The sequence below is a fragment of the Chionomys nivalis genome, chromosome 12 (genome assembly GCF_950005125.1).
Source record: "Chionomys nivalis chromosome 12, mChiNiv1.1, whole genome shotgun sequence".
In the NCBI taxonomy this organism is placed as follows: Eukaryota; Metazoa; Chordata; class Mammalia; order Rodentia; family Cricetidae; genus Chionomys; species Chionomys nivalis.
Window position 1 is genome coordinate 30,590,323 of NC_080097.1, and position 144,179 is coordinate 30,734,501.

A 144,179-nucleotide genomic window follows, 5' to 3' on the forward strand; every position below is an offset into this window, starting at 1 on the left:
ACAGATAACCTTCAATATCACACCACAGAGGTTCTTTGGAGAGAATTATTGTCTCTCCTTTCTGCTTTTCTTCTATTATATAATATACTTGTCAAAATGTCTAAGGAATGCACGTTGCCACATTATGCCAATAGATAGCTTCAGGTTGTGCATTTCTGGTTTAACGATAAATCTGAAGATAAAATAAGGACAACTGTCATAATAATCAAAACTATCCTGATTTTGATTTGTAGTTGTTATTTTACTAAAGGATGTACATACACCCCGAAAAGTCTTTTTCAATGAAGAATTTTTGCTTTTAAAGACTGCTGGTAACTTATAAACTGGAAGTTCATCTAGAGGATGCTTTAAAACTAAGGTGAGATACTTTGAATCTTTATGATTATAGGATTTTGTTGTCATTAGATGTGGAATTGAGTAAATGCACAAAAGGGTTACTTATGTCAAAATATGAATAATGAAAGGTCATCATTGATGTATAATTGAAAGTTCATGGGAATTGAGCATGAGACTTTGAAATATTATTATCAATTACAGCTGACTTCATCTGCATGATATCTTTGTACCCAGAAGTAGGAAAATTTATAATAACATCTTTTAAAATATAATTATCTCATGGAAACAAACACAGCATCAAAACAAGTATAAATGTAGCTAAATGAGTCCAGTCATCCTTCAGTGCTTATAGAAATAAAATTCTTCAAGTTACAATAAGGCAATATTCTATTTTGATTAATTATAACTAACATAATGTGAAATAAGATTACATATACATATTTTAAATATACAAATTAGAGATTTTGATTGTTGAAGGACAACAATATGGATATGAAATTAAAAAGATACTTTTTTAGTCAAAAAATAAAATATTAGATAGGACTAAGAGACAATAGGTAGAAGACAATATGGGAATAATGCTCTCAGGGCAATTTGCATAGGGGTAATGTTACTCCCAATGTCATTCAAGTAACCAAGGATCACTTTAATTATAAACAGGCCGTGAGTCCTTCAAATAAAACATTCTTACAAAAAATAAGGCATAATCGTTTAAGTAGCAATAACTTTATACATAAGTATGCACTGCCTCAGTATCTTAGACTCCATAGTTTGTTAGCTCTTACAATAATAGAATTCTATTCTTATCCCTGTGGATAATTCTTGACTCTATAACCTCAAAATATTAAACTAGTTTAATCACTTACCATCTTCTCCTTATTAGTCATGACCTCTCCATTGAAAACTGTATGGCTGTGAGAAATGATTCACAAATAGGACAGAATACATTGACAAATATTGCTAGCCTTACCAACACACTTTTAATTAGTTCTTAGATGTTTAGACGATGGCAAATTGTTGAATGTAAAAATTAAGTCTTTGAAGTAGTTTTTTAGCCACTATATTTAATTAATTTATAGTGTTTTTTTGTAGTTTGTTACTTCTTTGAGCAAATATACTTTGAAACACATATAGTAATACTAGTATCAACTGAATAGCTTTACACCTTTGTCTATTGATTACTACATTTAAAAAAATCCAATGTGACAGTTATTCTAGGTATCTTCTTTTGTCTAGCATAATACTAAAAAAATTCATCAATTTTGTGGCATATATAAACCACTCTTTTTTTTTTGCCTACTGAAAGCTATGCCAACATATTATTGCCAAGTTATATCCACTCTACTTCCTCATTCTCGATCGCTTATCTACAGCAGGTTTAGATTAAATTTGTCATATATTTTGACTCATACATGAACTGCTGTTAAATATTCACACCGTTTTTGTTTGAATACACATTTAATAACTGTCTCAGGAATATACCTGCAAGCAGAATTGTTGGATCATATGGCAATTGTGTATTTTTAGAAAACTGAAGATTTCCAAAACTGTTTTGCAAATGGTTTGCATTTTGCATTCTCTATACAATTGTACAGAAATGCTGAATTCGAGACATTCTCATAGACACACTTTATTGATCTTTTTTTAACCACCATATTAGTTGTCTAGTAATAAATACCCCCTTGTAGTTATCATTCTCATATCTCTACTGACCAATGGTGCTAAACACATTTCAGTTTTTGTGTTGGCTATTTTTGGAGCAAAGTGTCTCAGCATTGTTACCCACACTACAATTATATTATTTTTCTTTTAGCTTTTATTATACTCTGAATACTCTTTTTGTATTAGAGTTTTTTGTTAGATAAAGAATTTTAAAAGATTTTTCTTTGTTTTAGTTTTAGTTTCCTCTTACTTGATAATGTTATTTTGATGAAGAAAGGTTTTAAATATTTTGTGGTTCTGTGGATGGCACTTAGAATCTTTATAATGCTATACAAGTGCTTCCTGATTAGCTATATGCTAATAAAGATTTAAAATTTTAATTAAGTCTGACATTAATTTTTGTTCTCTATTCTTGATGTTGCTACCAGTAGCTGTTGTCTAACCTTATTACCAAGTTTAACTATTGTGCTTATTTTAGAAAGTTAGTGGCTCTTGGCTGAATTCTATGATAAATTAATTTCAATAATTCCAAAAAACATCATTTTTTGTTGGGTTAATTTACATTCATGCTATGTATTATGGGTGTATTTTCATAATTTGATCTGGATCTATCTACTGATGGTGAAAATATATTAATGATTATACTTTCTTAAGTTGAATTTTTAGAGTACCTTGTCTAAATATCAGTTGAATATTAAGTTTTCTATCTGGGTGTTTAATTTTACTTAATTAATATGTGCAAATTTCTGTATCAATACTATTCTGCCTTATATTAACCAATTTATGGTATTTTTTGAAATTGAAAAATTACTATTTCTAAAATTGTTCTTATTTCAAATTAGTTTTAGTTATTCTGAGTCTCTTCATTTCTTTATTGAGGATCAGGTTTTCCACAACATAGAAGTGGAAGTTTTTATAAGAACGCCTCTAACTTGTACATACACTTAAAGAATATTCTGTTCTTAGTGTGACTTCTTCAATTTTATTTCCATTTATCTAACAGTTTTATTGTTTCAAATGCTAAATTATCCATATGCAATATATTAACATTATTATAAGTGTAATTGCTTCTTTTTTGTTTTTTGTTTTTGTTTTTTGAGACAGGGTTTCTCTGTGGCTTTAGAGAATTGCTTCTTTATTTCATTTTAGAGTATTCATTAAACGTTATGATAATGCTGGGCAGTGGTGGTGCATGCCTTTAGTCCCAGCACTCAGGAGGCAGAGACAGGTAGATCTCTGTGAGTTCAAAGCCAGCCCGATCTACAAAAGCGTGCTCCAAGACAGGCACCAAAGCTACACAGAGAAATTTTGTCTCGAAAAACAAAAAACAAGACAAAATAAAAACAAATTTAAAAAAGTTATGATCAATGCACATCATTTCTAACATCTTAGGTCATTTTATATTGCTGAACTTATTAGTTTTAATGATTTAGAGTTATCTTCGGTTTTCTGTGTCTAAGGTCATACTATCCATAAGAAGACACGTTCATTAAATCCTTTTCCTCTTGTGTGGATATCTTTAATACATTTTCTTGCTTAATTGTGTCCACAACACTAAATACACCATGGGTTAAGCATGGCTGCAAGAGATATACTTTTTTTTCACTTTGGAAAGAAAATTTCACATTTATTTCTGGAGAAATGAATATTTTAGTCCTCTTAGGATTTGGTTCCAATATAGTCACCAATTTTGAGATCCTAACAGAGATTTGGTGTTGCTTTTGACTACTCAGGATCTACTTAGGTCTTTGTGTTTTTGTGAGTTTCTATGGGGGCAAAAGGGAATCTCTTGTTAGAACAATTTGTCCTGGAAGTAGAGCTCCTTGCTTCGACCTCCCCTCTGACACAAGTGAATGGCATTTCTTGTTTTCCAGATGGAGCAAGCATGAATGCTACCTGGAAAGAATCTGCTAAGAGTGGCCTAGTGGGGACACAGGACTTTGCTACCTGCTTATAGTAGACTCCACTGATGTTTTGTTCCAGAGTCAACTTTTCTAGGAGATTTCTTGTTCGCATCATTAGCTCACTAGTGTTTGGAGTATCTGATCTGGTATATGGAGTAAAAATAAAAGCAGGAAACACACCACAGTTATTCCCTCAGTTCCATGTTCCTCAGCATGTGTCATTTACTCTTGTTAGTTTCCACAAAAATGTTCATTTTTGTTAAATTTATAGTGCCTGGGGTTATTTTTCTTATTAGTGGGTGGCAGAAAAATTTGTACTTACTCTTACCCTTTTGGAAGGATGTGTGTTCAAGATCTATCCATCCAATGTTTACACCCCCAACTTAATATTATATCTGTCATCTCATGCAGGAGCCACTGAGTAATAACTACATGTAAATTAGTGTTTCACAAACGCCAATAACAGGTTATATTGACCTTGTTAGCAACCAGAAGGTTAGTTTCACTCACTTCTGTTTTAGGATGATGTTGTAGGCATTTGGGTCTGCCGAAAACAGCATTCTCAATTACAGGAAATATCCCCTGAATTTTAAAACCTTTTATAGTTTCTGTCATAATATTTTATTCCAATAAGATATTTGATTTGAAAAAATGGCAAACCCCTCATTTAGTGTTGTTGCTCCAATCATTTGGATCTGAAAAATCCCCTGAAACACTTTACGCTTTAGACTTATTATTCTTTGTTGTGCTGATTTACAGCTCCTAAATAATTTAGAGAGTGTAATTTGTAATTAAGAACATTCTCATTCACATATGCAAATTCTAATGACGACTTGTTATGATCTTGCTATTTTTAATAACATTTGCACTGCTGGGCTGAAATTTCTTAAAGATCAGACTAACTCTAATAGCTCAATGTTCCTTTCAAAATTGATGAAATCACTTATTTTGTTTTTTCTCCTATGAATTTTGGTTATTCTGTTTAATGTTGTGGGGCTTACAAAACATCATACACAGCCCATGGTGTTTTTGATTCTATGTTTAATTGTCAGAATTTCTGCAGTCCTCAATACTAGAAATAGAGTTTATTTAAAAGAATTCTTCAGTAGAATACTATTACAAGCAAGGCTTTGATTATGGCATTATTCCATCGCTCAGTTCCTTAACTGGTCTTAGACTAATTTGAAAATTTCAGATGCTGTTCTTGATGTCCCCACTGAATAAATCAATTAAACCAAGTTCAGTTTAGGTAATCATGCTTTTAAAAATCAATTTCCAGAAAATCATATGTATACAGTGGTTATGATGGAATTAAACATTTAGTAAACCAAGTACACATTATTGGAGGGGCTACCTCTGCACAGCATCACTTATGATATAGTAAAAACAAACAACAAACCAAAAAAAACAAAAACAAAAACAAAAAACAGGAGAGCATTATATCTGCTTTCGTCTTTACAGACTGAAAAATTGCCTAAAAGCATTTTTTTGTTGTTGTTGTTGAAAATATCTACTTTCCTTTGTGGAGATGTTGATAAGTGGAAGGAAGCCCATTTGTGGAACACTAAGAAAGCATGATGAATCTCATTACCTTTCTTTCATTTTTGGTGTGAACCTAAAATTTCTCTAAAGGATTGAAATTAACATTGGAAAAATAGAAGCACAAGATCTGAGGATTTGGCTGACTGGCTGGAGTGTTTGCTTTTCAAGTAAGAGAACTGGAGTTTGGATCTCTGACCTATCCAGTCACTGAATGACAATGTCTCAAAACAATAAGATGAAGATTGAAAGGAAGACATCTGATGCTGATCCTGGCCTATGCATATGCATACAGGGACACACACACAAACATATACAAATTGTTTATTTTTTGAATATGTAATAGCTATCAGAAGGGTTACTTTTATATAATAAATTCATAATTAAAAATAGGCCTTCCTATAGATCTTTCTTACCAAGTTATTTAAAAATAATTAATGCTCAGAAAATTAAAATAGCCTTTTCACTCTTGTGGTGATCACAAACGTTTCACCCACTGCTAGTGTAGAGCCCTCAAATTCTAGAACTTATAGTCCTTTCGTTTTTCAAACTCACTTGTGATATCTTTAAGTTCAGAGTCCATCAGTGTTAGTAATCGTATTTCTCTTTTCAGACTCCAGGTTATTATCATAGAAATGATTTTAGCACTCTAATCCGTCTCATTACCAGCCCCAGAATCTACGGAATGTCATCAAACATAAGATTCACCCAGTATAATATATAGTTTTAAATGTTCTCTCCAAAATCCTTGACATTTAAATCATGTATATCATCATTTCTGAGGTACAATTAGATTTCATAAAGTGATTTTGTGTTTGATGTTTAGCCCCAACATGACATTATTTATGCAGCACTGGGAAACGTGAGAGAAAGATGAAGAACACACTTTAATACAGTGTCCTTCATCTGAGGATGTTTTCTACAATAAGGAAGGATTTAGTAATTTCTAAAAATGTCATCTTGACATGACAATTTCCAAGTGTCTAGTAAAAACAGTTCCTAGAAATAACAACTGTTCTCAGATGAGAAGATCTATAGAAATGTTAAAAACTGAACTGTTTCTTTCCCATTATCACATTTCCCTTACCAATAGGCAGCTCTGAACATACCAAAAATCACTAACATCCAAGTTATCACCCTATGCTGGCTGGCTACCTTTTCCAGGTGTCTGACTGTGGCTACCTTTTCCAGGACTTGGGGGGTGTCGTTGCAGTTCAGAGCTCACTAAATGTAGACAGTGTTATTGCAAGTTCAGTGTTGTTGTCTTTGTTGCTGGCAAACATGAACATAGACAAACATTTCATAATCAATAATGCAAATATTTAATAATCAAACATGTTGTTGATGCTTTTGATGGCCAACGGTAAAGAATAAGGAAAGAGTAAGAAGACATGCCATCAATCAATGTCTGTCTAGCGTCAGAGTTTTCTTTATTTGAAATTTGGCTTGCACTTTTATTCTCAGGATATTTTTCTGTCATGGGTTCCCAACTTCTGTGATATAAAGTTTAATGAGTATCCTAGAACACTGGGAAATCCAATGGCTCACATAAAGAGGTCTCAATTGAAACATAGTGCTGTTAAAAGTGCTAGCGTATTTACACCTGAAGACCCATTTCAGACAGCTGTGGATGGAAAGCTATCTTCCAACTGTGATAAGAATAAATGAGCACTCAACAAGGACTGTGTGCTATGCTTCCTGAAATACTAACCAACAATATAAAGACAAAGACTACAAGTGTGTGAGGATTCCTTCCTGTCATAGCATTCTGTTTCCTCCTGTGCACTGCTACCCCAGGTCTGGTCCCGTCTTTCGGTTCTTGATTGCATCTAGGCAATCTCCTTTCCTCCCTCATTCCAGTGAATGTGTAAGTAATCTGAAATGAATTCATGTCTAATCTCTTCCTAGGATGTATTGTTTAAGTGAGCTATTATTTCCCATTCACAAAAGCTTGCTCTGTTTGTCCTAAAAGCTGAACACTGTCTGTTCTTTACTTGCAATCACACATTCTTAGTTCCTATGCACAATGGAAATGCAATTATTAATTAGAAAAAGGTATACAACTAAAAAAATACAACAAAGAAACAACTAATATTATTTTAAAAGCATGCATTATGTTCAATGTATCCTACACCACTGTGTCTATAAGAAAAGATGCAAATAAACTCTGACACCTAGGTTGGACATGACTAAAATACAATATATAAAATTCTCAGAGAATTAATAAAATGCTTTTACACAAAGTAAAACTCTGTAGTATAATGACTGAAACATATCAAATTTTAAGGACTTTTTAATCATTTATAAATAACAGGATAAGCATCAATTGCACTAAAATGTTACCTTGTTTTGGCATAGACTACATTTAAAGCTGACCCTAAAGAAGGTAGATCTCCTCAATCTAAATAAACCTTATGCAATTCTGACTCAAGAGGTCTGAAGAATTTTTTCTTAGAATAGTTATTTATTCTTTCTATTTGAGATACAAATCCTTTATAACACTTTTTGACCATTTTACAACTTAAAATGTCTTCCTCCCGATCTGGAGTCAACTCTTTGAAATATAGTCATCAATAAAGATTCCCTTATCACTAAGATTATGAGTGTCATGTCTGAACTCAGTAGAATGAATGCCTTCATCCAAGATATTAACTCAAAAAGAACAGGAACATTACACTTTTTTTGAGACTAGTCAATGTGTTAATTTGCAACACAAGATAATGGTCCATAACATCCCATCAGCAGACTTGACCTAAAAATTACACTCTGCATTTTAATCATGGATCTAAAATTGAACCTTAGCTTGTGAGTTCCAACGTAATAGTTTGGATAATAGGTTGCCACCATCTGTATGATATATTTTTTTCAGATAATTGTGAATAACTTTTGAGTCAATTAAAATGCTATCAAATGAGTTTAACATGGGATGGAATACTTGAATGGGAAATGTATATTAACAATGATAAATAACAACCATGAAGAAGATACCTTTAAATATGGACTTGGCAATATATTTTGAAGACCATATACTTAATGCATGATCTAGGAAACAGTATATAAGCTTACATCTCTGCTAGATACCACAGGCTTTGACTGGAATAGTGTTATGCTAACTAGGTAAGGTTTGGAGCCAATAATTCGTAATTGATTATCTTCTATACTCCTGGAAGGACTCAAGAAAAACAAATTCTGACTGTGACTGAGTATCTATTTATTCATATGTTTGTGTGTCTACCTTTGGAGTATATATGCATATGATAGTCTTCAGTTGCATAAGCCTATTTATACATGCTGAGGCCGTAAGAAGAGGACTGATCAATGAGTGTTAGAATTACAGTCCTTAGGGAGAAGCTTGGCTTAAGGGTGCTTAGATCTAGAGCTGGTACAATAAGGACTCCTAACCTCTGAGCCGTCCTTCAATCCCCATCCTGGTAGTGATGATTCTTACTTCTCTGCTGTTGTCCTTCATTATATTCCCTTTTCCTTGTGAGCATGAAGTAGTTCTTTTCTGTTATAATCATTAGACATAAATATAACGTCACACACCTTTGTGAGACTCAAAACTTCTATCTGTCCCCTTGATCTCAGCACCCCCTTACCTTTCATCTATCTTTGATTTCTAGGTTATCAGCTGACTTCTTGAAGTGTGAGTGAGTCTCTGGTGGATTGGTCATTCAATATGAAAGTTGATTCATTTTTTTCCCCAAGTTTGTAACCATACATTTCTCAAAGCTTAGAAGTGTGCAAGGAAATAACATTTGATGATGGAAGTGCAACTTTGAAGTTCTGAGTACCTTTAGATTCTTGTTTTGTTTGGTTTTACATTATCGCATTATCTTCTGACTGCCAAAATGCTAGGCATTAACTCACTAATCACAGAGCTGTTATCTCCTTCACAGTTTAACTCTTATTTAGTTGTGTGGTCTCTGATTAATCAATTCAGGGTAAATTTAGCTTGTTTCTTCTTTTTCTAATGTCAGGGAGTGTTGAACTTGTCCTCCTCTACCACCCAGCTCTTTGTCATTGTGTCCTCGCTCTGTCCTCAGGCTGGGGTAGACTCCATATCTCTTTCTTTATTTACTGCTGTGCTGAGTGTGCCATTAGCACTCAATAAATTAAAATAATAATGACACAGCTCATCGTTGTAATTATCTTTATTCCCTTAGGCTGATTCAACAGGGAATGGAAAATTTAGACACTGCTTTGCTTCCTATAAATGGTCTCTGAAAATCTAAGGATGGGAAGGCAGCCCTTTGATCGACTTACTTTTTATCAGAGCAATAACAGAATACTTGTCGTTGAAGATCACTCCCTGAGACATACATGGAAATAAGATAATATAGTTTGGTTTTTCTTTCTATTCCTGAAACATAGATTTGGCTATCATAGTACCCTTCTACTTTAATTATAAATGATTTATGCCTCTAAGGAAAGGAATAGGTTTGATTCTACCTTATATATTAGTAACTGCTAATTGCAGATTTTTTGTGTATAATTATGGCAAATTATGGACAAAAATAATGTGTTAGTACTTATTAATTCACTTACCTGAAAATGGTTTCCATTCATGAGGCATAAATAACAATGAACTCAACAATTAGTGACCATCTTAAGTATTCTTAATCACCTATGATTATGTATCATCTGGAGAGTAATACAAAAATATTCTTCAACAAAATTTTGAACAAAAATATTACATGTAAAATGAAATTTGGCTTAATGTTTCATTTAGATTTTGTTTAATGTGCACTATTCACAATTTTAAATAAAACTTTGTCCTAATAATTCTGCATAGAATTTTATTTGTCTTATCCCTTGGGCTCTACTCCCATGGAAAACTAAGCATGCTTTAAAACTCAATTAACTTGCCAGCTCTGCTTTCCGAATAATTTTGCACCAACGAACATGTTGGCTTCACATAAAAACCTTGCCCCTGGTGTATTGTCTTCTTTTGTATTTCAGGCTACACCACTACTGTAGATACTTGCAGTATCTAGGAGGAGAAACTTTGAAATAGCTGAGTGTAAACACTGGATTGTATTTCCCAGCCTTTTAATTTTCTGCTTCTCACTTTTCTTCCACATTCACTTCTTGCTAATATGTCCTAAGATTCAACAAGTGCAGAATGAATGCCCTCAGGTGGGAGGAAGTCACAAACCCAAATCATTGCTTAAAATTGTGATCTGCCAAACATTTCTGCACTCAACAATATTTATTTTAAAGTATCCACTGGGGAGTTTATCTGAACAGTTCCAAGGAGAGGTCAACTCAGGCAACCCAGGCATTACTCAGTGGGTCTCATAAAAATCAAGAAATCAAGCAAAAAAGGAAAAGAAAACAGTAATGAAAACCCATTCTGATGTATAAAAGAGACTTTTGGAAAAAAAAAAGGATAGAAGGAGTAGAAAGGATGGGAGGGAGATTTCAATACCAATAATTAGAATATACATGTATGAAACTGACTGCTGGAAACTATAACTTAATTCGAGATTTTGATGTGTAGCTGTTTTTTTTTTTTTTTTTTAAAGCAGCTTGCCCTATCCAGCTCTTGCAGCTTTAACTTAGGCATGTTATAGCCACTAACTACTGCTATAAAATGCTAGTACAACTTCCTGACCAAATCATTTAATTCTTCCATTTCATCATTTTAGTTTAGTAAAACTTATTCTTTAATCTCTTAAAGCACCCAATTTGTTGCCTTTTCTCTTCTCTGAAGGCCAAAGACATTCTTTTCCTCAATGCATTCCCCTATTTGCTCATGAAGAAAGATGATTTTTTTCTGAATTGCTCAATAACATTGCACACTTGATTTCATTGCTCTTTTACTTTATCCCAAATACCTAATCATAGAATAATATATAATCAATCTTCTCTCATACAAGGTGCTTAAAATAGCTCAGTTTTATGAGTGATGTTATAAACTGATGTTTTAACCTCTGATTGTACTTCAGGATTGCTTATCAATTGTTTTTCTTGCCACTACTTATTTTTTGTGTTTTTAAATTTTCCTATTTTTCATATATCTGTTAGCTAGCTAGTATTTTTATCCTTGTAAAGTTACCTTGAAGTCCATATTATATATATATATATATATATATATATATATATATATATATATTCTGTCATACCATGGAAATGCTAATCCACATCTGTATCTATATAACATTCAAAAGTTATTCTTCCCCTCCAGACCAGGGAACAGGCCTGCCAGACTTTCACTCTTAATCTCATCATCTCTCATAACTTAAACCTTGTTTCATAATTTACCTTCCCACTAAGGTCTTATATATTACAAAATTCATTTATAATACTGGAAATATCTTTTCAATTTCTATATTGAAATACAAGAAAATAAAATTTCTAAATATTACTTTTCTCTCCAGCTATTACTGAGTTATTTCTTTGCCTTTCAGCTAAATGCCTGGTATTGATAGTGATGGATCAGCCCATTTCTGTCTATCTTTCAGCACATAATTACTTAAAATCTTCCTTTTATCTGCCTCTATGCGTTGTGCATGGATACCAGCAAAAATAAAATAGACTCAGCTGGATTTTTTTTGCATCACATTTAGTCAATAGCCTGGTAACACATGTTTCTATTCACAGCAAATCTAGTGATCTAGCTTGCCTATTGATTTTTTTCATTTTTTCTTATTATTTATTTATACAGTTTTCTTTTCTTTCTTTCTTTCTTTCTTTCTTTATTTATTTATGTATTTATTTATTATGTATACAATATTCTGTCTGTGTGTATGTCTGCAGGCCAGAAGAGGGCACCAGATGTCATTACAGATGGTTGTGAGCCACCATGTGGTTGCCGGGAATTGAACTCAGGACCTTTGGAAGAGCAAGCAATGCTCTTAACCACTGAACTATCTCTCCAGCCCCTATACAGTTTTCTTTAGTAATTTATATTAACCTCATCTCTGACTTACCATTCTTCAAATTATGTAACTCTTCTTTCCTATATTTCTGGCTTATGTGTGTCAGAGCCTTTCACGGGCGTTCTTTCTCAGCTCATCAACTAAACAGGTCATCGATTTTCATTCATTATTGTCTTCACCTTATTTCTTCCTATAATCTCATAGCTTCTACATTTAGATAACAGAACTCATAAACTAAATATATAATAATAGTCTACGCTTAGGTTTTCTAGAGTGATTGAATTCATTTTCCTGTCTTGTTGTTTTTAGTGGTGACACTTCTAACTGATTTGCCAAGAAACGTTCATTTTTATTTCTTTCTTTCTTTTTTTCATTTTTGGACTTAAGTGCTATTTTTGTTTTACACTAAACCAAACACTGTAGACTAGATGTCGCTTGTATTTTATCCTATGTGGTATAGATTTGTTATCACAATGCTCTGGCCAGAGCTCATATTTGATCACAACAGAATACAATTTAGAAGTTTAAGCAGTTAGATTATTTAATAACTATCTTTTAATAACTAGAATTTTAGCCTGAAAGAAGAGATTTGGAATACCTGACCCCCGCCACAACTATTTTGTCAATACATTTTTATCTTCTGCTAAACATGCTCATGCTTTATTTTTATGAATTCTGTTATTTCTTGTACTTTCAGATGCTATGTATGATTTTCTTCCTTTGAATGTTTGCAAATTCTCTCTCTTTCTCTTTCTCTCTCTCTCTCTCTCTCTCTCTCTCTCTCTCTCTCTCTCTCTCTCTCTGTGTGTGTGTGTGTGTGAAATGACTTTTGTTCTATTTGGTGTTTCTGTCATTGATAGAATATTATTTTCATATTTGAGTACTTGGAGAATAAATCCATACACAATGGACATGATTTTTTCATGGTTATACAATACAATCCTCATTTACTCTCCCATGAGACCATGTACAAGTGCCACATCACATCTGCATAGTCAATATTTGTTCTGTGACTTATGAAGCACACAAATGATAGACTACATTTTACCAATGGTAAGATCCCCAGTGTCTAGTATGATACTTATTATAAACAAATAACAAATATTTATTTTTAGCTTAATTGTAGAAATGAGCACTACTTAATGTTCTCATACTATACTTAATGTTACAGTCTTATTTAATGTCCTCATACTATAAAAAAATTCTGAGTAAAATACTATAGTTTAAACCATGAGTCTCATTACTTCTCATAAAAAGATTTTCTAAAAGTAATTTTAAAAGTTGAAGTATAACAAAGTACATAATATTGGGAAGTGTTTTGAAAATAAATTTAGAATTCTTCCGAGGTCAGATGGCCATGATGTTTAATACTCTCTGGCCTTTGAACTCACCTTAAGGGAAATGATAGCCTTTATTCTTTGTACTGTTTCTATGTATTCATCATGAAATAATCCTGAAGTCACTTCTACAAGAAAGTTGGGCAGTAGGTTCATATGCTAGTTTAAATGCCAGAAGATGAAATATTTATCGAATTATTTTTTATAAATAAAAACTCAGGAGTCAGGTATTGGGATAAGAACCTGGATGTTCAGAAAATCCTCAGGGAAAAGACCAGTGACACCTCTCTCTCACCCTCTCCCGTCTCATTTCTTGATCCTTGATCCAAAAAGGTGAAGACCCTCTCTAAGCCCTGCTGTACTATTTACTGTGTCTTTCTTCCTGTCCTCAGTCCTCCAAAATCTCTATGGCTAATTTTGCTTGGCTAGGAGCTAACTAATTCAATATTACATAGCAAGGAATAATTATTCTATCTTGACCAGTTATATGATTTTTAAGTTGCTTCCTATTTTGTTGTTCATTGATATTTTGGAATCAAAAGTAACCAGTCTGTAACATCTTGGTTAATGAGGATATAATAAACATGATTACTAAGTCAGAGAATATAATTATTTGTGCTTTGAGTTTTAAATTTAAGAAAAAAGACTTTGAAGAGGCATTAACAATTTTCTATAAAAGGAATATTTATTCCAACTGTATACATTTATTAGATCATAAACGGACAACTGAAAATGCTAATAGCCTACAGATTTTACCACAAGAATAATATCTGAATTTAAAATTTCTTTCTGCAGTGAATTTCTCTAACCAAGTTACAAAACACTCAATCTAGAGGCTTCTAATAGAAATGCAAAGTGACCTTTAAATATAGTAGGAGGGAGAGATATTGCTGTCATACAAAAGAAACCTTGCTCCAACAAAAGGCTGAATATATAAATCATTGTTATGAAAAATACCTTTCAGCTTAGTTATATTCAATCTGCAAATGATAAACTCATTCTTCCTCGTTAAAAATGGCTTGAATTTGATTTTTATGTTGATTTTTTTATGCTTCTCTTCATTTTACGTCTATTCTGACTCTTCCTTTCAATTATTTCCTTTGTGATTGCTTAGCTTCATACTCCATCCATTTGGTTAGAATAAAATGTAATGTTCTCAAGGTTTACGTTTGCAGGCCCATGCAACTAGTCAGCTCTTCGGCGAACTTTCATCTCAAATATGCAGGGGTGGGGTGACTGTGGAGGCGACAAGGCAGGCATCAGCAAATGGAGACAGAGGAGAAAAAAAAAACAACCCATTTATATTTCTGAAGTGGCTAATGTTCCCTTTTTTGCAGAAGTTATTCTAAAAGAGAATATCTCTCTTCAGATGAGTACTAGCAGCTGTACCATCTGCAGAACAAGATACCTGTTTCAAATCACGCAGTTTGGATTACTTTTAATGGTGTGATATGTGTTGCCTGTTTACTTACATTCGGTAAAGTATCCTCGGGTCTGCTGGCTTCATTAGTTCCCATTTACTCTGCTTTGGCTCACCTTGCGCTCTGCTGCTGTAACTAATGGACCTTTGGGAGGCATCTGTTCAGAAAATCTTTTCTATCCGATACTCTTAAATTGTGCCAAGTTGTTGGGTCATCATATTAGCCAATAGAGAAAACGAATCATATTTTATTCCACAATTTTAGTTTGTTAAATAATAGTTAGATAATAAAATATAAAAAAATGTCTCTGTATGTGCAGAGCAAAAAGACCTTATTTTTATTCCACTCATTAAGAACCTCCTTGTATTTGCAGGGGTTGCATGAGCAGTAGAATATCAAATTCTACCTGTTTATACGAACAGTAATTATATATTCTGTGTGACAGAAAGCATTCGGCAGGACTCCGAGGAAGGCTCTTAGTCATTTCATCATTCCATGCAGCATTGATCTTGCTGACTGCACAGAGCATTAATAGAACGAGTTAATGGAGTTTATTCTGTCCCAAATGCTGCCGGTTATAGAAGATGATTGTCGTGTATGGAAAACCAGACTCTCTGACTTCTGCCCAGAGATCTATAGGAATAGTACATCTGGTATCTCATAGAGAAAAGTAAGTGTAAAGAGTGACTGCCTAAAGAAAGTTGACAAGGACTTTACCACACACATGTAGAGATTGTTCAAGTGTTGGGTGCTGTGTGGCTTTAAACTCTGTGATGAAACAGAACAGCTGATTTTTCATTAAGAAAGTGTACAATATCAACCTATTAATTATTCTCTTTACTGAAAGTCAAATTATCCTGAACAGAAAGATGGAAATTTCTTATTTTATGAGCTGAATGTAAACCCAATGGTGGTGTGTAATAAGTAACTTGCAAGCTTGGATTGATGTTGATAAAAATGTAAAAACCAAATGTTGTTTTCCAAGCTACAAAATTGCATGTTATTCATCCAAAATATGAAGCTGATTATAAGATTCAATGGTAATCAGACTGAATTAATAGTAGTCCTATAACAAACCTTCATTTTCTCAATAGTCATGAAAATTCAAGTAAATAAAAATTGAGAAGATGTACCCATCCAGAAAAATAAATTTATCATTTTGCTCCAATTAAATTGCTCCAAAATATTTCTCTAAGTGATGATAAACCATCTAATTAAGGAAGTCTTTTATGGACTTGAAGGTTTTTTTTTTTTGAAATATGGAAGCCTATATATAAGGTCAAATTATTGGATGAAGCCAATCAAGAATGAAGGGCAGATTGGATTGTCTGCTGTGACTATGGAAAAAGATTTGAATTTGAGTTTGTGTCTTTTTCCAAAAAAAAAAAAAACCTAGTTGAAATTATTCCCTCAAATTCAAATCTCAAATCCAGAATATTTTAAGCGTGTTTCTTCTACAGCTTTTAAATACCTGTCCATTCAAACTTCCACAACATAAAAAAGTGATTAATAATATGTGCTTTGTCTTCTTTGTAAATTGCATGAGTATTTTCCTTATAGAGATTATACATTCTGATACATGCATACATTTAAGTATTTAAATGAACCTTATATAAAATTCTCCTGATGACAAATCAGTCATAGAGCAGTACCTACATAAGACTTAGAAGCCATAATTATCTGAGGGAAGAAACTAATTTCATTACCACAATTTGGTGCTTTTAATAACATCCGTTAACTTACTAATTTGTGGGCTGTTCTCCTATCTTCAGCTTAGTGTAGATTAAATTTTAGATTCATCAATTTAGAGAACAACATTTTAATAATTCATGCTTTCAATGAGGTATACATACATTAAGGAGTATGATAATGGATTTGCACTTAGATAATATGTAAGCTGTTTAATAGAGCTAAAAATATACATCTCACTGCTACTTCTAGATATGATGCATCATTCCACCAGAGCGCATTCAACTTCCAAAACAGCAACTTTCTTTCAATGCCAAATCTTTTATTTAATTATTCTTCCAAAACCACTGGGAAACAGTTCTAATAGTAAAAATTGAAGAAATAACCTAGGAATTCAAGTACCATTGTCAAGAGAGTAAACAGAGATGATGTTGACAGTATTCATAGCTTTTCTTCTGAAACTGTTAATGATTTCTAAGCTTGGCTGTATGCGAGAAGACGAAATAAAAAATAAATTAAAAAGAACAATGCAGTCATCATCAGATTAATGAAGTTAGTAGTTAAATGTTGGATAAGACTTTGTCATGGAAATATTAAGCATAAATACCTATAAAAATTCAGAAACACTAGGAAATCATCACTGTCTTAAATATTGCAAAAAGTCACTATTATTCTATAATCCCTGATAGAAGGGATGTGAACGGCCTATGTTCCTCAATTGACAATTTCTCCTTCTGTTGCAAATTTTTGGAGTTCCATTTAAAGAATTCCATTCTGTGGTCTCAATGGCATACAATATTGGGAATGGAAAAGGTTTTGGAATTTCTGGGACTGAGAAATAAAGGTAACGGGACTGCATGAAGAAATAAGTACATCAGTTTCTTTGAACTTCGTCTGCACAAAAATGTAATATATGAAGATTGCAAGTCAACCAAACAACTGTCACCTTCTGTATGGCACAACCAAGGTCCCAGTACCTAACAGTACCAGATACAGACACAGGAAGATTGAAGTAGCTCAAGCAGTCAATAAAAAAGCCAAGAATGGCACTTGACAGGGCTTACTTACACCTAAATGGAGCCTACCAGAGAGCCAGTTAAATAAAAGTTAAAAAAGAAGCTAAGTCCATAAACTCTCATTCACATGGCTACTTAAACATGAGCTTGAACAAGGATGGCACCAATGGTCATTATAACATCGACTGAGAAAATCTTAGGAGGTCTTATCTCTCCGTAAAGAACTATAGAAAACAAAGCAAAGATGAGATCCACATAATTTATTTACCCCTTGCAGTTTCATTTCATATATGTTATAGATTGCAGTTTGGGGTTTTTAAGGGGTTTCTATACAGGTGATCATATGTGTCTCCGCATCTGTATGTGTGTTTTTCTGTGCTTTTTATTTGATTCTGTTACTTCTGTTTGTTTTGTCCTATTCTCATTTATTTGGTTTGCCTCATCTAATTTTATTTTATTATTTTTCCTCAGATGCTTATTTATTTTCTCTTTTATTTAAAATGTTTTATTCATTTTCCATACCAACCACAGTTCCCTTCTCCCACTCCACCCTCCTCTCCCCCAACCCACCACTCATCTGTTCCTCATAAAGGGTAAGACTTTCAAGAGGGAGTCAACAAAGTTTGGCGCATTAAGATGAGGCAGGACAAAGACCCTCTCCTCTGCATCAAGGCTGAACAAGGCATCCCACTATAAGGAATGGGCTCCAAAAAGCCAGCTCATATACCATGGCTACATAGATCCTGGTCCCATTGACAAGGGCCCCTCAAACAGACCAACATGCAGAGGCCCTCGTTGGGTTCCAAACAAGCTCTCCAGCTGTCAGCCTAGAGACATTGTCCATGACCTACTTATGGACCTCATGTCAGCTTTCTCTGTGTGGTGTGTCTCCTTGTCATGACCTTGAACTCCCTTGCTCAGATAATCTCTCTTCCCTTTCTTCCACTGGACTCCTGGAGCTTGGCCTGGTGCTTGGCTACTTCTATCAGTTACTGGATGAAGGCTTTATAATGACAGTAAGGGAAGTCATCAATCTGATTACAGGGGAAGGCCAGTTCATGTACTCACTCCACTGTTACTAGGGGTCTTACCTGGGGTTATCTTTTTGGATTTCTAGGTTTACCTAGCACCAGGTTTCTCCCTAACCCCATAATGGCTCCCTCTGTCAAGGTATCTCTTTCATTGATCTCCCCCTCCATCTCTTCCCCAACTCAACCATCACATTCCCTCATGTTCCCATTGTCCCATATCTCCCCTCTATCTAAGAATAGACAAGAAGATGCGGATAAGGATTAAATGAGAGAAATTAAAGGAATAAAGGGAAGGGAAAACATAATTAGAATATATTATATGAAAAAGTCTATTTTTCAATAAAAGGGAAATAAAAGAACCCCCTAAAAAACAATATAAAAATTTATTAAAGAGGTGGGGCAATGGTGGAGCATGCCTTTAATCCCAGCACTTGGGAGGCAGACGCAGGTGGATCTCTGTGAGTTCAAGGCCAGCCTGGTCTACAAGAGCTAGTTCCAGGACAGGCTCCAAAGCTACAGAGAAACCTTGTCTCGAAAATCAAAAAAAAAAAAAAAAAAAAAAAATTAAAGAAAAAAACAACAACAAGGAAACATGCCTCAGAAGAATCAACACATGAAACATAAGCAGCCTTCATCCAGAAAAAGGCAACGGAGCAGATGATAAACAATTAAACCCACAAACCACAATGTTCAGACCCAAAGAATAAGTGGTAGATATATAAAATTTAAAAATTAATGAACTGAAACAAGAAAATTTTCAAATTTAAAAGGAATATTAATCAATCATGTACTTTTTAATCAATGCTGATTTATTCAAGCAGATCTCAATCATGTTAGTAAAATGAAATCTCATACTGTAAAATTTTTAATTCAGGATAATTACAATGAAAACCTATAACAAAAGGTGTATAGAACTGTCTCAAAGGTTTAACAATAAAACGTTCCTTAGTAATACATTTGCCAAAGAAAAGATTAACGATTAGTATTAAAAAATATTTTTAACTAAGTGCTATGTACATGAAACCATGTTGAATGCAACAAAAGTCATATTCACCTGCATATTTTATTTTAAATAGAGACATGCTATAGTCAGGCATAATGCCAGGTTATATTATTACAGATATCATAGCATATCAAAAAGAAATTGTTAAAAAAAATCATGGAAAGAAAAGTCTAACATAAGGACTTACAAAAATATCAAAACTACTCTTAAATAAATGAGAACTGTGAAACCATTAGGAAAACCATTGAAACAGATTTCAAAATAGAAAGCACTTTGATTTAGAATACTTACAAAAGTAATAAATCAGAGCAGAGGTGGCTCACAATACAGGACAAAGTTTTCCAATACGAAGAACAGTGCCACCTCAGTACTGATCTTAAAACAGCAACATAAGTAAAACCTAAGTAATATGAGAATCAAAATGTTACAATTCCTGTGGTTCAAAGCTCTTAATTTTATATAGAAATTTATGGGTGTATTATTATGATCCTTTAAATAAACTTTTGTAAATAAACTAAAGTTTAAAACTGACAAATTATTTGAACAATGGCAGGAATAAAGAGGAAACTATATGAAAATTCACAAATTCAAGCATTATTTACCAATATTAAACTTTTATTTTTCAGAAACCTATAAAAATCCCATGTGATGAAAGCAAGCTGAAATATTGACAGAAATTTCTCTATCTTGAGTAGTATCATGACATGCCTATAGTCAACTTAAAAATAAATTTGGATGTACTAAGAATTACCCATAGGGCAATTGCTTAGGGTGCTCTTTAACTTTCACTCATAAATATTTTAAATTTTTCCTCAAAAATATTTACTTTGCTATTTATTTATATGAGCATTTGTGTGTTTGTGTGTGACTTTATGGATGCTCATGGAATTAGAAGAGTCTTTGGAGCCCCTGGATCTGGAATTACACAACATTTGAACCACTTAATGTGGGCACTAGGAACCCACATCTGTTTCTCTGAAAGGGCAGTGTTTTTAACTACTATCTCTCCAAGCCTGATTCTCAAACTATCTAGGAAAATCATGCACAAGTAATAGGACAAAATTTATAAATAAAGAAATAGAACTTATAGTATTCACAGGCACAATGTTGAAACTGATACAATCATAACACACAAACAAACAATAGAAATAAGCAAGGTGGTGAGAAGATGGATAGTTAAATGCCAATACATGCAATGAATGACACTTAACAATTGCCCAAATCATTCATTGAACAAGTGAAAACAAATAGATTATATGTACTCAGGAATGAAAATCACATGTAGACGATCTCAGGTATTTACAATTTTACTGCGATAATGTGATACAGAAGTGTAGTGGATACAGTGTAGTTCATGAAAGTCCAGTGAAAGGTAACTGGTTATTGCTGGAAAATAAACTTCGTCTACCACAGATGTATTGCAAACCTGAATTGGGAAGTTAAATCAATGAAATGTCATCAGCACGTCAGAAGCTGTCTTTATGATACTGGTTGGTTAAAGATGTTTTGAAGGCAAATAAAAAGAAACTAGTAATAAAAGAAAATTGCAAACACTGTTTGGAGAGTCCCAAACTCTGTGAATAGCATCAAGAATTGGCATGCATTAAGTTAAAAAGTACCTGTACAGAAATGTAAATCAAATGATAGATCTAGTTTGCCAAATACCAGAACTTCTTTGCTATGAAATTATATGGCAAAAGATTATATAACAATATACATTATTATATAAAAGAACTGAAAATAATAAACACCAAAAAAGCAAGAATCAATAATGGACAAATGAACTGAGCATATAATTTTTTTGAGTGAAGAAGTAATAAAATAGACACTAAATACAAGGAAAACTGTTCAACATCTTTAGTGTGTCAAAATAGCAACTGTTCATTTCTTACCAAATCAGAATGAATCTCAAGACACAAACAAAAACAACGGATGTGGGTGAAGTTGCAGTGAAAAGGAACCCTCCCATACTGCTATATATAAATATGAGTTAGTCCAGCCACTTCAAAAATGAGTGTGGAGTTGATTTGCTGAGAAATAATTAAAAATAGAAATTTCATATGATCATGCTGTAGCACATCTGAATACATGTATGGCTGAAGAAATCATAGTCAGCCTACCGTACAAGATCCCACAAACTCACATTCATTGATTTATTATTCATGATAGCCAGATTAAATAGCCTTGATGTCTATCAAAGGATGAATGGACAAAAGTGTGGTTTATATGCACAACAGATTTTTACTCAATTATTGCTTTGTAGCAGCTAGTTTCGAGGTAGAAATGCTCCATCTTATAGGGAAGCTCTTTAAAGAGGAAGGTAAACAACTCAAAATAGGTTCAGGAAGTACATGAAACTGACAAAATTCACATGGCCCCTCCACGTTAGAGGAAGCAACAATAAGTTGAGAGCCCTTGACAGACAAGCAGACTTAAATTGCAAAGAAAACTCTAAGAGCAAACAGATTCAAAAGAGACTGAGAGAAGCAGAAACCAGCTGCTTGGAAGAGTTTAGAGCTCCTGAGCCACCTGGAAAGGACCCTTGTCAAATCGTGTTGCCTGAAGTTGTGTGCTGTGACAAATTTCCAGATTTGTGAGCTGAGGTGTGTTTTGGTGATCCAGCTGTCATTGAGTTCTTTCTGTTCCTGTAAGTAACCCCATATTCATATTCCTATTGGATTTTCCATACTTTGGTCTGCAATGGGTTCCCTATCTGAGATGAGTAGATGTGTATGTGTGTTGCATCTTCAAATGAAAAGTTTTATCACACAACAACCTTACAAAGAATAAAGTAGTGTCTTTGCAGCGAAATGGGTAAAAATGTATATTAGTAAACAAAAGGGTCATATAATAAATTTATATTTGCTTTCAATTTTGGAATCTAGTAGTGAATGATAAAAATGAAGGGAGAGCTGTTAGTTATGGAGAGGAATTTGTAGAGAGAACACAAATGTTAATAAAGAAAGCTAGCATGATAATAACCCATGAATGCAGTTCACAATGAATCCCTTGCCTTTCTTTGTTCAATTAAAATACACTAAGAATTGAGTGCTTAAGAATTTTTTTTAAAGAGGTGATAAAATGATAGATTGCAACTAGAAACAGTAAAATAAAAGTTCATAATTCACTAGAAAGGTTATGCTAAGGACCCCAAAAAATGTTTGAATGTCAGAAGAAAATACAACTAACAAAGATTAAAATGACAGCAAAAGCACAGCTTTGACAATTTTAGGGACAGAAGAGCAAGTGAAAACAAAACAACACTAAAAAACAAAAACAAACACAAAAAACCACTTCTACGATTGTGGCAAGGATGAATGAGGGTCAAAGCTCTTTGAGGCACTATATCAGTATAGGTTAAATTTGTTAATCACTGTATGTTGTCATACATATCTTTCACACAAATCAAATGTTATAAAATTACAATTCATATAGATACTTACTGAGTGTAGGAGAAAAAGAAAATAAAGAGAAGGGAGCAGAAACTATGATGCCCTTGATACTAGGCTGTCAGTGGTATTGTGAACTCATTGAAATTCAATAAGATCCCCTGTTTTTAGAGAAATCTATTACCTAGTAAATAGTTTAAAATGGAATTATTTGTCTTATGTATTGTCACATTACATGTTCAGCATCTGTTTTGGCTTCACTCTAGGTTCAGCACTCATTTAAAAAGCACTTGTTCAGGGTTTGGAGTATTTTTCAGATATGTTTATAGCTTTTATTTTTTCCTGTAGATCATATTTGATTGCATAATAGAGATGTGAAATTTGACTTTTCCTTGCTTTTCAATGGAACTTCCTCAGTGTAGCACAGTAATCAGGACTATCTAACTGCCTTTGAGAACAGCAATAACATTAGTTGACTACATGTAATAAATAGTGTGTTAAGATCGACGCATGGTAGAAAAAGAGAGAGTGATATCATTGTTGGGCATCGTAGAAGGAAAACAAAAACCTCTCCTATTTTCTAATATTACTTAGTAGTAATTTATTTGATAGCTATCATTTACATATTAGATAAAAACGGCATTTTGTAATATAAACTTTATTAATATCTGAATCTCCTAAATGCCTAAAGGCATGATGTCTAGAGATAGCTGCAAATGTACAAGATTTGTATGTCACATTAATTCAGTACTCAAGAATCAACAGGTTCCTTGGGATACAAATGATGGTTTTATACCATTATTATTTCAAGAAGACTGAAAAAGCATGGGATAAAACCGGACTCTCTGAACATGGCGGACAATGAGGGCTGCTGAGAAGCCAAGGACAATGGCAATGTTTTTTTTTTTTTAATTTTATTTTATTCTTTTTTAATTAAAATTTCTGCCTCCTCCCCGTTTCCCATTTTCCTCCCCCTCCTCCCACACATTGCCCCCTCCCCCGACTCCTCACCTCTCCCCCCACTCCATTCCCCCTCCCTCTCGAGACTGAAGAGCAGTCCAAGGTCTGGGTTTTGATCCTACTGCACGTACTGGCTTTGTGGGAGCCTAGCCTGTTTGGATGCTCACCTTCCTAGACCTGGATGGAGGAGGGAGGACCTTGGACTTCCCAAAGGGCAGGGAACCCTGACTGCTCTTTGGACTGGAAAGGGAGGGGGAGGGGACTGGGGGGTGGGGAGTGGGGGAAGGGGGAGGAAAAAGGGAGGCTGGGAGGAGGCGGAAATTTTTAATAATAATAATAAAAGAAAACTATAACTGGATAATTGCAATGACCTTTTACTGTGGTTTGAACATAGTGTAATCCTAAGCATAAAACATGTCAAATTCCAGGATTCTGTACTTTGGAATAGCACTCAAACGGAAATTTAGTTTTTTATCTATTTCTTTAAAATGATTCGTCTTACGAAGTGATCCAAAATGACAAAACAACACAATAATAGCAAATTTTCCAAAATGAGAGTTAGAGAACTCCAATATTTAGTGGCTTAGGGTATAGGGAAGAGTATCATACTTGTACTGATTTATTATAATCCAAAAGGAAATATAACAGAAAATGGAAAGAAGATGCTGAAGGGATAGTGTATAGTTGCAAGAAAATTTCTTTATGCAATGTAAAGTCATTTGCAATGGTTAAATAGTTTTGGAGCCTGTCCTGGAACTAGTTCTTGTAGACCAGGCTGGCCTTGAAGTCAAAGAGATCCACCGGCTTCTGCCTCCTGAGTGCTGGGATTAAAGGCGAGTGCCACCACCGCACAGCTAGGATTTGCATTTTTAACTAGTACTAGATATATGTGCCCTATATGTTCCAAAAAGAATTCCATAATATACAAAATATGACGAATTCTTCCAAACCCTGAGTGTGAGGAAATCATAGAGGTGTTGTGCCCAAGTCGCGACCCCCAAAGAGACCACCTGAATCCAGTCAAGTCCAGAATGCAAAAACAAGGTTTATTCAGTGCTCTAAATCCAACAAGCTGGGAGCTCAGTCATCACTCACAACACAGTGCAGTAGGGAGAGCTCCCGTTCCTCATTTGAGGTTGACATATATAGGCAAAAACTGCGAGCCAGGTTCATTTTGGGTCAGGCAGGTCTTGCTAAACAAAAGGTATGGACTACTTCTTGCATACACCCTTCCTTTTTAAAACAGATACTTCTGCTTTTATACATGGCCCTGCCCTCCCCTGAACAGTTGTTTCTGCTTCTGTTTGTTTCCTAATAGACCACAAAGCTGAATAACGACAGGTGACTAGCTGCCAGGAGCATCTTGGAACATCTTGTGATTTTTACTCGAACCCAGTGTCCTAATCAGCTCTTGATATTGCAAAGTTTTAAAAAACTTTTCGTTTTCTTACAAAGGTAAAAATTTTAAAAAATCACTGAATGATTTTTTTTTTATGTTCATTCATCTAATAATGTGTGTGTGTGGTGTCCTCATATCCTTTTGGCCTATTGGCCAACTTTATTCTAGAGGAAAAGGAATATATAGGATGGGGAGCCTGGGATCAACCCTAATTTGCGTTATGTAGCACACTCCTATAGCAAGGCTTTGTATTTGGCTATAGGTTCCTATAGCAAAGCTCCTACCAAGAGTCTCAGAGGAGATCTGTGCCAAGGTTCAAGCTAAAGATGAATCGGGCATCTCGTTTAGAGACAACTTTCTCTTAAGGTCAGTCCTCCAGGCCCAGGGACATTCTTCAGATAAGGGCAGATAGAGGCAGGAAGTTCTGCTAGAGGCAGGGAACACAGTGTTGTCTAGCTATTGAGATCATCTGCCAGGCCATGAGGAGACTGCAACCCCTACCCATTAGCAAAATCCTTCCAACCAAATAATAATATTTTTTGGTAAGAATATTATAACATATATGTTATATGTACTACTTGCTATGTTCGTTTAATATGAAATATTTAAATAAACTTCTTTGGCTTAATGAGTTCATTTAGTACAGATTTTTTTATTCTTGAGATTAGGTAATCTCCTCCATTTCCTGTCACCCAAAACTTTTCTTTCTTCAAAACCACCCAAACTTTTGATTTTTGTTTTTATGCTTACATACATTAACACAATTTCTTTTGTTTTTCCTTAGTTTTGATCCTGAATGAACATTCCCACAACTGCTGTTTCTCTCACTATCTTTGTTTCACATTATATGAATGACTCTTTTTTTTACCATATTTATTAATACTGCATTTTAAATACTTTATGTTTTACTTTCTTCCCTCTCAATGTTGTAAAACTTCAGCAGCCTTGTCTTACCTATATTATTGTAACTATTACTTCTTACAGACAAATGTCCCATCCTATATTAGAAAATCTAACTTAAAAAAAATCAGTAAAATATAGGCTTTATCTTGGTAACCAGTCTTTCTACCGTCCATTAATTGCCATGCCATTTTCATTCCCCAGCCAGTCGTCTCGTGCTGACACACTCAGTGATGATGTCAATAATTTTTTATATGTTTTCACCATAGAATTCTGTTTGCATCCTTGTAATATCTTCACTTCCATTTTTTCCAGGTTTCTTCTCGGTAGATGCAGGTTGATTTCCTTGCATTCCTTTTTTTTATAATTACTTCATTGAATTTGAATTTCATGGGTCTAAGCTTGTTCTCAAAGGTCATAGCTCTTGTAAATTTTTAGAATAACGCGAACTATTTGAGCACTCATTGTGACTTCTTTTGTACTTTCAAATAATTACTTATTGCTTTTTAGGGCTTATTACTTAAGAGATTTTCTAATTGTTATTGTTAGGAGATGTGGGCAGGTAGGAAAGGAAGGCTGCCCCAGCTGGTCTGTTGCAGGGCTATGGATTAGGCTGGAGGGTGGGATTTGGAGTGGAGGGAGTGGTGAAGGTCTTCGATTAACTTACCCGTTTCCCTGGTCTGTTCATCCGGTGTATTCCCACGGAATGGCTGCTGGTGTTGGAGGCTGGCATCATGGGATAAGTTGGGTAAAGAAAAGTTGGAGAAGAAGATCTTCCTGATCTGTAGTGGATGGAGTCAGAAAGCAAAGGGACACCTCAGTAGGTTTTCTGCTATGGAGCTGGATTGAGTTGGGCAACTGGAGGAGAAGAAGGAGAGGGGGATATCTGCAGTTAGCTTATCTATTTCCCTGGCAGGAGTGACCTATGGTTTTGTAGAGATTGCCTGCTGGCATTATGGAAAGGGATGAAGCATTGAGAGCTGAGAGGGTGGTTAGGACAGGAATATCTGTGGGATACAAGAGTTGGGGCTGGGATCAGAAGAGGCTGGAGACGTGTTCCATTGCAGAGCTGGGGGTGAGACTACACTGAGACTACAGAATTGGAACTGGAGGAAGAGAAGGCTGTGATTACAAATTAATTTACTTGGTATAGATGTATATACAATGCTCCTGGACTTAATATTGAGTTAAGTTTCAATAAACATAAGTGAAAAATAAAATCTGAAAAGACAATATATCCAGCCTCCTACCATCATGGACAAAGCATTATAAATCTTGACCTATGTTATGATGTATAAAATTATGTACACACTGAAAGTGTATAGTTGTAATTTTATTTAAATTATAATTCATCAATGTTTTCATGAAGAATATCTTATTTTTGTTTCCTCTTGAAGTATATCATAACATGTTATTGAGATAACAATGAGATGACCCCATCAGTGTTGAGCCTCAGACAAAAATTTTATAAATAACTTGAGAGAAAACAAAATATAAAGAAGAATATTACCTATGTTGATGGGTAAAATTACTGAAATAAGTGTTTCCATAAAGAATATTGAAATTCTTTTAGACACAGGATCTACTGAAACAAATTAGAAAATTGAGCCAGTTTCATTGCTGGGTTTTTATAGATAGACACTAAGAAATGTCTAAACCCTGACTACACTTCTCATTTTTTTTCATATATTTGGCAACTTGTAAACACAGCTTAAATCCACTCTGATAAAATGCAGTCTGCTTGTATTTTGACAATATTTCAAGTGTGCATCTTCACATTTTATCCCGTTATAAAAGGTTTCCATTGCCATACATATTTTAGATTATTCGATAGCTTAAAGAAATGTAGGACTAGTAAAAATATCTGAAAACTCCTTATGTTCTTATCTTTCAGAATGAAAATCATGTGCTGAGTAGATGAATTCAAAGGAGATAGGGATGCCTAGACTGTAGTTTAACAGAAGGTATTGATCTTTACAAATTAGGCTAACAACACAGATCCATTAAAGTCCACAGTGTAATGAAAAAAAATCCTTTCCTTTGGCTTTTCTTTTATCCCCCCTCTTCCTAAACCTGATTCTTTTCTTCCATACTCTCCCGTCCTTCAACAGAGACACTAAATGTTGATGAGGTAATGGCCTTTACAAACCTCTTTCTATCCCCTTTGAGAAATGACTGTGATCCCAAATGTTAATATCTGTTACCTATCTGAATACCAATAAGATTGTGGTATCATTGATTATGCCACAAAAAAAAAAAAAAAAACTGTAAGAGGGCTGCATAGTGCAGCTCTGCCTTGCTCATCTAATAAAACCCATTCTGACCTAAAACAGGACACACATTATCACCTTTTAATTGTTTTTCCTGGTATAATACTCCAACCTACCATAAATTCTTAAGACTAGTAACTAGATAATTACAAAGCATTGAAATTTGGATTCTGCTGCTTCTGTGTCATCTTGGCTTCTCCTACTAAAACAGGAGCAAGCCCTAATCCAGTCCATCTGCTTAGTCATTTGAGGCATATTGATTAGATGCTTGCAAGAACGCAAAAGCCTCACTTATGTAGCTGTTGAAAAGACTGAATTACTTGAGTAAGTAATAAGAATAATGAATGAACGTAGTCGAATGTGATACAAATTACAGTTTGAGGAAGAAGGTTCTCTGGGATCCGACACTGTTTTCTGATCCCTTCAGATGTCGGGGACATTCATTCTAAAGCTGTGCCACTAAATTTTTGGTTTCATCGCATTATCTCAGCACTTAGTAGATTTTGTCATAAAACATTTTATATTTAAGGATAAAACCAGAGGTTCCAGGGACATGAATCCTGTCTTTCGTTTCTTACTCATATTTACATTCTTAGTATCGAGATCTTTCAAGAGTAGATTATTAGCCATGTGTGTATAGGTATCAACAAAAAAAGCTATTTTAGAGTATGCATTCTCTCTTTTTCTCTTTCTATATGTGTTACACACATACCAATCTATCTATGCACACATCTGGCATTAAACTGCTGTATGGTGCTTAGCATATATGATATATAATATAAATATATATTCTATATGTATAGTATTTGAGAGATGGCTTAGTAGGGGATGTTTTTGCTGCATAGGTATGAGGACATGAGTTCCATCCCCAGCACCCATGTAAAAATGTAAGACATGATTGTGTATGTTGAAATTCCAGTTCTGCGAATGTGGAGACAGGTGGCTCCCTGGAGTTCACTGGGCTCCTAGCCTAAATCTCCTATTCTTTGAATTATAAGTGCAAGTGAGAGACCGTTTCCCAAATAACCAAATGGATGGCACCTTAGTAATAACACATGAATTACCTATCCTCTGCCCTAAACAAGATGAACACTTATACCCCCACACCCATAATTTGACACACAGTGTAGAGTAGCTCTTGGGATCCTGCTTCTTATTAGATCACATAACTAAAAAGCAAATCTAACTCCAAGGAACAGAAGTAGGTGTTGTACTTCTGAACTGTGTGAATGCTGTCATGACAGTACTTCCAATACATCATCAAATTATATGTGGTCACTTAGAGAGGTGGAATCATACTGTATACCAGGACACTAGAGTCACTTTCTCTTTGAAATTTGACTGTTGACTGAGTCCTTTGTTTATGGAATGTAATAACTTAGAGGAGAGGAAAAAACTTCTGTGTTTCTGGCATATTAATGGGTAATGGGTGATTTAATTTTGTTCCTGAATATGTTAACTGAACCTAAATCAGAAAGGACACATTAAGCCGTGTGGTGCTTAACATATCACACAGACCAACTTTTTAGTGGCTTCTGCTAGTGTCAGGCTGAATGAAATTATAAGTCAAGAATGAGATAATCTTTGTGATCATGGGCATTATATTAGCAAAGGCAGTTGTAGCACTGTTTAATTTTCTTTATAGTGTTGAGTGTGGGGTTAAGATAATCTGGAGCAAGTGAGCTAGTGAGTGTCTCTGAATCCCATAATAATTTAGATCTGACCAGAAAGAGAACCTTGGTATGACAATTACTTTTAATTGTCAAATTGACACTCTATGGAGTAACCTGGGAGGAGGCTCAAAGGAGAATTTCCTAGATCATATTGGCCAAGTGGGCTTTTCTGCTATGTGATAATGCTTTTGTATATTTATAAATATTTGTTACTCATATTGTTTTAATAAAACACTGATTGGCCAGTAGCCAGACAAGGAATATAGGTGGGGCGACCAGACTAAAGGAATTCTGGGAAGAGGAAAGTCAGAGATGCAGTTGTAAGTCAGACACAGAAGAAGCAAGATGAGAATGCATCGCTGAAGAAAGGAACCAAGCCACGTAGCTAAACATAGACAAGAATTATGGGTTATTTTAAGTTGTGAGAGCTAGTTAATAATAATCCTGAGCTAATGAACCAAACAGTTCTAATTAATATAAGCCTCTGTGTGTTTCTTTGGGACTGTATAGCTGTGGGACCAGAGGAGACAGAAACATTCATTTACATTATTAACTGTGCTATCTTTGACACCCAAATGCTTGACAAGAATTTCCACCTAAAGCCTAAGAAAGCTTTAGAAAAAGGATTCTAGACAGACAAAAACAGAGTCAAGCACAGCTTTTTGGTAATCGTGTTGAAACTGATAGGCTCTTCTTGCTAGCAGCAAGCAGAGGTGCTGCTCCTTTAAGAGAGGCTTCCTGACTCAGCTTTAGCAGCAATAACCTCACAGCTCTTTTTAAATGCTCTGCCACGAAACACTTAAATGGTATTTATGAGCAGCCAGCAGCAAGCTTCTTGGTGGTGGCATGGACCTAGAAACTCCAAAGAGTTCTGGCAATAAATTTAACTTCTGCCAATACCTCCACCATGAAGCTAGTTGATCAAAAAGCTAAGGAATAGGGTGGAACCAGCTGCCAAATCTGCAGTTTTAATTCTAGCATATCACTTCGCAAATTAAAGTCTCATGTGGTCAGAGAAAGATAGAGATATACATTAAAGACAGATTCAGATAGAAAAAAACTCTAAAGAATTTACAATATGTTTAAAATACACATACGTTTGGGAAAGAAAAGAAAAAGGATAAAGTCCTTTAAAAAAAGAGAAGCATTCTGTTTCCTTACTCTCCGAACTCCTTTCATATTCCTTTCATCCTTATCAACCTATGTTCAATTTTGAAAGAGACAATGTAAATACGTACTAAATATTCTCTACCTTGATGTTTCTTTTATCATTTTCTGTGAGATCATTGCTATTTCCCCACCTCTATTATTTACTTGAGATTACACCCTTGGCAAAATTACAAAGTATTTTCTTATAATAGAAATTTCTACTTAACATATCATTGGCATTTTTTCAATTTCTTTGATGGCTGCTAATATAGAAATTAAAATTATTATTTGTCCAATGTCCAAACATTTCCAGTTTGGAGATCTTTTTCATTCTTGGTTAGATTTATTCCATTTGAATCTTAGATATCCTAAAGGTATTTGTGTAAAATACATTATGTATGTGTATTTGCTTATGTGTGTGTTGGTGGAAACACATATTCTTTCTAGTTTGGGTAACTAATTAGATGATGGTAGTTGAATGTCATTAATGGTTAAATTAATTAATACTGCTGGTTTATATAAGAGAATACAGATGGTGAAATGGTTACTTAAATGCCAATCTGCAGCTAGTTTCTAATTATTTCTCCCACCCAATATGCTGGAGATGAAATAAGTCTGTATCATTTTTTCCAGATAACTTCTCCATATTTTGCTAAGTACACAGCACCATTAGTTGGTATTCCGATCTGACTTTTGGTTCAGACTTGAGAACATGGAAGTTAATTGCCTATGAGTGTACCCTGTTAAAACTGAAGGTAGGAGGCCAAAACCCAATCATGCAACTCCTAAGCCTTCACTCTAATGATGTTTACTTAGTTATTTTTTATTTTTCTGTAACAAAACAATTTTACGAAACCAATGCAGGGGGAAAGATCTCTGTTGCCTCACTTTCTGTGTACATCCATCATGCTGAAGAACTCCTGACTATGGGAAACAGAAGCATCTGATCCCACTGCACACACATTGGGAAGATAGCAGAGGATGAAGAATATTAGTGGTCTGTGAGCTTTAAGGTTTCAATCTCCTCTGAAACCAAAGCCCAGGAAATGGTGTTGATGACTTTCAAGATGATGTCTCTCACCTCAACCTAATCAAAATCATCCCTCACAGGTATGCCTAGTGGCATGTTTTCTAGGTGATTCTAGATCATATCAAATTTCAAACTATATTGACCATCATGAAGATTATAAAATTATTCAGAAAAATAGACATTTGGTTTGACTTTGAAATGGGAATTTTCCTAAAACAAGCTATTGTATAATATTTAGTCTCCTACTTGCTTTCATGGGGAGTGATGAGATGTCTTTTCTTCTTTTTGAAATAAAAAACACAGCTACAAGGAAATATTTGGGGAGATGTAATATGTTTCCCCTAATATTTGTAAAGGACAGGAATACAATACAGGGGGATCTGAGTGTAACTGAACAACAGAAAATTTAAGCAACAGACTGGAATGGTGTTAGGATGCGAAAAGGGAAGATGTGTGCGTGGCAAGAAGCTGTCATTTTGACTACTCAGTCTCCAGGACCTGTGTTCTTGAAAAAACTACATAAAGCTTTCAAACAGTGTTGCAGTACAGAAGTATCAAAAGTATCAGGGAACTCGAGATAAAGACAGCAGCTGCAGCTGGAGTGGATCTCTTCTGATTGTCTTGAAACACATGTGAGATCTAGATAGTACAAAGCCATCAGGCAACAGTTTATATTCAGCACTCTCCAATTCTGTTTCCTTTCAACTGTTTCTTCCTCCAAAACCCAAGGGGCTAAGAAATTGTGTTAGCAAATCCAGGAGGAAGCAATCCCAGAATAAGTCAACGAATTTCCATCTCTGATCATATACTTTCTGTGCAACTTGGGCTCTAGCTGAGGGCAAACTGGAAAGATTAAACTAAATTTGAATGGACATCCCAAATTCTACAAAGGAGAGATTGTTTACTGACTTAGTATGACCAGAGAAGTCTTTATTATCAATGTATAAACAAAATGTTAAGATCCTATCTGTCTTGTCACCAAGGGACACACCATGGCAACTACCTCTGGATAAATATAAAAGAGATAAAATATGTTTGCTTCATAATTACACCTAATGAGTCCTATTTATACAATGTAATATTTAAATTCTCAATTGTGTTAATGAAGTTAAATCCTTGAGGATTATTATCTTTTAGTTGAGTTTAATGACTGCCAATCTTCAGGGTGGTGCCAGGAGTTGGGTAAACAGATCTTATAGGTGATAGACTTCCTTTCAACTATTCTTTCAAAACACTTTGTAGTTTTGTACAAGTTAAATTGTTAAATCCACTGGCATAAACTAATTTGACAATTTACCGGAATGATTATGTACTATTTCTCTTAGTTTCAGGGAAAGCCAAAGATTAGACTACAATAACTAAATAATTTAAAAGAGTTAGACTATAGTTACTACATGGGAATTTAAACAAAACATATTGTGTCTTAGGTGATTTTCATTTTAGGTGAAATAGCTGGGCATTAGTCTTCAGGCTCCTGTCACTGTGGTTCATATTTCTACCTTCTATTTCTAGGCTATTATTTGATTCCATGCACTTTTGTTTCTGCACTATCATAAATATAATATATATCATACACGTTTTATCGTTATCATGTGCACATTTTTTTTTTTTAGAAGTTCATAGTCTGGCATTTCATGGCATATTTCTGCTGTGATCCTTTCCTTCTACAGAGAGTTTAGGAGCTGAGACGTGTTATTTTTAGAAACAGAAAAAGCATCTCTCCAAGGTAATGGGACACCATGAGGTGTGCTCTTGCATATTACTTCCTTAACTAATTAAAGGGAATGCAAAACTGAGAGTAAGTTGGCATTGTTAAAGTAAATGACCCAATGCTTTAGTAATGAAGACACTCAGGAGCTGAAGTTTATTGTTTTAATTTTAATCTTGAGCAATTTCAGCCCCACAGAGTAAGTTGCTCTACATGTCCTGCGGAGCCTCACTTCCATTGTCCCAGCAATGACTGCCCACTGACTCCATAAAAACAAAACTGTCTGTAATGAGTTGCATTTCAGATTGAAGTGTTTTATTTATAGGCAAGATGAACTGATATTGGACATTTATTAAATCTAGTTTTTAACATGCTGTCATAAGTGGGGTTCTTCAAAGGGCAGAGATACTGGGAGACTAAAAGTTGCTTAAATGATACCCCATAAAAATATAGATGAGGCTCGGATGCCTTGGGATTAAATATTCATTACTGAATATTTACATAATGCATGGGAAAGTACTTTTGAAATAAAAACTCTCTTTATATAAATGGAAGCTATGGCCAGATTTTTCCCCATTATCCCCAGTAGAGCACTTCAAAGCACCATTTGAGAGTCTTAGCGCAGAGAAATTCTCCCCATCATGTCTACCAAAGGAGGAGCTGGCTAGTGCACACTGTCTAAAGACCAGCCCTAATACAATATCTTGTCAACTTAATCCAAACCTTTCATGGCATATCTACATTTCATGATGAATGACTACATGATTCTGAAAAAATAAAACGGACTATTATTTTAAAAGGTTGATTGGAGGATATTGAATGCTCAACAAGGTTTTGCCAATTCACCATGCAGAATCCCATGCATACACAGACACAACAGAGTGGCCTGGCTTCTTGCCCCACCTGCGCTGTTTACTAGTTAGTTTCACCATCTTGGACAAATACATTAAGTTCTGTGCTATATATCCTTTATCTTTTTGTGTATTATTATATTGTTTTTCTTAAAGGATGACTTGAAATTTTAATGACATCATTCAGGCAAGGTTCCCAGGATCTGACACTGAAAAGGCTGAAAATCGTTAATTTTATCCTACTTATACATATCATTATTGCCATATTATGAGCAGCCAATTCTCAACTACCCATATTAATATATGAGAATCCCTGTGAGTGGAAAAAAAAACCATGAGCATGATTTTTCACATTTGAATTCTTAATCTATTTTTATATTTTATAATTTTTAAATAAATATGTCTATATGAAATCAAAACATGAAAAAGGTATTTTATGTAGCGATTAGAAAATCTGTTCATTATACATGTGAAAAATTTACATAGAGATAACAAAAACAATTATAAATATACTCTACGTTGTTAGGGTGATTCCAAACCAAACCTTTCTCTCCTTGTTCTATGATTATTTTTCATTACTCAAAAAATTATTTAAAATTGGATCTGTTAATCCAAAGTAGCTGAAAAAGTATGCACCATCATTACTTTTGCATGACAGTTTTTTTTCCCCCTGTGGGTATCTCTTTTAATTGCCCACACTAGTTTAAAGCAGCATACAGAGATACATCTTATGAATAATTTCATTCAAAAGTTTGAGTTAGTTTACTCTGAATTTTCGGTTATTGAGGACATCTGTGGATTACACAAAACTATATATTGCCAGCTAAGTCCTAAAATAGGGACTGGATCCCTTTGCCATGTTAGCAGATTGCACTGTTTACTCTGGAGGTTACGGCTAGAGTGGGGATGAGGACTGTTGATAGGCTGAGCACACAGCACCATCTTAGCTTAATATCTTGGCTTATAACATCCCCAGAGGCAAAGAAGTAATTAAATTCTTTGTTGGAGAAGTCCTTCTATTGTGATTCCTAAGCAGGTAAAACTGGCATGTGGTAAGAAAAAGCAGAGCTGCCGATGACGATAAAATAAGAAGGGTTCCTCATAATTTCCCCCAAGAACTGGAAACTGAGATTTGCTTTGAAAATTCACCTAAGAGATAATCTTCCAGCGAAATAGACTCACTTTGCATTGCTCTCTGTACTTTGAGGGACTCCTTTTCTAGCTTGTACTGGAGTTATTTATACCTGTGTTTTATCTCTTTGATTGTCCCATAAACAGCTTGGGGATCAAAACTCTCCGCTTCAGTTTTATATATACCAAGGTAACCACTTATTATACTCTCTTGTCTGTTTGATAAGAGTAGGTTAATGGATAAATACATTTAGGATGATATTGGAATTGTATTTATAATGGAAATGGAAAATATTTTAATGATGTAGCTTCAACTCTTCCCAGGTAAAAAGGAAACATTCTCATTCACTTAAAGTAAAGGAAATAAATTAGAGGCATTCGTCCAAGGATTTCAAATAAAAGGGACAGGAACCATCAGAAAGCTTGCTGCAATGACTTAAGAAACACTCACTTTAATATATAATCCTATGATTGATTTTAACACTTTCCATTGAGATATTATGAATAAAATATGAGCTGGACATTTAAAGCAAAGGTCAGGCCCATCTGTATGTGGCCACTTTTACTTTATGACTTCTAACCCTTCATGCACAGAACAGACACCGGTGGCTGACTCTGCAGTTTCTACTTCCTTGTCTCTTTCCAAAGGAGTGTTAAACACAGTCCAGAAGCTGAGGAATCCTCTGTGCTCCCCCGAACTACAAGAAAGTTACTGGGAAACTTTATTTGCAGTTGCTGGGAAGGTCTTATTCTTTTCCATCCTCATTTTTCTTTTAGGTCATATTCTTTTTTTCTCCTCACCGTCCCCTAGGCCTTTCTTTCCCTAGAACCTTCTGTTCTTTCAGCTCACATGTGAATCTTCACTCTACTGATGAGAATGAAGAAAGCAGTGAGCCCTGCTGTCAATTTTGCAGATGTCTGCCATCTTTTTCTTTTTTTCTACCAGAGACAGAGTCAGCCCAGGATGAAGTAGATGTTTAAAGTGGCAGAACTGACAGAGGAGAAACTTGGGTCTATGATGTTGTTCCTCACAAACCGTAGTGGTCAAGAATAAAACCCATGGCACCTCTGGACTTGAAATCCCTGCAAATGATAAAAGTACATGTTGTTTAAGCCAGTTTATGCCGGTATTGCTGCAGACTAATTTGAATGCACTCCTTCACCCTCAGTCTTCCACACTTTAGAAATCCCTTCCTTGCAAACTTATTTTTCTACATGTGCCATTATTATCCTTGTGTAGAGAAACATGTCTAGCTTTATGATACCGAATGATTACCATTAAACTTGGACAATAGGGAGGGGGAAATGGTACAAATTCAAATGAAATGCTAGCAGCTAAAAGGCCGATTTTATAATGTACATTTGTAGCAGCCATTTCGGAGAGTCGACATAATGGTTTTAAAGGACTTTCAATAATGTTTCCTGCAGCTGTGCAGACTTTTAACTTGTAACTCTTCATTTAAAAATTACATCTAAATATAAATCAAACGCTATACACTTCCAATTTAGCAGTTTGAATGGAAAGAAAAAGTTGAAAGATGGAGCAGTCATGAGTAAGTGCAATAGAAAGCAGGAGTCGACAGTTGCAATTTAAAACCAATCAAGTGGGCAGGAGAAGGGAAACACAGAACCTGGAAATAACTGGTGAGCTTCGAAATAGTCTTAAAGCAGTAGCGGCACTAATAGTGATTATGGCTAATTAGTGATCCAAGTGTGCCATGCTTCAGGCAAGGGGAATTGAAGGTGAAAGGTAGTTCGAGCACAGTCTAGTCAATTTCCACCAGGAACACTCTCCTGAGCTAGTCTTCCTTAATATGGAAAAAGAAAAACTCACTTTGTATCAAAATACAGAGTAGAAATGGGAGGCAGCTAGGCAGTGACATGACGCGAATCCACACTCCAAGGTGTTTTGAGTCAATCAAGCAAGATACTAGAAAACTCAGACTTTACTGGGGATGAAATTACATAACATGTTTTGTTTTACACAATCTCGGGGTTTTTTATTCCTGGGTGCGAGCTCTCTGGATAGAGAGTAAATGTGCTATCTTGTTTATATTCATTGTTGGGCATTACTGCTTGAACAAAAAGGGAAACTTTTAAATACAAAATAGCATTTTTCAGCACTTTGAGAGAAACTCGTTTCCTGAATAATTTTTCAGCATCATTTAGTTATAACCTGAGCAAGACATTTCTGGTCTTTTCTTCTCTGAAGATGAAGAACCGCAATCTAGTACTGCTTTTCTTTCTAGGGAGTTTCCAGATGAAAACAAAATAAAAAACAAAGAAAAAATCTACATATACCAACATAATTCTAATGGGATTATCAATTTTAAGATAAGAAAATAGGGAGATACGATTTATATAAACTTGTCAAATTATTAATTTCAGTCATATAAAAATTTAAAAACAGTAGAGAAGAAAATACAGAGTTATATAGGATGACTAAAAATAGTGCAAATCTGCATGAACACATTTTTATTTTGTTTTATTACTCATACTTTTACTTTTTAATTGCTTTTCAAAATGTAAAAGAAACTTTTGTGGATGTAGAAGCTGTCAAGAGCCAGCTTACATTACATACTTAGATCTTAGACTCAGGTTTAAAGTATCCCTTCTTTCACGGTCTGAATGATGGAGATTGAAGTAGGTTCACAGGTGTGGCATGTAAGGTCGGGACTGTTTGTAGTCTCCAAAGCCCTTGTCTAATTCTCGAGGAATGAGACCAAGATAGGATGAGGCGGCAGAACATCTTCCTTGTGCCTGTACCCTCTTTGTTTTTCTCTGCTGGTCAGTATTTTCAAAAGAAGAGGAAAGCAGTGCCATTTTCTTTCTGCTTTTCAATTTGTATGGTAATTCATTATCATCCATGAACCCTTTGTGAAGTAAAATACTATGAAAAATAGAACATAAGCATACACTTTGTGTGTGTAAAACCTTATTAAAATGTTGCGATACGTAATTTATTTTAAAGCAACGAACAGAAAGCAGTCCTTGACAGAGCGTATTTTCTTTTTTTTTTATTCTTTTTTAATTGAAATTTCCACCTTCTCCCCGTTTCCCATTTCCCTCCCCTCCTCCCAAATATTGCCCCCTCCCCCCAGTCCCCTCCCCCTATCCCCACTCCTCTTCTCCTCCCCCCACTCCATTCCCCCTCCCTCTCGATACTGAAGAGCAGTCCAAATTCCCTGCCCTGCGGGAAGACGAAGGTCTTCTATCTATGTCCAGGAAGGTGAGCTTCTAAGCAGGCTAAGCACCCACAAAGCCAGTTCATGTATTAGGATCGAAACCTAGTGCCATTGTCCTTGGCTTCTCATCAGCCTTAATTGTCCGCCATGCTCAGAGAGTCCAGTTTCAACCCATGCTTATTCAGACCCAGACCAGCTGGCCTTGGTGGGCTCACAATAAATCAGTTCCACTGTCACAGTGGGTGGGTGCATCCCTCGTGGTCCTGGTTTCCTTGCTCATGTTCTCCCTCCTTCTGCTCCTCATTTGGACCTTAAGAGCTCAGACCGTTGCTCCAAACTGAGACTGTGTCTCTACCTCGATCCATCTCCAGATGAAGGTTCTAAGGTGATATGCAAGATATTCATCAGTATAGGATAGGGTCATTTCAGGTTCCCTCCCCTTAGTTGCCCAAGGTACCAGCTGGGGACATCTCCCTGGACACCTGCTAACCCCTCTAGAGTCAAGTTTCTTGCCAACCCTAAGATGGCTCTCCCCCAAGATCCAGTAATACCACTATTGGGAATATACCCAAGAGATGCCCCATCAAATGACAAAAGTATCTGTTCAACTATGTTCATAGCAGCATTGTTTGTAATAGCCAAAACCTGGAAACAACCTAGATGCCCTTCAATGGAGGAATGGATGAAGAAAGTGTGAAATATATACATATTAGAGTACTACTCAGCGGTAAAAAACAATGACTTCTCGAATTTTGCGTGCAAATGGATGGAAATAGAAAACACTATCCTGAGTGAGGTATCCCAGACCCAAAAAGAGGAACATGGGATGTACTCACTCATAATCGGTTTCTAGCCATAAATAAAGGACATTGAGCATATAATTTGTGATCCTAGAGAAGCTAAATAAGAAAGTGAACCCAAAGAAAATCATATAGTCATCCGCCTGGAGAGGGGAAGTAGACAAGATTGCAGGGCAAAAACTGGGAACTTGCGGGTGAGGTGGCAAGGGGCAAAGGGGAAATGGGATGAGAAACATGAGAAGGGGAGGATGGGAGGAGCTCGGGGGATTAGGATGGTTGGGATATAGGAAGGGAGGATACGGGAGCAGCGAAGTATATATCCTATCTAAGACAGAGCGTATTTTCAAAACAGGGCTTGAAAGACCCCCACGAGAGACCCGCACCCCTGCTATATGGTCTGAATTTAGCCTGGCAGCTGTAACGCCATTTTGCAAGGCTTTCACACAAACAAGTATAGGTTCAGGGTGGGGTTAGTACTCTTAGGTTGCCAAACAGAGGTTGCCAAACAGAATATCTGTGGTCGGACATCTGGCCCGTGAGGGGAACGGAAAATTCTGGGGAAAACCGCAAGTTCCCTAGGTGGAGTCGAGTCAGCTAGTATCAGATCTCCATGTACCCAAAGGAGTTGTCCTCCAAGTGAACCCCTCGCCATATTTGTACTGACCAATGGAATCCCTGTAACCATGCATCTGCTTCTGTGCCCTGCTTCTGCTATAAAAGGAACCCTCACCCAGTCTGCGGGCGCGCAAGTCCTCCGAAAGACTTTGCCGCCAGCAGGTACCTGGGTCTACCTAATAAACCTCTTGCAGTTTGCATCCGACCCGTGGTCTCGGCCTGGTCTTTGGGTCCGGGGGTCTCCACCTGAGGGAAGGTCCCCACCGGGGGTCTTTCAGGCTCAACAGACTTTCCTGACTCTTTTTCTCCTCTGAAACCTTGCCATTTCTTTTGAAGAATATGATCTATTTGTTCTCTCCTTGAACTTGTACAGTAATTGTGATAAAATTCACCAAAACTTCAGGGTAACAGGGATTAATGAGTCCTTCTGTGGATAGACCGTAAGTGTTAATGTTTCTTCTGGATACAATATGTACATGACCACTCTTGTTTTCAGCCACTATGCTAATTAGTTTTGAGAGACCATAAGGAGATGTTTCCTAAAGAAATCAATGTTGAAGAAGCTACCTTCCACTTGGCAGAAGCCAACAAGCATATATGTAAGTTGAAAAGGGTAAAGCTATTAGCATTTTCAGTAACTTTCTGGGGAAACACTTTGTATGTGCTTGTCATCTACAAATGCTAGAACATTTAAAACAAAAGCAATAATAATTTTTAAATTAAATTTTACTTATAGTGTGACATTCATAATTGTGACACATTCACACATGGCCCATTTTAACATATCTTACTGACATCCACTCTTTAGGACATTCAAACTTTTACATGTCATATAAAATTAGTATAAAATGAAGTATCAAATATGTATGGAAAATATTAATGGAGGATGTTAAGTTTCACACTCTGGACAAATGGCTGAGGTCTATTTAACATACCAACGTGAACCTGGCAACCAGATTCTTTCAACATCCCCCAGTCTGTCCTTGTGACAGGCTATGGCTGGGAAATCACACCTTCTACCCTGAACTCTCTGGCCTATGGGCTGCACTGCCCTCCCCTCAGAGGCCCTTCCCTATTTAGTTCAGAAATCAAAATTTAGTAGCTGAAGATGGCACACTCATGGTCCAAAGTTTTGCAGATTGTAACAACTTCTGCTGGCACAAGCAAATGATCCTGGGGTTTTTTAATCTCTAAAATTCAACATCTTTCCGCTCTTAAATCTTTTATCCATATGATTTCTCTGTGCTCTGCTCTCAAGAAATCTTTGTAAGACTACTACTGTGTAAGTAGCCTTTATCTCAGAATTGATTTGTCTGTTCATTGGCTGTGGTTAACGAATCTGTAACAAATTCTGTCTTAAACCTCATAACAAAAGACTTACAGTTAAAATCTATACATGGGTATATATGTTTTCACTCTTGTCAAGAATAATGTTATATATATATACATATATATATAACTTAGATTTTATTCTTGTTTTAAAAATAGGTCTATGAGGAAAACATGATTTAAATAGCTACCATGTGGCTTTGTTCCAACTTGGGCTATGACCTCATCAAGACGCAAGCAGCCTTCTTTACTAAGATTAAAGTGTGCATTCCAGGTGACTTCACCATTTTAAGATGACCATCTGGTATGGCATAAAGCAAAATTTTAAGACTTCTCAGCCCTACTGAGTCCTTAGTTTATTGTTGTCTTTCTGTTTTTGACAAAGGAAGAAACAACAAGTCTCCAAAATATTTTTGGGTTGGTATAGATTTTTGTATGATGCTAAAAATTTAAGATTATAAAAATCTACTCAGTTGAGCAAAAGTTAACTTTAGACGTATGTCTAACTACTTATGTCTTTGCTACCTATCCTACAACAAGCTTCTCAAAAATTTAGATAAGTAGCAACATACATTTGATAGTTATACAAATAAGGTATATTTGATAAACAAGGTTCATAAATACCTGAGGTCTACTCAGGTTTACAGTAATATTTGTCTAGCTCCTTTGTCTTTGGTAGCTTTGTTAAGCGTTAGCTATTTGGATAATATAAGTCATAAAAATGTGATATTCCATTTTGATGCTAACGGTAGTTCAATTAAATGTTTGACTTTAAGGCTCAAACATAACAGCATAAATCTGTAAAATTCTAACTTAATATAGGCTACTGACTTCAAACTATTCATTTAGTAACCAGCTTTATTTAGCCTCCTGCTAGTGTTTTTAAACTTAAGCCTAAAATCAGGTCTACATAATAAGTAGATGGTCCACAAATTCATCAGAGATCTGCTGAATATGGTAATTAAAATGTTTAAGCTTCCTATAATAGACAGAACCACCCCTCCCAGAGAGAACCCTTAAGTTCTCCAAAGAAGACAAATGGGGTACAACAGCTCCACAAGGATTGTGGTAATGCTAATTGTTGTGGAATAATCTTGTTGTACACCGTGAATAATTGGATTCGTTTAATAAAAAACTGAATCTCCAATAGCTAGGTAAGAGTTTCCGGCCAGAGTGGACACTAGGAAGAAGGGCAGAGATGCAGAGAGTCACCAGCCAGAGATGGAAGAGGCAGGAAAACAGCATGGGTCATACAGAGTAAAGATAAGAAATCCACGATGCAGAAAGTTATAGAAATGGGTTAATTTAAGTTTTTAAAAGCTAGGTAGAAACAAGCATGAGCTATCAGCTGAGATTTCACCATTAACAAGAAGTCTCCATGTGGTGATTTGGGAGCTGGTTGTAGGGACAGAAAAATGTTGCTTATAGCTAATCAGTGGAAAAATCTCTGAGACCTGGGTCTCCCAGCCAACACTTGTGAAAGTCAGGCCTCAGTCCTCACCTAGAGCTTCTAGGCCTCCACCCAAGAGAAACAGTTTTCTACCTTCCAGACTCTATAATGAGATGAACTCACAAAACAGTGCTCAAAATAACTTTTTACTATTCTTTCATGTGGATGAACTTGCTTTACAATGCCTTCTGTCAGTTGTTAGCCACTTGTATTCCATGGTAAATAATCAGATTAAAAAATAATTTAAATTTTATGTAAATTCTAAGGGTCGAAGAAAGTGTTTTTAGTATGTAAATGCAAGTTACAAAGGTCTGAGGATGCAGAACCTTATGTTATAAATATCTAAGATGGTGTTTTTAGGTGTGTAAATGCAATTTTTAAAGGTATAAGAAAGTGACTTAGGGAAACAATTTGAAAAATAATTTCCTTACCTTGCTAAGCTATTGTTATTCCAAGACTTCAGAAGTTCAGCATTTTAACATTCAATGGAGTTCTGATAAGCTATTAGTACAGATTTTATATTTTTATTATTATTATTTTTATAACAAATTTTATTTTATGTGCATTAGTTTGAGGGTGTCAGATTATCTAGAACAGAGTTGCAGACAGGTGTGAGCTGCTATGTGGGTGCGGGAATTGAACCTGGGTCCTCTGGAAGAACAGCCAGTGTTCTTAATCACTGAACTATCTCTCTAGTCCTAACATAGCTTTTCTAAAGTTCTGCTAATCTACTCATAGTCATGAGTTCAAATTTTCAAATATCCTTCTGTGGTCTTCTAAGTATAGAATGAAAGGTGCTCCTCATTGCACTGAAAACATCTGCCCACTCCATACACATCTAGCCTTCTGGGAAGAGAGATTGTGCTTTTAACTCTAAAAACCTCTTACTATGACTCAGAGGTGTGAGTATACTTTCTTTTTCTGCAGTGTGGATTTCAGTACAGATTACAAACAGTGGTGATGTAACACATCTAAAATTTCTACCACTTTTTTAAACTTACAAAGTTACTGTAATCTTCAGAGAATCAACTTGAATCCAAATTTTACAGGTCAGACAGACTCCGGCCTAATTTTTCCACCTACTGCCTATTCTTGAGGGTAGAATTGCTCTCCCTTTTCCTGGTCTAGGGAGTCCCCTCCATCAACTACCAGAACCTTGGTCCTAAAAGTTTCAAAGGTATACCTAAAGAAAAATTTTTTTCTAAACTACGTAACTCTACGTTCTTTATCTAATATCTATATGTGTGTGTGTGTTCCAGTTGATTCCCAAGAAATTAAAGACTACAAACTGATACACGTGCAACCTCCATGTCCCTAGCCCACAGGGTCCTGCAAAGCTTGGACAGTGAGTGAAACAGCCTGTCTGTTCTTCCCATAGTTGATCAACATTCCAGGTTTCTGGGTCCCTATCAATGATGCACTAATGTCAGCATTAAGGAGTCTTAAGAGATTATGTTGTATCTTATCATCTATTTATTATCAGTGAGAAGGCTAGAGTGTTAATGCTCAAATCCAGGACACATGGCTGCACTGTTTATTTAACATATCAAAGCAGACCTGGCTGTCAGGTTCTCCCAGAATCCCACAGTTTCGAACTGTTACAGGGTATGGCTGGCATACTTTGCCTCTCCCCTAAACTATCTGGCACAGACACTGGACTGCCCTTCCTATATTTTTCCCTATATTATACAATCCAGATAATTTAGTTACCTACCCTCTTTGTGCTTTTAAGACCCCTGGCTGCTATGCATGGAAACCTTCTTTCTCTTCTCTCCCTTCCTTTTTCCCCTTTCTTCACATGGCTAAGTCTGGTCATATCCATTATGAACTCTTCCAGATGTCCCTGCCTATGGCTATGCTCTTTCACATATCTATAATAAACTTTTTCCTCTGCCACACCGAGGAGGAGCTATGTTCTTTTTCTTTCATTTTTATTTCTTTTATTCGATTGTAAAGTATTTTTTTCTACTCTGAGATCTAATTTTCAATGAATTTTACCAACATAAGTACAAAAATAGATGTTCTGAAATTTTTGGTTTTTTCTTTATCTAGAGACAAAAATAGTGTGTTCTATTATCTTGTTCTTAAAGGAGAAAGAATGACTGAATGATACTAGAGAGTAAGTGAAGAGAAATAAATGAAAAAAATACACACATAGATGCTACGAATTGTGTGAACTTTTTCTATGGAAATGCACCTTAATCTAGTGCCCACAGATAGGTAATCAATTGCAAAACAAGTAAATTACTGCACTGAAATCTCCTAGTGAAACTTGAATTTAATTAGACAGACTTACAGCAATCGAGGTGTAGGGTTATGTGTAGAAGCATAGGCCACTAATGGGTGGTTATACCCTTGAGGAAAGCATCTCTTTCTAGGAAACGATGACCCGTATGTATTTGAGGATGGAGGTGGCCTTGTGAGCTCCTATCCCAACTCTGGGAGGACAAGTTTTGTGCAGTTCTCCTTCCCAGCTCATGACAAATAAAGAGGCTAACGGCCTAGCAATTCCCAAGGAAGACTGCTTAGGAACACAGAAATAGAAAAAAAGGAAACAGAAAGAGTAGACAATGGTCAAAAGAACATTGAGAATAACACTCTAAGAGAGAAACAGAAAACAAAGAAAAATTGAGATGGTTGTCTCTGAAGACAGCAATGATTTTCTTGTAGAAAGATGTGCAGACAATTTTCATATAGTAACACTGTGTTTTGATTGTTGTTTACAGTTTGGAGGCATTGTACAACGTTCCAAAGCTTTGCAGCAGCTTAATTGAATATTCAATAGGTTAGGTAAGTACCACATAATTTCAGCAAACGACCAGCTTAAAAACAACTCTTAAGGTTAGGCAGCAATGCCTCATACAGTTTTATGTCCACAGTCTGAGCAACCAAATGTCAGACTTGTCTTCAACAGCACAGGCCACTATCTTTGAATTATCAGTAAAAGCCATTATAGTTCAACATAAAGCTAAATAAACGTTGGGGTGTTAGAATATTTATCATAGATTTGTAACATAGCTATTGTACATTCAACTTAATTATAGCTAGAAATAGACACAGATGGACCTTTTGGCTGTCTGAATTGACAAAGTGTTTGCTGCACTAGCTTGAGGACCAAAGTATAGATCCCGAGTATCTGTGTTTGTGAAAGCTGCTTGTTCATTCCCGGCCATCCAGACTTGAAACAACAAACAAACTGTATTAATTAAATCTCTGCTTGGGTTATTAGCTCTGGCTTCTTATTGTCTGGCTCTTACATCTTAAGTGAACCCATTTCTATTATTCTGTGTATCACCACATGGCTGTGGCTTACTGGCTTACTGTCTCCTGTGGCAGCTACATGGCATCTTACTGACTCTGCCTACTTTCTCCCAGCATTTAGTTTAGTTTTCCTGCCTAGCTCTATTCTCCCTTATCACAAGCCAAAAGAGCTTCTTTATTCATTACCCAATAAAAGCAACACATATACAGAAGGACTTCCCACATCACCTATGTAAATGACCCGGTGTATCAGTGGCTGCCTTTATTCATAGTCTTGGGGAATCAGAGACTAACATTCTATCCATCAGAACTGGTGACTCAGATTCTATTAGATACCTTGTCTCAAAAAATAATGTGAACTGGTCCAGTGTGGTAGTACATGCATATAATCCTAGCAACTTAGAATATTAAGAAAGATTGGTGCCCATGAGTTTGCGACTAGCCTGGAAGCTTTGGCTTTCATGTGGAATTATGAGTCTGTGAGATTATGGTCACACCATTCATACAACTATCCATATTAGATGAAAAATGCACAGAATATCAACCTAAATGAAGGATCTTCTTTCCTTTGAGGACAGCATAAGATCGGAGACATATTTGGGCTGAGAAGCTGATATACATATCAGAAAATAAGCCTTAGTCATTATCAACTTCCTGGTCATTTACAGTTACATGTGCTATTGTTGGGACTGGAGATGAACTTGTATATCCCATGCAATCCCTTTGTTAACAATTTTGATACACTGAGATATTGAAGTAAAGATTTTCTGAATTTGATTTCTGTTTTTATAATGCAAATAGTATTGTGTTAATAAAGTTTTAATTTTCTACTTAAGTTTCCATAAGTATTGTGATTGTTGAAAATCAAGATAATTAAATGAAGTTCTATTGTTTTTCATAAATGTCACTTTGGGTGAAATATCAAGCACCATTAGATATTTCAAAATTTTTTGTTTGATATTTGCCTTTCTTATTCTTATAACTGTATTTCTTCTGCCTGAAATGTCTGTTGATCATTTTAAAATCTTGCAAGTTCTTAAAAATTTTCAAAGCCACAGTGTTTGACAGTGTATATGAATCAAAACCACATTTGAAAAAAAAACAATTAAAACAAAAAATTACCTATGTATTTGGTGAGTGTGACAGCATGTGCCATAAATACACCTTTTATAGATGCTAAGTGTCCTAATACAGCATAGCAAATCTCCATTTAGTTCTTAAGGCTTTCTATAATGTGACCAAGAGTGTCCTGCACAACCATTTCATCAAGGAAAAATGTCCCAAGGGAGTCCTGTACAAACTTTGAGTTCTTTGCTTGACAGAGGTCCAGATGTTGCTGGTCCTCCTGCTCTCTACACTTTCTATTCCCTCTTCATTGAACGTCCACTGTATTACCAGTTGTTAGCATATGCACTGATCTGTCATTTTTTTTTTATTTTTGTTTTTGGAACTTTTTTCCTCATTATGTTATCAGTAAGATGTTTTTATAAATTAACTTTCCTTCACCAGAAACTATTCTCAAGAGTAACTGATGTGATTTGGTATTTAAATGTGTTCATTTGTAGGCCCAGTATTTGGAGGAAAAATGAGATGTGAGTTTACACAGGTCTGGAGAGGGTAGGCTCCTTGTCCATAATGACTACAGACACAACAAAGTGTCTATTATCAGCTGCCTCTTCTTCGTGGCATTGTGTCTTTCACTTTTAATAGTCTACACCTCCATCTTCTTAGCTAGTCTATTTGCTCTGAGATTCTTTGTGAAGGCTACCAATGAAGTACCTCAAACTCAGCAGGATTATCAAGGAGCAAACAGATTATCTTCGTTTTATTTAAGCAAAAGTGTAAGTAAATCCTGAAGAGAGGAGTGTTTATGAGAGGGGAGGCAGGCATCGGACAATATGTACAACTAAGTATTGATTGTCACAGATACATATCAGTCTGCTGCGGATCATAAACTGTGGAAAGAAATTTCAAGCAAGGCTCGTGTTTCTGAACAGTCTGCACAAGACAACCAAAAGATTATCCATCACCAGATAGGAGAAACAGCAGGATAGAAGAAATATGCTGAATTGGGTATAAAATATAAGCCCCAATTTTGCTTAGAATTAATTTCTATCCACTTCATAATTTTTGGATCACTGTTTTCCTTTCCAACATTTATGTAATGGAGATTAGTCGTTTATTCCCCTCTCACTCACATCCGGTCCTGCTGAAAACTTTCTTCCCTGGATGTCTCTCTTTCATTTTCATAACTCCATTTTGTATATGACCCAGAATTGACTTTTTAAAATTTAAATTAAAAGAAAATATCACAGTTCTTAAACAAAATGTGACTGCAAAACCCTGCACTTTTGTCAGATGTCATTTAGAGTAGTGTGGTGAGGGATGGATACGGAATTGTTGAAGACATTGATAGAATAAAAAACAAAGCTGCTTCATGCTTGTTGCTGCCTAATTCAGGCTTTGTAATAAATTAATTGATTAGACATGGCACAAATTCCTTTTCTACACTGTTTTCTGGATCAAACACTTCTCTCATCTTAAGCCAGAGCGCGGGCAAGCCCTCCCACAGCAGGATTACATAGTCTCTTCGGCACTAGCATGCAGTCCCCAACCCTTTCCCAGCTGCTGACTGATCTCATCTTTTTAGGATTCAATTGAAATCTTGCCCCCAAATAACTTCCCAATTGCAGTTTCTAACAAAATCATGCAGACCCTAAAACCATGTCATTGAAAAGGGTTAGAAGTAGTTAAATACCTGCTGATTAATAATCTCTTAATTTAGAAATCTTTTGTCATTTGTTTTATCATTTGGAACAATCTATGCACATGTTCTAGGTCAATTCGGGAGTATTCTCCTTATCCTGTGTAGTTTCTACGAACTGAGCTCAGGTGGTCACATTTGTTGGGTTGCACCTCTTCCTGATGAACCATCTCTCTGGTTCCTCTTTAGAAAAATTCAAATGCTTTCCTGACCTCTGCTTTCTAAGTTAGAATTTATTTGTTTTCTTCATTAATGTTTCATTTATTTTAAAATTTTCATTAATTTTTAAACTGTCATGCCGCTAAACCCTTTTTTATCTTATACTTGTCTGTCTTCCTAGTGTGCTATAACTTACTAAAGGAAACAGTTATATTTTATTCATCCTTTAACCTCCTGGCATCTCATAAAACTTTGCATATTTGATCAAATGAAGTTGAACTAAAATAATTAATTTTAGATATAATTTGGATTATCTTGCTTTTTCTTCCCATAAATGGTATGCTGGTTTTATACTACTAGACTTGTTCAAGAAACTAACTACAGAAAGCATTGGTGCAAATGAATACCAAGCACAGATGCATAATTAAATGGTAAGAACTTATTAAGGACATTGAAGATTTCTAGATTGTAACTTAATGACTATTCGGCTAGGTCTGTGACTTTCGACATTCACAAACCAAAGCGAGCTATATACAGAAAAAGATATTTGAAAATCTCTTCTAAAGAGCAAAGCATATGTTGCGTTGACTTTTTCTGTTAATAGTTAGATTCCTTGGATTTTTAGATCGTAGAAATTAAGCTGTTTACAGACTCATTAATCTCTGAGGATTTTCTAATTTTTAATTTTGTTAACAGTGCTGCTTACTTGGTTCTTTCTTTTCAGGTATATATTATTTCTCTTACATACTTTAAAATGTAGGACAGCACAAAATACTTTTTATCTTAAACATTTCATCTATAAATTTGAAGCTGTAACAATTTCAATCATTCTAATGTCTATTACAGAGAGCTACAACTATGATCAAAGAGAAACAGGTGACAAATACATAGATACTAGATATAGATATACATACATGGTTGAGATAAATGATTTACGTACAAATGATACTTACATATACACACAGAATTTGAAGAGTATACTCTTTTTTTTTTTGTTTGTTTGTTTTTTTGGTTTTTCGAGACAGGGTTTCTCTGTGGCTTTGGAGCCTGTCCTGGAACTAGCTCTGTAGACCAAGCTGGTCTCGAACTCACAGAGATCTGCCTGCCTCTGCCTCCCGAGTGCTGGGATTAAAGGCGTGCGCCACCACGCCCGGCGAAGAGTATACTCTTATATACAGAAATTTACAATGCATTATATGAAATTATAATCAAATAACTATTTTCTCCAGTGGTATTACTCTGAGGAAATTGTAATTCTAAGACTTAGCTGCACTTATTCTCTGACCAAAAATATGATTAATCTAAAAGCTTTCAGACATTACTACACCTGGCAAGTGATAGGAGTAGTGTAGCAAATAAAACATTCCTTAATCAGTTGGATAGAAAGTCTTTGGAAAACAATAAGAAATGTGGCCAAATTGCTTGCTACTAGACAAATATTTTCTGGATCATAAAATCTCTTAGAAGCTTCAAGCAAACTTAATTAGATTAAATAAAAAAATAAAGGACTCCTAATTAGGAAGTCAAACACGCACACAAAAGAAATCTTAGTTTTATTGGATTTATCAAACTACATACTGACCTTTTTCTCCCCCTTTGAGGCATTAAAAAAAATGAAGGCTTCTGTTCAGAGTTTAACACTTGCAAGAAAGTTGAACACGTCATGTACTGGGTTTAGAAATATCAACTCCTCATATCTTTTAGGATTTGGTTGATTTCTATAAGGAATTGCTTCAATCTCTTATGATGAAGAGGCCCATATTTGTTCTTGCAAATAGTTAAAATTTATTTAGACTGTCGCTCCAGGGAATATACATAGTCTAGGCAAAGTAGAGTAAGTAGAATCAGTTGAAAATATTTGAAAGGTAAAATTAGTACCACTTGAGTTCTTATTTTATGCAATACTAAGAGATGTTAGGGTGGCTTCATCATATCTAGGTTACAAGGCATTGGAAATACTAATAACAGGTTTTTTATATTGGGAAGAAGAAGTAGAATAACAACAAGGAAGCAGAAATATTAAAGGAGTCAATACATTTATTTTCGGCTATATCCTTTATAGTTAACCATAAAGGTATCTAAAATGTCATTAACTGAAACTTATTTTCCCATGCTAAAATTCATTTCTTTCTTTTTCCTAATATCAACTTTTGGGAAAGAAATGAAAACATAGTATGATCTTTAATATCTTGAAGTAAAACAGTAAATTTATTACATTGCTAGTCTCTGAAATAGGAATACACAGATCTTTCAGAAAATAAAAAAAAAACAAGACAATAGAGAACACATAGGCAATGAAAAAGCCAACCTTATTAGTATTCACTAAAAATAATCTAATAAAACTGCTAATATTGAGTGATTTTTCTTATTCTTGAAGTTTGGACATAAACTTTTTCACAAATTTAGCAGGTTTTCAAGGTGTGTGATTAAAAAAGTTTTTACCTTAGATTTATTTTCTGGTCTACATAGCTTAAATCTGCTTGTTCATTATGTTCAAATAATCAAGGGGAGTTAGTCATTAGCAAATTAACCACGTCCTCTAACGTGTGTGTCTCACTCTCTTCCTTGTGACTTTGAATAAAGACCAATATTCTCACATCTGTCGCTCACTTCGTGAGCTGCAGCACGTCAAGGCTCACTAGCACCATGCGGACATGTGTGAAGGAAGACGCTTATGATCCCAGTGTTCTGAACAGAAAGCCTTTGTCCATAATAATTGGTGCACATCAAATGATTCTCTTTATTCATGGCAGAATATAACTTGATTTCCCTAGGTGTTTGAAGGAAAGTTATTTTCATATGATAGTATTTTTAATTTCTGAAATTAAAATTTAAATGATTGGCTTGTTGCTGTTGGGCGTAATTTTTATCTTTAAAATGTACATATATCTGAAAAGGAGTAATCAGAAGATACAGAAGAATAAATAAGTTTGAAACAATGCATACTTTAAATATAAACTATTCTAAGGCACAGAAAGTTTGTCATTAGATTTTATAAAAATAAAATCCAGTCACATAAAATTGTGAGCAATTACAAAACACAAGGTAGCATTTAATAATGTACAAATGTTTTATTATACTTCTGCAGTTTTTCTTTCCTACACAATTTAGGTACTTTCAATTTCTCTTAAGTTACACCTTGAGATGGTATTCTGTTATTTTAGTCTGTACAATAGTAATTCTGATCTCTTGTTTCTGTCTCATTTGTTAATCTTATATGAACCTCCTTTTGATGTTTTTTATTTCCTGTTTCTTGTATGCTTTCTTTTACAAATGAAATTCAACTTTCCAGTTGTCATATTTTAACACTTCTTCAATTTATTATTTTCATGTGAGTATTTTCCATGTGATTTTTAAATCATACTTAATACATATGTATTTAATGAGTGCAAATTAAAAGGTACAAATTTTGATTATGTCATCAAAACTACTTTGAAGTATTTTAACAAAAGCCATGTATGAATTTGTTAATTGGAGAGCCAGTTCATTTTCCTGGTATCCTTGCCTTATGCATGAATGTGTAGCTGAAATCTTTTCTTTTGCGTTACCAGGGACAAACACATCATAAGAATAAAACCTTTCATTCAGTGGCTATGTTTACTGATTTGTTCTCACTTGTTTTGGTCTTCTGGCTCCAGCCATCAGCCTTCAAGAACACTTTTCTGGCTTGCCAGTGACTGCAAGATTTATGTTACACAAAGCTGGCGGATCAAAGTGTCAACAGAATGTAGTCAAGTCTTTGAGCATTTTGTGTGTTGGGTTCATAAAATCACAGACTTCTTTTTCCTTTGTGTTGCTATAAAATAGTTAATATTACACTTGGAATATTTTTTTAAAAAAATTAAAATCACTTAAAAATCATTTTAAAAAACCTTTTAAAATATTCTCAATGATTCCCTTCAAATTTCTAAGACTCAAATATGATACGCACTTTGAGCCTCAGAGAATAAAATGGTGCATGGTTGCATAAATTATAAAGGAAAATGATTGTGACGATGGAATTTCTACAGAAGTTGATGTGATTGTATGTAGGATGACATTCATGCAATTAACTCCGGCACCTAAAATCTGAGTATTTGTCATTAATCAGAAATAAGATACAATAGGAACGCAAAGAATATCAAAGCAAAGAAAGACACAACTTTTTTCACACAAGGAATCTTTTAAAATTATAGATGTTAAACAAAAAAACAGGGAGGAAATGTTTAACGTAGGGTTTAGATTTATATAATGACTCTAGTATTCTTAAGAAGTTGATTCTATTCTTACATTTTTGTACTCATATCTGATATCTACCTTCAGTGATGCTTATTTCATTCTAAATCTCAACTATTTCACCTCAGTTTTTATTTCCTTTATACCTTACCTCCACTCTTCATCCCTCCTCCCCCTCCTTCCATATGATGGTATATTCCAGAACTGTTTCATGCCGTCTCCATGGCCCATGCTGGCAGAACTAGACGATGTCCTGAAGTCCATGTTCTTTCATTCCAACACCTATCATTCTACTCTTCCAAGCATACTGAAAACAATTTGGATGTCTACTTAAATTTTAAAAAGTAGATACTTTTCAAGACTGCCGGAAGGGTCTTTAATACAGTAGAATGTGCTCTAAGGAGAAACCATAGTCATACTGTCACAGAAACTCTAATCTGGAATTCACAGCTTCTGGACACCAGAGTTCATCAAAAATTCATTCTCCTTCCCCTATCCAAGATCTGTTACATACATAATTTGGAGTTTGGGCCACTTAATTCTAAGAGATTCTCTAAATAATTTTAATGAGCAGTCAGCTTGGTAAAAATCAAGGTGTAAGCATTGTTAAAAGGGGAAATTAACTAGTTTCAAATTAGTTAAATTTTCTCCTGGAGAGCTTAGTATCCCCATATATATTTATGGGCTGCCTGAAATATAGATAAATCATAGGTCGCCCAGTTTGTCTAAGAAAATGACAAGAATGGTTGGCAAGGAATGCAATTAAATGATTATCACATAATATTTGAAATGTATTGATACCTATTAAAGAGATTAAACCTAAAAGAAATTAAGACCAATCATATTATCATATTGAAAAACCATTACTTACCTTGATATTATTTTTTATCCCTTCGTGTGAATAACTCTGAAAAATGCTTAGTTCCCCTTTCTTTTTAAAGAGTATTTCTAAATAAATTTCTACCTTATTTTATGAAATTTTCTAAAGAAAACAATCATTACAATTTCATAGTAAAATGAAAAGGGAAATTTTACATATAAGTTTGAATATCATGTTCTTTGGGGATCTAGCACAGACATGGAACACTAATTCACATGCAAATCCTAGTGTGTGCATGCCACGATAGAGCTGCAGAGGGAAATGCCTCTGTGTTTCTCTTTTCCAAGTTTCTTCAAATAAAGTCTGTCCTCTTTAGCATGAAGAGCCTCATATAAATTCCTCCAGCTGATGAAATATTAATTTTAGTGTTGTATTCAGAGACAGGATCTCCCATTGTTGATAATTTAAAAAATGTCCACACATAAATTCACAAGATCTAGTGGGCAGCAGCATGGCTTTCAGCCTTTTGTTAATTCTAAACACAGCCTCCTTTTTAAAAAAATCACCTTTAGCCACTTAATCCTCTGACACATTTGGGGGAATGTCTTACAGTGATGTTCCATGTCCTCTTATACCTAGAAGACACACTGAAAAGAAATTCTAATGTATTCAAGCTTACTTTAGGCTAACATTAACTGGCACTGAAACCACAGATTCATATTAATCACATCTTTATACCATCTCTTGCCTACCTATTTTTTTTCCCTTCGGGTGAACTGAGAAAAACTCAAAGCATTTCCAATAAAAATCAGGAAGAAGACAAGATTGCTCCGTCTCTCACTTTCTGTTTAATACAGTAATTGAAGGATTATCTGCAGCAATAAGAAAAATGAAGGATATAAAGTGGCTACAAGCAGGAAAGGAAGAATTCAAAGTATCCTTATTTCTAGATTGGATTTTTTACATAAGAATCTAAAGAGTCCATTGCACTAAATATCTCCCAAAGCCAGTGAAAACAATCAGGAGTATAGAAGAACACATTAGTAATATAAAACGTGGATTTTTTTAATTCAAAAAATGTAAAACTATACATTAATGAACTTACAGTTACTAAAGTAAGTAATTTTAAGGAAGCACTTGTTGAACTTGCTTTGAATGGAAAGGAATCAAACTTGCTTTTTTTCTTGTTCTTTTGTGTATTTGTTTTCTGGTTCTTTCTATATAGGCTGTCGTCAGAATCATGATCTTCTGGTCTTCACCATTTCTATTGCTTGGATGGCTAACACACCCTGTTTGGTTGGAAGCCTCACCTCAGCTCCCTGGCACCCCCTTTATCCAAGGAGTCTGGAATGTTTGCTTGGAAGTGTCACCCCAGCCCCTGGCATCCATATATACAAGGAGTCTGGAATGTTTGGTGGAAAGTTCCAAGACCGCTCCCCTGGGAGTTGCCTCAGTAGAGACTCCACCTCCTAGAAAGTCCACCAAATGGTGACCCCTTCCACAGGGAGGGTCATGACCACTCCCATAGGCTATTTAAACTGCTCTCCCCTCCCCCGCTAGAGAATGAACACGTGGTCTCCCCAGTTCTCTGGTTCCCCACTCCCTCTCCATGTTTTCCCAGAGGGCCACCTGGGAGTGCTGGAATCCATTAAACCTGGGCTTCTTCTAATTTGGCATTGAAGAAAGAAATTGAAGAGGATACCAGAAAATGGAAGGATCTCCCTTGCTCTTGGATTGGGAGAATCAACATAGTAAAAATGGCAATTCTACCAAGGGCAATTTATAGATTCAATGCAATCCCCATTAAAATCCCATCAAAATTCTTCACAGATCTTGAAAGGACAATAATCAACTTTATATGGAGAAACAAAAAACCCAGGATAGCCAAAACAATCTTATACAATAAAGGAACTTCTAATTTGATTTGAATTGGTCTGATTTGGATTATTGCGTCGGTGAAGAGGTTTGTCGGGCCGAAAAAACTAAACACACCCCTAATCCTTCATCCTTCGCTCAACCTTTAACCATTTCTTCTAGGATACTTACCAAATATTCTGTAGTTTCTTAGTTAACTTTTTTGTATATTCATGTCCCTGTATTAGTAAACTTAGTATTCATAAATACCAAAAATGTCTCTCACTGACTGAATATGTCTAGTCCTGACGTCAGACCTGCACGATACCCTGCAGATTGGTAGTGAAGACGGAAGTCTTTTCATCATCTGAACTCCACCTACCTGCTCTTTTTAGAGATGCTGTCTAGATGCTCTCTGGTTAGAAGAAAGGAGAGAACATGAAATGTTGAAGGGGAATTCTATTTGGACTTGTTCCTCTACCTTCCTTAATGGTCAAGTCGCTTGTTAGCTAGACAAGAAAAAGTAGCGGGCAAGCTTTGCTTAAGAAAATCCGATTTCCAGTGGATGCCTAGTGGAATTCACAGGAACCTCCCATCATTTGAGACTGACACCTCTCCAAAATATTTTAAATGGGTATGTCAGAGTGCAGCAAAAAAAGTTGTACATGAAACTTTATATGTGAAAAAATTATTACAATCAAAGCATAATAGCGGTGTGAAACAAAATATTTATTGTAAGAACAAAATGTTCAGAACAATTTAGTATTGTAAGCAGTTACATGTGGGAATATATGTTCAAAAGAGGCAATACAGGTAGTCAACAAACAGAAAAGAAAATGGGACAGAAAGTAAAGGGAGGGAAGAAAGAATAGGAAACGAGTTGGAGTGAAACAAAGAGACTCAATGATGTTTAACTTCACACAAATCAATCCCAATGTAATCACCAAGAAGATCCATGACACATCACACCAATAGCATTCATTAAAATCATTAGTTTGAACTTTCATTCTTAACCAAACATATACCACTTATGACTTTAACTATATTTCTATCAACTTGGAAATAATTATCAAAATAATAAATATATGTCTTTTGATGCCAAACCCCATTCTTGTAAAGCTCTTCCATAATTTTAAGTTGGTTCTAACCAATGTATTTTCTCCTATTGCTGTATATGGTCAGAGGTACTGCTAACAGTGTACCAGCTATCCATTACCTTCAAAGGACCCATAAAAATCTCTTCTCCAGTTTCTGAGTATACACGGTGCTTAGACTCATTTCCTGCCTGGGTTTCACTGAAAACTAACACTCATCCATCTTGCATTTAGCAAATATGTTTTTCTCTAGGTGTACATAAACTCCAAACAAACTTCTGCATATTAGGTGAACTGCAATGACTGAAAATTTTTCCTCACTCTCTGTCAGATTTCTCCTTTGTCTTCTGAGCAGAAGGAGAAAAACCTGAATGTTGTAACGATGTTGTAGAGATACTTCAATCAATCTACCATCCATGTTGGGGATATATGAACAATGTGTTCATGATTTCATATATAGTGCTTGTTAACAATGTTGAGCAGGCAAACCAGGTCCCAATGGATCCCACACCAAATACTTCAATTTAATTGTCTTCACTAATGCTGTACTCTGCGCATTTCCCCTTAAAAGTTGTATTTCATATGAGTAGTGTCCCCAAGTCCCTCTGCCTACTTAGGTGCAAATTATCTCTTTCCTGATCTCTTGGATTCCTCTTTATTAGATATTGCTACATGTTTTTCCCACATAGTTTTATTATTATTCTTAAACATACATTTTTTTAACTCAACTTGGTCACTGAACTCATCAACTTGGTCAATGACTTTTGCATTCTTCTCCTTCATGTAAAAAATTAAATATGCATAGTTTTATCTTTTCCCACCATAATGAAAAAAACAGACCATTGCTTTAGTACTATTTATATAAGTATCTTATACTATTATTAAAGGTAAGGAGAGAACCAATATTAAAGCTCAAGGGCTTTGAGAGAAATGATGTGAAAACTGTTCCTCTTAGAGGGACTAAAATTAGCAAGCATCTTTGTGCTTCTGCAGAGAGACACCTAAAAGGCCTTGAGAATTTTTATCTATTTCAAGTAAAATTATCAAAGCTAAATCTCTTGCTGGTTAGAGGAAGCTGCGCATTTGAGTGAAGTTAAGGATATATTAAATACTTTTGTGATGGTTGACATGTGTGAAGTCCTCTGGGTTAATTATAACCATTGAGCCAATCATTCAGCCATTGTGGGAAGTTTCCCTCACATGGGAGCAACTGGGAAATGTCTATAAAAATCTCATGTATCATTTATAAAAAGTCTGAGTACTTCGGAATTTCTTCTACTCCAGATTCTTGGGTCAACTTCAGATACAGGTGTTTCTTTAACTCTGCTAATACTGCTGACCTTGCTAACACACTGACGTAACCTTATCCTCTGAGCAATTAGCATCCTCCCTTGTCACCCCAGTCTATACAAGGTTAGAAAAAATAGAATAAATACTGACTATAGTGGCCTAAAAGGATCACTGAGTACCAAAGGCCAGGTTAATGACATATTTTCTAATTTCTCCTTCATGTTGAATGTATAAACTCTTCATTCAGAGAAGAAAAAGAAAAAGTGTAAGTGCTGTACCTTTTGAAGGTGGTTATTCTATCATCAGGTGTATCCCTCAAGGCTGAGTTATTTCAATATCTATATATTATTACATTAGTATGTTTTTAAATACTTCATTCTTTCTGTCTTCTAAGCTCCAAATTATACATAAGTTAGAAAAAGGTTCTCAGCAATGAAGAGTTTATACATTCAACATGAAGGATAAATTAGAAAATATGTCATTTTCTAATAATCTCTTCCCTGGGAATGAGGCATGAGATAAGCAACCATTTTAAATACAGACCCTATTAGTAAAAAAAAAATGAATTAAAGTATTTTAATCACATATTCCAGTTAAAAACCCCAGACATCTAACTATGTCTGATTTCCTAAAACTTCACATGTACCGTAAATGAAAAGCACAGATTCCCCAAACCTGGACTTGTTACTTGTTTGAAGGAGAATATTAGGATATACACCTTAAATATTAGCTATGAAGACTGAATAATTGAATGACTCCTAGAACTTGACTTTTCGATACTTATTAAGGATTGATTTAAATGTCTTAAGAGGAAATTAGGAAAGTAGAGAAAGATAGCATTTATATCCAAATATGGATCACAAAATCTCAAGAAGTGTAACTATTTCAGTATATAAAATGCTAATAAAGAGAATATCTAAAGTTCAGATGGAGACTGGAAATCTGCTCCTTTGGGAGAACATATGCTTTTGGGTGGACCCTGTTATCAAGGCTAATGTCTCCTTGTTATTGCTCTTTCTTCCAGCTTTGCTTTTCACTCCTAACTTGTAGGACAGCTGAAATGGTTGACTTGTTTAAAGCGCTTAATTACTCACGTGGTGGCTATTACCAATACAAACTGTCGACAGGATACACAGACAGCCATTGTGTCCCAGCTGATGTTACAATACTAAATGGGCCCTGATTACTGTACATTGCTTTCTCAATGTTGTTAATTTGCATGTTTGAATAAGTCTGTTGGGACACCATTTTACAGCTATTGCTCCATGTACACTGCTTGGGATCGCTTTGGGAAACAGTATGGAACCAGCTTTTTCTATTCATCAGAATGGAGGGTTGGGAGCTGCTGACACCATGGCCATTATGCATTGCACCTATGGGCTTTGAGGCCCATTAGAAATTCCATTGCTGCCCTTGCTTTTCCTTTTATCTGTTTCATTTTTTTTTCTTTCAGGGGATAGATTCTGTTTATTTTTAAATATCAAATGTGGAAGTGAACATTTGCTTATACTTGTCCCTAAATAATGTAGAGTTGTCGTAAGGCAAAAAAAAAAAAAAAATCCTCAGAAAAGTGTATTTTTCAAAGAATGTTTTTCAAACGCAAACAAACAAGCACGCACACACACACACACACCACTAAAAATCAAATTAAGAGATGTTATTTAGAATAAGGAGGAGAAATGGGAGGGTTTGGACGGTAAGTACTTGGGAGATGAAAATGAGGTTCAGGAGTTCTACTTTAATTAAAAATATATTTTTAAGCCGGGCGGGTGGTGGCACACGCCTTTAATCCCAGCACTCGGGAGGCAGAGGCAGGCGGATCTCTGTGAGTTCGAGGCCAGCCTGGACTACAAGAGCTAGTTACAGGACAGGAACCAAAAAGCTACAGAGAAACCCTGTCTCGAAAAATCCAAATATATATATATTAGCATTAAAGCACTCATCACTCTAACACTAGGTGGGCAAATGCTTATTTATTGTTTCAAAACCCAAAACCCAATGGTAATTCAGTCCATTAAGACTATATAAAAAGTTGGCAATTTGTTCAGTTTCTGTCATAAATATTTTAAACTGTTTTACTACTATATTTGAAAATCAAAGAGAAATAAATGACTTGACTTGGCAGAATGAAAACTTTTTTAAAGATTGAAAAGTTGGTGAATTTAATGTAGCTTGAAGGACAGTAAATGTCCACAAAATATTAAATTGCACCATAGTTTTTTCTAGAAAATTTGCCTGATGCTTGGATGTATGTGATTTATTAATGCTTTAAGTAAATTAGTATAATTCTTTGCACTTGTTAAATTCTCAAACATAAACATTAATTATAGAAAAGGTATTTTGAAGCAGTTCTGATTTTCCTTTCAATTGGACTTTCCTTGGTTTCTGTCAGAAATGATGATGGCAAAAGGATGCCAATCTTTGTGATAATCTTTTCAGCATTTCCATGGCATACCAAAATGAGCGATGATGTAGTACAGTCATAAACTGAGCCACCACATAAACTATTTACTTGGAGGTGGGAAATGCGTCTATCCATCCTGTAAAAATATCAAAAAATAGTTAGGAAATAATGGAGAGGTGTTTGGGTTTTTTTTTCTGTTTGTTTGATTGATTTTTTATGAGTGTGCATATGGGTGCACACTTCATTGGTAGTTATTCTATTTGTCAGATTTTCTACATTGATTGGGTAAGGCCATCATTTAAATTCTAAATTAAAATATAAGATATGTATTTAATTGCCTTAAATTATGTGGTACACGAAAATGTTCTGTTTTTCTCTTTTGATCTGTTTTTTTGAAATTATAAGAAAGTTTTGCTGCTATCCCATGCTGGTTTAAAACTCATAATTCACCTAGCTCATGTTCCTTGGAATATCTTCTTAAAAGTATCATATTGTCATTTAGAACTACTGTAAAAATTATTGGGTTTTAATATCACATTCTGTTGAGGCATGCTGAACAAATCCATTATTTCTGAGTCTTAACAGCAAAGTAACAGTTTTACAAATAGGATCCTTGGAATTCCCAACAGCATTTGTTTTTCAATTTTTTTCTCAAGCTTGTCATTTACTGGAGCACCATGATCATATTCCTTTGAGTCAGAATAAAACTGAATCAGTTAAAGATGTAAAGTAGGCATAGATTTTTGCAAAGAAGACAGACCCTACATGTAAATTTAGGTTTGCTTGTTTAGATTCAATTTTTGAATTTCACAATGAATATTCTAGTTTTGCATGTCACAAATAGGAAGAAAAACTACCTGCTATACTGTAGTGAAGCAATGCAGATTTTAATTTAGTATCTGGCAGCATCTATTATACTTTGTAAATCATCTTTGTTAAACAGGAAGCTACAAGCCAGTATATCATAGACAGTATGGTTTTAACATGCTGTGCAATTTTGTATGACTTCTGTTGCTTATGTGTTTGCATTGGCCCCTGCTGCATATATTGTTCTCTGTGTAGTTCTTTACTTTGCTTACTTTTTTTCTTTTTCTTTTCATTTCTATTTATTCTTCCTTCACATAATGCATACTAACTTTAGTTTCCCCTCTCTCAACTCCCCCCAGTTCTCCCTCACCTGCCCTCTCCCCCATATCCACTTCTCCTCTCCTCTACCCCAAGAAATGAGCTGGCCTCCCAGGGATATAAACTGAACATGGCACAATAAGATACAATAAAACCAGGCACAAACTCTCACAGCAAGCCTGGTCAAGACAACCAGGTAGATAGAAAAGTGTCAATGAGCTAGCCAAAGAACCAGAGATGCGCCCCCCCACTTCCACTTTCAGGAGCCTCCCAAAACACCAAACCAACAACCCTAGCATATATGCAGAGAACCTAGTAGAGACAAACACAGGCTCTGTGATCATAACTTCAGTTTCTGTGAGCCCTCATGAACCTGGTTTAGTTGATTCCATGGGCCACACTCTCCAAGTGTCCTGGACTCCTCTAGCTCCCAAAATTTCCTCTACCCCACTTCTGAAGGGTTCTCCAAGCTCTGATGTGAGGGACCCATTGGAGACCTCCAACTTGGTCTTTCTCTCTACCTAATGTTTGGCTACATGTCTCTGTATCTGGTCCCATTCACTTCAGGAGTCAGCTTCTCTGTTGATTACTGGACTAAGACCTGTCTATGTCTATCTAGGAATCATTTCATTTCTTTCTTGGTTTTGGCCAGTCATGTTTGATTACCCTACTTCTCTGGGCTATCTATCCATCCTGTGGTTTTTGGTCATTGACACAGTGTCAGACATGTGCTCCCTCTTTTGGCCTGAACCATAAATTAGATGAGTCATTGACTGGCCACTCCCACAAGTTCTGAACTGCTATTACTCCAACACATCTTATAGGAAGGTTTTGTGACTGAGTTGATGTTTGCAGGTTAAGACTGAAAACCACGCCTTGTTATAGAAGATGTAGGCTTAAGTTCCTATCCTCCATTACTAGGAGTCATTGCTAAGTTCACTCTCATAGATTCCAGGGAGTTTCTGCTGTAATAGGTTTTTACATGGCACCACAAATGGCCTCGTTGTTTGTAATACCTGGATGTCATTATTCTTATCACCTGTATAATACTCCATTGAGTAAATATACCACATTTTATTTATTCATTCTTCAGTTGAAGGACATCTAGGTTATTTCCAGCTTCTGTTTATTATGAATAAAACCACTGTTACTGTATTTGAACAAGAGTCCCTGGTGCAGGATGGAGCATCCTTTGGATATGTGTCCAAGAATAGCATAGTTGGGTCTTGAGGTAGATAGATTCTGAATTTTCTGAGGAACTATCACATTGATTTCCATAGTGTCTGTACAATTTTACAGTCCTTCCCCCACAGCAATGGAGGAGTGTTCCCATTGTCTTGTATCCTGGATAGCATGAGTCACTTGCATTATTAATCTTAACCATTCTGACAGGTTTAAGATGGAATCTCATGGTAGTTTTGATTCCTATTTCCCCATGACTATGAATGCTGAATTTCTCACCCATTTGTGATTCCTCTGCTGAGAATTATATGTTTAGCAACCCATTTCAATTGCTTTTTTTGTTTGTTTGTTGATATCTAATTTCATGAGGCTTTATATATATAGGTCTTTAGCCCTCTATTGGATATGGATTGTTTGGTCGGTGTGGTCTCTTCTATATTGGGAGGTATCCGTTCAAGTTGAGGACTGGGACAAGGTGCAGAGGGGATGAATGGGGATAAGATGAAGAAGACCAAAATGGGGAGTCTTCTGGCAGAAAGCCTACCTGTATTTCTGGTGGCCGCTGTGGCCTCTGATAGTTCACAAGGTCTCCACTTTACAAAGTTTGCTTTCTTTAAGAAGACACAAACCTGTATATCTGTACTGCTTTCATGTTTTCAGTACAGAGTAGTCACTTCTCTAATAAATCTCAGTAGTTTCGGTTTTGTTACAGCACAAAATAATCTTTTTTTTTTTTTAAATTAGAAAGACAAACAAATCCTTTGGAACACTCTGAACTATTTGCAGAAATATAAACACACTCTCAAAATGCAATCTTAGGTGTTCCAACACTTTAGATTCTGTGTGTATTTGTCAGCTGTGTAATAGAATAATCATTGATTGAGTGCAATTTCAGCAGATCACACGATCATCTTCCTACACATTTTCTTGTGAACAAGGTAATATAAAATGGTTTTAGGTTGAATTATTCACTATTTAGCATCTCTTTGTGCTCACTGCACAGCAAAGTGAATTATACAGGTAGTGACTGTAAGCATTCTGTCAGAAAGGAACACTGAAAATATGACAAAGAAGAACATTGAGTAATCACACTCTAAATGATGAAATCAATTCTTCCAGTTCTTAAAGCATGTAGAAATGACAGAACTGTATGAACATACTGTATACCCTAAAACTATCACAGTGATAGTACTACTTGTGATTTTTAAATGATATAAAAATGATTAATTGGACAATTCAGTATTAGTCTACACATTTAAAATCATTATCTGTTTACTAGTTAGTTTTATGTCCATTTGACATGAAATAGCGTCATCAAAGAAGGAGTTTCAATTGTAGAAAAATGCCTCTATGAGATCCAGCTATGAAGCACTTTCTCAATTAGTGACCAGTGAGAAAGGATCAGCCCATGGTGGGTGGGGCTATCACTGGGCTGGTATTCCTGGGTTCTGTAAGAAAGAAGACTAATCAGCCCTGGAGAGCAAGCCATTAAGCAGCAACCCTCCATGGCTTCTGCATCTGCTCCCAAATCTAGGATTCTGCCCTGTTTCAGTTCCTGTCCTGATTTTCTTCAATGATGAACAGCGCTGTGGAAGTATAAGGTGAATAAACCCATTCCTCCCCATCTTGATATTTGGTCATTATATTTCATCACAATAATAGAAACCCTAATTAAGACTTCTATTTACATTACATGATAACTTGTAATACCTGTCAAGTCATACTCTTTTTGTTTATTCCTTTGGCAAATGTCATTCATTTATCTTTCTAGAAGTCCATGGTAGGCTTATCAAACAGTATCAATTATATTACACACATTAACCATTTTTTAGTGCAGTACAATTTTAAGGACATTGAATTTTAAACCAGTAGAATAAACTAGGTAGGATGGTGGGTATATTTGAATGAACCATGATTTGACCTTACTACAAAAAACATCTATACAGCTTTAGCATTGCACTTGTTATGAAAATTAAAACAATAAATACGGTAGGATATGTATTTCAGAGATGAATGAATTATATATATGTAATAATAGTCTTAAATGTACATATTTATGGGATTGGAGAAATGTTTCAGCAGTCAAAAGCACTGGTTGCTCTTCTAGAGGACCTGGATTCAATTCTTAGCATCCATATGGTGGCTCACAATCATCTGTAACTTCAGTCCTAAGAGATATGACACTCTCCCCCAGTACCTGAAGGCACCAGTCACATACATGGTGCACAGTTACATTTTTCAGGTGAAACACCCATACTTAGAAATAAATAAAAATTTTAAAATGTACATCTATACATAAATACAAATAGATACTTAACAAGTTCTACTCATGTGTGTATTCAAATGGCTTGAAACATTATGCTCTCCATAATTGTAATTATAATTATTGAACAATCTTTCTTATATCCATGGCTTTATGCTTTTTTAGTTTCAACTCAAATGAGCTTTCTGTTTACCAAAGTCAGTGAAGGTGGAAAAATGCAATGCTGATGTACATTTGTACATAGAGCACATGTGTAGAGCTATGATACACTTTTTCTACAAAATTTGAATTTTTTACAAATGGATATTTTCTCATATATTTTCTTATTGTTCAAAGATTGTCCATATTCTAATAAGCAACTAATAATTAGACAAAAATACTATTTCCTTCTTTAGAAAACTTGATATGCCTGATAGTTTGAAATTATTCATCTCTATATTAGTAATTTAATAATTTCACACAATAAGTTTTGATCATATTTACCCCTCCATCTTCTAACTCTTCTTAAATATACTCCTCCTTCATTTTCAATAAAGCTTTATATATAGATTACTCCAATCAAGGCCAATCAAAAGCAATTTGTTTTGACCATATATTAATATGAATTTGATAGAAGAGAAAACAGGATATGCCCTTGAACCCATTGGCACAAGAAAGGCTTTTCTGAAAAGGACTCTACTAGCTCAGGAGCTAAGACTAGCAATTAGTAAAACTGCTTCATATAATTAAAACTTTCTGTATAGCAAATGATACTGTTACTCAAGTGATGAGGAAGCCTACAAAATGGGAAGAAGTCTTCACTAGCTAAACGATGGACAGAGAGTTAGAAAATATAAAGAACTAAAATAAAACATAAATATCAAGAAAACAAGCAATTCAGTTAAGACTGGGACATGAAACCAAAGAAAAAGTTCTTAAAAGTTAAATCACAAGTGACTGAGAAATAAGTTAAAAAAAAAATCCTTAAACATTTTTAGCCAGCAGGGAAATAGAAATTTAAAGTACTTTGAATTACATTTTACCCCAGTCAAAATGGCTAAGATCCAAAAAATTAATGACAAGAAATGCTGGTGTAAACTGAGAAAGGGAGTACCTAACTCGCTGCTGGTGGGAGTGCAAATTTGTACAGTCACTTTAGATATCAGAGAAGTCCCCAAATACTGAAAATAGATTCTCCACATGATTCGGTTATACCATACTTGGGTATATTCCAAATAATTCTGTGTGACTACAAAGATACTTGCTCATCATTGTTCACTGTGCTCTATTCACAGCAACCAGAGATGGAAACTGCCTGTTTATCACTGATGAATTGATGGTTAAATGTGGTAATGTCATGTTATTTAGTTACTAAGATAAATGAAATGAAAAAATTGTCAGGTAAGCAGATAAAGATGGAACAACCCATTGTGAGTGAAGTCCAAAAGGACAAATGCAATGTGCTTGCTCTTGTTTGTGAGTGTGAGCTTTGACTTGGTACATTTATTTGTTTAATCTAAAATTATTTTATATTTTTAAATTAAAATATAATTACATCTCCCCTTTCATTTTACACTTCAACATATCTAATATATGCCCATTTCCTCTACGATTCATGGCTTTATTCTCTTTTTATTGTTACACACACACAAACACACACCCATAACACACAAGTTTGTAAAGACAAGCTGAGTCCTATTGGTGTTACTGGTATGTATATTTAAGATTTTATATAAATATATATATGTATTTAAATATACATGATAGGTAAATTATCTATACTTTCTTTCAAATATAAAGGATACATGTTTATGAATTTAAATATTAATATGTATGGACATAATTTTTATTCATGGAAATGTAATACTCCTGGGAAAAAGAAATGTTCCTAGATATATGATGTGCATATAACTAAAAATGTTTATTTGTATATCGTGTGAACTTATATTAATAACAATTGGCATTATAAGATTAATCAAAACATACCTTTACATTGTATATCCATAAAGTTTACTTCCAATAAAATAAGGACAAATTAGCTATGTCCTACATGATTTCAAAGTACTTGTTTTATATCCTAAGCATATAGGGACACTGAATTGCTTGATGCAAGGGATAGTTGATTTTAAAAGGTAGTGTGGCTCCTTTTGTTCTTTTATGCACTGAATCAATTCCTTTACATTATATTGATGAAACAATGAATCACATTGATGTCATTAATCATATTGATGTCAGCCATGAAACAAAATATAAATACTTTGCTCTAAGAGCTTCTCAGAATAAAGTAATCATCAACTTGTTAGATCAATTTCATGTCAGATGATTATGACAAGACTTCTTCATTTATGTGATGTCTTATGCCATATTTAACTATTATAGCTATATATAATTTAGAAGTGCAAATAGTGGTAAGAAATGGTTGAGTTAATTCATGTATTCAAATATTAAGAAAATCACCTTGCATATTATTTTTTCATATATGTAAATTATTTATGCAAAATAAACTATTAACAGAAAGTTGTAATATAGACTTTATTTATAATGTTCTATAGGGAAGTAAAATAAACAAAATTCCACTTATCTACTTTATAGTAGGTTGTACTATAGCATCAATAACCATGATCATGAGAATTTAGGAAATTAATTACACCTCTTTCTCTGTCCTAATATAGAAAGCATACAGAGGAGCACAGCATTAATTTACCAGGGTAGTAGTTGTCTGTTATAATGATACAATAACTTGACGTGTAAGCCCAGAGAATTTGACTTTTAATAAATAACATTAAATGATACTTATCTATCATAATTTTCTATTTAATAAGAAATGGAAATATCACTGGAAAAGAATATTTCCTTTAGATAGCCTTAGTACTCTAGGCCTATTGGGTTAATTGTATATTTCAAAAGATGCTTCATGTTTACTAATTGACATAAAATACTTTGTGAGTATTCAAAAATTTTATGTTTAAGGAAGCATCTATAATTCTATCATTTTCAGGAAGCTTTAGCATACTGCTATTTAATTTTCGAGTCTTTTACTAAGTATATGAATGTGGATAGATAATATCTTATTTCTTTACATTTTTGTATTTAATATGCCATATTAAAAGTCAATCTGTTTCCAAATACCAACATAATTCTCTGTGAATATCAGACTTTAAATATAAACAGAAATACAAATGTCAGGATCCTTGCACTTTAAAAGCAGGTGGTGTTTATTGCCTCATGCTTTCAAATGTCTTTCTATCTTTATTCACAACAAGGTGGGTGGCACTGAAAGCTGCAATATATTTAACAGTACTCTTTAACTTTAAAAAGCTTATAATATGTATTTTTTGGTGACTAATCTCTAAGGTGATTCACTCTAGACAGCACGAAAACATCCAGTCTTTTCTTGAAGAGAGAAAGATATATATATATATATATATATATATATATATATATATATATATATATCTGCTAGCCTAATCAAGACATTATTGTTGGCAGGGAACTAAAAGCTAAAAACAGATTCTTGTTTGACTATCAAATAAGGTATTGGCAAGAGGACAATTTAACAAGTATGCAGCTGGATGGAGCTGTAGGGACACCACCTTTGCAGCAATGTCCTCATATGCAATTGACTTCAATAATTTGATACAAGTCATTTAAATGAGGCAGAGACTCCTTAGTCCATTGAGAAAATGAGGGGATAATATTCATGTTTTACTATAGTTATATATCAAAATATTATGTGCTTAAGCTTGCATCACCTTATTGAAACAATTAACCATATTTTCACATCTCCTTTAGAAAAACTTTCTCACTTGCCCTAACTATCATTTTGAAATGGATATTCTCTATTTCTGAGAGTGTATACTTCTGTATGTTTAGCATATTAAGATACTTTGGTCACAGATGCATATAGCCTCCATTGTAACAATTTAAAATAATACCAGACATTGTGAGATTTAATGGGAAACACTGTCCCCAGGTAGCAACTTTTGCCTTAGTCTTCATCATGGAATTCTGTTTTCTTGATTTTATGGGAACAAATAATAAGTATTTCATACTTGAGGATTATGCTGCATATTTACATACTTTAAGAAGCTAATGTAGGTGAGATTTTATGGATGTACCTTCTGCTATTCCTAGGAGACATCCGCATTGCAAATTCTCTGGTACTCTGGCTCTAACAGTCCTCTCTTCTGAAATGTTTCCTGAGCCTAACATGCCAGACAGTGCTTTGTGATGTATCCAATGGGACTGGGCTCTACAATTCTGCATTTTGATTTTGATTGGTTACAGTCTTCTGTAGTTGTTTATATCTGCTGTAAAGTGAAGATTCCCTGCTGAGGTAGTGAGAACTCCATTTATGTGTGGGTATTTGGAAAATGTTTTCAGATTGTTGCAAGGGATAATGATTGTTTAGTAAATTAGAGGCTGTAGAAGCTATGGCTTCATTAGCAAGGAGTACTTATTTAGGTCTCCAGTGCTAGGTATGGTTTTCTTCATCTTAAATCCGATTAGAAAGCTGCTGATTACTGCCAAGTTATGGGTGCCACTACAGCACCAATAGGGTTATTGTGCTATGTTATCACTGATGTGGTGCACAGTCATCATTTCATGGGGAGAGGAGTTCAGAAATATTGTCAGACCCAGAGGATTAAGGAATTTGCTGTGAGACTGCGTCTAATAGTAATATCAAACTCACAGCCTCACAAAAATGTCACAAAATAGTAATATCAGACTCACAGTCTCACAAAAATGTCCAAAAAAGAGAATGAAATATATATATATATATATATATATATATATATATATATATATATGCTAAAGTGGACAGGGGGAGGTCTGCAAGGTCTCAACCCTACACAAGGAACTATAGGGAACTAAGGAATGCTTAGAAGGGAAGAAATGATCTTTCCCATTTGAATAGATGTGGCCCCCATAAACACATGTGTTTGAATGCTTGGCCTATAGGGCATTGCAGTAGTGGGAGGTGTGTCCTTGTTGGAGTGGGTGTGGCCATGTTGGAACAAGTGTATCACTGTGGGCTAGGCATTGAGGTCTCATGCGCTCAAGCTATGACCAGTATGAGACACAGTTCACTTCCTGTTGCCTATGGATCAAGATGTAGAACACACAGCTGCCTCACCAGCACCATGTCTGCCTGCAAGCTGCCTTGCTTGTCACCATAACAACATTAGACTAAACCTCTGAAAATTTAAGCCAGACCTAAATAACTGTTTTCCTTTATAAGAGTCCCCCCAGGCGTGGTGACTCTTTACTGCAATAGAAACACTAAGACACTCAGGAAAAATAAACCAATTGGTTTTCCAATACCAAATTGTTGGCCCTGAAAACTTATATACAGGTAAAATTATACAGAGTAAGCAGGGAATATAAAGGAATGTGTGTGGGATGTGGGTGTGTGCATGTGTGTGTGTATGTAAAAATGTATGCCTATTGCTTCCCTTTTATTTAAAGGACTTAAAAGTTATATTACTTAAAACTTGCTAGAGAAAATTTAGATAGTGGATGCACTGTCTCTAACCTGCCTGAACTTTGCATTCTTCTAATAATGTTTGACAGTAGGTGTGAGGGAGAAAGTCAGTGATACCTTAAGTTCCTATCTTTCTTCTCATTCCTGTATTTCATAAGCTTTTGGAATTTTTAGCTTGTGTATTTAATGAGACCCTATTTTCTTTTGCATTTATTTATTCATTTATATTATGTGTGTGGTTTTGTGTGTTTGGTTGTATATGTCTCAATGATAATGACATGCAAAATTATTGAAATGTGACTATATTTATAAAATCTTAAAATGAATTTTTTTTAGAAAATAGACTTTAGGCTTTATTTTGAAGAAAAAGTTAAGTCTTCAAAACAGATGAGAGTTTTTATTAATTAATTTGTCCTTAAGATGTCTAAAACTCTCAATTTCTGAAAGTTAATTCATACTAATTTTTTTCCAAAAAATATTTTATTACCCATCTGTTAAGACTTACTGTTCGATTTTGTGTGTTAATTAGGTAATAATTGTGGAAAATAACATACTCATCAATTTAACTTACATTGACTCCATTGGTAGCTTGGTCTGCACTTGATAAATCATTGGCTGTTGATAACTGGAAACAAAGAAACAAGAAATTTTAGACAAAAAAAAAACATAAAAAAACTCTCAACAACATGTAAATACATAGTATTTTCCAAGGTAGATTCATTGGTATTGGACTGACTTGTTTGATTCATTTTCCATGAGGTGTTTCAGATTATCTAGGTAATTGTCAAACTAGCAACAAACATACTTGAAGTTGCCTGAGAAGTCATATGGAAGAAAAGGGGCGATGGGATGGTATAACACACCACATGTAAATTTCTTTCTTATAATCAATTACCCATAAATTACTTTAATCTAGAGCAATAACTTGTTCAAATATACCTTCATTTTATATTTCTGAAGTTTTAAGAAAAGCTGTGATCTATTATTTTAGAACAATTAAATGTTTGAGGGGTACATAATAACCTTTTAATGAAGCAGATGATAGAACTGTGAATCGTGAGTATGCCATTACCCAAAGTGTGAGTGAATCCTGCTGTCTAGGATGTCAGGTTAAGGTCATGTTCAGAATAGCTTGCATGTGACTGTCTCAAGTGTTTTGTTTGCATCTTGGATAACAATAAACATGTGCGATTGTCAATGTGTGACTGAAATGATACTATAAAGGAAAGAAAACTGAGAAATCTTTGAATCAAAAAGATCCCAGTACTCTTGTAGAAATACGAAGGCAAGAAAAATAGAGTGAATCAGTGTGTACATGAGAACAATTATGTGATCAAATAGTTTCCATCCATGTCTAATGAATTGAGCTTGATTCTGTTTCTTGTGAGGATCAGTTAAAGTTTGATGTTTCCTTTAATTTCCACACTATAACATAAGTGAAAATAAATCAAGATATTAGGGGTTTGATTTTTGTTTGTTTGCTTGCTTGTACTTTTTTCTATTGTTGTTCTTTAACCCTAAGTATTGTCAATCTAGGATCATTTCTTTTCAGAAAAGGATATATTCTGACATGACGTTATAAAAAGTCTCACATGACAAGGCAATAAAACAGCTGGTTCAAAAACAATGAGCAAAATTTACAGTTGACATTAACATGGACCCTGACTGCAGCAGGACCACCAACCCCACGATGACCCTCAGCAGCATCATGGACCACAGACATCGACATGGCCCCACATGACTGTGTGGCCCATAGGATACCAAAATGGATTAAGGGGCAGCACAGACTGTGGGCATTTACATAGACTTCAGTGGTAATATGTGTGGGTCAGAGACATAAACACAATCTCAGGCTGCAGCAGGACCACGGAACCCATCATGGCACTTAGCGACAGCATAAATTGTTGAAAGTGATATAGCCTCAGGTTACAGCACAGGTAACTTACATCAACATTACTCAAGACAGCATGTCTGTTGCATGTGTTGCCACAGAAGGCTAGAAGGATGCCTCTGATCTGTGTCATAGCCTGAGACCATGTTGATGTCTGTGGTCTGGCTTACCACCAGGGTCCATGTTCATGTGAGTGGCCAGTGTCCAGAAAAAGACAACTTATCATAAGATAAATATCAACTAATATGGAAAATCCAAACCAACATATAAATAAACAACACATTGTAAAACAGGAAGTGGGGGCAAATAATTATAAGAGCCAGAGGATCAAAAGTTTGTGCGATATTGTATCTCCTGAAAAGGACAGGGAAAGCAGTGAAGCAACTATTAGGACACATTAACAACACAGCTGCTACAATCATATAGATATTCTTATGTAGAAGAGGGAAATCTCTAGGGGTCTCATTCCAAGACAAAGAACTATAGATAACTAATGACTGCTGAGAAAGGAAGAGTTAGTTTCTGCCAGTGGGTAGTCTCATAATGGTTTTCTAATACAAATTTTCAACATTGAAAACATACACACAAAAGCAACACTATAAAAGTTATATTTATATATTCATGTGTTTTCATATAAATAGCAATTTATATGTGTAATCAAATAAATAACAATCATTAATTGGATTGGGGTACAAGAAGTAGAAGGGATAAGAGAATCAAAGAAGTAGAGAGAGGAAAGGAGAGAAAAAAGTAATGGATAAAAAAATTAAAAAATGGGGCTGGAGAGATGGCTCAGAGGTTAAGAGCATTGCTTGCTCTTCCAAAGGTCCTGAGTTCAATTCCCAGTAACCACATGGTGGCTCACAACCATCTGTGATGGGGTCTGGTGGCCTCTTCTGGCATTCAGGCATACACACAGACAGAATATTGTATACATAATAAATAAATAAATAAATAAATAAATAAATAAAAATTTTAAAAATGATTATAGAGAATAATAATTTTATTAACCTAGTTTGGGGAAAAATTAGAAGTGATGATATAACAAGGTTTAACCACAACAAAATTCTGTTTGGTCACCTTAAATGTCATCCACCCTTATCCTTATCTAGTAGACAATATAGAGTTGATCACAGCCCACCAACTTCTAACTGTTGAGTACCTTGGACAAATGAACTCAGAAAATACATACTTAAGATTCTGAGAAACATTTGGAATGCACAGCAAAAATTCATTTTAAACACTTCAAAGGTCAACATTAGAAAATGTAAAGACATTGATATACTAACTTGTCCGACATTATTCAGTGATAGGTGAAACAACTTGTTGATTCAGGCATTGCAGGCTTCAGAATATTCATTTTTAAACACTATATTACAGTTGTTATGAATGACTTAGTGGTATAACTCAAAGAATGTCTTATCTTTTTTATCATCTATCTCCAAAAGTCTCATTAGTCCAACAATGCTCTCAGCACTTTTGTTTCCTAAGTGCATAGCTGGCTTAATTTCAGGAATGTAAGAGTGGAAAGATGAGGAGAAAATCACAGAGGACAAGGGCCCTGTCTGGACAATAAAATCCTAGAGAAGCCTGGGCCTGAGTGACTTCAGAAGAAGTAAAATAACATATAAAATGGGTTAATTTAAAAATGTACCCTCTCTGGTGGAAGGGATCAAGTAATGTGTATTTGGAAGAGCTCACATGACTTTCTCTACTAAGTTAGCTCATGTCATTGTTTCTCCGAGAAACACAAATGATATTGTTTATCTGGTCATACATTTGCAGTGATTGGTTCAGTTTATAATATATTTAGAAAAGTATAGTGAAGCAATAATTCAGTCAAATATTTTGTATTGTCTACTTACCAGAGAGGAAAAAAGTAAAGAAACCATGTTTTCTCAGTCTAGAAAAAATGAAGAATGAAAACCCCTTTTCAAATATAAAATTGGCCTAGTCATGCCATCTAAAGTAGTAGTTAAGTCTTCAGTTTGAAGGCATGAGAATGAACTTGATTATAAACCCTTTTTCAGCTTTGTCCTGTCTTACATAAAAATTTTTAGAAATGAATATCTTTTAATATAATTGAAAATAAGATTGAAGTCATTAGAAGTAGTTCATTATTCATTGACTTGTAAACATAGTTTTATATAGTTAATAATTATTGTATACTTATCTAACACTTGCAATACAAAACTGAATTTGTGTGTATTATACAAGTATTTATTAGCTATTCAGAGACTTTAATGAGTCATTTTAAGTTGCAAAAAATAAACTAGAGTCATGATTGCTATTGTTCCAAGGATGGTAGCACTATTATTGCCATCATGAATAATATTGAATCATAGGGCACTGCCCATGTTTCTATCTCAAAATGAGAACTTGTAACCATGTATAATCACCAAGATGCAGTGTAGTCCTCTTCAAAAAGAACTTTAGAAGTAGCTGTCAGGAAGATTCAATTGTGGTTTGTGTGATTGGCACTATTCTTAAAATACAAGCCACAATCTTTGTATAACACTGGTGACAGGCTGCCCTGAACGGAATACACAGACACTGATGGTCAGTTCTAGTTCCAGTTAGATTGTATGGACATGGATATAAAGGATGTTAGGTCACTGTAGCTGACACACAGAATAAAAAGCTAATTCTCCAGGGACATATTTTCAATTGACAGTGGCATACAATAATAGAAAACAATTCTGGGCAAAATGACTAGAAGCAACACAGAAGATAAAAATAAAATTACATTTGATTGGGAGGAATTAGAGGCTTATTTTCCTACATGTTTGAAGCTTGAAATGTACTTTTAAAGTTAGGGGTATTTTAGATTTGTGTCTACCTAGTTTAGGACTATTTGGGTAGATGATTCAGCAATCAGGACTTAATAGCATAGTGGAGATAATCAGCATTTGTGTTCAACATATGCATTAGGACTGTGCATTTTCAAAATACAATGAGTATAGTTGGTAAGATTAAATGCAAATGGACAAAAGATTGGATTAGAATTTAAATGTTTCTTACTACAAAGATTTAATACATATTTGTGGTAATAGTTAAACTAATTAACCTAATTTTACCATTCCACAAATAAACATGTTAAAACATTACACTTTTCCTCATGAATAAAAATTAAAGTAAACCTTATAAAATATGTAGCACATGAGGTATGTAGCTTGTAAGAACAATACATTATAAAATGATTAGAACAAATTACATTTTAAGACATTGTATATAATATGTGCCAGCATATAAATGGTTGCAGATTTTCTTCACACAATCATTGTTGGTGAAACCCAGACCATATGTCTAACTGGAAAAATTTGGTCCCTAGAACTGACAAAGAATATTGGTGTTGTAGCTGTTTATAAAAGTCAATGTGTAGAAAGTAATATTAATAAGTCTAGAATACAGTGACTCGTGAATATTTTATGGTTTTGATAAGGAGGCACAATTGTTTAAACAAAGGGCATTAAACACGAGCTTAAAATTTGGGAGGACTAGCCGGGCGGTGGTGGCGCACGCCTTTAATCCCAGCACTTGGGAGGCAGAGGCAGGCGGATCTCTGTGAGTTCGAGACCAGCCTGGTCTACAAGAGCTAGTTCCAGGACAGGCTCCAAAAAACCACAGAGAAACCCTGTCTCAAAAAAGCAAAAAAAAAATTTGGGAGGACTGTAGCCTATGGGAAAACTGTCTCTACAGAAACAGGGAGCTGTTGCGTTGATACCTAGTTGTATACACACTTCTGCTTGTAAGAGTTTAGAAAGGTAATCAATCTAGACCCTAAAAATTTGCTGGAGAATTGGTGATAATACTTAGAGCAATAGTCTTCTGGCTCAGTGTTGGATGAAAGTTTTAATGGACTGCTTTCTTTTCAAGTTGAGTTAGAGATGACTTACGACTACAGCCCTGGGAAGTTTTGTAGTTTTAGAGTCTATGCCATTGATAAGTTAGCAAGGTACATCTCACTCACATTGCAAATTTTGCAGGGAGGTAATTACACTCAGTTTGAATCAGGTGTATCCTTTGACCAAATCTACAAAAATTACAAGGCACTGCCACCAGATGAGAACGAACCTGCCAAAGTGCCATAAAGATTACTAGAAAATCAGTTTTACCCTTCCTAAATTATGCTCTTTTCTATCTACTCCATATGTAGAGTCTTGTGTCAGTCGATGGCATCAAAAAAGATAAAATATGCCAGGCGGTGGTGGCGCACGCCTTTAATCCCAGCACTTGGGAGGCAGAGGCAGGCGGATCTCTGTGAGTTCGAGACCAACCTGGTCTACAAGAGCTAGTTCCAGGACAGGCTCCAAAACCTCAGAGAAACCCTGTCTCAAAAAAACCAAAAAACCAAAAAACAAAACAAAACAAAACAAAAAAAACAAAAACAAAAAAAGATAAAATATTTTATTAATGTACCACTTTGTACTGTTACAGCAAAAAGGAATCGAAAAAAATATACATGACAACATACTTCAAAACGGAGGGCTATGCTTTCTAATGTATCTTTCTACCTTGTCTTCTTCCATCAAAATTCAGCTCCATATACAACAAGACATTCCAAATGAGTTCATGCTCAGACATCTCAAATTAGGTATCCGACCAGATCATTGAATTCTTCTCTCTCAATGTATTGGGCCTTTCTCTTTAGTTAGTATATGTTTTGCTTTGCTTCTCTGTGCTTCTCACAAACATTGGACTAAAAGAAACTTGTGGATGAGAAGGCTTTATTTGGCTTATACATCTCAATCACATCTTATTGAGGGATGTCTGGGCAGAAACTCTAGCGTAGCAGAATTATAAACCTTGGGGGAATGCTTATTGCTTGCTTACTTCAAGACTCGCCTTCCGCTACTTTCCCTATATATCCTAGGTACTTCTGCCCAAGAGTATCATTCCCAATTAGGGATGGACTCTCCTCCATCAATTTCTATTCAAGACAATGCTCCACAGACATGGCCATAGGCCAATCTGATGGAGGCAATTCCTCAACTGATATTTCCCTTTTCTCTTGCATGTCTGGTTGCCAAACATGAGCCATTACAGGTCTACACTTCCTCAACTTTTAAAAACAAATGTTACTTTAAAATATATATTTTTCTTTGTCTTTCACATCTCATGATACTGTCATAACAAGAAAATGCAGTGAAACTTTAAAAGTACTGCAGCCTTCACAAATCCCATAACTTAAAAGAAAAATATGTTTAAAATATAAAGATGCTTCTTAACCAGGGCTCCGGCAAAATCCAAAATGAGTGAAGACATTTTTTTCTTCAGAGGTAAAAATGAGGACACAGCTATGATTAGATCAAAACAAAATAGAAACACAATGTTAGTAGCTTGGTGTTCAATGTCTGGAGCTCACTCATGATCTTCTGGTCTCCAATGGGCTATGGCAGATCCTCTTCTGTTCTGCTGTCTGCTGCACACATAGCTTGTCTTGTAGGACAATACTAGCTCCATTCTATGCCTGCCATACTTCTTTATATTTGTCCCACATGGCTGGCATGTTCAATATTTTGTGGTTCAGAAAGCAACCTAGGTTGTATCTTTAACAGTAGACCCTCCTGTCCTGTCTGCAGGCACTCCAAACCTGTCACAAGATGCAAAGCCTCAGCTTCCCTCCACAGACCCTTCGATCCTCAGTTCTTATGTCTCTAAACAAGTACCTTGGGGGAAACTCTTACACATTGCCATGTTCAGATGACACCTTGAAATGCATCCTGATCTCCCCTGGATCACAACTTGTGTGTGTTTCTCTATTTTCCTTGACGAAATACTCCCCAGGAGCCTCTTGCTTCAGTCGTGGTGGTTTATTATTAATCACAGCTGGTTTATCAGCTCCAGTTAACCAGTATCCACTGTCCTACTAAAGCAAAGATTTCATTTCCACATACTCTTAATTCAGTTATTCACAAGTAAACCCCTAAAAGTCATTGTTTCCCTCTGAGATTTCACAATCTAGGCTTCCATTGTCTACATTTCTTTAAACATACTTGTCTTCCAAACTTCCCCCAGATAATTCCATTAAGCTTTGAATAGTTAACTCTTTTGCTTTCCCAGTGCTCCAAAAAGATTCTACAATTATCCTCCAAAACAGCATGGTCAGGTCTGTCAAAGCAATACCACATTCTCTAAACTACATTACTTCCTGTGACAACCAAAGACAACTTAATGAAAAAATAGTGCCTTTGACTTTTATGAGCAGTTCACTTTCCATTACTAAGGATTCAGGGCAAGAATTCCATCAGGAACATAGGCAGCAACCTGAAAACAATGTCTTTTACTGGTGCACTAAAAGACATGGGCTTGGTCCTATAGAGTCCAGGCACACTTTCCTAAAGAAGGCTCTTCCCACTATATTCTGGTAACTGCTTCAGTTAGCAATCAATATAATGATCCCACAGACTTACCTACCAGCTAGTCTGATGGAAACTCTTCCACCACATCTAAGTTATTTCTTCCTTTGTGTCAAGTTGACAGAAGATTAGCCATCCCTATGGCCAACCCAATACCAGGTAGTTTTCAATCAGGAAAAGACTTAAAAGAGTAGAAAAATTTTCACTTAATGAGACTATGAATTACCAAAACATGAGGACTCATAGACCAATAAGACATTATTAATATAAAATAGAGTGTTTAGCAGATGAAAAAAACCAATTTTATAAAATGTGATTTCACGAGTAAACTCAATGAAATAATGTACAGTTGTGATGTGGTACCAATAGAAAAAAAAAACCTTTCTTCACACATGTAGAAATTTGAAGTATTTAGTAAGTTATTAACACAACTAGTAAAGTTCCAACTGAGACCCAGGAAACTGTGGAGAATTTGTCGTGGGAATTCCAGAGCCTGGTAAACAATAAATATTTACAAAATAAATGATATCAGAAAGCAAATGCATTAAATTTGCTTCAAGTAGTAGTTGAAGTGGCTTGAATAATTGTGGTATTCAATAAACCACAATGGAATACTTTTAAATAGTGATACAATATTAAGTCAAACTATAAATAGGGAAGCTATCTGAATGGTATGTATTAAGTAGACTTTAAAAGTGGATTTATTAGACCTTGTGGTGGTGACATAGACCTTTAATTCCAGCACTTGGGAGGCAGAGGCAGGTGGATCTCTGTGAGTTTGAGGCCAGGTTGGACTACAACAGTTAGTTCCAGGACAGGCTCCAAAGCTACAGAAAAATCCTGTCCCCCAAAACCAAAAAAAAAAAAAAAAAATAGTGGATTTATTAATATTATATTGTGTTCAAGTTTTTATAAGAAGTTTTCATAAAAGATACAAATTTTATTATGAAATAATTTTTTTCAGCAGGATATTAACAGATGTTTTAGTTTCGGTTTCTACTGCTGCAAGAAAACACCATAAACAATAGGCAAGTTGTAGATAGAGGAAAGGGCTTACAGTTCATATTGCTCTTCATCACTGAAGAAAGTCAGGAAAGGAAGTCAAGCAGGGCATGATGCTGGGGGCAGAAGATAACACAGAAACCATGGACAGGTGCTTCTTACTGGCTTTTTTTCCCGTGCCTGGCTCAGTCTGCTTTCTTACATAACCCAGGACTATCAGCTCAGTAATGGAATCACCCACTATGGGCCGGGCTCTTCCCCAATGATCACTAATTGAGAAAATGTCTTACAGCTGAATCTCAGAGAGGCCTTTTCTCAAGGAGGCACCTTTATATCTGATGATTCTAGCTTATGTCAAGTTAGCACAAAAAAAGCAGTCAGTAAAATAGTTTACAGGAAAGATTCAAAAGAGTTGTACACAACAACTTGAACTACAAACACATCTCTGATAAAACTATAGCAAAATAAATGAGGAAAACGGTGTCACTTTGTCATTTCTGATAAACTTGTGTTTCCTAATTGAGATTATGTGTATATTAATTTTTCCTTGTATTTCATAGTGCTTATCATTCCTCATAGCAGAAAATACCTTTAAAATAATGATGTTAGGGTACTTTGCCAATTACACTACCATAAACAATCATAATTTCATACTATTGCATGAGATCAAATTTATTTAAAGTTCTAAGATTTAGATATAGTCATAAGACTGAGTCTGAAAGTAGAAAATATATAGAATTTGAAAATAAACTCTATTTGAAAATAAGGATGTTTGAAGGTTTTGTTTTCTGAGAAAAGATAGTTTTTCTGCCATCATCATGAGAAGAACCTGACTATGTAGAACAAATTACAGAGAACAAAAGAAGATGTGAAACAGAAACAAACCACACCTAAATTATTTCCGAGTCTGCTGAAGTCTAGACAAGATGTCAGACTCCTGCTGCATGCTTGAAGCTACCAAGTTCTACAGTAATTTGTTACCCACCAGTACTACTTTCAAAAAGCCTGAGTCATGCAAAATTATTCAAAGGATTGAGGCTTTTCTCTGAGCCAGATGGGAGCTCTTTCCATCACAGAAGTGAGATGGTGCTATATTTAAAGTTTCTCAGATTTGTACTAGGTATAAGATAGTAGCCAAGTGAGGAAGGAGGCTGTAAAGTTGAAAGCTAATGTGCTCATCCATAAAAGAAATAATGATGTTTATTATCCATAAAAAGGAGACATTGAGGTATGCAAAAATGTAGCATGTAGTATACATTGCTAAATCAGGTTAGATGTAAAGGTGGATATCAAAAGTGTGTGAGAATGGAATGGAAGAAGATATAACAATATAGACAAATAGAAATAAAATGCTATAGGTAGAAATTATAGATATTATGAAAATTTGAGAAGTAAAGAATCTAGGAATGGTCAGCTACCTTTAAAACAAATGTAAAAAAAAACTACTAAAACTGCAAAAATAGGAGACAAGGGAAAGTGAGGAGACTATCAGCAGTGTTTCTTTAGTAATGCTGAGCTTTAAATGCCCTAGAAATTCAAGTAGATGTATCCCGTAGATGGATGCTTATATTTGGAGAAGAGTGGAGTGAGCCACACCGGAGAGGAGACACTCACGGTGACCTTCTCATCTACAATTTGCATTGGGCCTGAAGAACCATATTCATAATGAGAGCAAGGTCTTGATTCACCAGCACCAATTCTCATCTCTCTTTCTATCAGCGTGAACAGTGCTGCTGGATACAAACAGGTAATCCTATAATTTTATTTCAGTAAATCTAAGTTGGCCTCTAGTAGCTACTACCCAACCAGCCTCATTCTTGAATATGGTTGTTCTTGCTCTCAATTATAAATTTCTCATATCTTATTTTCAGAAACACCTGTCTATATATCCATTTTCTTCCTGAGATTCCTATGATATTAGCTCAAGGGAAAGATACCATTGAACAAGGACCTCACTGCTTACATTATTGATGGCATGATGGACAAAGAAGGATAAACGCATTCTCAAATTATTGTCCTCATGACAGAATCCAAATTCAATGGAACACCGAAAGAAAAAAAAACCAACTTATCAATGAATCTGTAGTGGGACCTGTGCTCAGTTTTTATACAATCACTTTTTTCTTTGGAAAATTCAGCAAGGAAAGAAGACTAAAATGGGCCATTGTCCTGCACTGACGTCCTTTTCAATGTCACATTCTTTCTCGTTTATTGCCCTATAAAGGAAACTGGTAGAGAATAAAGAAGTAAAAGAGACTAGCCGAAGTCCTGTATATAGACCGTGAGTCTATATAACAGCTCTTGCTCAGAATAACAAATGGAAGAGAATGTTTACAGAATTCAATTTATCTTTGGTGTCCAGTAATAGTACTGGTAGTAATACTCTTGAACCAGATCTTGATAGTATTAGAGAACAGAATTGATAAAATGAATATCAATACATGCTGATTTATTGAATTTAATATATACAGATACATTATGGATTTGTTTAGAGAGCAGAGAGGCTTAAAAACTGTAGTTAGCTTGTCCAACAATGGCTGTCTACCAATGGAAAGTCCAAGAATCTAGTAGTTTTTAGTCCACGAGACTGGAAGTCTCTGCTTGTTTTCAGTGTACGCGAGAATCCTGAAGAACTAGGCTCTAATGACAGAGAAGGAATGGACTAGCAGTGAAAGCAAAAGCAGGCAGGTGAAGAGAGGAAGCTTCCTTCTTCCATGCTCTCTATGTAAGTTGCAGGCCCAGATTAATGGAGGGGGTGTCTTCCCACTTCAAATGATTTAATTATGAGAAAAATCCCCTACAGAAGTACCCAGTTGCTTGGGTTTTAGCCACTTCCAAATGCTATCAAGTTGACCAGCAAGAATAGCCGTCACAATGGCAGAGCAAATGGATAAACAAAACATCTTCAGCAAAATCCTTAATAGGTGATTGCTACTATGCTTCTCATGGCTTTTTTCCTTAGCATTTTGTCTGTATTATTATCAGTTTCAATAGTCTGTTTAATTTGCATCTTAAGCAAAATGTTTTCTATAACCTTGGATTTTGTCTAATAGTGACATCAGAGAAAAGTTTTTATGCCTTGATTGACATGCTCTGTTTACAAGAAGCTTATGCAATGAAGCCTAATAAACTATTAGCACTTTATAGATGATTGCATTAAGAACAGAGGAATAAGGTTCTTCAGGTCAAGGACTAGACTGTAACATAATCAGGACATGAACCCATGCAAATCATGACTCCAAGTATAGTGTGAACATACTTTATTTTGAATATCTTTAGTCTTATTCCTGCCTTGTCACTAAGACCGAATACACTATTACAGGAGAGATTTGTATTTAATTTTTATCCATCTATGTTGACACCATTTAAATCTGTTTTCCTTGTTACTTACAAAATATTGCTTGTATATTCTTGTCTTAACAAAGATATTTTTATCTCTGTTTACATCATCACTTCACCTTCTTAATTTTTCCCCCTGAGAATTTGTTCTTATTTTCTGAAAGACATATACCACCTTCTCAGATATCAAATTCAGTTCTCAATATATTTCTCATTTCATCATGTTTAATATTATTAAAGTGTTAACCATGGGTACATAGCTACTCACATAAAAATGTATGTCTAAATCATGGCATTGTCTAATACATAAAGCTTCTTAGCCAACTACATTCCTCATGTAATTAGTTTATTAATTATTGAATAGTATGACCATTAAAAGTAGTCTAGTATATATAAATATTTGGAATTTCTACTTTCTTTAATATTATCATATTTACTGATACTTTCTTAAAATTCTTCATTGAAAAATTTAACACCTTTTTCTGATTCTGCTTCATTGACACACCCAGCACATGAATGCTGGCAAAAGCCTCATCTTTGGTCTGTCTTTCTTTCCTTTATGTAAAAAGTTTTATACTCTGTTATGATATTCAATATTAACTTCCAACTTTCACCTTTATACAGGAAACTTTCAAATCAACTCCTGCTGTGCATCTTAATATTGAGTCTATATACCTGTTTCCTAAATATTCTCTTTTTTTCTCCCTGTAAATAAAGATCATAATCTACAAATAAATTACTACCCAGGCAAGCTTTAACTAATAATTATTTCTTCTTTTTCATGTTCAATGTATATATGTGTTTGTATGGATATATGCACAAGTACATGTATGTGTGTGTGTGTGTGTGTGTTAGCATAAAGTCATCTTTGGGTGTCTTCCAAGTTTGTTCTCCTGATGTTTTGTCTGCATACATGCATGTGTGTGTGTGTGTGTATGTGTGTGTGTGTGTGTGTGTGTGTGAGTGCAAGTATAGGCCCATAGCCTACAAGTAAAATTCAAAGAATAACATCACATGTCAGTCATGTAATCAATTGCCTCTAAGCTTGTTTGAAAAAGGTTTTCTTTGTTTTTTGATGTAATGTATGAGTTATGTTATTATGTTAGCTGAACTGTGAGTATCTGGCAATTCTTTTCTCTTAGATTCTTTTTGGCTTTAGGAGAACTGAGATTATAAAAAATCCTCCCAAAACAGGTTTAGGAGGTTTGTGGGAATTTAAACTCAGAGCTCATGCTTCAAGAAAATGCTTTACGAACTGAGTCATATACCCACCATTACTCTTCATTTTAAATGCCATATTTTTACCTCCAAGTAACTTGGAAAGGTTTTCTTTTATTAGGTGTATGTGTGTGTGTGTGTGTGTCTGTGTGTTAGCCTTTTTCCTGTATGTGTGTAAGTGCACCATGCATTTACCTGGTGCATGCAAAGTTTAAAAAAGGGCATAGGACTCCAGGAACAAGAGTTACCACCAGAGTCAGCCAACATGTGTGAGCTGGTATTCAAACCTAAGTCTCCTGTAAGAACAGTAAATGCTTTTAAATCCCTTAACTTTGAAGTTATGATAGTGTTATCCAGTTTTTTCTACTTTCTTCCTAGTCAGACATACAAGGATAAGACTGCAGTGGAAGAGATAGCTTCACTTACTCACCATCGGCCAATAAATCAACACACTTTTGGATTCAAAGTACTGATAGCAGAATGCTACACTCCAGTTCCTGTATACATGCCCACAGCAATCTGTAATTTTTATTCAAACTACTTTCATTTTCTCATAGACATCTAAGTCAGAAAATACATGGCAGACAGTCAGAACTCCAATGTAATGGTTGATGTGATTCCACAATTCATCCAAATGTGATAATCACCTTGTCCCAGAAGTTGATGCTTTCAAGTCATTCATGTGGCTTGTCATACAACCGCCTGGGATATTTTTTGAACTTTATCTATCTATGATATAAAGTCTTCTAAATTAAGGACCATGGGGTTAGTAACTATCTTATCTTTTTGGTTTCAGCACTCCCTGTGGTCAGCATCTCTTCCCACTTTCTCACACCAAAGCATTGGCAAGCAGTGTTTTACAAAAACAATTTAAGAATTTTGTCATGTTTCTTAGAATTATTTTGATACAGAAAGACAACTTCATAATCCTAAAGAAATTTTACAAAGCATTATGAGAAGAGAAGATGATCACAAAACAGAAACAACAACATAACGTTTTGATTTACCCAAGGCATGAAAGTACAACATACCACAGTGTAATATAGCTATCAATATCATTTAGGTACCTGCAGGTTGCTAAGTGTTGTGAGCTATAGATGAGCACGTGGAAAAGATATAGTTGTTACTCTTCCTACACTCACGGTATGATGTAGATAAAAGGCACATACAAGAATAGATCAACCAAAGCAAGGTTAAATGCTGAAATTAAGTCCAAAGTAAGGACACTGGTTTCTTGTGACTCTTGAGTTCTCCAGAGCTATTTACCTTCTTGGGCAGGTGAGAGTTCTCCTTATGGCTGTAAAATTTCTTAGCTTAGATATTACATTATATCCCTCTCATGTGTTATGATTTATAAATAACTAAAACCTATCCTTCAGGAAACTTTGACAGCTGCATAAACACCCAGACTCTGTTTCATATTTATAGATGCAAGGTTGAAAGTTTAGATAGAGTAGCATGAGAAGTGGTTATTTTATCTTTTCAGTTGAATTTAATTATACGTATCCTCACCTCTCACAATGTTATTTATTTGGCTTCCTTGGGTACAATGGTGTTTCAGAAGACAATATATCAAATGGTTGCATATCCCCTAACTACTCCTTTCTGATTTAGTTAGAGGCTGCCACATATCGTAATGCTACTGCAGGATAACAAGACACAGTTCTTGCCCATTAGTAACAAAAACAATTACTCAAAGACAGGGACCTTGTCTTCATTCTGCCTCCTTTCTTTTATCCAAATTGGAGTTCTGCTTCCATGAGAAACTATTGCTTTCAAATTTTCCAGCTAGTTGTATTGCCCAGTGATTCACTTAATTTCTACAGCTAAGTGGGTTTGATTCCACCATATTTTTAATTTATGTATTCTTAAGAATTCAAGTTATTTCAAGGCTGAAGGAATTCGTTTGATATATTTTGAAAGAGGAATCAAGCTGTTATGCTCTGAAATCTAAGTGTGAGAGAAATCTCTTGCTGTTTTCTTTTGGCACTGCCTGTCTCACTTATGGTTGCCAAATATTGTGGTTTTGACATTTGATTCCACCATGAGGTCTTGTGCTGAGAACATAGCAATATCAAAGATAGTCAGGTTTTCACTGAAGTTTTGAGAAAACAGCATTTTCCAATTCTTTGCATGACTTTTCCCCATTGTGAATCAGGTCATTGCCTTCTAGATACATAAATGCTACTGATTAGGAATTATTCTACTAACAATTGTGTGAGGAAAGAGACTATGTCTTCCTAAATTTGATGACTAAGTGAGGAGATGTAGGAACAAATGAAACATTTTGCATCTGTTTATTTTTGACACTTACCCTTTCAAATCAATATGTCATGCCTTATTGTGAGTGTATTGTATCTCTCCCCTCTCTCTCTGTATTATTGTGTGTGGGAATACATGTGCTCATGTACTTCTGTAAATGTGCTTGTTTCTGCAGTGCTGTGGGACAATTGATTTTTATCCTGTCACTTGTATTAATTTTAATGAAATGCCGATTGGCCAGTAGCCAGGCAGGAAGTATAGGTAGGGCGACCAGGCAGGAAGTAGAGCTGGGGAAACGAGAATTCTGGGAAGAGGAAAGTTTCAGTCTGCAGTCGTGACCCAGATGCAGAGGATGCAACACATGACTGCCTCGCTGAAAATGGTACCAAGCCATGTGTCTAACACAGACAAGAATTATGGGCTAATATATGTTATATGAGCTAATAAGAAGCCTGAGATACTAGGCCAATCAGTTTATAATTAATATAGACCTCTGTGTGATTTCTTTGGGACTTAACAACTGTGGGAACCAGGTGGAACAGAAAGCTCAGTCAACACTGTGGGTGTTCATGTACTTGTGTGCCTGTGCTTTCTGCTACCGTAGCATGACCTTGTGTGTAATTCCTCCAGAAAAGCATCCATCTCATTTTGTGAGACAAGGCCTCTCAGTACCCTGAATCTCATCTGTTAGGTTAGGTTGGCTGGCCAATGATCCCCAAAAATATGCCTGTCTAGCCGGGCGGTGGTGGCGCACGCCTTTAATCCCAGCACTCGGGAGGCAGAGGCAGGCGGATCTCTAGGAGTTCGAGGCCAGCCTGATCTACAAGAGCTAGTTCCAGGACAGGAACCAAAGCTACAGAGAAACCCTGTCTCGAAAAACCAAAAAAAAAAAAAAAAAAAAAAAAAAAAATGCCTGTCTCGCCTACCCCAGCACTGGCATTACAATTACATGTGGCTACTAATGTTAGGACAACATTTCCATGCTGTCACTCGTGTCTTTTTCCCTTTCCTTTCTTCTTTCCTTCCTTCCTTCCCTCCTTTTTTCCTTCTCTTCCTTCCTTCCTTCCTTCCTTCCTTCCTTCCTTCCTTCCTTCCTTCCTTCCTTCCTTCCTTCCATATTCCTTCTTTCTTTCTTTGTTTCTTTATTTCCTTCTTTCTTTTTTTCATTATATTTATTTTATATTATCTTTTAACATAGATTCTGAGGAATCAAACTCAGATCCTCATCCTTGTTTGGCTTACATTGCTTTGCTAAGATTTTTCACTAATCTACTGCCTGTCCCGTCACCTATGTTTGTTTTAAAGCACTATTGACATTTGCAAAGTGCAGTAATTTTTCAGCACATCAATCAGACTAAAAACCATACACTTGAATGGTCTAGCCAGCATTTCTCTATATTCATGAAAAGTATCTACTTGACAATAATGAAAAATTAAAGAGGCCAAAGTTTAACTATGAATTATTGTGATTATCACATTGCTTATTCTTCCCATAAATTTAAATTCATTTTGCAGGACTTTACTTCTAGCTTTCTTCTCACATTTTCATTTCCACGTTTTCCTGCATCTTTTTCCCTTAAGTTTTCTTTTTTTGTCTTCCTTATTATATAATTTTTAAAATCTTCTTACTTCTATAAACCAAGATATCTTATTTGACATATAAATGTAAATATAACCATGTTAATAAAATCCAGATAGTCTGATGTTCAGGTGTCTCCTGAGGCTCACATTTTTCCAAAGATGTTAATGACAGCTTGGCTCATGTATGTGTAATACTTTTTCAAATTGAGATCAGTACTATGGTTTTTTATTGAACCTTCTGCATATAAAGTAAGAACTCCTTCCCATACTACTGAAATTAGTGATGTTCATGCTGCATACTCAGACTATCAACAAGATCAATGCAATTGCTGCACAAATGTTTTTTAATGATTTTTAGCTCCAACTAGTTAAACCTGAAAATTTGAATATGAATGAATTAAATATAAATGCAATTCACATCGATATTGTCTTTTAGATCAATCTTTGTCTAATTTCCTGAGATAAATTCACAGAGATGTTGAAGAACCCCATTTCTACCATTCCACACATTATAGAGAGTTCTATTTCTCAGAAAGCCTACCATTTGTAATGACCATATATTATCTTCAGATATTTTATACTGCTCTATGCTACAATGGAAACAATGCACTAGTTTTGAAGCAAATGTCTAATCAGGGAAAGAGAAATGAAAAGAAAACTAAATAAGTCTCTTTATGTTGTCAAAGAGAAATGGAAAAGGGAAGCAATGGGGAAGTAGAGTCAGGTTTTCAGCACTGTTAGAAACCTAGTGCTATGGCTCAGTTGGAGAAGTGTCCACTATGCCAGCACGAGGAAATGACTTTAGATCTCCCAGGCCCCTAGAAACAGATGCATGGTGGTGAGTTTGCAGGTCACGCTGGCCAAATTGATGTGCTTACTGTCTCAAAAAATAAAGGTGAGGAGTGCTTAAAAAGTATAAATGATTCTGCCTTCTTTATTTTATGCATACAAATGCCTGCCTACCCCTGCACTAACAAGTACATTTGCCACACATAATTCAAGATACACATAAAAGAGAAAGCCCCTGTTTTTATTACTGCTTCATATATCTGAGCCCTGAGAAAATTTTCTGCTTAACAGGCCAAGATACTTTTCATTTCTTTTATTTAATAATAATTAAAATAATTAAATTTTAAATAGTGACCCAATTTATCAAAATAAAATGAGATGTTATTTATTATTGCTTAATGTTAATTTCATGCTATTATATTCCATCAGTTTCCTATTCTAAGAAATATTTCCTTGGAAAATAAGAAATTGATCAGATATTGGGTATACATAGGTAACTATGTTAATATCAGAGGTTTCTTTTTTACCCTGAGAACTATTTTTAATCATAGAATCTTGATTATCAAGTGAATGAGATCATACAGGTAAGTGAAAATAGTAAGTTATGCTCTCAAAGATTCACTGAATAGCAAGTTTTCCCCTTACTGTTCTCTGGGCAAGATAAAACAGGCATCGGATATTTTAGAGAGAGACAAAGAAGTCAGTTTTGGAAATTTCAGGTTTTCTAACTGTAATTCTGCAACTGTAAGCTAATTCTCTACTTGAACATTAGTTATACAAATACCATATGTTTACAAAATGCTTTCGGCAGCTGCCTCTTGGTGTTTGGGGAATATTGTGTTTCTCTGGTGCTCTAGTGAAGGGTTGTTTCTGTAGTTGAAGTAAAGGAGCATCTAGACAAACCACTTCCCAAGAGGATCTTGATGGTTGCTCCTAAGAGCTCGGTTACATTGTCATTGTCCATATGTCTTTAAGAGTGGAATGCTTAAGAACTTAAGCTCTGAGTACAGACTGACTTGATTCATAATTATTATTCTTGGATCTAAAAACTGTGACCTATGCCAAGTCATGTGTTTTCATTAATTTACCCACCTGTAATGGATTTAATGAGAATAACGCTCATATGTTCATATGCTTAAAAACTTGGTCCCCAGTGGGTTGAACTACTTAGCAAGGATATGAAGGTGTGGTTCTGTTGGAGAAGGTGTATCATTAAGTACAAGTTTGAGGTTTCAAAAGTCCATGGAATTTCCAGTTAGCTATCTCTCTGTTTCCAGATTGATGATCTGGAGGTTGCTCTCGCTGCTGTGGTAGCACCGTTCCTGCCGGTCATTTGCTATTCTTCCTGACATAATGGTCATAGACTATGAAACCATGACAACCCAGATTAAATGCTTTCTGTTATAATTTGTCTTTATCATGGTGATCTATTAAGAAAATATGTAAGCAACTAAGGTGGGACCTGTTTTTGAAAAGATAGTTATAGTTCCTAACTTGTAAATTAGAATCCTGTATGAAGTAAGTGCTGCATAGAAATATCAATGTCTATGAAAAAAACTTCTACTTACACTGCTTTGAGTACATCATACCATCAAGCAATTCAGGCAAGAGCAGTTTCTTGCCCAAATGGTTAACAAACTCCATAAGAAAATTCTTTGAAGACAATCATCCTCTTGAAGTAGATTGGTGATGCCAGGAGCAGATGAGGCTCCTTGTCATGAAAAATTTTAAGTTTTCAAAACATTTTAAATGCTATCTTCAGCTAGTCTTTGAAAGGTTTGAAAGATACCTATCTAACTGAAATATATCTCTATATATCTAGAAAACCTAACTAACATATCCACAAGTTTGACTATTAGAGATAGCTATATATTAACCTATATTTTTAATTATACATTACATCTTTAAATGTGCTGCACAAACACAATACATTAATCAAGACCAGAAATATACATATAACAAAATTGACCTAAATTTGTATCAATAGACCAAACAATAAATGCATGCAAAGTACTCATCTCTATATTATATCCCCCCTTTAAATGTAATCTGGGCATTGTTCTCTCTAAATTGCTTCCTGCTTCTTGTTAGATCAAGTATTTTTAGGGACTTCACAGAAATCTTTCAGTGGGTCTTGGTCCATCAAACCACATTAGTCTGAAAGGAATCCACAGGTTCTTATCCTCGATGGAAACAAAAGCAGAACCTCTTTTCCAAAGCAACATATTCTTAGACCAAAATTTTGAAAGCAAGATACCTTTAAAGCAAATTTTAGCTTAGCAGACCATACAATGAAATGTCTATACTTAGCTCATTCACAGTCAAAAATTCAAAGAAAGCACAATAATATACAAAATCCAGACTCTCTGTATTTCCATCTCTACATGGCTTATTTTTCTTTACTCTTTTAATTTATGACTGTCTGTACTCTGTCTCTTTAGAGACTTTACTTTTTCTTAAAACCTTTTACTTCTTTTTATAACTGTCTATTCTTTTTCTTTTCTCTCTCAAGCCTCCATACATTTTTTAACACACTGTGACCTGTTCAGAGGTTTATATCTGTCTGAATCTGTCTTTGTTGCATATCTGTAATTATTTTCTGACCAGTAGCACTTTTTAAATGGTAAGCAGCTTAGCTGCAGTGACTTAGATGCTAGATCTACCTCTCTCCACCTTTCAATATGGTAGAGGTATTATTACCTCCTGCTCTGGGACCACTGTATAGGAGCCGTGCTCACCAGTTTAATTCTGGGAAGGAGCATGCAGCACATAACCCCTTTTTATCTGAGTAATAGCTAAATCTGCCATGCAGCACACTGGAAGCATGGAAATATCTCTGGGTATGCTGGCAGGAATCTGCCATGATCTCTTGCCTGTGTATTCCTAGCAGATCTGATTCTGCCACCTACCCAGTTGGGGGGTGAGGGGGAGGGGAAAGGAAGACTGAGTTGAAGGCATGGTCTCAGCTACTTTCCTCCTGACCCTGAGTGGGCACACAAGCATTCAGGCCTGAAGTGGGTGGCGGGCATCAGCCCCAAACGTTTCAGACCACTTTTTGTGCCAATTTGTAGTTGAAGGCTGCTTGTTCATTTCCGGCTTCCCAGACCCAAAGAACCACACTCTAATTATATTAATTGCAACTCTTGCTTCTTCCTAGCTAGTTTTTGTATCTTAAATTAACCCATTTATACTAATCTGTGTATCACCATGTCGTTGTGGCCGACCAGTAAGATTTTGTCCAGCGTTCAGTGTCTATCTCTTTCAGTGGCTATTTGACCTCTCTTTGACTCTGCCTACTCTATTCTGTATCTGCTTGGAATTCCCACCTTGCCTTATTCTCACTTCGGTAAACTCAAAAATTTTTATTAACCAATGATAATCACAGCATACGTAAAATCTGGAGTAAAGATGAAACGATTCAAAACTTAAAATTGAGTCAAGTATGATAGCATATTCTTTAACAACGGCACCAAAGAGGTTAAAACATTAGGGTAAGTTTGAGATAACTTACCCTACCTACATCTACCTATATAGCAAATTGCAGGTCAGCACAACTATGCAGAAATATGCTACCTCAAAGTAAACAACAATAATTACACTAAAATTAATGAAAGATAAGCAAATAATTATCACCCTGTCCATCATTGGAATGAGTTATAAATTTGGGAGTTTTAAATGTCCAGGTACCAAGTAGAAGGAATGAAGAAAATCAATTAGAAGATAAAGGTTTATCTACATTTTTGATAAGTGTCAGTGACTGCTACTGGAACCTTTCTACTTCTAGATCAGCACATTGAAATCTGGCTCTCACTTTATTAGTCTGAGATGTGACCTGGAATCTGATTCCAGCTTAATTACTTGGAGCTGTGGCCAGAGCAACAAGATTTTTAAATGTCCTTAGAGATCGTAATGACAATCAGCTTAGAAAACTATTTCTGCATAATGGTCTATGAAGTCACATTTTCATACTCTGAATTTGGGACTTAGTGTTTTAAAGTCAATTAAAAAATTAGGCCATGTGGTTCCACTTGTTCCCAAATTATTTGTTTTCCATTTTCCAAGTATCATTGATAAACATAAATCTTGAGTGATGAGATATGTTTATGTGTTTTATTCAAGTTAGCATAGAGAGTTTGAAAAATAATAAGATTGTTATAAGCTACTCTTACCAGTTAAATAAAATTAAATTTCTAAGTCAATGAAATAATTTTTAGTAATGTCATAACACACCATCTCCTATATGCTAAGGTCAGGCTTATATTTCATCTACATTCTTCAGTCATATATAAAGGCATTTAAGTGTTTTTAAACAATGAATTTTAGTTGTTTTGCTTTCCATATGTTCTGGGACTATGTCTCCAGTGCATGAATCTGTCTTTAAATCAATATTGCTAGAATATGTAAATTCTGCCTAAAGCATTGACCTCAGTTCAGTCTGAAAACTGTATTAAGGTGAAAGAAAATGGTTCATCAGAATGAGTGGAAAAATATGATATGGACATTAATGAAAGATTTAAAATACTTAGAATTTGAAATGTTCTATATTTGTGTGTATATATATGTGTTCATGTAAATCTGGAGATTAAATTGTCACACTTCATAAATTTTTACTAAAATTCTGATATAGATAAAAATATAACTCAGGCTTTGAAAAATCACAGAAAACATTACTTCTTATAATCTATTTTGAAGTATACATTATATGTTTTAAGGAACATAAAAGATGTTTTTGTTTTAAGTTATAAGCTGTATGTGAAATATATTATTCTAAATCAGCTTATGGGAGGTGATATAAAGAAAACAATAAACCTCCTGAGATAGCCACTTTCATGCCTGACAACATGTGTTGACAACTCATATAAGACAGAGGCAGGGTTAAGGCTATAGATGGGAACTAGATTTCTAATTAACTTATCCTGAAATGACCAGGTTATCCTTGATTTTTTTTTTTTTTTTGTGAGCATAATGTATCTGTGGAGCCTTTAGAAAGTGAAGGAGCAAGGCACTCAGATCAAGCACATCATGGCAAAGACATGACCTTTATTCACTTTAAAGATGGAACAAGCCATCTGCTCAAGAATGAGGGGATTATGAAAACCTACAAGAGAATGGATTCCCCATTCTTTCAGGCAAAACTCCTGTCTTGACAACTTGATTGGAATACAGCAACACCCTTTTTATATTACTAAAGTCCAGAAAGGTAAGATTATGCATTTTATGCATTTGTGATTGTTTCAACCACAAAGCTTCTTCTAATCAATTACCACAATAATAGGAAGCTCGTATAGCAACACAGAGAAAAGATGAAGAATGTAAAATAAATTATAAGTAACAAAAGCTGCACAGTTTGTGCACCCCTTTAATCTCAGCACTCGTGAGGCAGAGGTACGTGAATCTCTATGAGTTCAAGGCTGGTCTAGTGTACAAGAGCTAGTTCAGGACCAATAGGGTTGTTACCCAGAGAAACCCTGTCTTGAAAACTCCAAAAAAAAAAAAAAAAAAAAAAAAAAAAAAAAAAAAAAAAAAAAAAAAAAGCAAAACACGTGTAAAATGGTAAAACTGTAAACAGTATCAGGAGCAAGATTACAGCAAAGGAAAAGGAAACAACCTAAGAGCTCCAAAAATAACACAAAGAAAAGAATATAGTCAGCTACAAAACTATAATGCCTGGGAGGAGAAAAGCAAAGAGATAATAAGTATAAATGTATACCATAAAATTATCACAGTATAGTTTTGTCTTTTTTTTTTTTTTTTTTTTTTTTTTTTTTTTTTGGTTTTTCGAGACAGGGTTTCTCTGTGGCTTTGGAGCCTGTCCTGGAACTAGCTCTGTAGACCAGGCTGGTCTCGAACTCACAGAGATGCACCTGCCTCTGCCTCCCAAGTGCTGGGATTAAAGGCGTGCGCCACCACCGCCCGGCCTAGTTTTGTCTTAAAGTATCTCCATGTGTGTGTTTCTGCTCATGTTGGTGTACATGGACTTATCAGCTCCACTGGGAACTTTGTGTAACATGACTCACTGACCAGTGATCCCTTCTATTTAATCCTACTTGAAGCATGACTGAAAAGAAATGTTTATGATTTCTATCAGGATACTCAAAACTCAGAGGGCATTTGCTAGTAATATTTATTTTCTTATAAAACTGGTTTTCTATCATGAATTTATATTAAGGAACACGATACACTTAATTAGTAATATGTATGCCCAGAAATCAGGAAAGCAGTTTTTAGGTGGCATGAGAGAAGTCTCTGTAGCATAAACACTAGATGTGCCAGGGTATGACTTAATGAAGGAAAGTCAGCAGAGGATAGAGAATGATATTTACGAAAAGGGGTAATATGAGCAAAAGTAGTAACATATAAAAACAGAAAGCCTGCTACAGAGATAGTAAGTAAATGTAAGGAGGGGAAAAGAGAAAACGAAAATTAGATGAGACACATGGCAGTCTGAGTAAGCAGACAAGAATTCTGAAAATTATCCTGTTAATATAGGGGTTAGAAAATTGATGGTCTTAAATGAAGGTACTAAATTCTTCAAATCCTTGCCTTAAGCAGACTAGCCTAGCATTTTTATATGAGATGATAATTTAGGATTCAGGTTTGCTGGAAATAAAAAGACCCTGAACAAAGCCACAGGATCAGCTATAATAAGAATCTTACCTAGTGCAAAAGTAGAAGAAATAAGTAGAAGATTTGAAAAACATTATGAAAATAAATGACAAAGATTATAAAATATTAATTTTTATGGCCAGAAATATGGCTCAACTGGTAAGACAGTACATTGTTCTTTCAGAGAGCACCTTCATTTACATGTGCACAGAAACACGATCTATACATAAAAAAATCTTTTAAATATTAAAATTTTAATTAATATTTATCTATGTTCTTCAGACTTATTTTTTATATCATCAAGCTATAAGCCCATTGATTATTACCTAGAAATATTATTTTTACTTCACTTTAGCAAGATCACATTATTCACATATTCAAACATTGATTTATACACATAGAAAGTATTTTTTGAGTTTAATGCCTCACACTCACAATGATGAGCCTAAGGATACTATTTTTGTGATTTGATATATAATATTTTATCCTTAGAAAAGAGGCTTCCAGTTTTTTATGCTGGAGGATAATAACTGTGTAGAGTAAGGGAAAACTTGGTGTTTGTGTTTCACTAAGTTTAAAAATATTAAATTTACTATTAATAAATTACAAATTTAATATTAATATTAAAAATTGTGTTTTGTAATTTTTATTTTATTTTAGAATTTAAATATGTTCTTATAATTTTATCTTTCCATTTCCTTTCTCCAAAATTGCTCTTCCTTTCTTTAAATTTCAAAACTTTCTTTCATTTTCATCAGTCAATATTGTATGCATATAATAATTGTTTGGGTTCTTTAGTAGAGCAAGGTCATCTTTTCAGTAATGTGCTACTTGATGAAAGTAATACCATTGTTTCAGTTGCATATTTATATTTATCAATCGATTTCTTGGTGAAATTAATGAGTTTGACATACATATGCCTATTCTATTGTATTTTTATTATTGATTTTATTTTTGTATTATAATATAGTTACATCCTCCCTTCCTTGTCCTTACTCTTAATCTTCCCATATACCCCTCTTCCTTCTCTTTCAAATTCATTTTTTCACTAGTGCTTGGTTCATACATATATGTGTATGTGTGTATGTGCATATATTCCTAAATACAGTCTGCTTACTCTATATATTACTTGTATGTTTGCTTTTAGGGCTGGACATTTCATATTGGATAACCAATTGGTCTGCTCTTCCTTGGAGACTTTTTCTGCCCCTCCCAGCATTCCTTCTTCGCTGGAGTACTTTGTAGAGACATGTGCCACTTTTGCATATGGGTAATAATACTTGTGTCTTGCATGAATGTTGTTTGCATGATGTTACATGTGTGAAGGTGACTATGTGAATATCTATGTATGACTTGAACATGGAAGAGCATATTGTTTCACCGTTAACTTGTGAGTCTCCATTACTCTGCTAACTCAAGAACTATCAGTGAAGCAAGGTTTGGTTTAAGCATTATGGGCTTTTATATGGTTCCTCTTTTTTTTTTTTTCGAGGAATCTTTTCCCACATAAATTCATAGTAATGGAATGTAGAATTTCAGCACATAATAAATCATCTTTGTAGCAGAAATGTTATAGTCTATAGTCTACAAATCTGAATGACAAAAATACGTTTATGTTTGCAGGTGAACCTGTAGTGGTATACAGACTGTTTATAATATCTGCTTCTAAAAAGAAATAGTCTTAGAAAAAAATGTTTACAGTTCATTGATAATGCATTAAACAGTATAAAATTTGCTTAAGAAAAATTCTTTAGATTATTAAAAAACTATATTGTTCTAAGTTGTGAAAATTAAATCTAAGAGAATAATGAGCATATTTTATATTTAATGAAATTATTTTTAAATGTAAATATTTTATATTATAGTCTTTAAGACTACATAGGAAACTCAAAATTTAAGTTCAGTCCAAAACCTGCATATTGAAAATAACAAATTCATTTATGTAAGCAACTACCTACCCTATCTGTCAGTTATAAATAACAGCATAATACATCAAGATTCATACCTATGTAAAGTATTCATTTTTATATCATATCTCCTCCCATATTTTTTTAAGAAAGAGTTTGATTGTGACATCTTAACAATTTATAATCAACCTCCTTTAAATGAAAACAAACATTTATAAACAATCATTTTGGGAATTTGGACATTATTTTCTCCAAAGTGTTTCCTGATGTTTGTTGGGTCAGGTATTTTTAGGGTTCATGAAGACTCTTCCGGTGATCTTGTTTGATCAGACCACATTAGCCTAAAAGGAATTCACAGGTCTCATCTTCTATGGAAATAAAAGAAGAACCTATTTTCCAAAGTAACATATCCTTAGACTCAGATTTTGAAGTTAAGATACTTTTAAAATATATATATATACTCGTTTAGCTTAGCAGCCCCAAGATTCAGATGTCTCTCTGTAGTCAAAAACTTCAAGGAAAAGACAATAATATGCATAATCTAGACTCTGCATGATCCATCTTTACGTGGTTTGTTTTTCTTTACATTTTTAATCTATGACTGTTTGTACTCTTATATTTTATTGTCTCTTTAAAGAATTTGTTTTATTTTTTAAAGCATTTACTTCTTTTTATAACTGCTTACATTCTTTCTTTTCCTCTCTCCCAAGCCTACACACATTTTCTTTTTCTTTCTTTTTCTTTTTTTAGCTTTGGTGCCTGTTCTGGAACTAGCTGTTGTTGACTAGGCTGGCCTACGTACATTTTTTTAAAACACACCGTGTCTCACTTAGAGGTCTTTTCTATCTGAATCTGTTGTTTTGTCTATCTGAAATTCTTTTCTGACAAGTAGCATTTTAAAATGGTAAGTACTGTGGCCATGGCAGTTCTGGATGCTGGCTCCACCTCTCTTGGCCTTTCCATATGACAGAGGTATGCTCACTACCTCTGTGAGCCACGCTCATTGCCCTAGCTCCAGGGATGCAGCAGGTTTATACTGTCATTAAGCAAGCTGTAGCACTCTACTCACAAACCCTATTTAAGTGCTTTGTAGCTGGACCTCTTTCTGAAAGAGCCAGTTTTTCGTGATGCCAATACAAACAAGGAAGCCATTTCTTTATAGGAGCTGTACCTCTGCATGTAGCTGGCAAACAGAGCTTACCCCCCCCCCACAAAAAAAAATGCAGTTACCCAGAATCTCCACTTGACTCTCGTTTTTATGGGTGTAAAAGCTCTCTTTTAAGCTTTCTGAGATGTTATGTGGGTGTATGTTGCCGAAAGTTTGGTGTCATTTTGCAAGCAGAGGCTGCTCAATTGTTTCCTGACCACACCAAAATAATCACACAGAAACTATATTAATTACAACACTGTTTGGCTTATTAACTAAGGCTTCTTCTTAACTAATTCTTACATCTTAAATTAACCCTTTACTGTTACTTTATATTTTACCATGAAGCTCGAGGTTTGTTAATTCTTGTCTTGTGCATCTACATGGCATCTACCTATTTCTGAAGCTATATGACATCTCCTTTATTCCAACTACTCTCTCTCTATGTCTCTGTTCAAATTTTCCACCTGGCTTTACTCTGCTAAGCCACTGGCTGAAACAACTTTATTCATCAGCCAATAAAAGCAACATATATACAGAAGAACTTCCCACATTAATTTGCTCGTTCATTATAATTTATTGATTAAAATATTGGTCCATATTCTAAAGATAATTTATCCAAAGACTGAAGGTAATTTAAGGTTTACAATAAATAATTATGTTTCATGGAATTGCATTGCTTTGAATGCTAATTCAAGTTGATTTCAAGGGACATAACATACAATGATTTATCCCATCAGAAGTAATGATGTGTCTTGTTGCAGAAGATCAGAAAATCAGCAAAATCCAGGTGCAAAAATATGTTAATAGGCAACTTCAAGTTCTGTGTGTTAATCAATATTTTAATTTGGAAGATATTATTTTTTTTCTGTGAGCTGGCATAGCCCATTTATTGAATCTAAATTTTATAACTCTGATTATAATATAGTAAGTTTAAAAATGTGCACTTAGTCTTCTAATCTGCATGTAGCCCATATTGAATTTAATAAATTATTTCAAATATGAACAGATGATTTTTTTATATTTGTTTAGAAATAGATTTAAATTCCTGAAAATGGCTGTCTAGGCAGCTTCTTCAAACTATACCATGTTAATATGGTCAATAAAAAGGTCATATCTAATGCTTTCAGACTGGGAACATTAAAACAATAAACCTTTAGTTAACAAACAATGTCAATAAAACTAGTGCAAAAATATGTGTGTTTCATGACTTTTAACTGCAATATTTAAATATATTTTGTATAGTATAATACATAATTGATTTGTCTAAGTGTATATACATATGTCATGGAATAATTACATGTTTGATCATGAACTTATACATGTTTGATAGTGTGTTTATGCTTCAACGTTTGATTCAACTTAAATAAACATACAGTGTATCAAAGTTCTTGGTAACAGCATGCTACTTAAGTTGTGGATGTATAAGAAAATATAGAATATATTGCCTCAAATTTGTTTTGGTGTTTTTATTTTCAAGTATTTGTCTTCACAGGAATTAATAATGAGAGCAAAGTAGAAACTGCAGTGTAATTAAGTAAAATGACCTCTTTCCTATCTTTCATTGTAATACATTTCATGGACTCGAAAGTGTGAAAGGATAGAAGCCTTGTGATCTAAATTCCACCACCCCTGACTCTTAATTGCTGAAGTTATGAGAGTCTGTTACAATATGGAATGCCTCAACCTCACAGTAACAGAAAAACAAAGGATGGGAATTATTCTATAAGTTGATATAAAAAGTTCTATATATAACTTAGCAATGCTTTGGTGGTAAAGTCATTGTTATTGCATAATATTCATGTTTGTTTCTCTTCTGGATCCACTCAATCATATATTTATATAAAGTAAAATGTGTCTTTTTCTGTATTTCCTATTGAGAGTGAGTTAATCCCAAGCCAAGTATAATGCAAACACAACTTGTATTTAGCTCTTCATATGTCATGAAAAGATATGATGAACAAGTTTCTTCTAGCGTGCTGAATCAGCCATAGAAGGTACAAGTCATGAACAACTCTTGCAGTCCCTAATCTAGCTATGTTTCCTCATCAAGTGACTTCATTGAAGTGTTTGATATTCTTTCTAATTGTATTTTATCACATTTTTTGTCATCTTTTTAAAAAAATATTTATTTATTTATTTATTTATTTATTTATTATGTATACAATATTCTGTCTGTGTGTATGCCTACAGACCAGAAGAGGACACCATACATTATTACAGATTTTTGGTGAGCTACCATGTGGTTACTGGGAATTGAACTCTGAACCTTTGGAAGAGCAGGCAATGCTCTTAACCACTGAACCATCTCTCCAGCCCCCAATTTTTGTCATCTTATAGAAAAAAGTTTTCTATACTGGTACAATCATCATTCTGTCAAGGTACAGTCAGATACTGATTCTAGGGTTTCCCAGGACTATGCAAATACATCTTACTTAGATGCTATCTAATAGTTACCTGATCTATGGCAGGAGGAATTGCTATACCATTAATTTCAATGAATTACTATACATACCAATTTGTTATTTGACATTTTAGTTTGTAATATCTTTAATTTTCTCACTTTCATATGCCAAGGCCTTTGACAACATCATCAACTTCATAACTCACAATTCAAATTTAAGATGTGGAATTCACTCAGCTGTGAAAACAACAAGATCCTTTGTATTCTGCCCACACTTTATTCCATGTTAAATTACCACTCATATTTGTTCTGAATTATTTATTTATTCATTCATTTATTTACTTTGATAGTGAAAACTCCTGGGCTTTAATAGCTTGTGGATATGAATGTGGTTATTTCAATAAGGTATCGGTATCATATAAGTCCTCATATATGAAAGAAACTCAATATCAAAATCGTATTTATGGTGTCAGTGCATCCTAAGACATAGCTCAGCTGCTATTTTTATCAATACATCACTCTTTTCTCTTTTTCACTACACACTTCTGCCTTTCTCTCTCTTGCAGAGCACTGATTCTATATATGCTTGCCATGCAGGGTCTACAGTGCCATATCTCTCCTCTACCTATTTTATGGATTCTAACTATAGCCAACTTGAACTCTCTCTATTCGTTACCATAAAAGCACAGCAAAGACAGACCTAAAGCCCAGAAAACATTACGGGACAAGGAATAGAAAGTTTGTAAGAACCAAAGAATCAGGAAATTCTCTATGAGATTGTGTCTCCTAGTAAATTAAAAAAACTCTACCATAAATTCTCACTACATCACGGCTCAAATGTGAGGTAAACAAGAGTAAAGGCAGGCATTCCAAAGTGGATGGGAGATAGCCCGTGAACCCCCAACCCTCCACAGAGAGTTACATATAACTAATAATGCTGAGAGTGGGAGAAATAGCTCTTTCCCAGGAAAGAAAAACAAACTTCCAAATGAAGCTTCACAGACTGAACAGGTCTTGTGTAGGAATTTATATGAATATATGTGTATGCATGTAACAACCATTTATGAAAAAAGAGACTATGGTTTTTTAAAAAGGGAAAATGGGTATATAGCAAGCTTGGGAGGGAAGGGAATGGAAAATTATACAGTTACATTATAATATCAAATATAAAAAGTAACATTTTATTCTAAATCTCAGTAATGTTCCTACCACTAACACCCTCTATCTGTTGTGTATTCCTATCTTCTATCTTGGCTTTTAGAGTTGAAATTGCTCTAAAATTCACTATGGTGATCCAATATGTATTGCGATATCCTTAGATCCGCTTCCTTATATTTTAACAAGCATCAAGGAAATTTATTTTTTAAATGTTACACTGCCTACTGCATTTGCCAGAGAAATTCAGGATGGTTATTTTCTGAGAAAAATGCATCCTGGTTACACTTTATGGGCCAAAAAGAACTCAGAAAGTGATATAGAAAGTTCTTCAATCCATGGACCAATTTCAGTTTTTCTTTTTTTTTTCCTTTTTTTTTATTTATTTTTTTTCTATTTATTTTTTTATTAAATTAATTTATTTAATTATTAAAGATTTCTGCCTGTTCCCCGCCACCACCTCCCATTCCCTCCCCCTCCCCCAATCAAGTCTTCCTTCCTCCTCAGCCCAAAGAGCAAGCAGGTTTCTCTGCCCTGTGGGAGGTCCAAGGACCACCCACCTCCATCCAGGTCTATTAAGGTGAGCATCCAAACTACCTGGGCTCCCACAAAGCCATTACGTGCAATAGGATCAAGAACCCATTGCCATTGTTCTTCAGTTCTCAGTAGTCCTCATTGTCCATTATGTTCAGCGAGACCGGTTTTGTCCCATGCTTTTTCAGACCCCGGCCAGCTGGCCTTGGTGAGTTCCCGATAGAACATCCCCATTGCCTCAGTGTGTGAGTGCACCCCTCGCAGTCCTGAGTTCCTTGCTCGTGCTCACTCTCCTTCTGCTCCTCCTTTGGATCGTGAGACTTCAGTCCAGTGCTCCAATGTTGGTCTCTGTCTCTGTCTTCTTTCATCGCCTGATGAAGGTTAATATTCAGGGGGATGCTTATATGTTTTTCTTTGGGTTCACCTTCTTATTTAGCTTCTCTAGAATCACGAATTATAGTCTCAATGTCCTTTATTTATGGCTAGAAACCAAATATGAGTGAGTACATCCCATGTTCCTCTTTTTGGGTCTGGCTTACCTCACTCAGGATAGTGTTTTCTATTTCCGTCCATTTGTATGCAAAATTCAAGAAGTCATTGTTTTTTACTGCTGAGTAGTACAATAATCAACTTTATATGGAAAAACAAAAAACCCAGGATAGCCAAAACAATCTTATACAATAAAGGATCGTCTGGAGGCATTACCATCCCTGACTTCAAACTCTATTACAGAGCTACAGTACTGAAAACGGCTTGGTACTGGCATAAAAACAGAGAAGTCGACCAATGGAATAGAATAGAAGACCCTGACTTTAGCCCACAAACCTATGAACACCTGATTTTCGATAAAGGAGCTAAAAGTATACAATGGAAAAAAGAGAGCATCTTCAACAAATTGTGCTGGCAAAACTGGAGGTCAATCTGTAGAAGAATGAAAATAGATCCATATCTATCACCATGCACAAAACTCAAGTCCAAATGGATTAAAGACCTCAATATCAGTCCAAACACACTGAACCTGATAGAAGAGAAAGTGGGAAGTACTCTACAACACATGGGCACAGGAGAACACTTCCTACGTATAACCCCAGCAGCACAAACACTAAGGACATCATTGAATAAATGGGACCTCCTGAGACTGAGAAGCTTCTGTAAAGCAAAGGACACTGTCACTAAGACAGAAAGGCAACCCACTGACTGGGAGAAGATCTTCACCAACCCCGCAACTGACAAAGGTCTGATATCCAAAATATACAAAGAACTCAAGAAATTAGACCGTAAAAGGTTAATCAATCCAATTATAAAATGGGGCACTGAGCTGAACAGAGACTTTTCAACAGAAGTTCAAATGGCCAAAAGACACTTAAGATCGTGCTCAACTTCCTTAGCAATCAGGGAAATGCAAATCAAGACAACATTAAGATACCATCTTACACCGGTCAGAATGGCTAAAATCAAAAACACCAATGATAGCCTCTGCTGGAGAGGTTGTGGAGAAAGGGGCACTCTCATCCATTGCTGGTGGGAATGCAAACTTGTGCAACCACTTTGGAAAGCAGTGTGGCGGTTTCTCAGGAAAGTCGGGTTCAACCTACCTCTCGACCCAGCAATACCACTATTGGGAATATACCCAAGAGATGCCCAAACATACAACAAAAGTATATGCTCAGCTATGTTCATAGCAGCATTGTTTGTAATAGCCAGAACCTGGAAACAACCTAGATGTCCTTCAATGGAAGAATGGATGAAGAAAGTATGCAATTTCAGTTTTTCTAACAAAAATCACTTTTTACCATTAAGCATAAGTTTTGTTTATCAATACATATGTCCATCCTTGTCACTAAGTGTTTCTAATTTTACAGGTGATGTCTGAAATCCCAAAGACAGATAGTATAATGAGACATAAGGAACTATTAATATAATTAGAAACCCAATCCAGTCAGGGCCCTTGTGGAAACATAAATATATAGATTTCAAAACATTTCTATACATATGTCAATATAACCAACATATATCTTCTTATTTATACTGTAAATCATCTCTAAACTTCACTTAACACAAAATACAACTTATATTTTATATAAATAGGTGGTATATCTTATAATTTATGAAGCACTGATAAGCAAAAATGAGTCTTCATATGTTCTATATAGAAACACTCTACTGAGGCAAATTTTCTAATTATGGAATGTATTTCAACCCTTCCCCCCATACAAACACATTTTCTGAGGAAGCTTTGTGCCTGTGTATTTATATATAATTTATGGACATTTTCATCTACACAGTAGTTGAGCAATCATTCTAAAACCAGTGCTGTACCTAGTATGCGGTACCCACTCTTACTTTGCTGTGTTTATTTACTTTTATTTCAGGCGAGGCCTTACAAATAAACATTATTCAAAGCAGCAAAGCATTTAAAATTACATTAAAGTAGATTCGGGTATTTTTGCAGCCATAATAGAACCAGAAAGCAGCATGAAGTGCACAAAAGGGCTGCACAGCAGGAATCTTACACTGGTGAGGAAGCAATTCACACCTGTTAACTACTGTGAGCAGAATGAGGCACAACACCTCAATAAAACGCTAGTCTTTTTTTCCCCTTTAATTTCAACATCTTAAAATTTTGGGGAAAGATAAATCGCAAAATTAAATGCTTCTATCTGTGAAATATTATAAAATGATGCCAAAAAAGGAAATGTCACAAGAAAAACGCAAAGATATAGACTTGTTAACAAAATGTGTCTTTTGTTTCCATGAGGATATTAGGGGAAACTTGGGCAAAATTACAATTTAGAAAACAAAACCAAAAGTACTCAAAACCTGAAGTTCACATTTCCTACAGATGAATGAATAAAGAATCTAGAAGAAAGTGGACAGAGCACTTCAGTATCTGACCTTTCTCTACTTCATATGCCTCTGTCTTTTTCATTGTTTTCATTTGGTTATATTAGTTTGGCTTTTTAATTTGCTTCAAGGTATTGTTGTGACCAGACCTTTGCAAGACTATTGGAAAAAGAAAAAAGAAAAAAAAAAAAAACCTTAAAAAGTGCTGAGAGATGGAGAAAGAGTTTTTCCAGGGAAAAGAGACCACTGAATTTTCTAGTACTAACTAATCAGCCCTGGAATAACATACCCACAAGTAACATAATATGGACTTTGCAGGTTGTGTTTATATATTTTATAACGTGTAACGTGTGTTTGTGTGTGTGTGTGTGTGTGCAAAAACAATTAAAGAAAAAGAGGCCATGAATCTGACAGATAATGAGAGGCCATGAATCTGACAGATAATGAGAGGACTTTCCTGGGAAGATTTGGAGGACGGAAAGGGAAAGGAAAAGTTATATTTTAATTAAAAAATGTAATTGCTAAAATAAAAAATTGATATGCAAAGCGCTATGCAAACATATGTGGTAATGCCAAGAACTTCCTTTTTTGTATAGTTTATTAAGTTTATGTTCTAATATTTATGTTTGTGAATATCAGAAACAGTAATGAGGTGAGGTAAAATATGATTTTTAAAATAGAGGATTATCAGTGCAAAGCTGAGAGGATCTGGGAAAATTTTCACCAATGTGATACAACAGAAAAGATTCCAGGTAAAATGTATTGAGCATTCACAAATCGCTAACAGCTGCACATGTGAAATGAGCAAATAGTATCTGTCATTTCCCTAGTTTAGAGCCAATATGATATATTCTAATTTCAGTCCACATGCTGGTGGCCCTAAATTGTGAATCTACAACCTTTTATTTTACTTTATTGATTGTAAGAATATTTTATCTGCATATATGTCTGTGAACCACATACATGTGTGTGCCTAGTACTCGTAAAGGCTAAGGGGGAGCACTGTATTCCCTGGAAGATCATTGCAATCCAACTTCCATTTCCTTGAAATTTAAGTCTTCTTGAAGGACGGTGATTCCATTTAACTATTGATCCATCTCTCTAGTCCTAGAATAACCCTTTCATTTTTAAGACTATTTTATAAGGTTAATGCTAATAACTTTATAATATATATTAGGGACACAAAGAGGTATATTTTATAAAAGTCTAATGAACTGTATGTAAAACCAGAATGCAGAACACTTAGTGTTTTAATGACATATAAATAGTATTTAATTAATAATGCTTTTATACTGTCACTAATTGAATAATGATAAATGATTGAGACTGTTAATGCAACATTGGTTCTAACAAAATAAATTTGTTTTCCTCTTTTAAACGTGTGTTCAAGCAGTTAAAAATTCTGTGTTAGCTCTAGTTTCACTTAAATAAGCCTTACAAGTAAAAATAAAATCACTGTGCAAACAGAAAATTATAATGGTGGTATTGGTATTGATGGTGGTGGAAGCATTCACCAAAATTGTTAAAAGAATGATTTAAAATATTAATCTATATAGAAATTGATTATTAATGACCTGTAGTATTAAATATAAATTGAAAGTTGCATAAAGATATTTGTGTACACTGAATCAAACTATATAAAGATCATTAAACTTAATTTTGACTGTAGTCAATAAGTCAGGATAATTTAAGTAGATTAAGGTAGATAGGTATGATTTTTTATTATGTAATACAAAGTGAAATGAGAGAAATTGATTGACAATAGAGAAACAAGGCAGAAAACTGGGGATAAGAGACTTCAATAGATATTATTAGTAGGCTGGATATGGGAGTGTATACCTGTAATAACATGACGGGAGGCAGAAACATGGTCCTTCCAAGACAACCTGGACTGGGCTGGATAATATTTTCTGGACCAATTATAATTATAAAATTATATACATAATTTATGCTCATGTAACTCTAATTATATATGTATATGTGTGTGCATGTGTGTTTGTGTGTGTGTGTAAACAGTGATTATAAGAAATATAAATATAGTCTTCCAAGTTTCTTACCTTGTTAGAAGTTTGAAAGTCCAAATTAAATACTAGAGCTCTGTTGACATCACAAATTACCTAAAGTATTGGAGGAAATACTTCCTTAGATCCTTATATAGGATCTAAAGGAAAGAGTAAATATTTTGTGTTTTCTCAGAAAGGCCTGCAGCATTTGCAAGCACGTGTCAGTACATTGCACAGCAAGCATTCATACAGGTGATTCTGAAAGACAAGGGGCAGCCATATGGAGATGTTGGTAATTTCAGAACAATTGGCATTTGAGGCTCTTCTCATTCTGTCTCAAAGCTGTGGTAAGTAGCTCCAACTTGGGTTAATTAGCTATAGTTTGTTGTCTATTTTTCTAGTTGTCAGTCTTTATCTACAAAATGAAAAGCCTATGGCAGGCACCTCAGGAATTATAATAATAGCAATACTGCACAAAATGATATGAGTAATTTCTAGCATTGAAAAACAAAGATAAAATGGAATTGCAGTAAAATTTCTAGTTTGTGCCAAATTCTAAAATTACATGAGAATAACGCAAGTTTTGCATATTTCTTATTAGACTGTAAGTTTGAGAGTTAAATTTTAGAATGATCACATAACTTCTCTTGCTTTCCCCTCTCTGTATTGATATAACAGATTTATATCAATATAAGTTTAATTTATTGGATTGCTAACTAGGAATGGTTTGCAATTAAATTTGTTAAATATGATTTATAGCAACTACAGATCATATTTCAAACATGGATGTTAAAGGAAGACTAGTGATGTCAACTATATTCTATTATACCTTTATGGGATATCATATAAATATCTGATATTATTTATTCTGTCATACAATGTCTTCTTCTGGCTCTGTTATCACTATCTGGATTTATTTTGTAACTATTCAACATTTTTCAATGAGCTTCATATTACATACCCTATCTTCCCCTGAGTAGATACTTCATTCTCAGGAATTCAATACTGGTTTCTTTGACATAAACAAAGAAACAATATTACAATTCATAGAAAATGGAATATTTTAGCTTATAAGTACATGATGGCAAAGTCAATTTATATGACTAAATTATAACCTAAAACCAGGTTTTTCCATTGCACAGGTTCATGAAAATAAAAATTATGTTAATTTATGCTTAAATTTTTATTTCCTTTGTACATTAGATTTCAGATCTTGACAGTGTACCCATGTTAGTCTCAGACTTACTATAGAAAAACAGAAACAGAAACAAAATAAATTTTAATATAGCCTTACATATTCTCTAATAAAGCTAAAAAGAGATTTATAAATAATTACAAATATCTGGCTTTTTAGTCAGTTGAGATGTGTGGAATTCTTGCTTCCTTTTCTTTACTTAGAGTAATTCATTTTTTTTTTGTCCACATTCTTTTGTTTTCATCATTTTCAGTATCCTACATTGTCATAGATCTCCTTTCTGGAATCTCAAGACAGATTTTATTTTGCTTAGACTTCTAGGTTTTCTTAACTTTAAAAGAAAGAGAAGCCGGGCGGTGGTGGCACACGCCTTTAATCCCAGCACTCGGTAGGCAGAGGCAGGCGGATCTAGTCAAGGCCAGCCTGGACTAGAAGAGCTTGTTCCAGGACAGGAACCAAAAAAGCTAAAAGCTACAGACAAACCCTGTCTCAAAAATAAAAAAAAAAAAAAAAAAAAAAAGAGAAATTTTAAACTGAACTATTCAAAGGAATTGGATAAGGATAAACATAATATTATGTGTGTGTGTGTGTGTGTGTATGACATATGCTATATATATGAGATATACTCTGGAACTTACAGTACAATTGATAGGTATTAAGGAATACAGTTGGATGAGGTTTTATTTTTTCAAAAATGTAAACATATTATAGTAAGCTTATACAATTTAACAACAAAATGAGTTAGAATGAATTCCAATTACGGGATGATCACATATTATGAGACATACTGAAATAGGATACTTTGCATCACAAATCTGATATATACAAACTAAGCCATGTGGTGAAATGCCTAGCTACCCTTCATAGTTACATCATTTAGCGTGAATAGGAGCAGCCTGTGGAAATCAGCTAACGGGACAGCTGGTCTTTTGATGACAAATCTACATGAGGGCCTTGCAGTGCGAATGGGATGCACTTTTCTAAAAGTATTCTCTCCCAAAGAGTTCTTGGATTCAACATACTGGTATAAAAGCAAGCTTTGCATATCAGCCAGGCATAGCATTCATTAAGTCATGTAAGAACATGTATATTTTCCTTTTGAAAAACTATGAGAAAGTTACTGTTTTAGTAGGTTTTTTTTTTGTTTTTTTTTTTTTGTTGTTGTTTTTTTTTTATTTTCGAGACAGTGTTTCTCCGTAGCTTTTGGTTCCTGTCCTGGAACTAGCTCTTCTATTCTAGGCTGGCCTCGAACTCACAGAGATCCGCCTGCCTCTGCCTCCCGAGTGCTGGGATTAAAGGCATGCGCCACCACCGCCCGGCTTGTTTTAGTAGTTTTTATTTGTTTCTTCATCCTTTCTAAAAAGTTTCTAACATTTCTTTGATATAAACTGCTTTTCTAAGAAAGTTTTTAAAATAAATAATGAATTATTCATAGCATAATTGTTTTCAGGTTAATTATGTATAATACTGAAAATGCTTTATAATGTATAATTATATTTTTCAACACAGTTACTAAGTATAATGACAATGTATAATTCTTTATGAGAGTATATGAAGGAAATAATGCTGCTCATGCATAATGTTACAATGGATAGATTTTGTTATTAAAGGATTATTGAAATGTATAGCTTAAAATCACACAGACAGAAAAACATACTTTTCTGATGAAGGTAAGTATGAAGTAGTTTGAAAATCAAGCATTTTAGACACTCAAGTATCATATCTTCAAACACATGACTTGTACATATTAAATCATAATTTGCATCAAATAAAATTTGGTTTGCATGAAAAAACATGATACAAAGTGCTTTGATCAAATAAAGTTATTATATATTAAAATTACATTCGAATTAAAATTTGTAGGAAAAAACAGGATTTTTGTTTTGGCTTTTTTTTTTCTTTTAGTAAGTTGTACATCCTTTTATAATCACTGAATCTCTTCCACTAACTGATTTTTCCTAATATTTTCAATGATATCAAACTGTTCAGTACCTTATAGTCTTAAGCAATTATCAGAGGAAATCCTAGGCACTACAGTATTAGAACAGTTGATAATAAATAAGTGGTAATACATGCTGGAGAAATGATTATATTTTTAAGAATATATATTTAACAACAATAACAAGGAAAAATAGAATATCAACGTGAGGATTGGGAGACTATGAGGGAGATTTGAGGAAGGGTGCCTGGGAGAGGCTGGAAGGAAGACAGGGACAAAAGGAAGTGATATAATTTTATATCTATATCTAGGTAGATATATATCTAGAAATACAGATATATAGGTTGCTGTTTGCCTTCTTGCTTTTCCAAAGCACCATAGGTTTTGTTTCCCAGTAGCCACGTGGAACACCTCACAGTTGCATGTGTTTTAGCTCCAGGTATTAGATTCTCTCATCTGGACTCCAAAAGTACCTACAGTGATGTGTCCCTACCTACACACATACACATAAGCACAAATACAAATACATCTCTAGAAAGAGGCATCAGCAGTGACTGCTCATTGGCAGAGGGTATATATAGATCAGCAGGAGAGCTCTCACCTAGCATGTGCAATGTCCCAGGTAACCACCTTTAAATCATGTTAAGGTTTTCGTGTGCCAGAGAATGAAGTTTTATTTTTGAAGTATAATTCAATTAAAGAGAAAGGATTTGTTTTCATGTACAAAACAAAGCACCTATTCCAGAAGCCGGGAAAAAAAAAAAAAAAAAAAAAAGCAAGCAGAAGCAGGTCTCTGAATAAGTCTGTTTCGCATTGTTCATGAAATACATGAACAACCAAAGACTGGAGCTGGTGAGATGGCTGAATGACAGCAATAGCAATAAGACTTGCTGCTATCTTGATGACCTGAGGACCAAATGTTGGAAAGAGAGAGCAAACTCTTGCAAGTGATTCTTTTTCTTTCACACACACACACAACCTCACAAAACACATGTATCATCTCCTTTTAGCTTTTCTAAATTCAGCTTTATCTAAATTTTAAGTTTCCGTTTCAGGATAACTATGGATGGCTTTGTATGCATGCACTCATTGGTTTCGTCCCATGTTGAATGTTTTCTAATTTCTAGAAATTTTTTTGATCATGTTTATCGTCCTTGCCCCCAACTCTTCCAAAATTCACACCTACATCTTCATATGTTCCACTTTGTATCCTCATTGTTTTAAAGCCATTCAGAACAATTTGTGTTTCCCAAATATTCCTGGTGTGTGGTTTCTGTGAAGGGTGGTTGAATGAATAGCCAGGGGTACCAACCACCTTTAGAATAAACTGGGTCTCCCTTTTCCCATCAGTTAACAATTCCTGATAGCTCTCAGCCAGGGGTGGGATTTCATTCTCAACCCCCTCTGGACTACATGCTGGGATTTGGCCTGGCTTTGACTTGCACAGGTTTTTATGTATCATTAGCTTTCAATTTTTAGATACGTTTATTTTCTCTGGAATACCCATGGAGGTCAGGATTATTTAGGGGCTCTGGGCAATGACTTTCTAGGGAAGGAAGACAGAATGCACTGGTAGGAAGAGTTGAAAGGGAAATATTGGTTATTTCTGCAGCAGGACTAAAAAGTGTATGTTACTCCTATTGATTTGGTGGGGGAGGGGGCACAGGAAAAGCAAGGGCAACAGCCTTGTTGAAAGGTCTCTACAAGCTGGGGTTCTTATTTGTGATCCTGATTCATCTGGTGTCATATATACACATTAACTCCAACCTGAAAGAGAAAATTTCATGAACCATTCTTGTCATTGAGATAGAGTTTTCCTCCTAAAAGTATATTTATATACTGATAAATTTTTCTTTAAAAAATAGCTTTAATCTGAAAGCTAACTTTAAATATATGAACACTTAAGAAGGGGAAGGTGACTTATGTAGAAATTTAATTGAATGCATTTGAGATAAAATGCCACTCAACATAAATTTCAGTTGAATTAAGCTATCTAGACAACATACTTTTTGTTTATCAGTACAAATGTTCTGATACAGGGAAAATCATGCATATCTTTTATGTTGGATACCTAAAACTTAATTCATTAATAGTAGCACATATATAGGAAATTACTGACATAGAAATGGAAGGTAAGTTATAGGTATTAAACACTTAATTTCTGTGTCTTAAAAAAACCTGGTGACAAGCTTCTGTGCTAAGTACTAAAGAAAACAGAGAAATGCTTGCATTATTTAATCAAGGGAAATTTCACTCATTTAACCTTTGCCTCATCAACATATCATAACATATACGTTAAAGAGCAAGATCCTTAGATTTTTCATTATTTTATATGTAAGTGATTTTATATATGTATATATATATAATTCATTTGCTTACACATAATATATGTGTGCGTTTGTGTGTTTATGTATAGTGAGTGGTGGATCATACACTTTCTCATTGTATTATTTTAATGATTGTAATACAAAATATATTACTATATTGTTACTATAATAATAATAGTCTAACAGTAACTTCAGTCTTAACTGGAAATAAATAAAAATGAGAAGTAAATTAATATATTTATATTCGTTTTTATATTTTTAGGATTAGCACTGACAGAAACAAATAGTTTAACATTTCCTATTTCCCTTGACATCATGATTATAAAGGAAATACTAGCTCTTCATATATTTACTATAGTCTATCCATATTTCCATAAATTTAGCAATTTATTATTGTGACTATCCTACTAAGTATCATGTATTCCTTGGGGTATCATGGATGTATCTCTTGTCTTTGTTGTCTTTGTCCAGCTATGATTCAGGGTTAATTTGTGCATTATGAATGGCTGAAGGAGTAATGACTGGCTTGTGAAAGCATCCAGAGATTTGGAGATGGACACAAAGCTAATACTGGAAGTGGCTGAGGGACTGAAAAAGCATGGGATAAAACCGGACTCTCTGAACATGGCGGACAATGAGGACTGATGAGAAGCCAAGGACAATGGCACTGGGTTTTGATCCTACTGCATGTACTGGCTTTGTGGCAGCCTAGCCTGTTTGGATGCTCACCTTCCTAGACCTGGATGAAGGGGGGAGGACCTTGGACTTCCCATAGGGCAGGGAACCCTGACTGCTCTTTGAACTGGAGAGGGAGGGAGAGAGGAGTGAGGAGAGGGGAAGGAAAATGGGAGGCGGGGAGGAGGCGAAATTTTTTTCAATAAAAATAAAATAAAAATAAAAAAATCAAAAGCTTCCATTAAAGAAATTCATAAAATAAATTTAATAAAAGCCTGTTCCTCCTAAAGATTAAAGTAAAGTCAATTACTGAAGACATTAGTTGTTTGGAAAAAGAGCAAAAATTTTTATAAAATGTACACGTGTGTACATTTATTATCCTAAGAAAGGGGATTTCTTGAAAGAATTCTCTTACATGATTATAAAGTCTGAGATTCAAGATCAAAGTGCTGGGAGCTAACCCTGAGGACATCTCCTTTCTAGGGGTACATTAAAGGCTTTGCCATTCCTACAGGATGGAAGGTATATATCCTTACATAGCAGAAGAGCTGAAGAAAGCAAGCCTACAAGTCTTTTTTTTTTTTTTTTTTTTTTTTTGATTTTCGAGACAGGGGTTCTCCATAGGAACCACCAAAAGCTATGGAGAAACCCTGTCTCGAAAAATCAAAAAAAAAAAAAAAAAAAAAAAAAGGCAACAATATTACAGCTATCAAAGCAAAGCCCTCCCCATACACAACTTTTGCTAGAATACAGCTAAGTCTATTGCCTTTTGAATTAAGTTTCAACAGATGAGTAAATCTGTTAAAAGATAAAACATTCATTCATAGAACTGAAAACTGTAAATAAACTAAGTGGTATTGGTAAATAGAAACATGAAGAATAAAAACGGCATGGTAGTTCACAACTTTAGCACCCAGATCTGAGGACTGATAAGTGACACATTTTAACTATCAGCTTGCTATTACTTAGAATCACCTGAGATGGGAACCTCAATCAAATAACTGTCTGGGTCATGCTGGCCTGAGGACAAGTCACTGGTTTGTCTTGGTTGTTTATTAATTCAGGGAGACACAGGCCTTTATCGGGACTTGAGTGGTCCATTACTTCCACAGGGCTTCCTGCCTGGACAATACAGGGGAAAACTAGACGAGCAAGAAAGCTAGTGGTGAGGATTCAACTGTTCCTGCCTCTGACTGTCAATATAGTGGGACAAACTAATTGGGTTCTGCTTTGACTTCCTCAAAACTTTGGGCTGCAGCTTGCAATTGTTATGTCAAATAAACCCTTCCTCCCGCTATTGATTTTTGTCAGGGTACTTTGTCATACCAGAAGAAAAGAAACTAAACAAATCTGTTTCAAATCAATCTAGAGGCTCCTCAGAACTTCAGGAAGAGAACCACTACATGATCTAGCTATATGACTCCCAAGCATATACCCAAAGACTTTGTATTCTACTACAGAGATAAGTGGATATAGATACTTAATCTATATTAATTGCTGCTCCATATACAACAGCTAGGAAGTGGTATTAGCATAGATGTCCATCAACCAATGAGTTGATAGTGAAAATAAGGTACATATACACAATGGAATTTTATTCAGCTGTAAAGAAAAACTCAACCATGGAAACTGTTATTAATTGGATGAAAGTGAAAAATAGTGTGTGAAATACCTCAGCCTCACAAAGACATGTAACACATTGTTTCATGTGAGAAACCTACCTTTCAAACTTTTGTTTTATATGTTTGAATTGAAGAACATACGGAAGACAGGAAATTAGAAAAGGTCTATTAAGAGGGCATGCATTAATGGTCTTGAGGGGAACAGAATGTAGATAAGTTAAGATAGAAAGGTAGGATATTGAGGGGCATACAGGTTCAAGCATGGAAAGCCTGGGGTAATAGAAGTAAAAAGCAGTTAGGAATGAGAGTAAACCAAAATGCAGGCCATATGAAAAAAATAGGGAAACCTATTATCTTGCAATCCCATTAAAAGTACAACAAAAATAAATAGGAGGACATACATGATATAAATGAAGAGAGGTGAATATTTGGTGTTTAAGCACGGATGGGGCTGAAGGTTAGGAAAAAGGATGTGCTAGGAGGTGGATTAGGCAAAACTAAATTGTACATGCAAAGCTAAATAAAAATACACGTTAAAAGAGACATTTGAGTAGAGCTACCTCCAAGGGTGTAGACAGTTGTTTTATTATTTATTTATTTAAAAAAGGAAAACAAAATACCTTTTTTTTCTTTTTTTTTTTTTTTTTTTTTGGTTTTCCGAGACAGGGTTTCTCTGTGGTTTTGGAGCCTGTCCTGGAACTAGCTCTTGTAGACCAGGCTGGTCTCGAACTCACAGAGATCCGCCTGCCTCTGCCTCCCGAGTGCTGGGATTAAAGGCGTGCGCCACCACCGCCCGGCCAAACTACCTTTTTTCATCACATATACCAATCTAAGTTCCCATTCCTTCCCCTCCTCCCATTCCCTCCACATACCCTCTCACCCAATCCTCATTCAATCCCCAGAGAGGGTAAGTAAGGCACATTGCTTTGTGGAAGGGCCAAGGCCCTCTCTCTTATATCTAGACTTAGCAAGGTATCCATACAAAAAAAATAGGTTCCCAAAAAGCCAGTACATGCAGTAGGATAAATCATGTTGCCACTGGCAGTGGCCCCTCAGTCTGTCAACCACATTCAGCAGGACAAGTTTGGACCTATGCTGTTTCCTTCCCAGTCCAGCTGGACATGGTGAACTCCCATTAGTTCAGATTGCCTGTTTTAGTGGGTGTATTCATGGTCTTGACCTCTTTGCTCATATTCTCATTCCTCCCACTCTTCAACTGGACTTTAGGAGCTCAATTAAGTGCTCCAATATGGGTCTCTGCCTCTGTTTCCATCAGTTGCTGGATGAAGGTTCTATGGTGATATTTAAGATATTCATCATTCTGACTACAGGGCAAGGCAATTTGGGCCCACTCTCTTCTATTGTTCAGGGCTTTAGCTGGGGTCATCCTTATGGATTCCTGGGAATTTCTCTAAAGCCAGGTTTCTTGTTAACCCTATAATGACTCCCTAAATCAAGATAGGTCTTTTCTTGCTCTCATCTCTGTCCTTCCTCCATCTCGACTATCCCATTCCCTCAAGTTCTCCTCACCCCTCCCCTTCTCCCTTCCTCTTCCCCTTCCACCCACCATTCTCCCCTACTCCAGTGCTCCCAATTTTGTCAGGCAATTTTGTCTGTTTCTACTTTCCAGGTGGATCTCTCTATATTTTTCCTAGGGTTCTCCTTATTACTCAGTTTCTCTAGGATCATGAACTATAGGCTCAACATCCTTTTTTTATAGTTTATTTCCACTTATGAGTTAGTACATACCATATTCATCTTTTTGGGTCTGGGTTACCTCACTCAGGATAGTGCATGTAAAATTCACAATGTCATTGTTTTTTTACTGCTGAGTAAAAAACTCAGCACTGATCTATTGCTGGTAGGACTGCAAACGTACAACAACTTTGGATATTAGTATGACATTTTCTCGTAGAAACTTGTTTATAGGAGACACAAGTTATTAAGCAAAGTACCAGGCATAAGATACCTCTATATGAGTTATTGGTCAGGAAAATCTCAGAAATCCTTCAAATGACACAAACTATTGTTCTTGTTTTCCTACTAGGATTAGATGATCCTATCACTAAAGTACCATAAATTTAGTTTGCAGGAAAAAGAGAATCTGGACTCAAACTTCTTTCCTTCTGATTATTTCTCACAGAACTTGGAGGTGCCTTCAAGGACATTGCAGGATAAATAACATCAGTATTCTCCCTCTGAAATGGATTCCATAGGTTATAATGCTGACAATCCTAGACAAGGTGTGTCTAGTGCTTTGATAGTTGCATGATGGTTATGGAGGTAACTAATCACTCTCTCATCATATTTGATACCTGCTTCCCAGGAAGAAACTCAGGGAATATTGTAGACTTGGTAGAAGCCCATGGCTATGGAGGTCTAGGAAGGCCCTAGGGAGGAATGTACTATTTTTATTTTCCACATGATCATGTTAATAAACTACTTTATATGTATTTATGCATATAAGCACTGATTTGTTGTACTGTAATCTTGGTCAGAGATGCTTCTTTTACAGTACATACTGATTAATGCAGACTCACAACTGGTCAAAGGGCTGAAGAGACAGGTAAATGAAAAACCAGCCATAAAAGGAATAACTTTATTAACCCCCTCCTCGCCAATGTTACATTGTAAAAGAAAAGAAACAGAAAGGATGTAAGAGCAGAAGAAGAGAATTCTATGAATTGCTAGTTTTTAGACATGACATGGATATTGTACTCATTAACTGAAGCTAATAAAAATTCCATCAGAAAAGAGGTGGAGGGATTGTTACACATTAGACACTACTTCTAACTAAGGAAATATTATTGGCAGCTGATTACTACTAAGTCACAAGAGTCTGTTTTATTGGTATTTGTGACCACTACTATATTACTTGTGTTCTGATCTCACAAACTCTTGGCACACAGGCAGCATCAACCTGACTTCAGGAGTTAAAAAAATTAGAGCACAATAAATTGAGATGGGAACATGCTGAGGGAGTCTAGGAGAACTTGAATTGGTAAAATAGGGGATGGATATGCTCAAAATATATTGCATGAGTTTATAAAATATTAAAAATAACAGGATGTTATGAATATGTAAGAAAGCTAAGAGAACAACAAAAAGAAGTCCATCCTACATATCAGGCAGAGTAAACCTAGGTGGGAAAAATTAAACTGAATGCTAGGAAATGAAGTCATAGTCAGAGACCAGCCATGTAGCCACGCCAGAGACAGATGCCAGAACTTTACCCTGTAAGCCACAGCCACGTGATGATACACAGATTAATGGAGATGGGTTAATTTGTGATATGAGTTATCTAGAAATAAACTTAAGATACTGGCCAAACAGTATTGCAAATAATATGGTTTCTGTGTAATTATTTTGAGGCTGAGCAGCCGGGAACAAATAAACAGCCTCCTAATACAAAGCAAAACTTCATACAGGCAAAAATGCCATAAATTTCTATAGAATGTAATAATACAGCTATAGGAGTTAAAATAGATTAGATCTTTAATGTATTCATATTTTTAGTATCTCAAAAACTTTAAGTAAAAAGAAAATTGTAATAAAACAAGTATATATAAATATATTGCAAATAATGCTTCTAATGACTTCATGTATGTAAATTATACGTGTAAATACATAGGGATATATATATAGAGATAGATAGATAGATAGATAGATAGATAGATAGATAGATAGATAGATAGATAGATAGATATACACAAAATAATGCCTCAATATAAAGCAATATTTTGTCTGGAAGTGATGCATGAATGTAACCCCAGCTCTTGGGGAACTGAGACATAGGGATGGCAAATTAGTGGTAAGTTTTGTCCCCGTAGTAAGATCTTGTCTCTATAATAAAAAGTAAAAAAATATTTCTTCTTCTGTACTTAAGTCTCAGTTTGCCTGTATTAATGTTAGAGGTGAAATTTTCAGTAATTTTGAATTCTAAAATATTTGGAGACTATATTAACATATTCAGGTTTGCTTAAATAACCATTAAGTGATCCTAGTGAAGATAGTTTGATAAGGATAAAAATATTTTATAGAAGAACTGTAGATAGAAGAAATAGAAAAATGCGAGTATAGCAAAAATTATGGTCAACTTGTCTTTGCAAAATCAAATAAATTTTTCAGCATTATAAAGTAGTGTATGCCATTGATGCTATATCATATAAATTAAAGTTTCTTTTTTTAAAGTTTCAAAACAATTAACACTTTCCATCTGTCTTTAATGAACTTTTTTCCTTCTTTTTAAATATTTAATTTTATTTTCTTTATTCATTTTACATACCAAACACAATTTTCCCTTCCTTCCCCCCTCTTCCCCTTCTTCCAACTTCCTCCCAACCCAACCTCATCCATTCCATAGAAAGTTTAAAGCCTTTCCTGGGGAGACAACAAAGCCTGGCATATTCAGTTGTGGCAGGATCTATTACCTCCCCCATCAAAGTTGAGCAAGGCATCCCACCGTATGGAATGGGCTTCAAAAATTCAGCTCACGCACTAGGGATAGATTTTAGTTCCACTGCCAGGGGTCCCACAAATAGACCAGACTACAACACGGTTGTCCACATGCAGAGGGCCTGGTTAGGTCCTACGCAGGAACCCGAGTTGTATGCCTAGAGTCTGTGAGCTCACATAAATTCAGGTCAGCTGTGGGTTCCCCTTCATAATCTTGACCCTCTTTCTTATATAATCCCTCCTCCCTCTCTCCAGCTGGACTCCTGAAATTCAGCCTGGTACTTGACTGCGGATCTCTGCATCTGCTTCCATCAGTTACTGGATAAAGGATCTATGATGGCAGGGTATTCATCAATCTGATTACAGTACAGGGAAAGGCCAGTTCAGGCACCCTCTTCACTATTGCTACGAGTCTTAGCTGGGGTCACCCTTGTTGATTCCTTAAAATTTCCCTAGCATCAGGTTTCTCCCTAACACTGTTAATGTCTCCCTCTTTCAGGATATCTCTTTTCTTGCTTTCCCACCCCATCCTTCCTCCAACTTGACCATGACATTGGTGAGCCTTGGGAAATATGGACCTCTGTTACAATCAGAGTTAATGTGAATTAAGGAAGTGATTATTGGAATTGAAAAAAGCTACATTTCTTGTTTTGTCAAGATTTTTTTTTCTTTAAAAAATGCATTCAGAGGGGAGAAGAGAGGTAGGAAGGGGAACAGAGAAAAATATAGAGCTCAATAAAAATATAAAAAAGGAAAAAAAAGAAAATGCATTCACATATTTTAAGTCAATATGATTGTTTCAGCAATGGATTTTAATTAGAAGAAATGTAAATGCATACTCATGACATTTTGTTGAGTTCTTGGTAGAAAAAATTCATTGAACTTGGATATCTAGAGATTCCTTTCAACTTCAGTTATAAAGGGAAAGTGAACGCCAAACAAAGGACATTCACTTATAGTTTCATCAAGCACGTATTATAGTGTATAATTTTTTATTTTTATAGGATTCTGCTTGTTCTGTCTTACTCTGTTTTGTTTTGTCTTATCTTACTTTATTATTGTTTTTAGATGCCTTTTTATTCACTAAGGAGAGACAGATAGGATATAAATTCAGAGAGGGGAGGAGGTAGGGAAACAGTTGTAGGACTTGGAGGAAAGAGAAACCAGAATCAGAATATGTTTTATGTGAACTATCTATTTTCAATAAAAAATAGAATTGAAGAAAAAATGATTAACATAGTTCCCAGGTTATGGAAGAAAATGAATTTTCTCACCTTTACTGCTTTCAGCATAATTAAAGTTAAATTGTTTTAATTTTAGTTTTGTGGTTTCCTTCATTTCTACGAAGAATGATCTCATATGGAATAGTGCAACTTTCGCAGGGAATGCCATATGGTTACAGAGGGTCCTTCTGGGACACCAGTACTCTTTCTCTCTTGAATGGCTCTATATATTTGAAACATCAGCACAAAATTTTTGTATCTTTGAAAACTTAGGGATAGATTTAAAAATCCTTTGGAGACCAATGAATGAATCTTTTTCTTTTTCTTTTCTTTTTTTTTCTTTGCCTACCTTATTTATTTATTTATTTATTTTGTTTTACATACCAACCACAGTTTCCCCACCCTCCCAACCCCCATCTACTCCTCAGAGGGGGTAAGGCCTCCCTTGGGGAGTCAGCAAAGGCTGGCATGCCAAGTTGAGGTATGACAAAGTCCCTCTCCCTGTATCAAGGCTGAGCAAGGTATCCCACCATGGGAAATGGCCTCCACAAAGCCAATTCACATACTCAGAATAAGTCCTTGACCCATTGCCAACTGCCACAACAGATCAAGCCATATAACTCTCACCTATATGTGAGGCCAAGTTTGGTTCAGCGGGTTTCCCAGCTGTCAGTATAGAGTCCTTGAGACCCCACTGACTGTCTCTGATGTTTTTCCCATCATAATCTTGACTGCTCTTGCTCATATGATCCTTTCTCCCTTTTTGCAACTGAGCTCCAGGAGCTTGGCCCAGTGCTTGGCTATGGATCACTACATCTGTTTCCATCAACTACTGGATGTAGATTTTGTGGTGACAATTAGGGTAGTCGCTAATCTGATTAGAGGGGAAGACTAGCTCAGGCCCCCTCTCCACTATTGCTAGGAGTCTTAGCTGGGGTCAACCTTGTGGATTCCTGGGAATTTCCCAGTACCAGGTTTCTCCCTAACCCACAATGCCTCCCACTATGGAAATATCTCTTTCATTGCTCTCTCTCTCTCTCCATCCCTCCCCCAGCTAGGCCATCTAGATCTCTCATGTTCCCATCTCCATTCCTCTTCCTTCCATCCACTCCCGGTTTACCCAGGAGCGATTCCTTAAATGTCTTTTGGCCATTTGCCATTTTTCTGTTGTGAGTTCTCTGTTTAGACTTGTAAGTCATTTCTGATTGGATTATTTGGTATTTTGGTGCCAAGATTCTTAAGTTCTTTATATAATTTGGAGCTCAGCCCTCTGTCTGATGTGGGGGTTGAGATCTCTTCCCATTCTATAGGCTGTCATTTTCTCTTGTTGACCATGTCCTCTGCTTTACAGAAGCTTTTCAGTTTCAGCAGGTCCCATCTATTAATTGTTGATGTCAGTGTCTGTGATACTGATGTTATATTCAGGAAATAGTCTCCTTGCTTATGCATTCAAGGCTACTTTCTACTTCCTTTTCTATCAGCTTCAGTGTTAACTGGGTTTATATTGAGGTTTTTGATCCCCTTAGATGTGAGGTTTGTGCAGGGTGCTAGATCTGGATCTATCTGCATTCTTCTACATGCCACCATCCAGTTATGTCACACCATTTTTTGAAGATGAAGATGCTTTTTTTCTTTTCCCAGTTTTGGGTTCTTTGTAACAAAACAAAACAGGTGTTCACAGTTGTGTGGATTTATGTCAGGGTCTTCATTTCGATTCCACTGATCCGTTTATCTGTTTCTATGCCAATACCAAGTGTATCTATTACTATAGCTCTCAAGTAGAGCTTGAATTCAGGGATGGTGATACTTCCAGAAGTTCCTTTATTATACAAGAATGTTTTGGCTATCCTGGGTTGTTTTCTCATATGCATCTTAAGTTAGATTGTTTCTACTCAATTTACTCTTGTCCCTCTTGAATGGCCCTTTCTCAAGGTACAACTTGCAAAACAGACTTATAAAGCTACACTAAATCGATGAATCTTGCTAACTTTCCAGACTCTTTTGATTATTGGATCACCATAGTCTTCTGGATATCTGTCATGTACCATCTAGACCTCTGTGTTCCAATTAAGAGAAGACAAGAATGCTATCTGCTTTTGTCATGGTGTGTATTCAATGACTTTTTTGTTCTATGACTTTTTCTCTAAGCTCAAGTCAGTTCCCAAAGAACTGTTAATGAACTGAATTTTTCTTACAAGGATGTGAAGGATGATGAGAATGACTTTGCAATGCTTTGAATAATGTGGCCCCCTATAGACTCATAAATTTGAATGCTTAGTCACCAGTTAATGGCACTAGTTGCAAGGATTAGAGGGGTTAAGGGGTTTGTTATTGTTTAAGGGAATGTGTTACTGGGCGTGGGCTATGAGGTTTAAAAAGCCCATGCCAAGACTAGAGTCTTTCTTTCTGCCTGTAGATTGGGCTGTAGTTCTCAGCTGTACTCTACCATCTCCCAGCGTGCTGCCATGCTTCCTGCCATGAAAATAATGTATTAAACCTCTGAAACTGTAAGCAAGTTTCCAATTAAATGCTTTCTCTTATTATATTGGCTTGGCCATGGTGTCTATTCACAGCAATAGAATAGTGACTAAAACATACTTTGTGATATAAAAGTTATGGTGATGATATAATTTATCAATACATGTGTCAAAATTGGTATGGATTATTAAATACTACGACTTGTGATTGGGATACCATGTTTAAAGTTACACTTATCCACAATATAGTTTCATCTTTTTCCTTTTCCACTTTGCTTTTAAAAATTATGACAACATATTTTAGCGAGCTGTACACCAGAATGATTGATTTCTTCAATATCTTCCATGTTTTCTTAAACATTAACATCAAAATTCCCTGTCTACTTTTCCAGACTCATACAATGTAATAGAAATACAGCTGCACTGTCATTTTAAATGACAAGGAGAGGAAATAGAAAGAGAAAGAAGTTCAAGAAACAATGGAAGAAACCTACGTAAGCAGAGATATAGATTTCAAAAATGCTTACCCAATCCATTTTCATGTTTAATTCTAACTACTAAAATAACTCAATTATAATTTCAAAGACAGACAGTAAGGTCTTTAACTTCTTTGTGATCAAGAAAACGTGTTAACTGTAAGCTCTTATATGCATTAGACAATTGAATATATGATGTATCTTTTATTGCCATCCTAAAAATACTATTAACTAGATAATAATAAGAACATTGTTTCATTCATGTCTAGCATATAGAGGTACTATGGTATCAAAATTTTAGTCATATCAAAGGTGGTTTCTTTCTTCTTGTATTAACCCTGTGTACAGCAAGCATATTAGATCCTATATAACAAGGTTCTCAATCTCTCTTCTGCTACATTATAAAAGTCTAGAAAAACAAGGAGAGAGCACTGATGACTATTCCTCTGTGCTCCCTCTTTGTGAAATAGAAAGGAAAACAAGCATTGTGGTCTCTGGCTAAGTAAAATAAATTGATTTTTAAGAAAAAAGGTTGGAGAGAAGAAGATAGAACTAAAGAATATATAAAGCAGAATAAGTCAACATTGTATACCATCACAATGCATTGTACTTAAATAATGCAAAGTGATTCTGATGCTTCTGACAGATTATAATTTGACCAAAACACCACACAGTGGGTGGGTCTCTTTTAAAACTTAAAATGTTTAGAGTACACTCAGATAAACATGGATATTAATTTCTTATCACTCTCAAAAGCACATTAAATGATATTAAGTGTTTTAAAATGATATCAATGTACTGGAATGAATGAATAAAGGGAAATCAAAGATAAGAAAGTGAGTTGAGGGAAACAATATGATTAAGGGAATTCGAGTTATAAAGCAGCCAAGCATACTGGCTCCATTTTAGCTTTCCTGCTTATTATTTATTCATTTCATATTATACTACATTATCCACAGAGGATTTTCAAATGTAAGAAAAGTAAGTTAAATTGTGTTTTAAAATAAGATAATATGTGGGAAAATAAGATAATATGACTACAGGGAAACACAAAAGTGACACCAAAATAAACAAGTATAAAGAATTATGATAGAATGTTGTTCACTTATTTAAACAGATATCCATACATGTCTGAATTCCAATTTTATTAAAGTCAAAATAACATTTTCTTATAAAGAAAATAAGTGAAAACAAAGTTCAAAATAGTGCTGTGATGTGGATTTACAATGTTTTCTAGATCTCCCTGTCCCTGGGGTGTAGCCTAAGGAAGAAATATAGTTGAAGCCTCTTGCTCTCTGTTTTCTTCCATCAGCCATCGGTAGAGCAGCTTGCTTCTGCCCCATACATTCACCCACAATAAACAATTACTGAAAAGAAAGGCCAAAGTATTGTGAACTAAAACCTGTAAAACCGAGACAAGTAACCATTTCTAGTTTTAGTTGATTATCTCAAGTATTTCCTTATAGTAACAGAAAGCTTACAAATATGAACAGAAAACCCAAAGAAAAATATTTACCAGATTGATAACATTATGTTTCCCTTCTATTGCTTGGTTCTTGAAGGAAGGTCTGATTCCATTGCCCAAACTGGCTAATAATTCAAGACTCTCTAGCCTTAGTCTTTTAAGTGCTGGAATTACAGATAAGTGCCACCACAGGTAGATTCTTTTTTGTCTTAAAGATCTACAAATCTCTGGCTTTTTTATTATGGAAAATAAAGTAACTGATTTTTCTTATTGTATATGTTTCTGCCTGAAAAAGAAATCTGGCTGAAATAATTATTGTAAAATAAAAAAATCCAAGAAAATTTTTCATGAGTTTTTTAGCAATTAAATTATAATTTAATGATCTTTTTCTATGGCAGAGTGTAACAATGACTAAATCAAATTATGTACAATTAGTAAGATTTGGCAGTGTTTTCTACCAAAGGACTTGGAGGAAGTCTTCACTAAAAATTCAAAAGGTCTTTGATATTTAAACAATTGCCTCTATCTTTTAAAATAAAATGCCATTTTAAGAGAATTGACATTTATTTAAAAAACTTTTTTCCTTTTTTTCTTCTTCTTTTTCATTTTCCTCTTTCTTTTTCTTTTTTCCCCTCTTATTCTTGAAGGCATCTGTATATACATGGGCATATATAAGCACACATATAGGCATTAATAAAAAACAAAATACATCTTTGAAGAATAGTGTATACTGAAGTTTCTGTCCTGCCTAGTCCAGCAGCTATTAAGTCACAAAGAAACACACAGTGGCTTATATTAATTACAAACTGTTTCTCCTATTAGCTCAGGCTTATTATTAAGTAGCTCTTACAGCTTAAACCAACCCATAATTCTTATCTATGTTTAGCCACATGGATTGGCACCTTCGTGCAGCATTCCCATCTTGATTCCTCTGTGTCTGACAGGTGACTTCGCCTCTGCCTTTCCCCTACCCAGAATTCTCCTAGTGTAGTCACATCAACTATACTTTCTACCTGGTACTGGCCAATAAACATTTTATTAAACTAATATGAGTGGCAAATCTTTACAGAATTTAAGGGCATTGTCCCACAACAGAACAGTAAATTCTAACCATGTGTAAGTACTGAAAGTCAGTAGAAATAGAACAAAAGTAAGTAAAGTTGTTTTAAAATAATATTTTGATAGCAATTTTTACATTTTTCTCATTTGTCGATGTTAGCTTTGAATCTTCAATTACATATTTTCAATTTGTAATCCCTATGGATGTCAGGAAATTAATAAAGGACCATAAGAGAACTCTCAGGGAAGGGAAGATAGAAAGTAATGGTATGAAGGCTTGAGGAGATTAACAGAACTGGCAAGATTAAAGTAGAGTTGGGGATGAGAGGGTAGGGTAGAGAAAATAATTCAGGGAGGGATAAATAATACTAATGAAAACTTTCCAAAGCATCCTATTAAAACCTAATACTGTAGAATTTTATTTAGACACACACAATTTCCTAATAAAAGAAAATAATAAATAAAAATAAATAAAAATCTCATTGTTAAGAATGGGTTTCCTTTTTTGAATTCTTGGCCCATGGAGACATATTAGACTCCTAAATATTACAGCCTATTTTCAGTTCAGATAGTTACTTCACAGACCTATTGTTGAAGAAACCGTATATTTGAGATGTCAAGAAGAAAACTTGATTCTATGAACTAGTTCTATAGCACTTGAAGTTTCTACACATGGTACCAGAGAACAAAATCATATCCAGGTGTGAACTCAACCAGCTACATTAATATCCGACTTGGCAAGAATATCATGGGAAGAAGCAATTGCATGGAAGTAACTAACCAATTGGATTTTAGACCTACTCCACAAGATTAAGGCCATACCTAACACCACTGTGTTGCCAAGAACTACATGGGTCATAGTCCTCAGGAGAGAAACAATACTACTTTTCTATTAAAATGGCATAGTATTAAAGTGACCCATAATGATTTTTCTTTATACACTTAGATTAATACACTATTGAACCCTCATCGAAGATGCATCTATTTGTAGCAAAATGGTATTAATCCAGAGATCCACAACTATCCAAAGTGCAGAGAATAAAAGGCTATAGAATTTTCTGCCCTAAATAGCTGAATCTCTATCTAAAGTCTGTATTGCATCTCATCTTCCCAAGCCTTAAAGATCACTGAGGAAAAGGAAATGGGAACAATGTAAGAGTCAGATAGATACAAGGAAACTGTGTCCTCTAAACACAGCAGGGCAATTGCTCATACGAAATCACAATGATTGTGATAACATTTATGTACTCCACTCAAGCTCTAACCAGATCTAATTCCAGCATAGAAAATGTAATTATTCAGAAAGGAAGTGTCACCCTTATATGAGGAGCAGTTGAAAACTTCTGGGAAAGGAAAAGGTTGTTTTGTATGTGAGTGCTGCCTCTGGTAAGGGGGCCATGCTACAGTGGAACACCACACTTCTAGAAATACATGGATATTACAAATTGAACACGGTGATTGAAAAAATGAAATGAGGACACAGACTTGGGCAGTTAGGGAAAGGGAGATGGCTCTAGGAGGAAGTGAGCTAGGTGTGACTATGATCAAATCATATGTATGAGATCCTCAAAGGCCTAATTAAGAGTAAGGAAAGAAAATATGAAATGAAGAAAAAGTAAGTTTTATTATTTAGAATATAATAACTTTAAAATTCTTTAAAATTAAGAAACATATAAAATCTTTGAAATGCTATAGTTTTAATCTTTTTGTATTTGCAGCTAGTATGTTTAGCTTTTATAATTTATAGAGATAATTTAATTACAGTATTTCCCCTTCCATTTTCTTCCTCCTAACTTTCCCATACATGTCTCCCTGCTTTCTTTTAGATTCATCTGTTTTATATACATATATTTTGAGAGGCAATAAGATTCTTATGCTCATAAATAAACACTAGGGAATCCAAGAATATTAAACTCACAGGATTGTCTTTTCAGTGAAAGACATGCATATATTGTTTTCTGGCCAGAAGGCTGGGAATGAGGGTGGCTAATAGCCTAAATCTTTGCACTACCTGCATGATTAGGGTCTGCTCCACCTTCCTACAACCAGGACCAGAGGTGGTTAACAGCCCAGATGACCTCCATGCTATCTGTTTGAGATCACAACAGATCCTGCACTAGGCCCTGAAGATAAAACATGGAGTCTGTCTCCAGAACCCATCTTCATGGAAAAAGTGACATGTACTTCGAGAAGTTTCTATGTAATCATACCTCCTTGTGCACATGGGATTGTGTTGTGCTAGGGGACTTTTTTATTTCTTTCAAATTGCACTGTATTTGAATATAGCTAAAATAAACCACTTAAGGTCAGACATTAGAAGTTTAAAACATCAACAACTACTTAGCTGCATTGAACCCGATTTCCTTCTTGCCTCAAAGGGATCATTAATCTGAGGGCCCTGGTGTATACGGCCTATGGCCGTATAATCCTAATTATAATGTGTTGAGTACACATAAGATTACTTATATGTAGATTTTCATCATTGATTATTGAGCAAAGGACCACAGATTAGAGTTCTTTTCCCTGGAAAGAATCACCTCTATAACTCCCAGCTTTCCTCAGTGGTCTCGAGTTCTTTGTGTAGGATTGAGAACTGGAGGGTTTTTCTTTCTTGTTTTCTTTTTAATTGATTTTTATTGAGCTCTACATTTTTTTTTTGCTCCCCTCCGTACCTCGCCCCTCCCTTTAACCCTCTCCAGTACAGGTTGGTGTGTTTATACAGTTTTGAACTTTGAAAACACCAAATTACTTCATTCTTTCCTTTCCATATGGTTTTGTGAACATGAGATGGGCCCAGTGTTTAATACAAGCTGTGTAAGTACTAACCATTCTTTTATATTACCAGATTTAGACTAAATTTATATATCCAATATCTTCATTTTACCTTTTATTAATGTTCTTTTGTGATTCTGTCTTATGTACCACATATTTTCAAATGCTTGCAACTTATTACTCTATTCTAGAAAATAGATTCCTAATACATTTCTCATACAATTAATAGAGTTAATGAAATAAATTTCTATAATGTGTTATTACTTTTTACCTGCATTTTTCCTTTTCCTAGGGTTATACCCAGGAGGTCTAAATTTTCTGTTTTTCAGGGTATTTACAAAATCATTGTTTCATTTTTTGTTTGCAATAAAAACAATACTTCATCACTAACAGTAATCCTAGAACGTGACTACCTCTTTCAGAACATTCCATATTTGCTAGTGCAATCTTTGCTACAGTCTGTGTCCCAACTCTTTTTATATATATATTTCTTTTATTTTGCATCCATGAACAAGTGTCATGAATTGATGTGAATAATATTGGAACTGGGAATTTAAAAAATAGATGAAGATTTTGAAAAGTAAGTTGAAGCCAGCTGCATCTCTTATGTATACTTAACTGTTTTCCTAGGGTGGACACAAAGGTGTAGAACATGTGCATTTGTGCTTCATAGGATCACTTGAGCTCCTCAAGGAACCACGCTGCTCCTCCTGGGTTAGGGACCCTGCAGTTAGGTCCATCCTTCTGTTAGGAATTTTTCCTAATGTGAGCTCTCTGCCAACATAAATTCCCAATCAAGCCAAATCAAAACAAGCCAAATTGATAAATATCCAGGTTTAATGGAATTCCTGCACTCTCAGGTGGCCCAGAGGGGGAACTGGGAGGCCGCCACAAAAGCGACCGCCAGGAGGAAGAAAAAGGGACCATGTGTTCCTTTTTTGGGAATTCATTTAAACACCCTGTGGGAGTGGCATCCTGGGATTTGGAGTACAGACCTATATAACTCTCAGGCCTGGGAGCTGAGGACTACTCTGCCAACTTAACACCTTCACATCATTCTTTTTCTTAGACTTTAGTGTCTGAATTAGAGTCTTCACTAAAGAGCCATAACCAAGACAAATTAGGTGAGAATAAGCAAATATCTGAAACTCTTTTGTGAAATTATTTTATATAGGTTTCACAGTCTTCAGATGTATGTTTTATGATCTTGACTGTTTAATGCTATTATTCCATTTTCTTCAGCTTCACATTTTAAAAATAGGTTATTTGAAAGTTTTTAGTAGGTGATTGAATAAAATTAAATTTATTTAATAAAAAATTAAATTTATTCTGGAAAATATATGGATATCTTTATCTGCATGTCATTATTAGCAGATAACATGCAGGTGTTTAGAATCATGTGAAAAAAACCCCTTCTAAGCACAGACTTAGCAACAGAGGTAGTGATTGAGGAAGCCTGCTGTTCGTAAGCTTATGTAGCAAAGTATAACTTAATTACTTTGAATTATACTAATTGTGCATTTCTATTTACAGTGTTCAACTCTAGCTATGGTATAAACAACAAAGATGGCTAAGGATGGATGGACTGCAAGTATTTTAAATGTTTTGTGAAGAAACTGCTATTATGCACAAACAAGTCAATAGAAGATGTTACAATTTGGACTTCAGGAGAAAAGAATGTTTATTACATGTGGTATTGCTTTCAGCTACAGCTTAAGGGGGAAGAAACGAAATTTATAACACGAGCAGCATTACCAGTATCTGAGCTATATATAAAACAGATAGTAAATCAGGTTAACTGTAAAAGCTAGAAAAGACATAACAATAAGATATTTATCTGTACTGGAGACGGAGCCAGTGCATTAAGACAGCACTTTCAGCGAGTCTTTCTGCCTTGAAAAGAGCGGTAAAACAGAATGTAGAGTCTGCACCAGTATGTGCAACACACACAAGAACAACTACGTGGAAAGTAATTTGGGGACACTTGGAACAATGCAAGCTGGGTGAAATTAGGACCACGCACAGGTGACTGGGTGGCAAGGTGAGCTGATGGAGATAATTACTTCAATAGTCTGAGGTCTGTTACTCTTTATTTAACCATGGTATCCTTTAAATATCCTGGGTTTAAAACCTGGTTTTCTACAGCTCTGGGGTATTTAAAGAATACCTTTTTTTTTTGACTAAAACTTGACGTACATGCATTCTGAGTTATGATTGCCTGAAACTAAAATATTTGCATATTGTTGGATCCCAAAGTTTTACTTTGGACAATTGTTTCCATACTGCATGCTAGGGGTGGTAAGCAGGACCTTTAAGTGACTCATAACAATTCATGGTAAGTTGTCATGATTGCTGTGAGTCTTTTTAGAAGTTAATAATGACTTGATTGTTGGCTTCAGTTTGAATGCTAAAATATTTAGCATCATTTGCATATTATTTGCTCATAAAAACTATAACATGAGGTAAGATGATGTGAATGTGTCTTTTGTGCAATCATAATGCCCATAATTGCTTGAACTTAGTTTTATTTGTCATAAACTTGCTTTAAGCATTTTGTCCTCTTTACATTGTCTAGCTTGTCTTTTTTCTTTTGAAAGTGACACGATGCAGTGAACCCTAATTATGAAAGAGAAGTTCTTTTACTTCCTCTTATTGGAAATAATTCCTACCACCTACCAAGTGGAACCAATCAAAATAAAAGTAGTGGTTAGGTTTTAAATTGATGCAGATATATATTTTTAAAACTCTTTTCCATTGTCACTTTCATTATCTCTGCAGTCTTTTGAATGCCGTCAGACTTGGATCATGGGCACAAATGTAAGAAAGTAGAATGTGTCCTGATGGTTAATCTAGTACCTGCCCTAAGGCTCACTCAGCTTACTTGATCTCACATGGAAGGAACTCCTGAGAACTGTACAAATGGTTAAATCCATTGATCGTACAATGCTGGGAGACTGGTGTGTTGCACTGGACAGCAGATTAGATAATTTCGTGATATAACTTAGCACATTGAGCTATAATACAGAAGTACGAGATAAGAGAGCTGGATCACTAGTTAAAGATCAGTCTATGTACAGAAAATACTCTACAGAACCTCAGAAACAGGAAAGTATAAGTTTCTAAACATCAATACCAAAATTCTGGTTAATACAAATAATCAGGAAGTACAAACACACAGTAAATTTATTCTTAGACCCCTTCCTAAATACTATAATCACAAATATTTAAACTGTATTTTAAAAGAATTACTGATTTTAATCCATTTCTTGCCTATGTCATAACAGTGCAGTCTTTAATATTTATTGCTGTAGTCACGTCCCACATAGTTTTTCCTTGGCTACTTCAAAGTAAAGTTCATTTTATTATTGAGTGGTTCATTGCTAACAGAAAACTTTCCTTTGCAAATTTAACTCTGTTGCTCTCTATTCTAAAATAACTCATCCTAGCTGGTTTTCTGAAGTTATTCTGAAAATACGTGCTTGCTCTTCTAAATAGCATTTTACCCTTTAAGAGACGGATTCTATTTAGGAAACATAGTGCCTTAATAGAATTTATTAAACTCTGAGATAATTATCTTGTATATCTCAAGTATTCTTGCTACACCATTTCAAAATCTATGTATCATTCCAGTTATCTTCTACTTCATGTATAATAATGTCTTAGGAGCTCTTCTGAAATACAGAGATCTGTTTTAGAAATAGGAGATGAGTCTCCTTTCATCCGTTTAATTCACTTCAATGCATCCAAACCTTATCTGGATTCACTTGATTCTATATGCTTAATTTTATCAAATATCACTTTTTTACTTTGTAATTATTTTCCATGCTCAGATTTCAAAGACATGATATTTTATGATAAAAATCTATAAAAGCTACATTACGCCAACTTTTATAATATGTGGCAAATGGCAGACCCTGGAAAACTTCACTGAAGAAATATTTGCATAAATTAAACATCTAAGAACAGGTTAGGTTATTTCAGAAATGCATTCCATTATCACTTTTCTATCTTATTCATGCCTTTTTCAATATAGTTTTGAAATAATTTGGAGTAAAATGTGTTCTGACTGTGAATTCATGAAAGTTATGAAAATCAAAGTACAAATTTACTTTTACTGTTAATTGCAACTTCTGACTTTGAAAAACAGTTAAGTCCATATTAAATCTTAATTATGTCATCTGTTTTATAAGGGGGCCTTGGCAGCTGGAACCCATGCTAAGATATAGGGATTTCTTCCCTATGCTGTATTTATTTCCTAAGCTAATTTTCTATACTATTTGAGTTGTCTCCCTAACTAGATTAAATCTTTCTGACCTGGAGTATGAATTTTCCTGCTTGCATGCTATGCCCATTCCAGATAACAGATCTCACAAGGGGAATTAAGTTCAGCTTGGTGATTTGCATATGATAGGGTTGTTTAAATGAAAAGATTACTCAAATGATGGATATCACTAACAAAGTAATTCTTACCTCTGACCACATCACATTTCAAAATTAACACATAAAAATGATTTTTTCACTATGATATATATATATATATATAGAGAGAGAGAGTTTTATGTGGTTAAAAATATGCTTGTTGAAATAATCTACAATTTTTGTGGGACTGTTAAATTGTTAATATTTAAAAAATGAATTGCAAGCAATCTTACTACTTACTTCTTATTAAATGATACAGTTTTCAAAGATTTATGGGACTAGTTTTGTAGATATGTAGGAGAATGAATTAGCTATTACATGAAATTGTATGATTCACTTTATAAACTCTTGATACAAAATAAATTTTTCTCTGCTCAGCTCAGTCCTACTAGGAGAAGGTGTAAATCAGCTATGTTCCATAAGATCTTTCTTACCTAGATCTACATACTTAGCTTTGGTAGGGAGGTTTAAATGAAATTCTTTGAGACTATTAACTAATGCCTTAATATCAAACACTTCATGAAACTTTAAGAGATGGTTGTGAGTTCTGGCTTTTGTCATAGAAAACAACAACAACAACAACAACAAAGTAACTTCAAATTGTCTTTTTAAACACCCAAGCAAAGGAAGAGTTTCTCTGAAATCAGATGATGTAAGAAGTATCCTGGGAAACCTAAAGGCTCCATACTGATTTACTCAAGTTGCCTGTTATCCAATGACCTCTCCCTAATTGGGGGAGGAGCCAAAAACAAAGCAGGAAGAAGGGAGCATCTGGAGCAGATGATGGGGAAGCTGGAGGAGACAAAGCCACTGAAAACAACTGAAAGCCTTTGAGGGCACCATGTCTCCTCTCAGTCTAATCTTCGTGGTCTGTGGAAGCGTTTTCCATGTCTAAACTGGAGACAAAATTCCCAGGTTCATGCTCTGTGTCTATTTTTCACAGTCTTGGAGATTGCATAAAGCTTTTATTGTCTGCCACATCCACAACCTTCCTTTTTCCCTTGTGATTTAGCAGAGTATCATTAGTCTAACAAAGACACTGCCACCCATCCATCCAATCATAAATTAGCAGCCATCTGCCAGTTTCAAGATCCTAAACACCAGTATCTGTAGTCAGTACCTTACTTTTTAAAAAGAAGCTGTAGAGAAAAACAAAACTGTCTGATACAGAAAAAAATGTGCAAATGAAAAGCTTTGCACATAAGATAGTTATGTGTCATGCAAAATGGTAAAACATATGGAAAACATTTTCCTCCTTTTGATCAAATGTATAGGGTAAGCCCTTGAATTTTTATGATGAATTGTAATCTGTGTAATATGCATTTAGGAATTTTGAATTCTATAGTTCAGATAGTTCCATACCAATATTATTAATTGGTTATAAGAAAGCAAACAAAGAAGATGATAATTCAACTTTTCTACAAACTTAAGTTGTGCTGTAGTAAAGTGACAGTTGAATTACATTATTTTTTCTAATTTTATGCTTGACATTTCCTGCATATTTAATGTTTTAATTTATATATAATATATTATATATTTATATAGTATGTATATATATATACATACATGTATATGGATAATCCCCATTTTCTTTAATCCAGTAAGGAATGGAAAAATAAAACCCATAAAATTTAAATTTGAAATTCAGTAGAAGAAATGTGAATAAAAGAGCATTACATACATTATTTTTTAAATTTCAAAGCCATATAAATTTTTGTACTTCAGAGTGAAATAGAAAGTGTTTAAATAGAAAAAACATATTTGAGCCTCACCTACAAGTTCACATATAATTTTAACTTAGTGATATTGGGAACAAATGGAGCATTATTTATAATTTATTTTTGTTATAGCAAAAGACAATTAAAATGGATAACTATTTATAATTTGAATGTTTTGATTAAGATTGTGTGAATTCTACTTTTTTGTTTTTATTTTACATACAGTGTCCATTGCAGAAATTGAACATATGTGTTGAAGAACATTTTCTCAGGAAAACACTTATCATATAAGGACCCATTTCTCACTCCTTAAGTAAGGTGTCAGATCACCAAGATATTTTTATTTATATTTGGAGTTTCTACTGTTATTCTAAAATAAAGATGAATAGTATCACATACTAGTTAAAGGATTAAGTAAAATAAAATGCAAAGGTATTTTAGTATATGCCATAAAATAACAAAAGAACGAGTATTTGACCAAAGCCTTTCAAAACTTTCCTGCAAATTAGAGAGGAAAGGCTGGTCCCAGAGATTAATGATATGTAGAACTAAGACAGCATAGCGGAAATGTTCACTTAAGAGAGATGATCCAAGAGAGGAAAAGCGAAAAAGGAAAAGAAAAGTGAAAAGGAAGGAAGAGATCATGCATTCTCCCCTCCTTGCCACCAAAGACATACTGAGAGCTATCTCTCTGTCTCTCTGTCTCTCTGTCTCTCTCTCTCTCTCTCTCTCTCTCAGTGTGTGTGTGTGTGTGTGTGTGTGTATGTGTAGGGGGCAGAGGTCGGAACTCACCCTGAACTCTCAGGAGGCAGAATAACTAACTAAAACCACAAGTCAAAACTGAGAGTGAACCCTTAATCTCTGACTGAGATGTTATAATCAAAAACCTAAAAAACACAGAAGCCAAAAGCTTTCACTTTTGTTTGGCAGGCAAATCAACTGCCAGTAAGGACCAGTGTTTTGAGCAAAAGCTAGAGGAAGTTTTCCCCAATGTCAGGGGAAAGAAGATATAGAGGGAAAATGAAAAGTGTCTTTAAAATACCTCCTTCTCCGTGATGAGAGTGTTCGGCAGATAGGTTATAAAAAGAGCCAAGTACAATGCCTCAAGCAGAGTTCTAGAAAAGAATGAAAGGGCATGTGTGCCTGCATGATCAGAGCCCAATTCCCTACCACAGAGGTTCTTGGGTGATGCACATTGGTGATGCTGGATCGCAGCTTTCCCACTAGACCCTTTGTGTCAAAGCTTCTAAGTTTACTAGGGATATGCTCTAAATAACATAGATAAGCTTGAAGTGAGAGTTTTCATGGTTTTCTGATGTACATATGTAGAAAATATACCCTGAAGTTATCCATTTCAAGCTTCTCTGTGGACACTGTCATACAAAAAATATGAATTTCTAATGAAAGAGCCCAGTTATACAAGCCCTTCAATCTCTTTTTCTAAATAGAAACATGACACGTAACACATATGCAAATAAGTCCCTAAATCAGCCCGCATACACATGTAGAGCAAATGATCTAAAGAGGAATGAGAGTTTATTCAAAAGACTTATGACAGAGGCATTAGCCTGTTTATGGGATCTTTTAAATCCTAATTGTCTTCTAGGCAAATGTTCTGTTAAAGGTTCTTAACGACTTGAGTTACCCTCTATAAAAAGAACAGTAACACCAACTTCTTGTTAGGGTAGCAAGTGAAAAGATTCAACTTTCCTGATTAAAAACACAGTGGATTTGGACAGGTCTGAGAAACAGAAATTTAAAACATGTATCAAGTATCAAGAGTCTATATATGTATTTTGGGGAGTGTAAAGAGGATTGTGAATAAGGTGGTGTCAATTGAAAGGAGAAAGGAAGTAAGGAAACACACATACACATATATAATGCATCCAATGGGATTTGATAGCAACTTCATATGGTGAAGTGGAGAAGAAATGTTCACACTTGTTAAGCAGTGGCTGACTAAGTAAATGGGATAAATCACATCAATCGGAAAAGCAAATGGAAATGCTCGATATAAGGCATATTCTACTATGGTATATGTTACAATGGTGATGTTATCAAAATGACAATATAATTGAATATTGTTCATATTTTGGAACTGATCATTTTTATTAAGAAGCTTGAGAATAGAGATAGTAATTGTTTAATTACTATAATTAACATATCATCCAATATGAAAAAGTCTCTGGAGATCTGCTCTGGATTATGATATAGTTCACAACTGTATGCTAAACACACATGTTTTAGTGAGTAGAATTCCCATTATATGTTCCTTTGCAACAGAGTAAACAGAAAAATAGATTTTAAGAGAGCATCAATACAAGAAAATAAGACTAATTATACAGAAGATGTCCTTTCTTCATAGTCATGGTAGCAAGTGAAGTATTTTCATTTCTTCTCCATAGATCTCAGGAAAGACAAAGTAAACTAGAGTTCATCTTCTTTTTTCCCTCTGTCTACCTTCACAGTCACTCAACGGATTAGTGCCAGTCCCATATACACAATTTTACTCCTGTATAATTTTAAGTAGAGTTAAAAGTTTCTGGCCTTTTCAACTTTTGAAAAGTGCATACATGTAATATTTCTGTATTATTTTAAAATGTGTGTTTTGCTAAAAGTAAATGTGGTATTTGCTTACACAGAGTTTGCATTTTTTTAGCTGGCATATTGTATAAATTTGTTAAAGTTAATATATTACAGCTGTAAATCTAATCAGACACAGATGGACGCCTAGGTTATTTCTCTTTTTTGTTGTTATTGACTAAAATAAATGTCACCATGTATCTGTAGCTACACAAAAGTAGAATTCATGATAAATGACTTTAACTGATAAAATTGCTTCTTTAAATATGGGGTGAAATTTTATGTATGTTTGTAGCTCTCTTCTTTGGAGAGACTCTCTAAGGAGAGAACAAGTTCAGACCAGAAAAAAAAATTGCTATGCCATGTTGGGAGGTGGTCAGACATTTATTAGGAGGATTTATCTATCCAGTCATCTTGCACAGCAAGAGGCCATATTTATCTCTTCACTTGCAATGATTATCCATGGAAATTTTAGAGCCATGAAAAGGAAATTTCAAAGAAAGGAAGAGGGAGATAAAATAAAGGGAGGAGAGGAGAGGAGAAGTAAGAGGAGTGAGAAGATAAACAAAAGTCCAGATGATCCATGAAAGCATCTGATAGCTTTTGTAACATATTTACTCCGAATAAAGGATTGTGTTATCAATAATGTCATTATCATTCCTAAAGGGGATATTTCTGGATTCTGGCCATCTAGATGCTGATATATATATCCATTTGTGTTTCTATGATAAAACACTTCAAGATCCATTACCCATAATATATTTGGTTACATAATACATAATTTATGGGTACAATTTTGTTTTCATTCAGTTTTGTACATGATTACTGAGAATGAGGGTTTTATGAATTAAAGGGTGTGTGAAGTTGCTTGATGTCTTCGGTAGTGTTTCTGTCTCCTCTGATACAAAATCCCCACATTGTGTTGATAGCACAGAGATGTGCTAATTTCTTCAGAAGGAGGGGAGGCTGACTGATGATTCATAAGTCAGACAATGTAGAGGTGATGTTTAGAATATTTCTGTCCAAATGTCCCAATTAGAAGTCTCAGGATACTTATCCTTCAAAATCAATATCGTAACCTTAGCATATGAACTTTACTGAAGTTGATCCTTCAATTGACATTACAACTATGCTGTATTTCAAGTCAGAGTTAATATTTTATTTTTAGCTGTATCCGTCGACCTATTTGTTGAAAAGAAAAAGAAAAAAGACAGTTTCCCCCTTCTAATGCTGTATGGAAGCCTGCTACTTCTCTACCCTTGTCTTGGATTAAGAGTTTAAGGCCTTAAAATTATTTCCAAATCTATTTAAGCTTTCCAGCAGCCAAAAGTGATCTGGGATACTCTATAGGTTTTTTTAGGAACAGTTTTGATGTTATTGAAAGTAATTACACTTAACTAAAGCCTTACCCTTGGGGTATGACCCTATTTCTTCTCTCCATGAGTGATAATTCGAGTCTATGCATCAAAGGACATTAGGTATCAGTTTTTCTACAGCTAGAAAGTCACAGTGGCTTTTTATATACCAGGTAAATAAAGTCAATGTTTTACTTAAAATACTCTTTCTTAGGGACATTCTTAATATTAGCCTCTGCGTTTGTCAATGCTTCAACAAGAACAAATTTTAGGAATCTGAGTAAGTTTATTTAATGCAGAGACACCCTAGAGATTTTTGATCCTTGTAATTGAATGAAACATGGCATTTCGATCATCTAAGTGACTAGCCAGTTGCCATTATTTTTGAGGACCTAAAGAGAAGTGGGTAGAAATAGCACTATAGATGTGATAATATTATCTTGAAGGAGTCAAACTGCTCAAGAAAGCTCTGTATTTCCCCCGGGGACGCATGAAAAATATCTGCCCATCCCGGAGAAGTCACCACAGAAACCAAAGATTTGATCCCATCGACATCTATGGTACAAACCAATGAGTTCATTAAATTACTTGAAGGAACATTGATCTATAAGAAAGAGTTCTTATAGGGCATAGCTGACTTAAAGGCTACTGCTTCACTGAAAAGCCCATGTCGGCATTGTTGAACAGTCATCAGACTTGTGTCTGCGTACTTCCTTGCGGCAACTTGCAGACAGCGCCACTGAATAGCCTATTTTTGCAGAAATAGATTAATGTATCTTTAATGTTTAGAGGGGGCATTGGATTCTTTGGCTTTCTTGAGTACACAGGATCTTGTATTTTTCATGAGCTTCTTGAGTCATGTACGTTTAAAAAGTTATTTCCTAAGTTTTACAAATTTCTCTTCTCTTTTCAACAGGAAAGGTTTCAATTGGAAGAGCTAGCTAGATAATAAGAAGAAATTGTTTAATGATTTTTTTTCTGGAATTAAAACACCTTTTAGAAATTACAGTTTTGACAAGACAATTTGGAAAAGTCAATAGCCCAGCCAGCTCTTCTCGTGACTTCCACATCGTTGCTCATCAAGTTCATCTAGAAGTCAATCAATAGAAATGTAAAGAGATAGAACATATCAAGATTTTTCATCTTGGATTACAGGATATTACATGGAAAGCAAAATAAAAGGATCTTATAGAAGAATTGCTAAATATAAAACAAATAATATTTTACTCTTTGAAGAACTACTATAAATAATGAAAATCTTCATTTTTCCTTATATTTGGAATACTTCGTACATATTCTACATCTAAAGTGTGTAAGAGTACACATGTTGGAGAGGGTGAGACAGGAGAGTAGATCCTTGTCAGTGTGTCATGGTTATAACTGGTGTCTTAATCACAGTTTGGGGAGATATGCTTCTCAAACTGATGATGCTCAGCATTAATTTCCTTCAGTTCATTTCTTGTTCCTGTTAACTGTCACCCTAGAATTTTATCATTATACCTCTAGGTTAGTACATTTTTATACTTCCTTGAATATCATTTTCATATTCCTAAAATATATCTTAACAGCATTTAAATAAAAAGTGCATAGGATGGAAATCCTTAAGTATTTATGAGGCTGCCTTAATTTTGTATTCAAATTTGAATAATTTGCTTAAATATATAATTCTATAGTCAAAATTATTTTATGCCATATTTAGAGATATCATTTCAATTATTTCAGAATATATGTGATCCTAATAAGCTAAAAGATATCAAAAACCTTTACAATATTTTATAGGAAAATGTTACTCTTTTCAAAGCAAGTTGCAAATACCTTAATTCTTGTTGTTCTGTATTGACTGAGCACCATTCTGTTGACTGAGGTTTCTGTCCTGCCGGGTTCCTGCAGTCATTCAGTCCTAAAGAAACACACAGAGGTCTACATTAATTACAAACTTATTGGCCTAATATAATACTTCTTATTATATATAGACTTCTTATTAACTCCTATAACTTATATTAGTACATAATTTTTGTCTGTGTTAGCCACGTGGCTTGGTACCTATTTTGATGAGGCAGTCACATTTTGTGTCCTCTGCATCTGGGTCATGACTCCAAACTGAAACTTCCCTCAGTAGAAGTATCATTGCTCCACCTTTATTTTATGCCTGTTCGCCCTGCCTATACTTCCTGCCTGACTACTGGCCATTCAGCATTTTATTAAAAATAATACAAGTAACAGGATAAAAGACCATTGTACCACAGCAGTTCTGAAGTACCATCATCCTTCTTATTGATGTCTGGTTTCTTCTTTACAAAAAAATCCTGTGCCCCTTCACTGTCTTCAAATAAAAGACTTCTGTCTTTAATTGAGCCTAATAATTTATTACATTATTTCTGATTGCTTAGATTAAATTTAAAAAGTCAGTTTTATATTTGGGCAACCAATAAAATTGACTACATTTATCATTTTTCTTTTTAGAAAATTGTTAGCTGATGAAGAGTATACTTACTGAATAAAGACTCTCCAGTATCTTATTTTTATAATTTCTATTTTCTCAGAAGTGCATTCTTTACATTTTCTCAATTTTATCGTACTAGATATCCTTTTCCCTTGATTGCTAATGCAATTTTAGAATAAATGATGACAATTCTCCCTGAAAGAACTAATTGAAAATACACAAAATCAGTGTTCTGGGCCATGAATCTTTGTTTCTTGGAAGATGACTGATATTTTGGGTTTAATTTTATGATGCTTATTATATTTTCAATAGAAAACTCTCAAAACAATAATGACAATTTTTGTCAGTTTTCTTATGTTTTAACTCCCATTCTTTCACACTTTTTGTAACCATTATTATATTCTCTTCCTGATTGTTTCAAGTCACAAACATTTTACTAAAAATTACTTCTGTAACAAACTCTAATGAATAAAATGCTACATAAACAAAAATATGCCATAATAATATCAACACAGTTAACAACTCTATCATCTTTTTCAGAACCTTCTCACTCACAGTACAGTGACAATCTTTAAAATATATCTACTTTTGATTTTTTTCATTTTAGCTCATGTCGAAACAAAAAACAAGTATTGAAATTTGACTCATATATTGAAAATTGTATAGTGCGCAAAAGTTCTGATACTCTATCACATTGCCCTTATCCTTTTTAACTCTTATCTCATACCATTGATTTCTAAAAAAAATAGTTTTACTAAAAATTTATATGATAATAACTTTGTTTATGAAAATTTCTAATCATATCTCACTTATGTTCATTATGATTCAATTCAGTCTACCAAACCTTAGCATACATAGTTAGGTCTAATCTCTTAAATAAAACACATTTTTTCCCACAAAGCCAGTTCATGTATTAGGATCGAAACCTAGTGCCATTGTCCTTGGCTTCTCATCAGCTTTCATTGTCCACCATGTTCAGAGAGTCCAGTTTCAACCCATGCTTATTCAGTCCCAGTCCAGCTGGCCTTGGTGGGCTCCCAATAGATCAGTTCCACTGTCACAGTGGGTGGGTGCACCCCTCGTGGTCCTGACTTCCTTGCTCATGTTCTCCCTCCTTCTGCTCCTCAATTGTTCCAAATTGGGTCTCTGTCTCTATCTCGATCCATCGCCAGATGAAGGTTCTAAGGTGATATGCAAGATATTCATCACTATGGCTATAGGATAGGGTCATTTCAGGTTCCCTTTCCTCAGTTTCCCAAGGTCCTAGCTGGGGACATCTCCCTGGTCTTCCGCAGGGCAGGGAATTTGGACTGCTCTTCAGTACCTATAGGGAGGGGGAATGGAGTGGGGGGGAGGGGGAGAGGAGTGGGGGGAGGGGA